At 39.3% G+C, this 144,179-nt stretch overlaps 2 protein-coding genes and 1 long non-coding RNA gene across 4 annotated transcripts; 2 read left to right on the top strand and 1 right to left on the bottom strand.

The window, feature by feature from the left end:
• The first annotated feature begins 54,221 nt into the window (after positions 1–54,221).
• Positions 54,222–69,873, top strand: LOC134539568 (cyclin-H). Of its 2 annotated transcripts, none has more exons than XM_063381721.1 (6): positions 54,222–54,743; positions 56,313–56,509; positions 60,769–60,970; positions 61,913–62,073; positions 65,309–65,426; positions 68,991–69,873. In XM_063381721.1, the coding sequence occupies exons 1-6, from the start codon at positions 54,627–54,629 to the stop codon at positions 69,024–69,026; spliced, it is 831 nt and encodes a 276-aa protein (XP_063237791.1). In that variant the 5' UTR covers positions 54,222–54,626; the 3' UTR covers positions 69,027–69,873. The 2 variants fall into 2 exon arrangements, with proteins under 2 accessions (XP_063237791.1, XP_063237790.1); XM_063381720.1 differs by having other exon boundaries at positions 54,225–54,743; positions 61,913–62,144.
• A 323-nt stretch (positions 69,874–70,196) lies between these two features.
• Positions 70,197–89,158, bottom strand: LOC134539644 (homeobox protein MSX-2-like). Its single transcript, XM_063381831.1, has 4 exons — positions 89,137–89,158; positions 79,702–79,850; positions 75,626–75,762; positions 70,197–70,446 (listed from the first exon to the last, which is right to left on the bottom strand). The coding sequence occupies exons 1-4, from the start codon at positions 89,156–89,158 to the stop codon at positions 70,197–70,199; spliced, it is 558 nt and encodes a 185-aa protein (XP_063237901.1).
• Positions 89,159–111,333: 22,175 nt separating this feature from the next.
• LOC134539347 (uncharacterized) lies at positions 111,334–117,396 on the top strand. The gene is made up of 2 exons (XR_010076294.1): positions 111,334–113,382; positions 115,624–117,396. It is a non-coding gene; the product is annotated as an uncharacterized LOC134539347 (long non-coding RNA).
• Positions 117,397–144,179: the final 26,783 nt, after the last annotated feature.

Here is a 144,179-nt window from a genome sequence, read left to right on the forward strand (position 1 = left end):
TTCCGTTATTCAAATGGGGCACCGTGTTGTTTTTATCGATTAATGGTACACTAAAAAAAGAGAGTTTTAATATGGAGGCTGCATACGAACTGTTAATCAAAACCTGTATGACACATGATTTCACACTTTCAGCACTTGTTAAGATCGACATGAACATTTGCCTCTATGTTCATGAAAACCATTAAATAAGAACTTCTTCAGTAGAAAAGAAACCTTTAGTTAACAATTAAATATTGCTGTATTGTGAATTTATTTAAAACCATGTGCAAACACACGAAATACTAGATGCAAAATAATTACTACTTCCCCTTTAAAAGCGTCATTGATATTCACTGTGCTATAGTTTAATAAGTATTAAATTAATCCATGATGCGTGCAATCACCAGAAAATTGTAGTCTTATATGCACATAAAGCATATTTAAAAATTTTCGGCACATTTAACTTTAGATGCAGAAGGCGGAAACACAAGTTTAGAGTTTACCGATGCTTGCGTTGCGTTTTTTTTTTTTTTTTGTCTTGCGTGATTTATCAAAACTGTAAAAAAACGTAAATTTTCGGACTTTTTAACGAAGAAATTACCTTAAATAAACGAAGAGTTCTTCATCATTTCAGATAAGTGAATCTACGTAAGAACTACGCCAATTTAAACTTCTCTGTTCCGTGCTTCTCTGTAACAAAATCAAACAGGCAAAGTGTAAGTGACAACAAATTTTAATTTTTTTTTTTCGATTAATTATTGTGGATACATACTCAATGCAAGTGAAAGCATTACCCGTTAATTTACTAAGATAACCGTAAATTAAATAAGATCTCTGGATATATATAATATATATTATATATGTAATATATAATATATATTATATATATGTAATATATATTATATATACCTATTATATATATATTTCTGCATAAATTTCAGGTGAATATATTTGACAGCGAACGGGTTTTGAAAACGTCGTTACTTAACCACTTTAGCGTCTTGCGTTACTTTAAGTGGTTTTTGAACACTGCCTATAAGGGTGACATTGGCAGGTGCATCAAGTGCCCACTCGCCTCTATAAGCCAGGCAGTGAGCGGGAGTGAGCAGCCTTTCCATAGAGCTGCGTGCAGATATGTGACTCGAAGCTGTGGCCCTGCAATTTGAATGCAGGACAACTCTGTAAAAATTCTGCAGTGCATATGTCTCACATGGTTACCGTATATAATCAGTTACAATGTTTTTTTAAGTCACAGGGGCGTGAGAATGCCTATATTGTTGGTCACATTTAAGGACTCGGAATTAATTATTACCGAACGCCCAATTTTATATAAATTGGCCTCCCTCGTAGTCTGGCAATAGTTTTTCTTACCATTTGATAACAGATTACGGATAACTTCTGTGATTTACGATTAGAAACTTATCTTTCAGAAACCTTACAGTGATTTTACGATTAAGAGGACGTCTCCTAAAGAGGGAGAAAGAAGAATCATTTGAATACCATCCTCAAATCTATAAGTTCTGGTGGTAGAACAATTTTTACCATGGCTTATGTTTGAATTTTTGAGATCGTTAAGGTGTAGGCAATTACATTTTTAACGTAGCGCCGGGAAAAGGCAGTTTTCCAGCTGCAACAAATATTTGACCTCGTAGCAGCATTAACATTCAATCAAGAATCTTCTTTAAAAAAAATATTGGTTACACTTATATAGTCACGCCTTTGCTATTTCAAAAAATGTATACATATTAATTTGTCTTTTCTACTTCAACGAAAGCCAATTATCAACAAAAAAAATTAAAAACATAAAATCATGATACAAATAGTGTTTAATCAAATATGTCATTTGGTTCCTATCTCTCCACCTTACTCTTTCTCTCTCTCTCTCTCTCTCTCTCTCTCCCCCAAAAAAAACTTTTTTTAAGGCTGCTGTATGGTTGCTACAAACCCTTTGTTTAAGACTCGATGTCTATATATCCAGAGCTGATACGGCAGACTTTGGCTTGAGCATCAAATGCCTCTTTGCTTCGACGCAAAATGAACATTGCTACTCAATGGGAAGTCGAAGACTACCGTACGAACGGTGAAGGAACTGATGTCACTTTTAATAACATGGTGACTGGAGTGTGAACAGGAAAAAGTTTCCATGGTGCGACATCCAGACAAAATTCTACCTAGTTTTCGATTCATGGCCTCTAGTCACCAAAACTATCGTCTTAAAATGAATATATATATATATATATATTTATTTATTTATTTATTTATGGACACGATAACTACGGTAATTTTTTCACAAATTAATTCCATAGTGAGACATGAGTTCTTTAATGGGAAAAAAACTGACAAATTGAGTAAGTCTTTCAATACTCGTAACATCAACATCGGTTACGAGCTAATTCAATTGTTCATGATCCATATACACTTATGATACGAAACTTCGAGGAAAAATTTGACGTAGAATTCTTTAAAATAGCGCCAAACGTGATAAATATACGAACATTGTGTTTTTTAACTACATTTCTTGACTCGAAGCACACGTAGTTTCAGCACCCGCTGCTAGATTAAGTTGCAAGACCAGCTACGGCGACTATATAATCATTCGATTTGGAGACAAATTTTAAACTATAGGCCTATAATGAAAACGCTACGATAAAAGCAAAAAAGACATGAAAAAATACTAAACCCCTGTTTAACTTGATTTTCGACATGGAATTTTTATTAAGATAAGTCCCATCTTGTTCAAATTCATTAAATAGTTAATACTTTAAAAAATTAATTTAGCTTTGTGAACTTTGGTGTTTACCATCTTAGGATATACCTAAGTTTAGTACAAAATTATTTGGCTAGGATAAAAATATTAAACTATCCGATATTATTAAAAACGTGGGGGAAAAGGAGGGTTGAAGGACACTGTAAATATCATAACTATTTAAGTTCACTTTCGAGGTTGCAAAGTTGATGATTGAAAAGAAAAATTAAAGTAGAAAAGCACAGATCACTTGAACAGCATACTATTTGCGTTAGTGTTTGTTTTAATATTTTTGAGAGGGATATTCCTCCACAACAATATCAAATTGAATTTAAAAAATAATAATAATGGTTCCTTCAAAACCCTTTCCATTTGGAAATAACATTCATGCAGATATTTTTTTTTTTTTGTTAATTGTCATAAACTGTGCTGGAAAAATAAAAGGGTAAATTTTTAAATAAAGGGTAGGGGAATACTTGTTCTGGTTCTTGAGATCTTCTTTCGAGCTGATTTTGCGTTGGTAACATCGACAAGCCTAGCAACTTCAGCCAACGTCGGTGAATTTTGTTGACTGTAGCTGCCGGAGAGTTCGCAGTCCTCGTTTCATGCCGCAAGTCCACAAGTCGCGGGGAGGTGTAAGCTGCCAGGGAAGATGTAAAGCCATGTAAATAAGGCGGTTATTTTCGACCGAATTCCTTCATCGGGGGCTACGGCAGGATGCGGAGGCACTTCAAAAGTCGGATAGTGCTCGAGAGTTATTGGCCATAACCAGTGATTTAAAGCTGTTCTTGTAGGCCTATAAACCGATAGGGAGGGAGTAAGAAAATAATCAACCTACCTGTACGTGAAAACTCGAGAGTTTTTCGCGGAGGTTAGAAAGAGATATAGGCATATTTTGTTTTGTGTCAGGGAGTAGCCACGTCTGCGTGATTGCATGCTTAACTGGTTGAAGTATTTTTTTTTTCCTTTCGCTAATTTTTGCGCCATATTAAGTTAGGCACCCAAAACATTGGGTGAAAGTAGACTGTGTTCATCGTCGGAGATGAGATGCTAATTCACACTTAAGCCGAGGCCACACAGAAAGCTAGGCTATGTTTGCTATGTCCGCTGCGCCAGGCGGCCGGATAGGATAGTCTAGTTCGCGATGTCGGAGAGACGCATGCCGTGGGATTCGAGTGGTGATTCCGACGATGATGATACTCTGCTGGCTCTCACAGTATGTTAACGTTAAAATAAATGGGTTCATGAAGTTGATCTAAAAGGAAATTAATTTCTAGAATTTCATTATTTGATGAAGCAGTTGCGTGAGGACGAAGCTTAATTTATAGATTATTTCAGGATAAATACAACTCGGTTTGATAGCAATCCCTTGAAATCAGAACCCAGGCATTGTCCTGCATATACTGCCTTCTATATGCTTCCATCATTTCTTCCATAAACATGGATATTTTCGTACTTCTTCAATAAAATTTTCCGTCGACATCATACTAATTTAAATCAAACACAGAAATACAGCAAAATCCCGCGCGAAAACAGGAGTTTTTGTTTATCTGCGCATGCGCGAAGTCAGCGACGTTTCATAAAAAAAAAAAGCCGAGAATCAAACACCCGGTGACGTCGCCAGCATAGCGAACACAGCTTTGTGAGGCCAGTGACACCTGAGATGCAGCTGGCTATATATTACTCGCGTAGCGAACAGCGCGAACATAACGATTATGGCGCCCTGTGTGGCCGTAGCTTTACCATCCATCATGGGACGTTATCAATCACCATCACGCAATGTTTTTGGTGGAAAAACATGGTGACGGCGAGTTAAAAAAAAAAGTGAGTCAACTACGTGACAGCATGCCAATGCCTGACAATGTATAACTAACTCCATGGTTTGAGGAGTGTTAGTAATGTTAATAATTAAAATAAAAATCATACCCACAGCTTCCCCCGTGACTCCCCTGGAAAAATAATGGAGTTTAAAGCTAATTAACCGCCCCATTTTTTTGTCATCGTGTTTGCTTAAGAACACTTCTTCACCATGGCATCTTCACAATTCTGTCCAGTGAGTTAGTTTCAAGGTGTAAAACAAATTGTTTGCTCATCGTTTATGTAGCTACACGGAAAAAGGAAATCTATGAACTTTTACAAAAAGATTCCTCTGGAAACCAGTTGCACAAAATTAGTTTGTAATGCTACAAGAAAGATACTGTGTCTTTGAACAACATATGGTTACAGTAATTATTGCATTTATGAAATACGTTTTTTTCGAGAATTCTCGCTATTTCTTGTGAAAATTGGCACGTATTTTTTTTTAAAATCAATGTTTCATTCAAGCATATATTTTTTAAACATGGAAAAGACAATCTAATATTCAATCATTTTACCCTTTTTTTTTTGTATTATGCTTACATTGGCGCAGTTAATACTGGGAAGGTATTCAGGGAACGGTTTACAAATAACTTTTAACTACCTATTGTAGGTACTGGGACAACACAAAGCATAAATGCCCGGGTAAGAATCCGAACCCAGTCTTACTGCGGACACTACTTTTTGTAGCGATACGATTGTTTTCATGTAAATATACAAATATGTTTACATGGATATTTCTGTTCCATTTGCAAAAAAAAAATTACATTGTAGGGATATCATACATCTACTGAAATGAGCGAAGCCCGATTATTTGTCAGTTTTTGCTGGGTCCTCTGTGTATCGCTTTATATGGCAACGAGCAGTTTACGCCACAACCCAGCCATGACTGCAGGTGTTTCGCCAACGTCCTATGACCTTCTGACGTAACTGTGTGACGTGAGAACCACGAACCTATTGCGCCTCGTGTAGGCGTGTCACACGTTGTACAGAGTACGGGTTGAAAGGGCAGTTATTTTGTTCCAGAGGAAATAAGAAAAACTCAACCTTCGGAAGACGCGCGATAATTTTCTTCCTCCCCCCCCCCCCCCCCTTTCCATAATCTACCGTCTCTCCGTCTCTCTCTTTCTTGTCCCGCTAGCAGACGCCAGTCGAGTGACGTCCTGAGTGGATTGGCCGGTGGTTGATGCTTGGCTGAGTGGTTGATGCTTGACGAAACGCACGACTCGGGAGATCCTCGTTGTGTCTGGCTGTCGGCAAACGAGCGTGGCATTCTCCAGGAGCTGGTATTCCCCGGACCCCCTTTCACCCCTTCATCAAAAATCTCCCTCCGCCCCTTAGGCTATAGTAACCACGCATCGGGACGCGGACGAAAGCATGAATTATTCACGGAGAGGGAAGGGAAAAATAATAATTTGATCGAATATATATATTTTTTTTAATGTTACCAGAAGGCGGACGAAGCCTGCCCCCGAACAACCACTGGTGTCCAGCAACAAAAGGGAATTTCGGAACGCACCCGTTTTGTGTGTGCGGGTCCGCTCAGAGCCTCTGCGGAGACCGCGGGAAATCTGTTTGAATTGGGATGGGAAATAACACGTTACCGCCGCAGAAAGAGAGAGAGAAGTGGCAGCGGTGCGCACGCCACATTACGCGCAGTGAAAGAAGGGGAGGGGGAATGTTTGTTTATCCGGTTGGCTGCATTGTTGCGACCCTGTCGGCGGACGACTGTGAGGAAGGGGGGGAAGTTTGGAGGTCGGCGGTGATGTAACGAATGGAAGGGGGATGATGAAGCAGTCCCTGAGGGGGTGGAATGGGGGTAGTAGTCGGAAAGGGGTGGTTTCCCCGAATCCGAATGCTACCATATACTTTGGTCTCGCCGGAGGGACACCAGCGGACGACGATGATGATAGTTAACAGCGGCCTTGCAGGGGCTGGAAAAGGGTCTAAGAATGTTGGTGGTTAGCCCCGAACGAACTGCTGGGGCGGACGATCGTAAAACCCCCTACGGCTGTGAGACTGCTGTGGTTAGCGCGGAAAAGCAAAAAAAAAAAAAATTCGCGAAAACATATTTCTTGCGGAACTGTAGGCACGGCGCGTAAAACATTCGCGGTTGTAATAACTAGGAATGGGCCAGGCAAATTCTCAAATCCTCAAACTAACATCAAATCCTAAGTATTCGAATAATTTCTAGATTCGAAGAAAAATATCAACACACAGCTGGTCAAACATATTTTCGCGAAAAATATATGGTCTCATGTAGGCCTCTATACGTTTGAAAGGGTCAATGTGATTCGGTCACTCCACAGCTAGCTAGTAGCCGGCCGGCTGACTGGTGGAACAACTTTGAACCATTCATCAATGCAATGCCAAGTGTACACTTGTACTTTTACAAGGATAGTCCTTGGAATCTGGTTGCCAACGATACACATCACTTGTAAAACTACGAGGCAGAGCTTTGTAACATTTGGAATTTTACAAGGCTCTATCTTGAATTTTTACAAATGATATCGTTGGTAAAATGAGTTCCCAGGGATTTTACTTGAGAAAGTACCAAATTTATTTTACAGTGTACAGATTTTTGCAGTTTTACTGGGGACCAAAAGGATCCGGAAAAAAAAAATTCTGGGTCTCTAGAGGTAAGTTATGTTTAGCAATATAAATTTAAACCTTTCGCATATCAAGAGCCAATGGGTTACGCGACATTCAACTGGGTACACACAGGACTGTGCAGTGTATATAGTAGGTCTATGAACATTCCAAATTTTTTCCAGCTCCTGTGTATGTCCGTGTGCTACGGTCGAAAGTTATCCGCGACTTTTTATTTATCGGAAGCTATGGTGCGGCTCAACGTTTCAGCACTCCTTTTAACAGCCAATTTCAAGGGCGACTTAGAAGTGAACTAATTTTTGTCTCAACTTGGAAGCCACGATCCGAGAAATAGGCGCGAGGGGAACGCCAAGTGAACGACATTGCATCAGACACGTTTCTTCTTCTATGGCGCTCCTCTGCAATCTAAAGAATTTTTTTGAACTTTTGCAAGGACAATCCTTTGTAAACCCTGTTGCAACGATATCACTTGTAAAATTGCAAGGCAAGACTTTGTACTTATATGCTATTTTACAAAGCTCTGCCTCGTAGTTTTACGAGTGATATCGTTGGCAAATTAGTTACCATTGATTTTCTTTGTAAAAACAAAATACAAAATATTTCTAGAGTTTAATTGCTCATTCGAACCAGTTTGAAATTTTGCAAGTATTTCTGACATCCACATGTGCTTGATGTGGGTTACCAATAGGTAGAGACATGCAAAATTCGCGGATTCATTTCGCGATAGGCTAGCATCAAAACAACTATAACTTCGTACCGCTTCTGCGATTGGCCCACATTTTATCCGGGGAACTGTGAGCCAATGGGAAACACTAAATCAAGAAAGTGCCGAATTACGGACAGCCTAGTTGAGACGTCTCACGCGTCAGTAGCCAATGAACAGGTGTCATTTCCGCGAGTATTTAAAGGACTGTGGAGTCTATCCTAGAGGTCAATGAATCCGCGAATTTTGTAGGTCTCTACCAATAGGTCATAACTAGAGGCAGAGACGCAAAACTAGGATTCGCAAAGGGCCACAGAAATTCTCAAGGAGGGGGGCGAGAATTTTGGGCGTCGATTTTAACCTACACGAGTTATGTTTGGATACCGTACACAGCTAATATTTTCCCTACATGCATGCAATAAGCAGACATTTTTAAATATGTGCCGAATGTTTTTCACAAAACCAGAGTTTTGACGTTTACGCTTACCAACCCCGTTTCACAATCACGAGTACGCATGCGTAAGAGAGGTCTCTCAGTGAGGGGCTTCTTAATTTCAGGAGAGGCATGTATTCTTTTTCGCGAATTTTTTTTTCGATATTAGCTGTGTATTAGCTGATATCATCTGTGTTCCGTGATTGCTTGACATGTTTACTGCTGTCACGCGAATCACGCAGCCATTCAGTGTGGAAGTAATTCATCCAGAATTGCGTGGCCAAATAAGGTAATGTCTTCTCTTGCGGACGAATAATTAGTGTTGCATTTGAAAATAAGTGTCTGTGAAATAATAAAAAAAAATTATACGTTCGAAAGTGGTATGTGTCATTCTGAAATACTGATTAAATTTTATTGGTTGACTTAAAAGATCTAGAAAGAGCATTTGATACTCTTCTGTATCGTCTCTTGCAGCCGAAAAATTCCGTTAACATACTTGGCTGTTTTTTCCACTACTCTCTAATAAACACTTTAATATCGGACTTTCAATGACCTGCGCATCGTCTGTGGGTTCCATCTTCGCTTGGTGGACAGGAGCGAGCTGATATCGGAACACTTCTGCACTGGAACCACACGCATTCTTTGTAACGGTAGAGCCAGTCGGGGAGAGTAGTTCGCCCGCGGCACGAACGCGCGCGAAGTAGAGTTGTGAGGATCGGTTACATCAGGTCGAGGACCCTCCTGCCGGCCGCACTTTATCTCTGCACACGCTTGTCCTATGTAACCGAGCCGTTCTTGGTTTTACTTCTTTTTTATTTCTGGCGAGTGAGAGAGGGGGGGTTCTTACTCGAGACGTCGTTCGTGTGTACAGTTGAGAGACCGGGAATTTTCGTGGAACGTTAAAACGTTAAAAATAATCGCACAATTTCTGCTCCTCGCCGCTCATTGGCCCCGCGATGTATCTGGAAGGCACCCGGGCTGGTGGGAAAATTCTTGAACCGGAGAAGTGCCGGATCACAGGATACCATTTATTTATTTATTTATTTATTATTTTTAAGTCTCCCATGTCAGCAGCGATTCGACACGTTATGTGACATTTGGCCGATTATGCAGAGGATTGTTGAGTTTTATCCTTAGTCATCAAAACGACGAAGTATTCCAAATTTAATTTATAAGTCATTTTGGTACTTTTAATAATGTTTCAGTGCCTAATTTTAAAGGAAAACGATACCCAATCACTGGTATTTGACTCAACCGTAATGCTTTTTTTTAAATATGAGGCCTTGAATGAGCATAACAGTGTGAATTTTTTTGTATGTTTTTTAACTGCTAGGTTATAATATCTCAGATTGGCTTAACAATTCCATATTATAATAATAGAATAAATTACACTTGCAATATTATAAGTAGTCACAGTAGCCTAATGAATATATTTGTTAAAAATAATTATTACGACCTATGTAGGAGTGGAGAACTGGGTTCGAAAGGGATAGCCCAATTAAGTTTTATTAGTTTTATTAAGTACTAATATTTTCATTAATAATAAATAATTGTACTTAAAATTTTCAATCAAAAACCACTGGAACTTATAAATGTTTTTCTCAAGTCACTCAATGTCTGTCCAGTTCCACAGTGCACACTCCCCACTGGAGCTAGGCTCGACAGTGGTTCGCCCCCTTACCTCGCACCTGTCCGCACACACAGTCTCGCGCCACTCAGTCGCACTCTCACGGTCCAGTCGAACTCCGCGTCGCACTCAGTGGGATGGGGGGGGGGGGGTATTTCTCTCAACGTCTTGGCCGATGTCTCCCTTCCCTTCACTCGCGGAACTCTCCGAACTCTCGGAATCGCTCGGATCTCCCGCGGAGTGGGTCGTCTTTCCAGAACCGACGAGAGCATCTGTGACGAGTCGCGTCATCCCGGGCCGACCCAACACCCGATCAGTCTGGAAGGGCGGCGTCCATTCACGCCACTCCGCGCGGCGACCCGCGGAATTCTCAAGGCCGCTCAGCGATACATAACAGCGCCGAGGAAGGACGATGCGCGGTGAGCGGAGGAGGTGAGCGGGTAGCGACGACCCTTGTAATCCCGGGCCAGGCGCGAGTGGTGGTATGCGTTACGTCAGCGGACGGCACGTGACACGGCGCGTGACGCCAGTGGTCGTGCAGGGCCGCCAGCCAGCTCCGAACCCGGCACCGCGGTCTGGTCTCTTGCGTTCCTAACAGTATAATACTTACTGTCACAAACTAGAGCCTTTCTCTGGAAAGAAAATTAAACACAACAATATTTTAAAACTATTATAGTACATAATTTTTTGTCATAATTTTGTGAAAGCTGTTAAAATTAAACTTAACAACTTGTTTTAAATATTATTATAATATATAAATTTTTGATTGTTTTGTAATAAATATTCTTATATAATTTAGAAAAGCAAAAAAAATGTACAAAAATTGTTGTGAACATTTTACATTTATGTGTTTTTCCGTATGTTCTGTTGTCAAATGTCTTGACACTGTATGTATATTTTTAATTGTATATTGGTTTTAACAGTGTCATTTTTATATAAATGTTTTGTTTTATATGTTATTGTATGTTTGATTTTTGTGTCATTCTGTTGATGGCCTTCAGATGTTGAATGGTGCACTAAACCCAATTAAACAAAAAATGAATTAATAAAGTCCCAAATTTGAAAAAAAAAAAAAAATCGAACGACTCGTGTGTTTCGACATTTGCCGGATCCGACGGGGCAGCAGAACGTATCCTCCGCTTGGTGTTAGCGGCCGGCAAACCTCGCCCAGTGCAACCGAACCCCTGGAAGTGAGAAGAAGAAGAAAATAATGTTCTTCATTTTTTTTTTTCGGATGCTGCGGTCACGTTGGTACCCGTGGCAAGGGGCCTAGCACACACGCGTGCTCACGTGTGTGTGTGTGTGTGTGCCGCGCCACCGGTATATACATCACGAAGAAGAAGGGCTGGGCCGGTTTCAGGATCAACGTATAATTACACCCGGGCGAACGAAACGAAACGAACGTTCCGGTGTAGCCCCGGGACATTCTGAGTTTTATGCGGGGGGTGGTGGGGGAGGGGAGGAGGAGGGAGGTAACCTCCTGGGGTCGTCCCGGGACTTCTCCCCCCCCCCCCCCCCCCCACACACACACACACGCGCTTTGCCCCCGGAGGAACGGAGGTTCCGTGGCTACCGCTAGCTGCCGTGTTCCGGACGGCGCGGCGCCTGGCTACCGCGGCGATATCTTCTGCCCCGCCGCCTATACAGAGTCCTGTGTTTCCGTACCATGTGCGTCTCTGCCTGAGGACGGGAGCAGATAGCAGTTCCCGAAACGTCGCTTGTTTCTGTTTTAGAAATTTGTTGTGTTTGTTTCGTCTTTTCGTTTGGTCGTGTTTTTTGTCTCGTTTCGACGGTTGTGCTGAGTTTTTTGGGTTCAATATATTTTGTGCTGTCATCATTTGTGGTTTTTTTTTTCGTTTCTCTTTTTTTTTAAACTATTGTATTTGTTTCGTCTTTTCGTTTTGCTGTGTTTTTTTGTCTCGTTTCAACTGTTGTGTTGAATTTTTTGGGTTCGAAATTTTTGTGCTGTCATCATTTGTGTTTTTTTTTTTCGTTCTGTTAGTCAATTTTTCTTTGTTTTTTCCTTGTTTGTTGACCATATTCCTGTTGTGGAATATTGTGTGGCGTTAAATCCTGACAACAGCAATTTTTGCTTAATCTGTGTTTTTTGTCATTTGTGTTTTTTTGTAGTTTTCTTCTGCAGACATACATGTGCTAAGCGATGGCGTATGTCCAAAAGCCTACATCAAGTCATGCACTCCCATTGCACAAATCTTTCAAAGATAATATACAGAGTGTTTCATTACAGTGTCTTGCAGCGCCGTCTTTGTTTCAGTCCACACTGTTGCCAGGTGCACTTCGTACAGATATAAAAGGGGGGGGGGGGGGTTGTCTGTAAAGTCTGTTCACGGACGATAATTTTTACGTGATAACGTCATAAGTAGGGACCGGAAAAATTGGCGGGTTCAATGCCCTGTAGGATGAACTCCATATTTATACGTAGAGACCCGTGAATTTCGCGGATTCATTTCGTGTTATGCTAAAATTCAAAAATTATAACTTAGTGCTGCTTCTGTCATTGGTTCTCTGTTAATCTGGAGGACTGAGGGCCAATTAGAGTCCCATCACTCATATAAATGTCGAATCACAGGCCACCCAGTCGAGACGACTCGCAAGTCAGCAGCCAATGAACAGTTGGCATTTGCCCGAGTATGCAAAGGATATTGGAGTCTATCCTGGAGGTCATTGAATCCGCGAAATTCACAGGTATCTAACGATAATTTTACGTGATAACGTCATAAGTAGGGACCGGAAAAAATTCGCGGGTTCAATGTCCTGTAGGATGAACTCCATAGTTGTACGTAAACTCGGTCAAATGTCACCCACTCATTGGCTGCTGTCTTGTGAGACGTCCCAACGTAGCAGCCTGTGATTCGATAAAGCTTTGGTTTGGTGTTCCTAATTGACCCAGAGTCATCCAGGTGATTTGCGAGCCATTAGCAGAGGCAGCACTGAGGTATAACTATTTGTATTGTAGCCTATCGCGAAATGAATTTGAGAATTTTTTCAGGTCTCTAGTCATAAGAAAACATTGATGAAAAATTGCATACTTTTTTTAATTTTCAAATAGCAGCTATTATTTACAGTTTTTGCAAATTTAATTTAAATACTTTGTTTAAATATAATCACGAACAATTAGTTACAAAGCCCGCCTTAACCTGTTTGATAATTATTATAGAAGATTTTCTCGCACGGTGGTTGGCCGGTTCTCGCACGCTCGGCTCAGGCGGAACGTGACGATTAGTCATGCTTTTTCGTGCGTGCAGCCGGTGTTCATCGATTTATAAGACGTTATCACGTCAAAAAATCTATACCTATAAGTAAATCAAAATGTAAATGTTCGTTCGTTAATGATCTTGAAATGTACGATGGTTCTTTACTTTGAAAAAAATTTTGTCACAACGTCGCATTCGAATACGCGCGTGTCTGAACGCGCTGTGCTCATAAATAACTGGTCAGAGGTCACAGGACAACCATTCGGCGGTTAACGTGGTTATTAACAACTAACACTGCCAGCAGATGTCGGATGAATGGCGAAATTATGTTGGCTGGAAATCAAGAGTAAGGTTTAAAATCGTGAACCGATTTCGCAAAAGGGTCACGTGTACAGTCGTGTGATTATCCTGCTATGCACTCACTTATGTGTTTTATATTATTATTATTATTATTATTATTATTATTATTGTGAACCCGGCGTTACAATTTGTTTCTCGTCAAAAGCTTTTTTTGACGTGACAACGTCTAATAAATCTATGAACGCCGGCTGCACGCACTAAAAAGTGTCCCGTTACGCATAATGTTCCGTTACGCTGAGTCCCGTTACGCTCATGGTACGCTTGCGCCGCATCTATCTCTCTTCCACTCGATTGGCCTATGCATCCGAGGTAATAATAGGTTATGTTAGATATTTGATTACAAGTTATTTATATGAAAACTTTTTTATATTTATATTTAAACTTAAAGTAAATGTGGATTACATTGCCTATTAAAACAACAATTTCGTCAATAAAGGTTAATTATTTTTGCATTTTAAAAATCTGATTCCTAGTATAATTTCAAGTATTTATTCTTTTATTATTAAAATAAAAAAATTTCAATTTTATTCATAAAAGTATGCAATCATTTCATCAATGTTTTGTTATGATGTTGTCACGTTAAACTATCGTCCGTAAACTGACTTTACAGACAACGTTTTTTTTGTTGTTACGCTCTGATGACAACCCCACCGGTTGTGAAGTTTTCACTTGGATAAATTAAATCGCGAGTCGTACGAAGAGAACTGGCGTGTTCTTAAAGGGTTTGGACAGTTATCAGCCCACTTCACTGTTTTTTTTTTTTTTTTTCCTGTTTTTCGCGAAGGCCGAACCACATGACGCGAGGATCCCGTCAGCCATATCTTGCGGCGTTCCCTCCGGATGCCTGGCGCTTCTGTTCCCCGAAAGACGTCTGTCCGGGCGTTTCGTGTATCATTGGCCGCGGCCCGCTTTCCGGGAAACCAAAGGGGGTGGTTTTTGGACGATGCTGCGGCGGCTGCGACACAACTTCAGAAGGGAAGCATTATTGCTAGAGCCACGGAATTTTCGCGCATTCATTTAGTCGCAAGCTAGAATGCAAACCTCCACACTGTCGCACTGTGTTCGTGATTGGACCGCAGTACTCTGGACACGCCCCTCTACGACCGTGAGCCAACGATGACCAGCTAGGAGAGAAGTAAGCGAATCAGGTAGTGCCAATTAACAAGTAAAAAACTGTTCTCGCTAAGAAATCGACCAATGGGAAAGTAAACATGGGTCGAGCACACCTACAACTTTGAATTCTATCCTGAGGCCAGAGGAATCCGCGAAATTTCCGGGACTCTAATTATTGCCATTCACTTACCCCCGATCAACCCACGAAAAAAACTGGCTGTCCAACGTACGTCTCTCGCTCGTAACAACTTCACGAACGGTATTTAAAAAAATATATAAAAAAAAGTGAGCTAGTATTTTCGTACTCGCCAGAGATGTGTAACATCTAACCTCGGCAACGAAGCAAGACGGTGAAAGGATTGATTAACGCGGCATTAAAATGAATGAACCTCAAATATTTGGACACTATAATATCAATTACAGAACTTATTTATTAATGACAAATAACATCCAGGGATGAATTCTCATCACAAACTATACGTATTAACGCAAAACGCATTCCAATGCAACACTTGTAAAATTATTGAATTTATATTATTTATTATATGTTATTGTTTCAGAAGGTATTTATAACGTACTAGAAAAGCCACGTGGCAATGTGTAGCGCTGTTCAAGACTGCTATTAGCGGAACGAACGGTAAAAAGCTGTGTATTCTCTCTCTCTCGCTCTCTCTTTTCAAACACCAAGTAAATGTCATCATGGCTTCCACAAGGGTGGGGCTGTGTGTACCCCTGGATCCAGGCCCCTGGTCCAGTCCTGTTTATTTTCAAATCTTTGACTATTACAATTTTTTTACGAACTAGAAAAAAACATATTGAATATTTTATAAATAAAGCTTAGTTCGGACTTATAAAATAGTGACCATAATTATACCCTGTATTTTCATGGTTAAATAACATTCTAAAAAGAATTTAGGTAAGAAATAGCCATGCAATTGTTAGAGACCGGAAATATTCGCGATTTCAATTACCTTTAGGATAGGCTCCACGATCCTCTATGCACTCGGGAAAATTACATCTGCTCATTGGCTAATGACTCGTGTCGCCTGTTAACTGGGACGCTAGTGATTCGGTACTTCTTTTGTTGAAAGTTTTTCACTGGCCGAGTGTCATTCAGAAAAAAAAACTGTGGCCCAATCAGTAAAAAGGAACTCTTTTTTTTGGATTCTAGACTATCACGAAATGAATCCGCGAATTTTTCAGGTCTCTATCAATTGTTAGAGTCCCGGAAATTTCGCGGATTCCTCTGGCCTCAAGATAGAATTCAAAGTTATAGGTGTGCTCGACCCATGTTTACTTTCCCATTGGTTGATTTCTTAGCGAGAACATTTTTATCCTTGACATTTGGCACTACCTGATTCGCTTACTTCTCTCCTAGCTGGACATCGTTGGCTCACGGTCCTAGAGGGGCGTGTCCAGATAACTGCGGTCCAATCATGAACACAGTGCGACAGTGTGGAGGTTTGCATTCTAGCTTGCGACTAAATGAATGCGCGAAAATTCCGTGGCTCTATCAATTGTAATGTAGCACGCGACTGTAAAATTTGTGTTGAGGGTGGTGGAGGGGGGGGGGGGGTGGCGTCTCCGATCCTGGGTCCAGGACCCGTTATCGAATGTGTGGGCCATGAATGTCAGCACTCGAAAAGCTGTAGCACAAGCGCAAACTGCAGGCCGCACCGAAGAATTATCGAGTGGCGCGCGCTTCCTCATACTTCCTGTCACACATTTCCGTCGCATTCACAAAATGTTCTCCCGCCAAATGCCGTGTACTGAACGTTAATATGTTACACATCAATAATAATACCATTTCGTGCATTTTCTAGATTTTGGAGTAATTTTTAAGTTCGCTAACCTAACCCAACCAATTTTTATTTTATTTTACGATCAACAATACGTGCGAAAAACTATACTTACCAGAAGAAATTTAGGAAAGGAATTTTTTTTTCCGTCTGGAATTACAATTAACAACGATCTTTCGTATTCTGTATGAAACTGAAATAACCGAACGTAAGTTTTCATTTTAGTTACGATTACTTACATGCAAAAAATGTTACCCTCTGGGTAAAAATTAATAAAGTACGAAATATCGCGACTATCTTAGTCATATAACGCATCTTACAGCTTAAACTATCTTTTACTTTCAAAACAGCAAAACAAAAATCGAATGGGCGTGATTTGTGGATGGTTTGTGCGCCAAACTCGGGACCTGTGAATACTAGTTTTCTCTCCATAACAGTGGAGAAAAAATAAAGATAGAGAAACTTTGTAGCCCCATGCACATCGAATCACTATCTCTTAATTTTAAACAATTTAAACTGCTCCAAATCAATGAAACCTGATCGCAAATTAAGTCAGAACTGATCCAAATATTTTATTATAATATATAAATATTTTTTTCAGTTATTTTGGCGAATCTTACAATGGAGAATACTGTTTAAAAAATTTAAAGGACACCGCCATTGCTGGTTCGATTGGTTGTCATAGAATAACCATGGGCAACGAAGACTTCTGTGTTCATCCGTGCTGTCGTCATTGTGTTGGCCCTATTATCTGTTCAGTTTCGTCGTTGGGTTCATCTGTGCTGTCGTCATTGTATTGGCCCTATTATCTGTTCGGTTTCGTAGTTGGGTTCATCTGTGCTGTCGTCATTGTATTGGCCCTATTATCTGTTCAGTTTCATCGTTCAGTTCATCTGTGCTGTCGTCATTGTGTTGGCCCTATTATCTGTTCAGTTTTGTCGTTGGGTTCATCTGTGCTGTCGTCATTGTATTGGCCCTATTATCTGTTCGGTTTCGTAGTTGGGTTCATCTGTGCTGTCGTCATTGTGTTGGCCCTATTATCTGTTCAGTTTCGTCGTTGGGTTCATCTGTGCTGTCGTCATTGGGTTGGCCCTATTATGTGTTCGGTTTCGTAGTTGGGTTCATCTGTGCTGTCGTCATTGTATTGGCCCTATTATCTGTTCGATTTCGTAGTTGGGTTCATCTGTGCTGTCGTCATTGTGTTGGCCCTATTAGGCTATCTGTTCAGTTTCGTCGTTGGGTTCATCTGTGCTGTCGTCATTGGGTTGGCCCTATTATCTGTTCAGTTTTGTCGTTGGGTTCATCTGTGCTGTCGTCATTGTATTGGCCCTATTATCTGTTCGGTTTCGTAGTTGGGTTCATCTGTGCTGTCGTCATTGTGTTGGCCCTATTATCTGTTCAGTTTCGTCGTTGGGTTCATCTGTGCTGTCGTCATTGTGTTGGCCCTATTATGTGTTCGGTTTCGTAGTTGGGTTCATCTGTGCTGTCGTCATTGTATTGGCCCTATTATCTGTTCGATTTCGTAGTTGGGTTCATCTGTGCTGTCGTCATTGTGTTGGCCCTATTAGGCTATCTGTTCAGTTTCGTCGTTGGGTTCATCTGTGCTGTCGTCATTGGGTTGGCCCTATTATCTGTTCAGTTTTGTCGTTGGGTTCATCTGTGCTGTCGTCATTGTATTGGCCCTATTATCTGTTCGGTTTCGTAGTTGGGTTCATCTGTGCTGTCGTCATTGTGTTGGCCCTATTATCTGTTCAGTTTCGTCGTTGGGTTCATCTGTGCTGTCGTCATTGTGTTGGCCCTATTATGTGTTCGGTTTCGTAGTTGGGTTCATCTGTGCTGTCGTCATTGTATTGGCCCTATTATCTGTTCGATTTCGTAGTTGGGTTCATCTGTGCTGTCGTCATTGTGTTGGCCCTATTAGGCTATCTGTTCAGTTTCGTCGTTGGGTTCATCTGTGCTGTCGTCATTGGGTTGGCCCTATTATCTGTTCAGTTTCGTCGTTGGGTTCATCTGTGCTGTTTTCATTGTGTGGGCCCTATTATCTGTTCAGTTTCGTCGTTGAGTTCATCTGTGCTGTCGTCATTGTGTTGGCCCTATTATCTGTTCAGTTTCGTAGTTGGGTTCATCTGTGCGTCGCGGTGTTTTCCAAGTTGGTTGTTGTTTTTCCGTCCTTACTGTTCTTGTTTCAACTGTCTCGCCATTGTCGCCCCACCGTGTACATCCCAGCTCAAAAATGTTCAGACTTAAATTACTTCCACGGAATTCTGTGTGCTCTATGTGCATGTGATGTATGACATTGGCTGATACCGGCTTCTTTTTCCGTGCGTGTAGGTTTTTGTCTTTGCCATCCATTCCTGAGGGGTTTTACTCTATGACGACAGTGCAAACCAGCAATGGTTTATGTCCACGAAATCAGTTTGAATATTTTTTTCAGCCACTGCCTTATGTGTACAAATTTGACACAACCTAACTAAAATATTTTGATGATTAGGAATAGAGACCGCGAAAATTTGCGAATCCATTTCATCCAAATATGTTCACCTTTATGCTGCTTCTGTGATTGGGCCACAGTTTACATGAAAGACTCTGAGACAGTGAAATACCGTCAACAAGAAAAGTATCGAATCACAAGCACTCCTATTAACAGGTGTCACGAATCAGTAGAGACCTGCAAAATTCGCGGATTAATTCGGTGATAGGCTAGGATTCAAACACATATACCTCTTAGATAATTTTGCTATTGGCTTGCTGTTCATCTGGACGAATCTCAACCAGTTACAAACCCTCAACCAAAGAAGGATCGAATCACAGACAAACAAGCTGAGACGACTTACAAGTCGGCAGCCAATGAACTTGCGTTATTTGCCCGAGTATACAGGGGTATGTGCAGTATATCCTGAAGGCCATCGAAACCGCGAATTTTGCATGTCTCTACGAATCAGTAGCCAATGGGCAGGTGTAATTTTCCCGAATACATATAGTATAATGGATTCTATCCTAGAGGCCACTCAAACCGCGAATTTTTCCTGTTCCTTGATATAAAATATTTTATAATATGAAACAAGTCACTGTTAAAATGACATCCAAATCTTATTTTGCATGTAAAAAGTAGATTTACTTCACATTATATTCAACAGTTTTCAAGTTGGAGCTTTTAAAATTACCAAGCAACTTAGTTCTTTTTTTATGTTTAATCTTTTAATGTTATATTCTTAAGTACGTACATATCCACGTTGTGTACTTTCCTGTGGTCATCTATAAAGCACACAAGCAAAAATGCTAACTCAACAAAAAAATATTACTTTTTGCTAACTTACCATAGGCTACTACAACGTACTTTTTGCTAACTTACTTCATGCTATTCACTTACTACAATGTACTTCTTGCTAACTTACTTACTACATCGTATTTATTGCTAAATTACTTCAGGCATTAGAAATTATATTTAGATTTTAAACTTAAAATGAATTCATTTTGCCTAGAACATCCGCTTTCTCAGTTTTCTTTAGCCAAATTGATCATTAAATAAAAATAATAATTTGTTGTGCCGAATTCTTGTTACACTTTTATCCTCTTCATAGGATATTTATATTACTTTCTGGCGAAGATTATGCTAAACGGTGTTATGGATGTTAATAAGGTTTGTACTATTTTAAAACATGATTTCATGAAAGGTTTTTCTTCAGACATTTTCCGTTTTGGTGCTCTCGTGTTTTCCAAGATGGCCTGCCATTAATTGTCGTAATTATGTTTTGCCTTCTCAAGAAATCGGCCAAATAAATAGCTCGTACAGCCTGTACAGATGCTTGCGTGGGAATGACAAGCGTGTGCAGAATAACTCGGTCCGACATATGCACAATATGCACAAGTGTAAAAATGTGAATATGTGTTTACTATCATCTGGTTTTGTCAATTTCACTAGTAAAACAAAAATTCTAGGTTACGTAGAATATTTAATGGGTATCCACATTTTTATATGGTTCTGGAATGAAAAGAAAAAAAAAACTTTTATACAGCACTTGTGTAATCTCATCTTCGTCGTAAAGTGTAACTTTCAAAGTAAATTTTCGTAAAAGATTTTTAAGGGCCCCTATGATTTTTTTTTTACATGTGCTATCACGAAAGATTTTCTATGCTTGGACCATGATTTCATCTTTACACACCTTGCATACGCATTCTACCGAGATATTTTTCCCTCTACAATGAAAAAAAGATTAAATTAAAAAAAAAAACCTCTCCAAATGATGACATGTATGCAAAATAATACGCAAGTTGAAGTTTTTATGGCATACAAGAAAATGTAATTTATATGGTCTTATAGCGTGTTGAGGAGCCGGTTTATCTTTTTAATGGAATCGGGAAGCTTTATGATTCCATTAGATGTAATCGGATATGTGACAGACGGTAAATGCCGAGATGTATCTGGCTGCGGTGGTAATGAAACCGGCGGTAATTGAACTTCCGTCCCCTAAATTGTTGCGCTAGTCAGTCAAGAAAGTAAACAAAGCGAGCACACGAGAATAATTAAATGCGGTCGCTTCGGTGCACTAAATAATGACTGATGCGTCTTGATTACAAGTAGGAAGGGGTTATAATTACGAAGTTAAATCGATTCATTAATACGATAACATTTTTTTTAAATATTTTTTTACATAAAATAAATTGTGAGACATATAAAGACCGTGACGGTATTCTTGGCGGCGATAGTGACTGAAGATGGAAAATTCGTTGTTACTTATTTTACTGTTGTTTCCCAATAACGGGTGGTAGTGTTGTGGGTTGTATTCACTTCGAGAACTTTGAGCTAGCGGTATTATTCTTTATTACAGCAACAAGTAAATTGTATAAAGCTGTAATTAAGGAGTTCCTGTCACTCACGAGTCTGGCGATCACGCACTTTGATTGCGACGCGACGGTTGGGGCCCCGAGAGAAAGGCTTGGAAAACCTCTGACTTTCGAACCCCCCCCCCCCCCCCTTCCTTCCCGTAAATAAAAATTCCGACTGATCACGTTTCTGCAAGCGAGATCCGATTTTGAAACTGTCAGTTATCTGTGTCGCTAGAATAATTATAGCAGAGGGAAGAAACAGTGGAAACCTGTTCGTTATACAGGCTGATTCAGAATTCAACCGACAAGTTCGGATGCCAGTTCATTACGAAAATAATAACAATAATAAGTTCGAAACAAACCGCTCACCCCCCCCCCCCCCCCCCCAATACAGAAAAGAAAATTTGTCTATACATCTACAAAAAGATTCCGTTGGAAACTAGTTAAGATATAGTTTGTAATAAATACTACAAGAACGATATTGTAACTCTGTACAAACATTGCTATGGTTATTTTCACATGTATGAAGTACGTTTTTAGAGAAATTACCAAGTATTTCTTAAGAAAATTGGCACAATTTTACAATTTAATTGATTAATTCAAGCATAAAATTTTTAAATCATGGAAAATATAATCGAATTTGCAATAGTTGTACTTAATTTATTTAACGTGCTTAATGTACACAGTTAATACTGGAAAGCTATTCAGGGAACGGTTTACAAATAATTTTGACTATTGGAGGTACTGGGACTACCACAAAGCATAATTTGCCCGGGTGAGAATCTGAACCCAGTATTAATGCGAACACTAGTAGTGATACAGTTGTTTTCACGTAAATGTACAGATTTACAAATATCTGTAATTTTACATGAATATTTCTGTTACATTTACAAAAACATTACAGTGAACTCTGGATTTTATTAAACTTTAAATATACAGCCTTTTGAGAGAACTTTAGTCCATAAGAAGCTGAACAACTCTTTTATTGTAAATAGTAAATAAAGTATTTAAAATTGAATATTTAGCGTCTGAATAATGTTTAATCGAAAATCGAACAAATGTCTACAGCCATCGGGGAAATAATATTAGTCACTGTCGCAAAAAAATGATTCAATTGAAATAATTGGCAGTGACAACACATCACAAAAAAATGTAAGGTAAATAAAGAGTTATTAACCCCAAATGAAATCATGTATCATTATTTGTTAGTAAAAATTGTTTTGCAAGTAATTCTGCCCGTTAAATGCCAATGCCACCTGTGACACCGTCATATTTCAAGTGCATAACTACTTGTTACTGTTAATTCTAAAGTACTTGATCGTTGACTAGTATTTATGCTCTGCAGGGGTTCATCAACTGTTTCTGGAACGTTAGCAGCATGATTGTAAGAGGTAAGAGGGAATTGGTGTTTACAGTCTTTACCATGAAGTACTGGAAGGTAATTGAAGTCAAAATGAGAAACCTTCCCCCACCCCCTTTTTTTTACACACTTTATTATCTAGACAGCAAAAATCAAAATTGTTTGGTTACAATAAATTTAAAAATAGTTCCCTTCAAATGTGTTAAAATGTTCGTTTAACAATGATGACTAGAGACCGGAAAAAATTTCGCGGATTCACTACGTAACATTTTAACATTGAAATAATAATTATACTTTTCTGCTGCTTGTGCTGTTGGATCACTGTAAATCTGGAGGACTGTGAGCCAGTTAAGGAGGGGAAGCCTAAGATGTACATCAAGTTCTGTCCCTGCCCGAACACGCCCGAATATTCACCTTCGGCCAACCTCGGGTTTATTTATATATTTATATTTCTCTGTTTATTTCAATGTAGCTATACTAACCTAACTAACCGTCCATAGTGTTTTAAAGTGTTTTAATGTAGCTAACCTAACCAACCACTTGTAATATTTGAATTATTTTTTCCTGCGCAAAAATAAAACAAATCCCGAGGTTGTTCGAAGGTGAATAATCTGGCGTGTTCGGGCAGGGACAGAGCTTGATGTACATCTTAGGCTTCTCTTTAGGGAGACCCTAAGTCACAAGAGTTGTCCAGTTGTGACGCCTCAACATGTCAGCAGCCAGTTAACAGGCGACGCTTGCCCATGTTATGCAGAAGATCGTGAGGTACCAGTCCCTAATGATGGCATTTTCCAAGATTCTTCCCTGGCGAGCTCCTTCCACGCTACGCGACAAACTCCTAGCACAATTTATCCTTTTATGCATCAGCCGCTGTTTGTTCATGCCATACAATCGCTAACCGGTTTGACTTTCAAACTTCGGACAAGCTCTATGGACCCGATACCTCCATGGCTACCGGCGCCATTCCCAGGAACCTACTGCGAGACCGCGTTCATGAATATGCAGGACGATGTGGTGGCTGGTGGGCGAGTGTGTTCGAGAAGTTAGTGGGGGGGACGTTTGAAAGAGGAGGGAAAAGAGACGTCAGAAGTGGGGGGGAGGGGAAGCGGCTCGCACGCCATAACCGGCCTCCAATCCACCCTCCTCCCCCCTTCCAAAGTAATCGAAAACCGACCGTTGGAAAAGTGTACTGCCCTGCCATCTGTTAGCCGTTATTGTCACCTTCTCCCTGTACCGCTGTAGGCGCACGGGAAGTCTTCTTTTCACAGACGAGAGAGCCAAACGTCCAATCGTGCATCTTCGGTTTTTTTTTTGTTCATTGTAACTCATGATAACTTATGGTCAATTAGGTTAGGTTAGCTACATTATAAATACTTTAAAACATTGTGGACGGTTGATTTGGTTAGGATAGCTACATTAAAGATACTGTGAAATCATCTAAACAGTTTCCTAGCCCTGGATAACTACATATTAAAAAGTTATATGCTAAGCGACCATAAAATGATTTTACAGTATTTTTAATGTGGCTATACTTACATAATATAACCAACCATCCAAAATGTTTTAAAGTAGACCTATTTATAATATAGCTAACCTATCCTAATCGACCGCAAAATTTAATGCCACACTGGTTTATACAATGAGATAGAACGAAAAAAAATAAGCGAGCTTGAACTTCGGGGAACTTCGGGTGTGGCTCTCTCGTCTGTGAAATGAAGGCTTCCCGTAGGCGCACAGGGAGACAAAGGGCGCGGTTACACTGCACGCCGAACTACTTCAAGCGAACAGGTAAACGTGTTTACAAACGCGAAAAGTGTACGGTTACCCGGTATAAAGTGGTATAAAGCATGTTCAATCCCAAAAATGATTGTCTACTGCCATCGAATTAATGTGTTCTGGTTTATTTTTTTTTTTGAACGAGTGCCTACCTCTGTTAGAGAATTACCCCTTCAGCACCAATTTTAAAACAATAAAATATTTACATATTGATAATTATTTTTTGTTGCAGTGAGTAAAATAATACATGAACTTGTGCCACGAACATTCTCTTATCTTGCGTTTTTCGCAAAGGATTGTTTATACTCTCAAAACTCAACAGCCAATCAGAGGCTTGTGTAGAAAACATGTCTTTCTGAACTACTTTGCCAACCTGTTTAGGTTGAATGAGAAATGGCCTCGGACGAAACATTTTCAGACTGTGTGTAACCACGCGTAGAAGTGAACTTGTCTACCTGAAGTAGTTCAGAGTCCTATGTAACAGCGCCCCTAATTTAACATTCATCCCCCCCCCCCGAGTTTTCCAAGTTATTTTATTATATTTAATACCTAAATATATTATTACGTTTAGTTTCAACTTTTAAAAACTCTTACTTTTAAATGTGAGAAACACAATTATTTATTAATTTTTATCACGTGTTACACATGTTGAATTTGACAAAACCAAGAAGCCAACATGGTGTGGTGCTAGATGTAGGGAATCTCGTTCAGTGATAGGAATTTTTGTAATTTTATCTGTGATTTATAACGAAGGGGACAGAACTTAAAAAAACACTGACATGCTTGGCACCAATCTCCCATCGTTATATGAGCCTAATAATATGTTACAAAGTTCTATGAAATAAATTTCAGGACTGCTACTCAACATAACATTTAAAAAAATTCCCCATTTTCCTCCCACATTTTTAATTCGCCCTTTTTATTTGTTACTTACTGTATTTCTACATAAGAAGGATAGCATTTGAAGAAAAACGTTATATATATGGAGAGTCGAGCCATCTTGGATTGTGATGTCACATCCGCCATTTTGTTTTCCAGAACTTTCCATCATTTTGAAATAATAGGTTCTGTCCTCCATACTGAAAATCTGTAGTTATTATCAAAATTTCGGAAAATATTTTAAAATTAAAAATTATGTAATTAAAAATTATTCTAATAAAAAATTATTAATTCATGTACATCGGAGTCCTCGGATTGAAACTCAGTGAGAGTAAATGAAAAACATACTTTGTCTATATTTAGCAGGAAACTGAACCCCACTCCTAATACCAAGGAATATACTATTTCCGCCATTAAGACGTCATGGCAGCCATCTTGGATTCACCTTTTTGGATTCGTCTGCTAGAGTGTGCTGCCATCATATTGGTATATTAATTAGCCTACCTGCTAAAGCACACTAGTCTTAAGTACAAGATTGTCAACCATCGTAACATCCACCATATTGTCGGCTATATTGGCCGCCTTATTGAAATTTCGTAACTGTCCATAAAAATTATTTTTTTAAAAAAAATCATTAAAAATTGATTCGATCGATTTCAGTTCTTGGTACGGAGTTAGCTAATTTGACTCATTAAAATTTTTATATGTGATATTAAAATAAATAAAACACAACACAAACACCAAAAAAAATATTATTCATCACTTAAATTCTAATCTAAGTACAGCATATTCACATTCAAAAAATGAATAGATGAATACATACCTCTACTTCTATGGATGGAAGAAATTATTCATTCTCAGCTTCAGTCTGTGCACCGAAGTCAAGTGACCAACCAGACACTTTTACTGTGTAGTTTTATTTGCAACAGTTATAATATGCATCCAAACAGGACAGCGAGCTACATATATCACCAAGTGCCACTCGTCACGCGTATTTTCTCGTACGTAGTCTGCCTGATTCTTTTGAAGGTTTGTAAGAAGAAGAAAAAAATAACGCTCTATGCAACATTGTCTTCCAGCCACAAAAAAAAATTCACCCGTTGCGCCGTAAGAAGCGAGCCGCGGGGTGTGGGTTGGAGACAACTGCACACAAAAGCCACGCAAAGAAACATGTGCTACACTGTTTCCTAACAAGCTCACGTTTGCGTGCGAAACGCCACCACCGCAGAAAGAACGCCTTCACAAACATATAGGTATGTACCTGGGAGGCATAAGACACTTTGTCACGTAAACTGTATTTTTCATGAGAGCAGTTGAATAGTACCTAACTTATTTACGCAACTAATTTCCACCCAAAAACATGTGAATTTTTTTTTAAAATTCCGTAGATCTTAGTGTTGTACGCCACTAGAAATAACGTCAAACGGTGGTCAAGTTTACGATTAAAAGTGCATTTTGCCCCAAAAAAAATGTACATAGTGTCTTATGCCTCCGAGGTACACAAACATATCCTAGTTCTTTTTTTGTGGTATTTTGTGGCGCACAGAGGTTGAAAGAAGACGGGTTTCTCCGAGATTATAGACTCCGAACCAAGCGACAGCCGACTCTTGGGCTCATAAATTATGAGTATGGATAGGAAAAATTCGCGGGTTCATTTCTCGACAGGCTAAAATACAAATAGTTACACCTCAGTGCTGCCTCTGCTATTGGCTCACAACTCACCTGGATGACTCTGGGCCAATTAGAAACGCCCGACCAAAACTTTATCGAATCACAGACTGCTACGTTGGGACGTCTCACAAGACGGCAGCCAATGGGTGGGTGGCATTTGACCAAGTGTAGGTAGAACTATGGAGTTCATCCTGCAGGTCATTGAACCCGCGAATTTTTCCTATCCCTAATTATGAGAAATGCCGAGGCGACAAAGGAATCGAACACAAATTCCCCTCACTATATGAGCACAACGCGTCAGCGATTATGGCAACGGTGTGAAGCCATTTATCCTAAGCAGGTGGCTTCAATACCAAAATTGGTTTGCCTTTTAACCCTTAGGTCTGTGTGGCAATAAAAAAATAAACTTTAAAGTACTTATACTTAGAGACCGGAAAAATTCGTGGATTCCTTTCGAGATAGGCTGGAATCCAAACTCGTTTAGCTTATTGCTGCGTCAGTGATTGGACCGCAATTTACCTGAAGGACTCTGAGCCAATGGCAAACACTCAACAAAAGAAGTATCGAATCATAATAATCGCAGTAAACAGGTATCCCGAGTCGGTAGCCAATGACCAGGTGATAGTTGCCCGAGTACATAGAGAATCGAGGAGTCTATCCTAGTGGTCATTGAAACCGCGAATTTTTCCAGTCCCTACTTATACTGCATGAAGTAAACCAATTTTGACTACGCTTAATACAGCTGCAATCTTTTTCATATAGGAATGTGACCGCAGCAACTTTTTTTTTAAAAGTGAAACTTCTTTGCTGAGGAGTGCTACAGTTTTCGAGCGTTACGAAGATTCCGTTCTCATGAAGATAATGGTTAGGTACGTGGTGGGGGAACCGGTAGAGGAGGAGAGTGCGTCAGCGGCGACGCCACTCCAGCGCATGCGCTAGCGGTCGAATAGGTGCGTAGCGGAGCATGCTATATGCTAGTTGTAGCGGCCAGAAGGAGAACGGCAGGGGAGAGGTAGAAATAACGCAGCAGTGATGCTACGGAAATCTCGTAACACTGCTTGTTTGCTTACTCCTCAGTTTTCATAACGGCTAACGATTGACGCTACCATTTTTTTTTAATTTATTTAAAGTATCTACAATTAATTTTTATGCGCAGAAAAGAGTTATTGATTTGTGCAATTAACTTTACAAGTATCGTTCCTTTTTATTTAATAGTTTGATTGAAAATGTAAAAAAAGACGTACAGACTTAAGAGGTTAGCTTAATAAGTGTAATTTAATTTTTGGTATGTGAACACTGTGATTTGGAATGTCAAAAAGACCAATATACTTGTGAGATAGATTTTAAAGGTGTAATTTATGTTTGATTGGAGTTTTCTTTTATTGTTCTTTCATTTTATTCAGCTGGAGAGCGTGGTATAACATCATGCCTAAAAATAAAGGCAACGTGGGAATAAACCGCCAAAAAAGGCGCCAAAAAGTGCTGGTGAATGGATGCGAGAGTAGCCCTACAGAGCGCGGGAAAAAGCATTTATTTTTTCTGTTTTAGATCATACCCGCATACTTAATCTTCTCGATTATTATCTCTTGCTTAGTAAAAAATACTAATAACTAGAGACATGCAAAATTCGCGGATTCGTTTCGCGATAGGCTAGCATCAAAACAACTATACCTTCGTACCGCTTCTGCGATTGGCCCACATTTTATCCGGGGAACTGTGAGCCAATGGGAAACACTAAACCAAGAAAGTGCCGAATTGTGGACAGCCTAGTTGAGACGTCTCACGCGTCAGTAGTCAATGAACAGGTGTCATTTCCGCGAGTATTTAAAGGACTGTGTAGTCTATCCTAGAGGTGAATGAATCCGCGAATTTTGCAGGTCTCTACTAATAACATATATCTCTCTATACCCAATAAGCAAGAAGAATAACTTCAGTCGCGCGTGGACCCCCGCATACATTTGTCAATTTTTATGCCCAATGCTTTAGTTAGGGCTAACCCTATTTCTGACACCAAACAGGTCTGAAAAATTTTAGCGCAATGAATTAACTAGAGTTTTATTTCCTAGCTAATATTTACACTATTAATTAAATTACAAAAATTTAAGTAGCTATCTACAATGTAACTACTCTCTCATTAAGTCCACAGTTTGTTTCATCTCCCCGCTGTATATCGGCTCGACAAGTGTGTCTCCCTACTGCTGGTCTCTTACACGCTGCCCCGCACACACACAGCAAAGTCCCGATGCACCAGTCTCCGCACACGAGGCCCGTCGCTCGTCGCCCGCTATCGCTTGCCAAGGGGTCATTCGCCCTCCTCACTGCACTGCCTCGGAGGCTTGCGTCGCCGTTATTACATCCCTCAACACCCTTCCGGAATGGTCTCGCAATGGTGTCGCGTCATCGGGGTCTACTTGACACCCGAAAGCTCCCAGAATAATGGCGTCCTAGTTACGCCACTTCACGCATGCGGGACTCTGGGAACGCGCCAGACTCTCCGGAGCCGCAGAGTGTTCTCCGGGTGAGAGGGTTAGGGAAGCACCGTTTCTAATAGGATTAGGCGTGTAACGGTAATGAACCGTGACCCACCCGCAGGCAAGCTAGCGGGTTGACATGCCTCATCGCCTCGCATCTACTATCTTGTAATACTTTTAATTTACTGTATTATCTGTTTAGATTTTTAAAAAGCAGAAAATATTGTTTTGTTTATATTTAACTCGTTTTGAATTTGTCTGTGTGATGTGAGTTTTATATACCCCAGATTAGTGTCATATGTATTGTACAATTTGGATCGTATGAGGGCACAGTATCAAGACAGTAGAGGAAGACGGTTGAAAACTTGGTTATGTACATAATTGAACCTTACATGTGAGATAATTTGCTTATAAAATCGTCGGTATGACAATAAAAGTATGATTGAGCATTGTTAGCACACCACACACAAAGATAATTCTGTTATAAAATCTCACTCGCTTGATTATTAGTGTGATAAGAAAAAAATAGTTTTTTTTTCTTGCAAATTCAATACGCATAGTTTTGTCATCAAGTTGTGTCGCATCAGTTTACGACAGAGTCAATACTTTTTCGCATTTTATGACCGTAATTTTTTAATAGATATTCTTATGTGTAGATTAAAGTTGTGCGCATACACATTAGTAAATGTTTTCACCTTCACCACGAAAACGCTGGTTACAAATTATCCAGGGATCTCGTAAACTTACTGTTATCTTCGTCAATTTACGGGTAGTAAGTTTTTTGACAACTTGAACCCACGAAAATGATCTTGGTATACCAACAAAACATTCAAAAACTTGTTAGGCCTCCTGCAAAAACCACTCTTTATTTCTTCTACGGGAGTGTTTACCATTAAAAAAAATGTCTAAATTTGAAATACGACTTAGTTTCTTAGTACGAAAATTCAGCTATCTGAAATTACGAATAACTCTTAGTTTATTTGAGGTGAATTCTTCGTTGAAAAGTCCGTAGTTTATTTTAATGTACAAGAGTGTAGTTACACGTTTAAGATTGTGATTGCGTCGGTTACATTGTTTACCATAATAATTATGATAATAAATACAGTCCTTTTCTTTGTATTAGTCCTTGGGACAAACAACGAGAGTAGAACGTAGGTTTCTTGTTATTTTTTCCTGTTGTCTCGCTGCCATTCTATAGGCTACTATTAATTTCTCCTCTAGACTTCTGTGTACGCCCAGCCTCCTCGTAGATTGCCCATCTATCCCACGGCCTTTCCTAATAAAACTCGCGGCGCCAAGGAGATATGGGCCGCGACGGAGCACGGTAGCCGCTGACCGCATCTCCATGGCGTCGCCTGCGGGGGCAGTTGGCGTTTTATGGCGGGCATGATTGAGGGAGGGAGCATCGGGGGGGTTAGTCGCCGCCTCCGATCGCCCGGCATAGATTGCTGCAGCCGCCGCCTTCCTTCCTCCCTTCTTCGTCGACGACCGAAGAATCTCGCGCGTCGATCCATCCCAGGTCTCAGCCCACAGGGTGGGCCAGAATTTAACCGACGGCCTCTGCAACGAGCAATCTCGATGCGTCATCACTAAGAGACCTGCAGAAATGCGCGCGTTTCGATGGCCTTCAGGATGGGACTGCAGCATAACCCCTTGTACACTCGGGCAAATTACTGCGCAAGTTCATTTGGCTGCCGACTTGTATGTGAGTCGTCTCAGCTGGTTTGTTGTCTGTGATTCGATCCTTCTTTTGGTTGAGGGTTTATTTATAACTGGTTGAGATTCGTCCAGATGAACAGTAAGCCTGTAGCAAAATTATCTAAGAGGTATGTGTGTTTGAATTCTAGCCTATATCACCGAAAGAATCCGCGAATTTTGCTGGTCTCTAGTTATCACGTTGCAAACACACCCGCAACGCGAAACTCGGAAACGAAATTCCAAACGTAGAATTCTTCAAAAAAAAATGCCGACCAAATAAGTACACGTAAATTGTGTTTTTAAAAAAAAAAAAATTCTGGACGTGAAACACACGTAGTTTCCGAGCCCGCCGCTAGAATTCGCTGCCGGAGCAGCTGCGTCGATTATCGAATCATTCGCTTTTGCAAAGCGAAAAGTTAAACTATATAACTAAACGGCTCCGATAAAAGCAAAAAAAAAAAAAAAACTTTAGAAAATACTTAACCCGGCTTTGCACCTGATTTTTGTAAAATGAATTATTTTTTTAAATACTGCTCATCTGATTAAAATCCACTAAATACTTAAGACTATAAAGCTTCCCTTTGGCTTTGTGAACTTTGGTTGGCGCCGTACGTCACAGATAGAGCACCGTGGTTACAAATTTCCGTTCCATTCACGGAAATTACTCCCACAAAATGCCGTACACAGAGAGCTGAGATGTTACACTTCAAAAACGGCTTCCACCGCGGTTACCATGCAATCATGAAGACGTGACAACCCTCTGGTCGGGCAAAAGTGGCCCTCACCCTAGCGCTTACCTAGTAGCAGCTTGCCACATTCACTTGTCTGCTGCATCTGATTCGCGTAACAATAATACAAATAGGGCAGCACGGTAGCTTGCTGTAAGTAGATATTTATCTATCGACTTTCCTCCAAAGTTTCACACAGGATTAAGATTTATGAAAATGTGCTTTGATGAGATTTCGATACATTTCTTGGGCCAACCCCCCTTTTTTTTTCATGCCCACAATCTGTTTGTTTTTCAGCTTTACTCTTTTTCAATTTTTTTCGTTTTATCAATGTCACTTTTAACAACGTTCAAACACGCACTCTGTGAATGAGCGTTTATATGTTTACGTAAGTGTATATGTACATGTTAACATAAATCTAACCTATGAATATCTATTATATGCATACCCATGCATATTTTAAAACCCTATCTATACTTTTGCATAGTCATGTATTAAATTTTAATCTGTGTTTCATTCACGGAGCGTGTGTTTAACTTCTGTAAAATTTGACGTTGGTTTTTTTTCTCAGTGTGCTTCAAGTTAATCTTACTCATCAATCCTCTATGCAGGTTTCTATAAATCAGACTTGAGATGTATTGAGAGAGAGATCCGTTTGTTCGTGAACACCTGTTACCAAATTAGGAACTTTAATATTTAAATCGGGTGGCACTCGAACAAGTAGGTATATCCCCTTTTACTCAGTCGATAACTATGATAAGTGCAGTTGAGAAACACTGTTAGTATGGAAGCAGCTAAACAAATAAACAAACTTAAAAAAAAATCTTTAAAATATAAATTCAATGTCTCTCGGACATTTTCCCATCCGTCCGTCGAGAACTAAAGCTGGAGTAACAATGATCCGTCTCATCCGTCCATCCGTCCGTAAAAACCTTACCAAGCTTGAACTTTGACGGACGGATGAAATAACCTCCAATATGTTAGCAAGTTACCTGTTGGCAACCTTTACTATCTTAAAAGTTTTTTTAAGTATGTTTATTTGTTTAGCTGCTGCTCTTAGATATTTTTTACTTGCGTTTGAACACATTTTTAAGTCTGATGTTTTGATACCAGAATTTACCGAGACATACACGTGTAAGAAATTACGTATGGTATAACCGTATAACTTAGAAAATATTAATTAATATCAGAGCGAAAAAAATCTAGTTCAATAATTTATAAGTGCTTAACTTTAATTATCGTTAACCTATGCAAGATAAATTTTCAACCCTATTTAAGCCTTCTAATCAGGTGGCGGACGTGAGGATGATTGTGAATAACTCGGTGACGGACGGACGGATGGCGGACGGATGGGTGATGGACGGACGAATGGCGGATGAATGGGTGACGGACGAACGGATGGCGGACGGATGGGTGACGGACGGACGGATGGTGGATGGATGGGTGACGGACGGATGCGTGACGGACGGATAGGTGACGGACGGATAGGTGACGGACGGATGGATGGTGGATGGATGGGTGACGGACGGATGCGTGACGGACGGATGGTGGACGGATGGATGACGGACGGATGCGTAACGGACGGATGGCGGACGGATGGGTGACGGACGGACAGATGGCGGACGGATGGGTGACTGACGGATGGCTGACGGATGGACTGACTCGACGGATCATTGTCATTGTCATTTCTCGGGGTATCTCCTATTTACCCTGAGGATTGTGCCATACCTCGAAAAACCCCACAAAGCGATTTGTGTTGAGGAAGGTAGTGAGCCTCTTTTGTGGTCGGACAATACCCCCCCTCAACGTGGGCCGAAGGGTGGCAACGCTCTGAGGCAATAACCCGGCAGGTCCTTGGCATTTCTTCCTGGACCGAGGAAGCATTACTAGCTTCGCCGCCATAAGCACCTCAGACGGCTAAGAGGGCATAGGCCGCGTGGGATACTAATCCCCCCGCCGGGAGGCGGAGGCCTATATAAATAAAGGAGATAATCGGCACGACTGAAGGGAATCAAGAAGCTAAGATGGCGATTAGTAAGGGAATGTGGTATGAGGACCTCATAGAGGCACCCACCAACCCAATCGAAGGAGACTGGAGCGAGCGACGGGCGGCGCTCGGACGTATTCTAAACGAAAGAAGTTTGGAATTGAGCAAGATGCTCTACTGGATTGACAAATTACTTGACCCCAAGACAAACTGGGGAAGCCTGCCAGCTCCCAACCTGGCAGAAAAGAGATGGATAATGGCCATTTATCCTGTGGTTTTCGGACAGGACATGGCAATAACCAAGATGGTTATAACAGATCTAATGGCTAAAAAGGAAAAAACCCAAACAGAGAAAAATGATGGCAATGATGATGTCTCGGAAATGGTAATCTTAAGCAAGGCGGAAATCCTGCTAAGGGAAATAACCACATATACCACCGAGGACATTTCCAAAGTGAATAAATCAGCGTCAAACTTCATCCTGCCGAGAATTGTACAACTGAAGGGCCTGCTTGACAGGTCCCTACTGGAGAATGCTCGTCTCAGAGGCCAACTCGAGACTAAAGAAAAGAAGACACCAGCTGTGACTCAATTGCAGCCCTCCTTTGCGGCTGTACTGAAAAAAGGAACGGATGTAACCTCACAGGAACAATGGAAAACAGTTCGGCCTCGGAAACAACTGATAATTGCGTATCCTGTGGATGAGGCGCAGAACAGTGAGGAGACGAAATCCAAGCTAATGAAAAATGTAGATCCCATCAAGGACCAACTGCACGTGAAGGGACTACGGAAAATCGCAAAAGGAGGTGCTGTAATTGAGGCGGAAGATGCTGGCTCAATTGAAAAGATAAAAAATGCAGAGAGATTGAAAGCCCTGGGTCTCAGGTTTGAAACCCCGAAGGGCAGAGGACCAAAGGTAATCATATATGATGTCCCTAGAGACCTGGACAGGGACGATCTGATTGAGTCAATACACGCGCAGAACTTTAAGAAGGCCGATATAAGTAAGGAAATGTTTATCCGTGAGTCGACCATCAGACTCAGAAAAGGGCCTAAAGATAATAAAGAAAAGGTCCACATTGTCCTAGAGGTGAACTCCAAGATAAGGAATCTACTCATGGACAAAGAAAGGATTTACATTGGATTTTCATCCTGTAGAGTGAAGGACTACATTGTGGCAACAATGTGTTTTAAATGCCAAGCATACGGCCACACAGCAGCCAAGTGCCGTGGACAATTAGTCTGCTCTGCATGTGGAAATCCTGGGCATAAATTTGCTGAGTGCAAGGAGAAGGATAAAGGAGAAAAGTGCGCTAACTGCAAAAAGGCCAAAAGGGAGCATAACCATCGTGTTGACTCATTTGACTGCCCCGAGTACCAGAAAGCCCTGTCCAGGGAACTCGACAGGACCAATTATGAGTAATGTGTGCATTTTGCTCAAAATCGGACAAATAAACCTCCAGAGGTCTGCTGTCGCCTCTACTGAACTTGTCAGGTATGCAAAAGAAAAGGAACTGGACATTGTGTTCATCCAGGAGCCTTATACGGTAAGAGGGAAAGTGCTGGAAATCCCTCAAAGGCTCTATACGGCAGGGGACTCCCCACAAGCAGCAATATGGGTAAGAAATCCAAAATTGGATATCTTACTGCTACCAAAAATAAGTAATGAACATCATATCTGCTTAAAAGTAGAAATGAAGCCATGGAATAAGATACTCGTGTCCTCGTACTTTCAGTTCTCGGACGATACGGAGATACACCTGAGGCACTGGGATAACATCCTTGAATTCGCAAGTAATGAAAGGAAAATCATAGGCGCTGATGTAAACGCAAAGTCAGAAATGTGGGGATCACATTTTAATGACAATAAAGGAGATCTTGTATCGCAATACATAACAGCCAAAGATCTCTGGACAGTTAATGTCCCAGGTACAATGGCAACATACATCTCGCCTGCATGTAATAGCGAATCATTCCTGGATGTCACAGTAACTGATCACAAAACGAGAGATTATTTTGTTCACTGGACTGTACTGGACGAAATCACGAGCGATCACAGATTAATAACATACGAGATACATGGCAGAAAAGAACCGCAAGTATTCAACATGGAAAATGTTCGTTACGGCTGCAATAGAGTCAATTGGAAGAGGTTTGATGAAGATCTATTGACTCTGCTGGATGAATACAATGTTCATAAAACAGGTAACCCTGAACAAGATTCAGTTAAATTAAGGGAACTGATAATTAAAATATGTGACAAACACATGGAGAAACTGAAAAATAAAGAAAGGGGTGGACATGGTTGGTGGAACGGAGAGCTCGAAGGTATGAGAAAAACTATTAAAGGATTAAGGAAGAAAATGAAGGCACAGAGAGATCCTGTAACAAGAATGACATACCTCCTTGAATACCGCCAAAAAAGGAAACAGTATACTAAAGCAGTTAAAAAAGCAAAACGCTGTTCATGGCAATGATTAGTCAGTGAAAAAGGGAACACTGACCCATGGGGCCTGGTGTATAAAATGTGTGCTGGTAAGATTAAAAGTCCGATTGAGCTACCAGGACTTATCATAAATGGGGTACAAACAGCCTCCATCCAAGAGAATTTGGAAATCATAGTCAATGGGCTACTACCCGATGACGACCAGTTGCAAGACACCTTTGAGCAACATAACAAAAGAAAAGAGGCAGAAGAACTACCAGACACATTAGATACACCACAATTCACAATTGAGGAACTAAAGTGGATTGCTAAACAACTAAGCCCAAAAAGTCCCCTGGCCATGATCAAATCACGACTGAGAAAATTTGGCGAGTATTTGACAGATTAAAAATAGTTCTTCTTGAACTATACAATAATGCATTGGAAAGGGGAATCTTTCCAAAAGAATGGAAAACAGGAATCTTGAAAATACTCTACAAAGGAAATGGGAAAGATCCTGGAGAATTGAGCTCTTACCGACCGCTGACCATGCTCCCGATTTTGGGCAAAATGTATGAAAAGCTACTGTACATTAGATTGAATGATTACCTGATGACCGTCCACGGTATCAGTGAACGCCAATATGGATTTAGAAAAGGAAAGAGCACGGAACTTGTAATACTGGACGTAATAAGGGAAGTCAATAGCAGTGACGCACAATATGTACTCGCAGTCACAATCGATATCGCTGGTGCATTTGACAATGCTTGGTGGCCTCAAGTCCTGTGGCGACTTAAAGAGCTTGGTTGTCCAAGAAACATCTATAAGGCTATAAAGGCATTCTTCGATGATCGTACCTGTCGATGTATCATCGGACAAAACAGCTACGAGAAGGTGTTAACAAAAGGGTGTCCCCAGGGCTCGGTTCTAGGACCGCTACTATGGAACATCCTTTTCGATGAATTACTCAATACAAAAATGCCAGAAGGATGTTATGTTTACGGGTACGCTGATGATGGACTGCTTTTAATACCAGGCAACTCAAGAAGGACTCTAGAAGAGAAGGCAGAGGAGGCATTAAGCATTGTTAGTATGTGGACAAGCAAATGTAAACTCAAAATTGCACCACATAAAATGGAGGCCATAATGTTGAAAGGCTCCCTAAGTACGGCTAGACCACCAGTCGTCAGATACCAAGGCAGACCAGTTAAAGCAGTTACGGTGCTCAAATATCTTGGTGTTCACATAGATACACGTGGACGGTATACTACGCACATAAAAAAGACAAGTGACAAGGCCATGTTGCTATTCCATAAGCTGCGTGCTGTAGCACCCGCCAATTGGGGCCTTATATTTTAAACTCTGAGAACGATCTACGCTGGAGTGTTCCTAGGAGTAGTTTGCTACGCTGCAGCTACATGGTATTATGAGGCAGAACTTGCACATAGAAGAAGGGTACTAGAGGGGGCACAGAGAGCAGCCCTACTAACTATGGCCAAGGCCTATCGTACCACTTCTACGGAAGCATTGCAAGTTGTTGCAGGAATAATACCTATAGATCTCAAGGTAAAAGAAAGAGGACAACTGGCTCTACTAGCTGCAAGAGAAGTAATAACAAAAGAAGACAAATGGATAGCTAGACAGCTAACGCTAGATGAATGGCAGCTACGATGGGATCGCTCCAGCAAAGGACGTTATACATATGTCTTCTTCCCTGATGTCAGAGAGAGATTAAAGAAGAAGTGGATATCACCCGATCATTACATGGTGCAGTTCCTCACTGGACACGGGAATTTTAAGGCAAAACTCTGGGAGAGGAATCTTGTAACAAGCAACCAGTGTGTCACATGTGAAGTGCAGGATACTGCAGCTCATATATTGTATGAGTGTAGAAAAATAGATGACATCAGGGGGAGGTACAGAAGACAGGCAGAAGAACTGTCATTAAGGCTCGAAGATATGGCGGGAATGCTGCAGTGCGAGGAAGGATATAAAGTTTGGAATAGCTACATACATGAAGTGTGCAAACGTTTAGAGTACTTTGATAAATGGTTAGATGAAGAAGGTGCTCTACAAAACCAAAATGGGTAGTAAATCAAAATGGTCATGCACATGGAGGCCTATGTGCTTTGTTCGTGAAGGCAGAGAAATTGACTCCATTGATAAAATTATACGAGATCAGACAAGAAAAGCCACGCACGATTATAACAAACAGATATCAGCTCTAAATGCGAGTGTACCACAGGAAAAAGAACTTATAACTCATCTGCAGATTCAAAAGGACATTGCTGAATACGCAAATGGAACAGTACCCTCAATACAACTTGAAGAGGAGTTACCTGCGGTGCATTCGCATGTTGGAGCTGGTCAAGACCCGTCCATGATCTACTCGAAGTTCGAGTATGACATGAGATTGGCTAGACTGGATGAACCAAAGATCCAACAGGCAGCGATAGCTGTGTTGGTGCGCAGTATGGACGGAGGGAGGATGATTAACTTTCCAAATATGGAAATCGTGGATCGGCATCTTCTCGCAAGGAATAACATCCCCTTGGATTTGGACGAGCTGAGATCCCTACTGCGCACCAACTTTGAAAGACTCGGAATTCCCATCGATTTCGAGGAAATTAAAAAGCAAGCTTCAATGACCTATGGTCGTTTCGTGTTCGACCACACGAAGCCATTTTATGAATATAAATTGGTCAAAAGACAATAAGGCATGCAGCAGACCAGCTTACCAAAAACACGAACATTGACGTGACAAGTATAACCGAGGAGAGACAAAGAAGAAGGAAAACAGAGGAGACAGAGATTTTAAGATTGGACACCATTTTAAAAGAATTTTAGATCAAAACGAAAATATTGGATGTTTTAAGCAAAGACTTGAGATATTTTTTAGGATGCTCATCAAGATCCAGAGGATTTTTATATCTCAGACCAAAATTTTTATAACGGACAAAATTTTAACTGAACTGACAAAGAAGAAGGAACAAGAACGAACAGGAAGGGAACAAGAAAGCAGGTGATGGAGTGGGCTGAAGAATCAGCAAGAAGGAGAAGAGTGGCAAAGGACAGCAGTCAAAGAAGGCAAAGACAGAAAACCCAGAAAGGTAGTGGGATCGGTGCCCTTGCATGTTCATTGCCCCGGGTACTGGCAACCGTCCCGGAGCAATGGCATACAAGAGATCCCACGCGGAATGACTGAAGAGTTTTAACATCAGCCGTCGTGTTTTAAAATCTGCATGGATGCATTTGACAAAGTATATTATAAAATTGACAAAGCTATATTCTGGCTGCAGGCACGGCGGCTCAAACAGAATGGATAAGTTGTTTCTGGTTGAGGCAAACGAATGGTGTTTAACCATTCAAATTCATGGCATATGAACATCTGAGGCCAAACATCCTGATGCCATTAAGACCAGGTGACATCAGGATGGAAAGAAGAAAAGTTAGTGCTCCTGGAATACCCTCACGGGTTCAGTCCTAGGAGGTGGAGGTGGTGAGGCTAGGCCGGGCTTCAGCCCGAAACAACTTGTCAGTCCAGCTTTACCTTAGGTACCAGCTGTAAAGAAGGCTGAAAAGCAATGCTTAAGGCCCAGTTTATAAACCTCGCAAGGCGAAAAATCTTTAGCAACCACATTTTAGAATACCGGTTTATAAAATACTCAATGCGCAATAACGCAACACAAGTGTTTATCAACTTAAAACTTTATTGCGTTTTGGCTTTCGTTTCCGACGGCCATATTGGAAAAGAAATGTTCCGGAAACTGTTAAAGACGGAGACGTTTTGTGCATAGAAGCCAACAACGCAACGTTTTCACTGACTTTCACACAGTGTAAGAAAATTAATAATTAAATCTAATTACTGACACTGTCTTTATTTTACTGATAAATATGAATTATCAAAAGAAGCCAGGCGTGAAATTTGTTTTCTACTGTTTTACAATTGTTATGTTAAGGTTTGGTAACGTCTTGAGACTAGAGTGCTTTATAAAGGACAGTGACTTTTTATCCATCGGTTGCGTGTTGCGTCAGGCCCGTTCTACAATGACACTGAAACGTAAACGTATCACGTAAGCGGAGACGGATCTCACGGAACAGTCTTTCTTCAGTAACACGCAGACGGAGACGGACCCATACGTATTAGCTCGGAAAACCTGAGCTCTTCCGTTTATGCTACTCCGTGCAACCAATAGAAGCCGAGTAGCTACTTGGCTTTGGTGGTAGCCACAAGAATATCTAGCCATTTATTTTGATAAAACAGTGGAACATCGATTATCCGTGACCCGATTAACTGGGCATTCGGTTAAACGGGTTCTCAATTTTAAAAAAAAATGGGGTTGAAAGGGGAGGGGGTACAATTTCCGCCAAGCCAAGTGTAATTCATTAGGGAAGGGACAAGAAATGAGTAAAACTAAAAACTACGTATTGAAAGTAGAAACTAACGGGTAAAGAAACGCACTAGAATTGCCCGTGTATGAATTACTTACGAAATTTTGCTGTGCTGTATAACATGAATACATCTGAATTCGATTATCTGCGAAATTTGCTTATCCGTGCTGCCCTCCTACCCCCGTCAACAATTCCCACGGTTAACCAAGGTTTACTGTATATGTTGATTTCTGGGCGTGATGTGATCTTGTAGCATAATGTTTATGTTTGTTTGATTTATTTATATTGCGTAACCTTGAAATTCAATATCATTGGTTGCCACCTGTTGACGTTTCCGCGCATTGTGGGAGCTGCAGACGCGACAGTGAAAATGTTCCGTCTCTTCGCGTGTCGTTGTAGAACGAGGCGTCGTTGTAGAAGGGAAGCCTTTTTTTTTCACAGACGAGAGAGCCAAACGTCCGATCTTGCATCTTCGGTGTCTTTTTTTTTTTTTTTTTGTTCATTGTAACTCATGATAACTAATGGTCAATCAGGTTAGGTTAGCTACATTATAAATACTTTAAAAATATTGTGGACGGTTGATTTGGTTAGGATAGCTACATTAAAGATACTGTGAAATCATGTAAACGGTTTCCTAGCCCTGGATAGCTACATATTAAAAAGTTATTTGCTAAGCAACCATAAAATGATTTTACAGTATTTTTAATGTAGCTTTACTTACCTAATATAACCAACCATCCACAATGCTTTTAAAGTATTTATAATGTAGCTAACCTATCCTAATCGACCGCAAAATTTTTAATGCCACACTGGTTTATACAATGAGATAGAACCGGTGGGGGGGGGGGGGGGGAAGCGAGCATGAACTTCGGGGAACTTCGGGTGTGGCTCTCTCGTCTGTGAAAAGAAGGCTTTCCCCTTGTAGAACCCGGGCCCTCATGGTGTGTGGATGGCGTCTGTTCACAGGTGAGTTCGCCCGGCGGGCGGCAGAGCGCAGCAGGCGAGGAGAGGTTGCAGCGCGCCATGGGCGGCGCTGTACCGCCGGCGGCCATGTTGCGGACGGTAAATCAACCCGGGGACGTTGCCTCACCCCGCCCACCATCTCCTCCCCCCCCCCCCCCCCCCCAACTATACTAACCAAGGGAGCACATGGCCCCGCGCAGACGCCGCGTCGTTGGTTTCCAGACGTCTCTCCGCGGCGCGTTCAGTCGTCCGCCGCCAGAGGCTGGCTTCTGTTCGGCGAGTGTGATCCCCCTTGTACCTAGTTGCGCTACTGGCAACAATCTGTTCTTTTTAATCTACCTACCCATTTCTTTCATTACATTAAATATGTACGTAACACTTATTATATATAGAGACCTGAAAAATTCGTGGGGTTAATTTCGTGTTACGCTAAAAATTCAAATAATTTATACCTCAGTGCTGCTTCTGTCATTGGTTCACTGTTAATCTGGAGGACTGAGGGCCAGTTAGAGACCCCTCACTCGTAGAAGTTTCGAATCACGTGCCACCCAGTCGAGACGACTCAAAAGTCAGCAGCCAATGAACTGTTGGCATTCGCCCGAGTGTGTAGAGGATATTGGAGTCTATCCTGGAGGTCATTGAACCCGCGAATTTTTCCGGTATCTACTTATATATGTACATGATGACATGGTGCAGTAAATTTAAACGTGGCGACATGGCCGAGACTTTCATAGGTTAAAGTTTTTTTTCGGTTAACCTTCAATGTCCATCAGTTGAGGTTATGTGAGACGCTGTAATCACTTTTATGACTTCCAGTTAAAACGCGTGTCACAAAAACTGACATGCACAATAATGCACCTTGCTTATAATCACACGCAGACAAGGCCGTAGCCAGGATTTTGTGAAGGAGGCGGTCCAGTAAAACCATTATATATATATATATATATATATATATATATATATATATATCCAACATTTATTCATCAGGGTTCATGGTGAGTTGCCGAGGTGTCGACCGCCATTTACAATTATAACATCATGTCCACCACCTTGGATTCTAAAACTATCCACCATTTAGAATTTTGTAGGTGGGGATTCCGTCATTTTTTTCTAGGACAATTCACTATTTTTAGTTCTGTCATATTTTTTCTATAATTATTCGCCATCTTGGATGCCAACATATTGGATTCTAAAAAGTTCCGCCATTATGAATACCGCCATCTTGTATTACGCCATTTTGTTTTCTAGAACTTTTCACCATATTGAATTCTTCAATCAGATTTCAGGGTGGGATTCTGTGGTGCCGATCACTATTTAAATTATATCAGGTCTGCCATATTTAAAATGGGTAATTATTATCCAAAAAATCGGAATAATTAAAAATTTAACTTATTAACAGTTATACTTAAGCTTGCATATTTATTTTCTACCATAATTATGCATATGCATTTCTTTAAATTGTTTAAGTATAAATTTATGCACATACATATTTACAATATAGGTATTTATATATGCCGACCACACATATATAGGCTTTATGAGTATGCATACTTATATATTATAGTATAATTTTTATTTCAATAAATAAACCACGAAACGTGTATTTTCCAACTAAATATACAGCTACCATTTTTAAACTTCTATATAAATAACCCATGTGGGGGTTAAGGTGGCGAAGCCCCCAACGAGCGAAAGCGAGTCCTACATGTAGCAGTGACTGCTTAAACAGACTGTTTGTAACATCTCCTGTCATATTCTTATATTAGATTAACTTGAGATGTTATATGTTGTAACAGTACATATGTCAAAAGATCCCACAATATCACAACGTATCCCACCATATCTGGAGAAAGAAATTTTTTGTTTGTATATAGTAGATTTTAACCCTAATGCCGTGCTGATGTGTTCTTAAAATCTTTGTTTAACATTATTGATTTCATAATAACATATTTTACTATTCTTTCCCAGCGAGTTCCATTCAATATATCAAATAAAATTCTACCGTTAGCCTTAATGATGCAGCTATTGTTTATTTTACTAACCAAATCCAAACAAATTTACTGCATAAGGAACATAATAATTCAAGGAAGCAACATGCAACGGACGCAGTATAACGTTCGTTTATAAAGCTCAGCTGTCGCAAGACGTCATCAAATTGTAAAACTGTATAAACAAATTTCTCTCTGTGTTTATCATGAGAACGTATGATATTCCCAATACTTTGATTTTAAAAGTGCTTTTGCTTTCACTGTTCGAAATTTAACAAGTATTTACTTGATGCATTTAATAAAAACAATACCGTATAGGTACATGGAGTTATCAGTCTATGAAGTGGGTGTCTCTTCTAAACTTGAAGTCATTTAGTTAGTAATTGGTTAGTAAAAAAAAGGTATCAATGTTTAGAGGCTAATACCAGTAGTTCATTAAGTATCTTCAAAGAAACTCACTTGGAAGAATCGTAAAACTATCATCATGATGTAAGTAAAGTTAAACAAAGACGTAATACACATCAGCAAGAAATTAGCATTAAACTTAATTTGTCTTATTTTGACTTAAATTATTAACATGGCAAATATTGCAAACATGAACTCTATAACTAATTATAATTATATATATCAATATGCAAAAGTCTGCGTATTTAAAAGTTTTCGAAAAATTCCACTTTATATACGGAAGGTTGAATAGCAAAGTCAAAACGTAAGAAGTTAATATCAAGTCGAAGCATGCAGTGCGTTTTCTTTTTATCATTTTTAAATAGTTTATAAGCTGGTATTGGAAAACATGGATTTAAAAATTATCAGGAGACGGTGCTGGTATACGTAGCTGGTCACTTTTATTTTACCTCGCCACCGCCATATTGTTCCGGCTTAAACATTACGTATAATGATAAGTACGAATTAGAATCTACGTCTTTAAACAAAGTCACTTTCATATTGAAAAATCATTTCAAAATGTTTATACCATGCAAACACAAAACTTCAACCATATTTAAGCCGTCAACCAATATGGTGCTTCACTGGTTACCACGTAATCATGCAGACGTGGCTAAACCCCTGATTATTTTCCATGTTAATAATAGAATTCAAGCTGAGAACAACCTCTCTGTTCCATTTATAGTTAACAAAACATTGTTGGTTTATAATAAAGTTTATATTTAATCCCTTTGCTGACATGTTCTTAAAAAAATCTCTTTAAAATTATTCGCTCCATGACGACATTTTTAAGATTCTTCCTATAGTGAGTTTCTTTCACGATATCAAACAAAGTTCTAGCATTAGCCTTTATGCAGCTATGGTTTGTTTTACTAACAATTAGCCATTAACGTACCAAAGATTCTATCCTTCATGTATACACATAACGTCTTCCTATAGTGAGTTTCTTTCACGATATCAAACAAAGTTATAGCAGTAGCCTTTATGCAGTTCTATGGTTTGTTTTACTAACAACTAAACATTAACATGCCAAAGATTCTATCTACATGTATACACATAACGTCTTAGATTTTTTTTAAGTATCCAGGAACACTTTACTTCAAATATGGAATGTAGAAACACAAGTCGAAACACAAGCGGTTGAAAGTTGGCCAAAGCTTGCTTTGATTTTTTTTTTTTCGTAGTTTAAAAACGGATGTTTGAAAACAGTCGTTGTGGAACTGTTTGGTTGTTTTTTTTTTCTTTTGCTGCGCGGTTGGTAATCCAGGCTGAGACCACCACGGGCTGGTCCGGTGGAGAAGCCTAAGATGTCCATAAAGTTCTGTCCCTGCCCGAACACGCCCGAATATTCACCTTCGGCCAACCTCTGGATTTGTTTTATTTTTGCGCAGGAAAAATGAATTCAAATACTAAAAGTGGTCGGTTAGGTTAGTTACATTAAAGCACTTTAGAACACTATGGACGGTTAGTTAGGTTAGTATAGCTACATTAAAATAAACAGATAAATATAAATATATATATAAATAAACCCGAGGTTGGCCGAAGGTGAATATTCGGGCGTGTTCGGGCAGGGGCAGAACTTGATGTACATCTTAAGACCCGTCTACAATAGCAATGTCCTAAACTGTGTCCGAAGGACACTCGTCGCTGATTGGTCCACGTGACCCTCTGACGTCATGCGTCAAGTGGGCGAAGGTCCGAACCTACCTGGTCCGAAGACATTCGTCAATTTGAACTTTTTGTCCCAACCTGTGTGCTTCGGACACAGAAAAAGAGCAGAACACTCACGATATTTGAATTTCCGGTTCCCGTTTGAAATGTGATATGAGTTCATTTTTTTTTTTTTTTAGCATTTACATTTGCCACTTTTCCTTACTGAATAAATGTATAATATCGAACTCCCACAACTTTCATAAGTTCAATCTCAAACTACAAAGCATCAAAACAATAAACAAAAACATTTGGCTTGGCACATTTACTGCGCTCTGGTGACAACTTTAGAAATCAATACATCCGGACATCGGACATCGCAATTGTGGACAGGGCAGTTTTCGGTGAGACAATGTGACGTCACTCACATTCGGATAAGGACACGGACCACGCACCAGGTTCGGACTATTGTAGACGGGCTCTTAGGCTTCCCGGTCCGTCGGGTCGCGTGCCTCTTTGGGCGGGGTGTTGCGAAGAACCGCCACGGATAGGGTGTGGCGCCACGGTCGCCACGGAACCCATCCACAAATTGAATTCCAGTAATAAATTCATCGGTACTAAAAGGCCCACCCGCGCAGCCTAGTTCGTCATGAAGCCCTCTCTCCCCCCGTATCGTGTGTTCCAAGCGTGAATAATGGCTCATCACGGAATTAGTTCTTTTTTTTTTTCGCCCCTCCCCCCCCCCCCTCCTTTTTTCATACTCTTCCGCAACGTTTTGAAACAGCATTCATATCCGCTCCAAATTTGAATACAGATTTATCTCTGGCGTAACGAAAAAATAAAGTAAGAAAAAATAATGGGTGCGTGGTCGCCGCGCGTTTGAGGTAATAGCTTCTCGGATAGGTATAGGGATGGTAAATGTGAAGGGTACACACATATTTCAAGCGCGTGTACAAGTGTGCATGTCCCAAGTACCGTATGTCCATGAAAAGAATGTCCCAGTTGTAAAATTTAATAGTATCAACTGTAAGCGGTGTAGAGTGTCGGTTGAAAATCACAATTAAAGTGCGACTCGAAACGGTATACTGCTTTGTTGTTTTCCTCGCTTGCAGCGCGAAAGAATGGGCTCTTTCCCCAATTAGCAGAGGGTGAACCTGTAAACATTATTTGGCAACAGGATGGAGCCCCCTCCCCATTGGAATCTCTTTGTATGAGAGTGGTCGGACCTCGAAGTCCCTGATCGTTGGATTGGTCGTAATAGTCATGACGACAGGACTGTTTTCCCCTGGCCTCCACGTTTACCTGACAAACCGCCATGCGAATTTTTTCTTCCTTTGGGGCATCAATAAAAATCTTGTCTACGTTCAGCCGATACCTAATGATTTGCCAGAGTTGAGAGACATAATTGAAGAGACTTTTGCTTCCATTACTCTTGACGTGTTAACCAAACCGTGGGAAGAATTGGCCTTTCGGTTGGATGTGTGCCATATAACTAAAAGTGCACATACTAAACATTTGTAAAAAATAATAATAAAATAAAAATAAAAAACCTAGGTTAGTTTACCTTTAATTAGATTTATGATTTGGTGCAAATGGTCTAAATTAAACTCTTATAATATACCATTGAAACTTGTAGGGCCTACATCCTGTGTATACGAGCATGCACTACGTTATAGTATTCGAGTGCGTAAAGAATGCATGTATGCACATGTATGCAAGTGTGCTACAACGCAAACATGCCATCAAGTGTTGCAGCTGCCGTCAGTGTTTTTGGCAAGTAATTTCATAGCTAATACATAAAACATAAATCCACTTCGAACTTATCGTTAACCTCTGAGCGTAAAAACTTTTCGTTACGCTTTGAAAAAGTCACATTACCAACTAACTGTAAAGAAGTTAAATTCCAAAAAAAAAATTATGTTAGTTTGGAACTATAAAACCTCTGTTTTGGTGTTCAATGACAAGACACTTGTATAGTCACAAAAATTTTATTTTATATTATATAGAATTACAACTGTTATCTACTTTATGATATAATCTCCATACAGATTGATGAACTTGTCATACCTTTTAAAAAGTTTCGAAATACCTCTTTCAAAACAAACCTGCCGCCTTTGTTATGAAGCTACCCTGTAACAGTATCGATAATTGTATTGTCAATGTCGAATTTCGAATTGGAACGATTCGAGTATCTGGTTCATGCGCCTGAGGGGTTGGTTGTCAGTCGGTGCCAAATCTGGACGCTACACCGTAAAAGCAAATTCTGAACTTTTTACATGGAAAATCCTTGAAAACTCAGTGGCCAACAATATCACTTGTAAAACTGCAAGGCAGTGCTTTGTAAACTCGCAGATGCCGCAGAGCTCTGCCTTGCAAATTTTACTAGTGGTCTCTTTGGCAACTGAGTTTCAAAGGATTATCCTTGTAAAAATACGATACTATTTTTTTTTTACAATGTACGTATACGAGGTTAATGCTTTATGAATGTCATCGAATGAAAATCATAAACCGTTACACCCGTACGCACAGTCATACTTTAAGGACAGGACTAATTCTAAATGGCACGGAAGCGGAGACGGATCACGTAAATAAAAATGGATCTCGCGGAACGGATCATATGCAACGACAATTCCCAGCTATTTCGTTTATGTTAGGTACTCCGACTCCGTGCAACCAATAGAAGCCGAGTATTTTGCCGTAGTTATAGCCATGTTCGGTTACGTTTTGAATAGGTTAAAATTGTTTCACGCACAAGAATATCTAGTGTTCCGTCATTACTTTGTGGTTTGTACATGTCAATCCTGACCATATTATGTTCTCTGAGCTCGAATTTTTTGTCTTCAATAAAATAAGTTTTTCGTAATCGTGAAATTCAGACCTCATTGGTGGCCATCTGGTAAGTTTCCGTGCATCATTGTGGAATTGGTGGATGGATAGTGAAGAGTAAATACCTTGCAGGTTTGCGATCCGGTTTTTTTTTTTTTTTTTTTTTTTTTTTTTTTTTTTTTTTTTTTTTTTTTTTTTTTTAAGTTTCCGCCTCATTGTGGAACGGGCCTTACTGTTAATTCTCAAATACTGAATCGTCAACTAGCCTTAACTGCTGAAGTAAAAATAATAGAACAATATTCTATTGGGTTTGTACCATAAAATTTATAATTTCTTCGAGAATGAGTAAGTAAAAAAGAAAACGTACAAATAAAAGCCTATGCATTAAGATTAATGTTTTAATTATTTCCCTAAATAAGTCCAAACAAAGGCTTAAACTATTTATTACTATTGGCCTTGGCCGATTTCTTTCCCAATAAGTTATTCCTGATTTTTGTCGCTGAGTGTTGTAAGTAACCTTCTATGACTTTGACGACGATACGTACCTACAGCCTAGCTAAATGTTATCTTTAAAAGATTTGTGCAATGGGAGTGCATGACTTGATGTAAGTTTTTGGACATACGCCATTGCTAACAACATTGCTAGCAATGGCGTATGTCCAAAAACTTACATCAAGCCTAGCTAAATGTTTTTTTTTTTTTTTTAATTAAAGGTGCTACCCCGACTGTGTGTAAATGCGATTGACTATCGCCCAACTAGAAGCAAGTAATTAATAAATAACACACATTCGATATATTCTGGGATATCTATACTTGTCCTAATATTGTTAAGAGAGGGAGTGAGTTTTTTTTTTGTAAGAAGTAAACTTGAAAACTACTAGACCATTTTCAAAATTCCTTTCACCGTTACGAAGATAGACTATTCAGTTTTTTTTCATAATAAATGACAATATTTGTAACCAAAACTGGAGAAAAACTACTAAAAACGACTATGTTGTAAATTGCAAGGTTTTACAGTGTAATAAATCTTCACGGCAACGTACACTGTGTTTCCCCATCCCTATGCGTAAAATACCGTTATTTATCAATAATAGTTAGGAAATTTTTTTAGGAGATATTTTATTTTCACAAATAAAGTACTTATTTAAATTTGTACTCAAACATGTTGTCTGAATCGCCATAACCAACATTAAAAATAGGAGGCATAACTAAGAGCTGACTTTCATTTCTTAAATACTTAAATGTCCTCTTATTTTCCCCTTTTCTAGATTTGCACCATATTTATCCTGCAATTAGAAACACTATGAGCAATAAGTTATCCACAATAAGTCTTACGATAGATTGTTAAGCAGCATATTCAGTGAATGCGGCGTTTTAAATTAATGCAGCATGCTCATAAGATTTATAATAAATTGTTTTTTTCGGAAGGCAAGTGTTACAAGTTTTATTGTGATGCTTGCTGCTTGGTTGAGGGGTGTTAAAGGTGTAATTAAATAGGTTGAGGTGTAAAATAAGTGGTATTTTATGTATTCCACTAACCCTTATGAAATGAAAGATTTTATTTTATGTGCTTTTTTACTAGTCACATATGTTCACATGCGCACACAAGTGTTTGACTTTAAGAAAGACCATGCTGAACTGAGCATGTATGCTGTTGTATACAAAAGTGTAAATAGTTTGTATGGGCGAGAGGCTATTGGCCGAGTGGTAAAACGTCATGTTATACACACGCGTAATAAACATAGTTTATGGACTTGAAGTTAAGCAGGAATAAAAATTAATATGTAGTCGCACGAAAACCTTAACATTGTGGTGAGTATCAAACGAACAAGGACCGGAATTACACTAAAAAATAGCTTGGATACAAAACACCTCAATTTGATGGGGTTGAATACATTTCAAACATTAAAACAGTACATAATATATATCCTGGAGCACCTTTCAGGCGGTAATAGACTGCGATTAGTATGCGACTGTGTGAATCGTGATTACTCATAGTTATGGGGCGAAAAAGTCCTCCGGCTGATATTACACCAAAATTGCAAACAGGCTTGATGGCATGGTAGACCATAATTATTGTTTGAGGTGACTAATCGCGATGCGTTCGGGATCTGAAATGTGTTCGTATCATTATCATATTTAATTTCTTCGTCTTATTTCTCATCATCTTCCTCTTTTCACCGCACCAGATACTCTTCTCCTAAAGTGTTTTTTGAGACCAGTATGGTGTACTGCTTTTTAATGAAGCAAAGAGTGCCGACTCCAAATTGTGTGACCATAAGTGGTAAAGAGTTTAGTGGCGGTATAAACACTCATCTCTCACTGACACAGCCAGAATTTATAGGTGAGAAGCACATACCACATTCATATACATGCGGCATCAAAAGTGCGATGGTGCCATACAAGCAGGAAAGTAGCCACGACCTCATATGAGCCCATACTCGAAAGAGCAGCGTGTTATCGCTGAACAGAAGGGGTCGGTGTAATCAACCAAAGTCCACTGACTAAATTGCATCGAATGGTGGTTTCTGTATTGGAATGCCTGTGATGTTTTCCTACAATGGGGAATAAAGCAAGTCTCGCTGTAGATGCGTGATCTGGCCCTGGTTTGTCTGAGTACACAACTGAGGTGTGTTACTGGGACAGTAATTTTCAGTGAATGGCTATGAAGAGTGGCACTCTCGACAGTTAAACAAAACTACAGCAAGATCAGAACCGCAGTTCTGATCCAAACAACAATATTCTAAACTGGTTAAATGCATTTTTGATCCCAACCTCACACTTCTTTGTGTAGAGGTGGTCCTAGATTTTGCAGGATCATAATATTTTGGAGGGGAGCCTTGCAGAAATTTCTTGGTGATGGGTTTATGGAATAGATTTAAAAAAATGGTGGGATAAATCAGGCATCCTCCCATGGAGCCTTTGAATAATTTCTAAGCTAACCTGTAACTGTTATTTCAAGTAAGGTTTTTCCTCATTTTTCTTCAGAATTTTTTATATTATTAAAATTCAAATAAATTATGTTCACATAGCACAACGAATGTGATTCTATGATAATGATGAACATTCTTCATTACAAGAGCGTCTGTAACATAAGCGCCAGCACGGGGCCATGCTAGTCGCGGGGCCCGGGGCGGTTGCCGGGTTTCGCCCGGCCTTGGAGCCGTCCCTGTCTTTGTGGTTCAATAACTACATGAAAACACGTTTTTCAAAGGTATTCTTGAGACAAAAAATAAGTTATTGTAACTGCACTAATGCCACCCAGTCACATAGGCTTTTAGCAATTAGATTTTTGAAAAGGAGCAAACATGAATTTCCTCTATTAAGGTGAATTTCACTGTAAATTTTAATTCCAACAAGGTCATAATTTGGTGAACTGACTTATATTCTAGTCAGTGGGCTATTGAAGGATCTAGGAAGTTAGCATGCTTCTGAATATAACTGCAACATGAATCCTGGAATTCGGAATTTTCGACCTTGCAATGACACTGAAAGTGAGTTACCTGAATGTAAGTGTTCAACGAAACCTGCACCATCATTTTTCCTCGATTGTCAGATGAAGACCACTTTTCGAAAAAATTGTGAAGACTCCAATTTTTCATATATGTGCAGTACTGCAGCATTCTGGCATACTCCACTGTGTAAAACTGCAGGGGTGTGTCAAATGTAAAATGTTGGCCAGAATGTTCAAAGAAATACAATGTATTCCAAAAAACTGGATAACCAGAGCTCATAATATAGTTTATGAGACTTTTGCAGCATGACAAAATGGATAAATTGATTCACTGGTATTCTTAGTGTGTATAATTACATAGTTCACTGTGACTGTAGTTCACTTAAATGTGTGGTATTCATAATGACATAGTTAATACTATGTTACATTATGTTGCAAAAACATGCTACCTGTGTTTATACAGTAGAACAAAAGCCACATCGGCGATTAATAGTTAGCACTTAAGTCTTTGGCCCTTTACTTAAAAGTTGTTTGTGCACAAGGTGAGTCGGAACTACCTCCCCTGGAACTGCCTGGTTAAACTGATCTCTGCTGGGAGTCGTTTTGCACGGGAGACATGCATCAAAAAATTATTGTAACTAGGTCACTTTTGTATAAGAGTGAGTTATTTTTACAGATGTCGGTGACTTTATTACAATAGGTTCTGGTTGATTAGTTTATTTAAATGGGAATAAAACACTACCGCGCAGGTGGTAGTCGATAGTCAATATGGCAGTAGTTCGTAGGGTTGCCAACCATCCCGTATTGTATGGGATTTTCCGTATTCTGTGACTAAAAAAAAATAATTATCCCGTACGTAGGCAGGATGGGACGTGATATTTCCCGTATCTTGTTTAAAGTTCAATTCACACACCTGCATCAAATTGAAAAAAGTATTTTCCCGCCTGCATCGCACCACCTGTTATAAATATGTATTGCAACATTGCGAGGCTCCGTTTACTCCGCAGTTCACTGGCCACCAAATAGTTCATGTTGACGCCGACAGCGCCGTCCGCGCTTAGTCTGTTATAATTATGTTGATATTGTGTTGAGTTGAAAACGGATAAAGTTATCTTTATTATCATATATTTATGTATTAAATTCATCACGCAAAAAATTATTTGGCCAATACAAGAAATTTTAATATTTCAACCGGGTGCATAATTTATTTTTAGATACAAAAACTGCTAAAATAGCACCAATTTGCATCTAGAAATTCAAATTTTTCTGGGGGAGGGCCCCCGGACTCCCCGCTCTATTAGGTGGGGTTCAGTGCCTCTTATTGTCAGGGTGAAATAGTTGGTAACCCTAGTAGTTCGGTGCACATGCTCATTGCACTTTCCTACCTTCGCCACATTTGGCGCACCGCAAAAGCCTACTCTTGCTGCACCACATGCCCATTTGAGGCAACGATGGAGCATAATGGCTTGTGTGACCAAAAGGAGCACCCACGGTTGATAAGATTCTACAAAAAAAATTTTACGACTGGTTATAAGATAGTTTAATGTTGGACGCAATGAGCCGCCAGAATTGTGCCCAGTGGAAATGGAAATTGTGTATTTTTTCATCTCAATTAATTTTTAATATCACGAAGACCATATGGGTGATTTGAGAGTAAAATTAAATAACTACAACTTTATATGTAAATAGCAAATTATATGTTCAAGACTTTTAAATATTGAAAATTCTTGACTTTAGTATGTAATGATTATAAACATTATTTAAATATTCATATAATTTACTTAAAAATTACAAAATTCACAAAAACATTAATAAAAATTTCTCATACATTGCTGTTTTTATTTTAGTTTAAAAATTATATTAAAATATTTTGTGTTATTTCAGTTCAATAATAAACTTTGATGGTGCAATGATAGTATGACATTCAAAACCAGTTTGAGGTTGTTGGTCCAATTTTATTATGAAGAAATTTGTAAACATTATAGTTTCTAATATCTATCCAAATTGTTGACAAATAAATTTGAGACAATATTTGATGTTGTGGCAGTTTCACACATGTTACAAATAGTTGCTGCTGATGTTACCACTCAGTGGTTAGTCATGTCTGCACGATTACAAGGTAAGTGCGAAGACTTTTTTTTTTAGTTCATTGTTGCACCGTATTCTTTAGATGCCTAAAACATGGGCTGAAGTGTAGTGTTGGCATTGTGTTAAAAGTTTGTAGAGACTTTTTATTGTTCATAATGACAGAGTTTCTAACTCATACTTATTAATCATCATCCAATGTTATCAAGCACCATTTCTGCAATGCTTAGGGCGGAACAACATGGAGATGGCAATAAATTGGGACCAAGTACGTCACAGCAAGCCATCTCCTGGCAATTCATTACTTCACACCACCACCGTAGATTTTCGTTGAAAACTTCTATGGAGCGCTCGTTTGAATTAGCGGCTTTTGTATTTGTATGCTCCTTGGATGTTATTGTTCAGAAGTTTCTTGTTGAATTGAGAAGTTTGTTTTGATTAACTTCTTAACGATTAATTTTTTAGGTTATGTTTTTAAGTTTTGAATTTTGTATTTACGGTTTTGTCGGATTACGGTGTTGCAATAAAATAAGTTCAGAATATTCATATGAGTTGTGAAGATGTTTCCTGCAAGTACACAAGCAAAATACTGGACATTTAGTGACGAGTCAGATTTGAATCGTTTTAGGCAAGAAACGAATAAAAGCTTCGTTTTGAAACATGGTGCCAATATGACAGTAAGTATTGAAGTTCCATCTGTCAGTAAGAATACATCTTACTGAACCCAGATAAGTGAATGGCATTATTTTTATTTTTTTTTTGTAAATACTTAATCCTTACCATAACCTTCTCGAGTTACATTAGACGATTTATAGCCTAACCTAATTCTACTGGTAATTGTGAAGTAAAACGACTATTCAAAATATTCAGGAAAAGAGTTTTTTTTAGTTGTGTTCTAAAAATATGGCTTGAATCTATTATATTGCAGTTTCTATTCCGACTTTTTTAATATTGTATATTGTATTGGGGAGGTCAGGGCCCCCACATGGCCGGTGCTACCGTTGCTATGGCAACGGGGCCCATGGGTCTAGGGGGCCTGCGAAGGGAAGAAAAAAAAACTTAAAACAAAAAAGTAGACAATTTTAAATAAATCATAGAAAACAATTAAACAGTAAGGCCTAAATTTAGTTACCGATGAAATATAACACATAAAGGAAAAAAAAAATTTTTATCTCTGTTAGAAAAAAAGGGGGGAATCATGACTTCTAGCAACGGGGCCCACAGAATGATGTGGGGGGGGGGGGGGCCTGGGGGAGGTAGTCATTAATTAGAGAAAATATAATTGGAAAAGTGCTTGGAATAATTTTGATGAAAACATGTTGCATAGTGAAGCTATTTAAGAAATTTAAAAAACGTGAGAATAAAATACACTAATTGCCAGGTTATGCTGCTGTGTGGCTGCTGCAGGTATTTGGGTGTATCTGCCAAGATTGCTGAACTCATTCTCTTTGAAGCAAAATGGTCGAGTGTTGTATGAACTTTCTCCTTTAATTTATATTTTTTTTTAATTCGAGTCTACAGATATTTTTCTGAAGGTTATTAAAATTTAAAATGTTTCCGTTAATTTAAAATTACTTTATTTTAAATTTAACCACATAGTTTTGTTTCAATTTGGAATCTTAGGTACCTAATGCTAACGAACTATTGTTCATGGAAGTGAATCGGTGATTAAGGTCTCAGTAACATCAGGGTCAGTCGAGATGATGAGTGATGTAATGAACAAGGGGCATTTTTGGTTTTGAATGAAACAGGAGTACCACAGAAAAATTGATTGGCTCACAACAACATCCTTAATGTGACCCACTTTGCAAAAAAAAACTAAGGTTCGAACCCGCCTGGGCGTCCAGCCCAGATCACATTGGTGGGAGGTGTGGTACGTGACCCCTTCAGGGGCCTAGCCAGGGGGAGGGGTGTGGTTTAGGGGTTCAAACCCCCCCTCCCCCTCCCTTAGCATCAAATCTTTAATTAATTTCTTATTCATCACTCAAATAAATTTCATATTAAAATTAATAAAAATGTTTACCATTACAATATTTAAATTTAAAAACCGAGAACTGCTAAAATAGCACTATTTTACACCTTAAAATCAAAATTTTTCCGGGGGAGGACCCCCCGCTTTAATACGGGGGGGGGGGGGGGGGGGGGGAAGCATGCTTCTTAACACCCCCATACACAAATCTTGGCTACGCCACTGGACCCCTTGACCTTTGCGACCTCGTGGCTTCGGTGCGTTGTGTGTTCGTCAGGACGAGCAGCGGGAGGCGACCTTCCTGACCGCGGCCGAGGAGCGTCTCCTCCTGCGGCAGCACGAGCTGCAGCTGCGGGACTTCTGCAAGCATTTCTCTCCCGCGATGCCGCGCGCCGTCGTCGGCACCACGTTCCACTACTTCAAGCGGTTCTACATCCACAACTCCGTCATGGACTACCACCCCAAGGAAATACTGTGAGCCGAGCTCCAACACGGTAAATATGTAGTTTAGCGGTGTTTACGAAAAATATATGTTAAAAATCCGAAAATACTTTTATTATATGCTCTTTCACTTCCTCTTTCCATTAAACCCGGCGGAGATAAGAAATTCCAAATACTTTAGGAGATATCGCCGTTCTTTTTTTGCAATACAAGACCTGTGCTATCTTTAGACCGTCACAATTTTTTTTACTTTGCCGTGTGTTCGTGAATGCCTAATTAATTAAAATGGTCTATTAGGTCAGGTCAGTTACATTATAAATACTTTCAAACTAAGCGGACATTAAAAATAATGTGAATTAATTTTAATGGTTGTTTAGTTCTAAAGTATTTATAATGTGACTTACCTGACCAAACAAACCGGGACAAAGGATGAACAGTAGGAACTCGCGTAATTTTTTTTTTTTACTTATTACATGCGCAACAATATCCAAATAACAAATAAAACATTAAAATTTGAAACGTTAAAAACTCACCTAAGTTAGAGACGGGTACAATTCCTTTGCCATTAAGTAGTAGAAAATGATGTAGTCGTTCACCTACGTTGCGAAAAAAAAAAATTCATACTCGTAAACAAGAAACAATGGTCAATGCTGCATGAATGCACAGGTATTGTGATGGAAAATAAAAAATTCTATATCTCCTAAAGCATTTGGAATTTCTTATCTCCGCCGAGTTTAATGAAAAGAGGAAGTGAAAGAGCATATAATAAAAGTATTTTCAGATTTTTAACTTTTTTTTTTTTTGCAAATACCGCCAAACTACATATTTACCCATATTTATAGCTGCGTGGCATTGCTTAAGGGGCCTGCCCAGTCAGGGGTACATCCGTGTTAGTGAGGCGTGATGATAAGCGCAACACTCAATGGTGCTTATGGAGCTTTATCGCAAGACTCCGAACTGGCGCGCAATCTTCTCGTCGTGTATAGGACAATGTGGAATGAGAGTGGTGACCGTAATATTATATGGCAGAGAAATAATGATAAAGGTGTAATGCAAGACTCTTAAGTGCTTTCAAGAATACGTACCTGTTGTGTCATGCCTAAAAATTACCTTGAAAATATGCTTTTAGCCATTTTAACTCTTTTTAAAATAAAGTTTAAAAAATTAACCCGGTACCGTAACTAAACTATTTAGGGCCCCAAGTGAATTATTTGATGCTTTTTGTAAGCAAACCTTACTCGAATATATTAAGTAGTTTTGAAATTGCGTGGTATTTCCTGAAGCTCTGCACACCGTATGTGTGATCGGGTAGGTGGGCTCTTAGGGGCCATGCCTGCCTGGGCACACATAGTGTGCAGGGCTTCAGAAGAAAGCACACAATTTAAAAACTGCTCAAGATATCTGGGTAGTGTCTGTTTACGAAAAGCATTTAAGAATGTGCTGAGGGCAGATGAGTAGTTAGTTTTCCGGGTTTCATTTTTAGAGTAATTTTAGGCACAAATCTTGTGGTAAGATTCTTTAAAGTATTAAAGTGACTTTCATTACCCCTTGCTTCATTTCTCCGCCATATAATGTTATGGTAACCACTCAAATATCATAGTTGCCCTATGCACGACGAGAAGACTGCACACTAGTTCAGAACCTTGCGCATTGATGCAATACTACTGTACTAGAAGCACCAGTAAATGTTACACTTATCATCATGCCTCACTAACACTCACCAGAGTTGATTATTTTATTTTCCTGTGATAACAATTAATGAGGGCCTATTGCTATAAATTTCACGCAAAATTTACAGAGAAGATTTTGTTTTATTTTCAGGCCATTTTCGTTTTTAAAACAGGTGATTTTGCTGTTAGTGGTTTTTAAGATTTATGAAATTTGTCTAATAAAACAAATATTACATTTAAATTTTTCATGATATTAATTTCTCCAAAACAGTTTCATTTTGACTGATCCATGATGCACTTTTACAATATCATTATTTATAATAAGCATGTCTAATTTTTTGGAGTAAATAAAATTAATCTTTATGTTTTTTTTTTGTTTGAATAACATACTAATGTCATAATGTAACAATGAGTAACTAATAAAAGTTGCAAGATTAAAAAGAAGTACAAACTTTCCAATTTTTTTTTGTATTAAAGTGGTGCAAACAGTATGCCAAATAAAATACTTTCATTGAATTAAATATTTAAAAGATTACATACATACTTGATATTTTACATTAGAGGTACATAAGTTTACATTGAAAATGCTGATTATTGTTTCATAATTTTAATTGTATTTCGGTGCTTTTTGTGTATTAACTTGAATATGTGTTATGTCATGTGGTATATTACGTACTGTTCAGTGTTATTTTGGTTTTATTGCATTTCACCATATAATCTTGTCTCTAGCGATAGCCCATTTCAAACTGTAAAAATTCCTTTGTTTATAATTATAATCATTATAATCATTTTATTAACTTTTATACGTACCACTATTGGATAATATTTAGTGAATATGTATATCTGTTTAGAAAATTTGAGACAAAACTCAAAACGTAATATAGCTTTTGCAACAAATATTTGGGATAAGGTCTGAAATAAAAATAATGATAATAAATTTAAAATGCAAAATGGAATGTCAGGTTATTGCGTGAATTCATAATTTATTAATGTTTGCTATGTTTAGTTTAGTTTATAAGCTACCTGTGATGAAATGAGCTTATCACGTAGCTGCTATTCAAAGATAACATTAGATCATTATATTGCAGGATATGTACTTATAAAATGATTTCAGGTGGTTTTGTATATTTTAACATGTGGTGATTGTGTGTTGTACTCTTCATCAAGGGGTCTCTCTAGTTGAATGGTCGAATCATTTGATTCCTGCCAAAGCAACATCGCTGGGTCAGGCTCAAATTTTTTGGCAATTGGGGAAAGTTTTGAATCCTGCTGTAAGGGGACTCTAGTTTTCTCCTATTCATCACCCCTCATCATCTCTGATGACCGCAAATTTGACGAAAGTTAAGCCCAAATTCACTCATTCACGAAATTGTTTAACCATCCCTGTAATTTTGATATTTGTGTTTTTATGTCATTCGTTCTGTGCTCGAATTACTCACAGTAAATCCCTGGTAAAAATATTTTCACGGTACATAGAAATTTACACTTAATAACTGGGAGAATTTACTAAATTGGTAAAATTGTATCTGTTTGCAGGTCCATTACTTTTTTTTTTTATGCAGGAAATTTTTTTTTTAAGAAGTTTAACTGTATAATGTTGAATATGAATGGAGTAGGTATTAAATAAAAATAGGTCATCTGCCTAAAATCTATACAGTCATCAATCTTTAATCCAGCGTTCTCTGGTTCAGAACATTCTGTAATCTGGCAGAGATCAAGCCGTTCACATTTGGAAGTGGGTTGCATATCATGTTTGCACAATGTTATCTTATAATTGTGTGCATCCATTCAGCTGTCATAGAGCAGCTTACTACAACATGTTTTGAAATCATTGTGCAGAAATATTTGATGTGTAAACATCTTGGCTTTAGAATACGGAATTTGGTAGGTGTAATTTCGAGAATGGAACGGAAATGTGCGACCACGGTACTGCCATCTGTGGCGGATGGCGGGAACTGAAATTTGTCGAGACAAAGGGAAACGTTATTGTACTAAATGTTAATAGTTCAATGAATTTTAACGAGATTAGTAGTATTTTAATTAAGTTATTTGTTGAAAATCACATCTAAAGGCAGGGTTTAGAATTTTTTGAAGTCTTTTTCACTTTCATCAGAGTCGTTTCGTTATACAGTTTAACCTTTCCCTCTGCAAATTGAATGATTTGATTGTCGACGTAGCTGCGCCAGCAGAGAATTCTAGTAGCGGGTGCGGAAAATACGTGTGTTTCGTGTCCAGAAATGTAGTTTAAAACATAATTTTCGTATATTTATCACACTGCATTATTTTTTTAGAAATCTCCATTAAATTTTATGTCTGAGTTTCATATTATAATTTTATTTACAACATGGGAACAGATGAATTTGTTCATAACCGAGGTTAGAGTTTACACATCTCTGGAGAGTACTAAAAGACTCCCTCACATTTTTTTTTAATTCCCTAATTCTATTGAGTTTTGATCATCTGACAAAATTTTTCATCCGGCACAGCTGTGGTGCCTCATGTGCCTGATAATAAGAGCTTTTACTGTACAATTTTTGTAATTTGTGCATGAGATATCATAGATGATTGTTTGCTGGTTGTGAATTCAGTCATGTTGTTATTTTCTTTGTGTATGTTCTGCAGGGTCACGTGTGCCTACTTGGCTTGCAAGGTAGAGGAATTCAATGTTTCCATAACACAGTTTGTATCCAATATAAAAGGGGACAGAGAGAAGGCGACAGATATAATTCTGAACAATGAGCTGTTGTTGATGCAGCAGTTGAATTACCACCTCACTGTTCACAACCCGTTCCGGCCGATGGAAGGACTTCTGATCGATATTAAGGTAAGCCGTACTGTTGGTGGTTGCAAATTCTGTAAAGTGAATTTTTACTGTGGTTGAAACTTCTTTCCTCAGAGAGCTACAATTTTCAAGCACGACGACAATTCCGATCGCATGAGCAGAATTGTTTGGTATGTGGAGGGGGAACCGGTAGAGCAGTAGACGGCAGGGGAGAGGTGGAAATGATGCAGCAAACTGGCACACTTGCATAATAGCATAATTTAGCTCACACATACGTGCATGTATTTTTTTTTTATCTGCGACCTCAGCCAAAGAGAATTATCTTACCTATTTCTAATTATATGGTAAGCAAGAAGTTTCACTTCTGTTGTGCGTGGACTCCACGCATACACATTTTTTTTTGTGTAGGCACACTTTGGCTAAATTGGCTGAAACACCTTTTAAATAGTGTACTAGTAAAGCTTGTGTTACTAATCTTTATATTTTTTTAGGTAGGCATGCATTTGAAAGCAAATTATTTTCGCCTTCGATCTCAGAATTTTGTTTACTTTTACTTGCATGCTACTCTGTTGATGTGGAATTTCATTTTCTTTTAAAAATGTTCTGTTTAAATATAAAATTTAAGTTATTTAACAAAATCTATTTTGTAATTGAGTGTGTGTGTGTGTGTGTGTGTGTGTGTATATATATATATATATATATATATATATATATATATATATACACATATATATACATATATGTGTTTAGTATATAAAATTTTTTTTATATATATATGGTTTAATGCATCTTTAAAACTTGCATTTATTTTTCTATGCTGGTATGTTATTTTACTCCTTACTCTTAGGATATTTACATTCAGATGGGAAGCACTCATTACAAAATCAAGTTTGATATTCTGGCTTTATGAAAACCGTTTTCCCACAGTTTAGCTAGTTCAGATGTGTGTGTGTCTGGCGGTGAGCTCTCGCGTCACGTGCCCAGACGCGGTCGGCGCTGCGCGACCCCGAGCGGCTGCGGCCGTGCGCCGAGGACCTGCTAGAGCGCTCGTTCCTCACGGACGCGTGCGTGCTGCACGCCCCCTCGCAGGTGGCCCTCGCCGCCGTGCTCCACTCGGCCAGCAAGGTGCAGGAGAACCTGGACGCGTACGTCACCGACACGCTGTTCGGCCGGCACGGCGCTGACAGGCTCGCCAGCCTCATCGAGTGCGTCAGGAGTGAGTGTGTGGAGCCCTCGTGCGAGAACAGGGCCGTGCACACGGCCTGTGCCAAACAGACCTCTCGATTGAGATCTTACTGTCGAAAGGGTTCTCCCACTTCTCTGGGAGACCAGGAAATGTCAGGAAATTTTATATGCATCAAAGTAATATCTTTGAATATATATACCGTATAGAAGTCGCTCTACGTTTTTCAGGAGCGCATGATGAGCAGCTCGGGAACTTCACCGCTGTGGGGGCGCTTGCTGTAACGCCCTGTATCGTCTTAGTTGTTATTTACACAGTAGAGCGCAGCACTGTCGCCCGCTGTCATTCCCCCACGCCCCCCCAACCATCATTCACTGCAGCTCAAGGTCGTTCAACAGGAGGGGGAAGGAGTGTTTGAAGAGTTCGACACTTGTCCGCTAGGGACCACCACAAGTCGATGCCCTAGAGACGGTGGCAATTGCGGCGGTGAATTAACCAACTACCTCAATACCGTATTAGAAATTTTAACCTGGGCTGGCGACTTCTATACAGTATATATATATTCAAAGGTAATATCAAGGATTCCTTAAATATGAGTTTTGCAACTGTTTGTTAAACATCACAAAGTGCGGTCAACTTGAAGATAATTTTTCTTACAGGTCTAACTATGCATATTAACACACATACTATGTACATGTTATAAAGCTTTTGTTACGTTATACTTGTACTGACCCTCGAACATGGCGCTTTGTGTTGACTGGAGCCCTAGTGGCATTTTCGAGGGCACTAGACACAAACCGGGTACAGTCAACTTGATGCCGATGTTTTCTTATAGTGCAACATTGAAAATTGTCAGAGAAAATTCTGTAGCTTGTCAGGAAAAACCTATAAATGTCAGGGAATTTTGAAAATTTTTAAATACTGGCAACCTTGTGTTAAATTTTTGCCAATGAAATCTCGCAAAGTATCAGACATCTGTTTGGTAGTGTTTAAAAATAACTGTATTAATTACCAAATTAGGTATTATCCTGTGACAACTGACCAGTTGTTTGTGAACTCAATTTTTCAACACAAATTAATTTACTTTAGCTAACTTTTCTAACCACAAAAAAAAATTTTAAATGTTTGTTTTTAAAGCAGTAGTTAGTTGAGCATTGTAATATCTAGACAATTTCTTTCCACAATGAGATTTATAAATATAAACCGTTCTCCCCTCCTCATATCTCATTGACTGCTGCGCCATGCTTCCGTAACAGGAATAAAATAAATTAATTTCCCTCCAATGCGCACAACCTCTGTCCCAACCATTGGCATGGCCATCCTATGCACTTCTGTGAATCATTATGTCTGAAACCATTGAGGTAGATCTTGTGCAGATGGACTACTGTTGTTTTTTTTTTTCAGTTGTGGACCTAGCCTTTATTCCCGCGACAGTTGCACGAAAGCTTGTCTTGTAGCGCAGCCAGGTGGCTCTGTGGTAATTCATTGGAACCACGTTCTGGAGGATGTGGTCAGGCCGTCCTGTTTTCGGCTTTCGGTGGTTTCACCACATCAGGGGCGCAAATCCTTGGGATCGCTGCGAGGGGGAGGGGGGAGAAGAGTTTGGTGCATGGGTTTTAACTGACCCAAGTCGTCTCTGGTGGATAAGAGTTCTTGTACGTCGTTCACTGCCCATATTCTGGCCTATATGTATGCAATAGTCAGAAAACTTAAAAATATACCTAAAATTTTCCATAAAACATTGTTTTGACGTTTACATTGATCAAACCCATTTCACAGACACAATTTTTAAAGTACAATTGGACTCCCTCTGTGAAGGGCTTCTAAAATCCAAGGCATTTAAAATCAAAAGTTAACTTGCATCACAAATACATAATCTTTTAATATAGTAAATTCATTTAATATAATTTATTTTTTGATCTCATTCATTAAGGTGGTGTTACATTTTTAAACACACAAAGTTTTTCAAACCTGCCGGGTACATTGTCTACTTTGGAACTTAACGTCTCTTATTATTTGTCACCTTCTATTCTTCCCTTATTTCTCCAGCACAGATAGTTTTGAGTGCAATGGGCACAGAGTAATAATTTTGTTCAGGTGCTGGTGAGATGCTTTTCTTTGTCCGAATATTCAGTATGTGCTTCAGGCAAGAAATCTATCCATATAGTTAAATAGTCTGCGTTTTCTTTTCCTGCTACTGCATTGCTTATTAACATCTGAGATTGTGGGTGGCCGCAGAGGTTGCCTAGCGTTGAGGTGATTGATTGCCAGTGGGTTTTTTGCAAGGTGGAAACTGGAAAACGGGCTGACATTGCAGTGTTCCAGTAGGTTTTCTCGGGGTTATTCCGTCTCTCTCCTTCCCCTCTTCCCGCTGCCCACTCACCCTACAAATGCATTCTTTTATTTCTCCATTCACATCCCTTACCTTTAATTAGTTTCTAATAGTCCCAATGTCGAAAAGATGTGAAGCCCTTATCCATTTATCTAACAATGCAGTTTGGTGCCACACACTGACACTAATAATCCAATGTTTACTGTAATATTAATTATAATAATATCTGGATCAAAAAGTTGCTATAAATAAGTGGAACTTGTTTACTATAACAATTTTAAATAAAATTATTTATTTTGGCACTTAACGTGATGATCATATGCCGATGTTTTTTTTATTATTATTATTATTTGTATTTGTAAAGTAAAATGCACTTGCGTGATAACACGTGTCCCTATGTTGCTCATGTTGTATTTCAATAGTGAAACAGTATTGTAATCCAATTTTTCTTTCAGTTCGGATCTAGTTCAAAGCATTTCTTATCTCCTAAAAAAGATTTTATGTATATATATATATATATATATATATATAATCATATAATAATCATATAATCTTTTTTTTTTAAGTGTATTTTGTCACGTGTTTATGTTTGTGTTGTCCCATTTTAGTGTTGTGTTATTATTGTGTTACGTGTATGCTATTGTTATTTTTTGTAATATTTGTTTAGTGCCCACCTGTAAAAGGCTCTGGCTGTTGGTAGGCACTCAAATAATTATAATAATAAAAAAATTAATCAATTAATAATTGTTGGACCAGTTTTCGAGAGGATTGCTTGTTAATAGCACGGGATGTAGTGAAATATGTACGACAGCATGCATTGCTGGTTGGTAGAGCTACCTAATTTTTTGGTGGGACCCGCTTCCAGAAATCAGGACCATGATGAAGAACGTGGAGATGGTGACGCCTCCTCGGGACGCGATGCGCCAGCTCGAGAAGAAGCTGGAGAAGTGCCGCAACCAGGAGAACAACCCGGCGAGCCAGGTGTAAGCAACCCTTCCCCCCGTCCCACGCTAGCCGTGGAGCCGCCGCTACACATGGCACGACTGCCGGGGGAGCTGAATTGTTGCCCCTTGGAAGGGCAGCCCTTCAGGATTTTTCTGGCAATGGTTTGTTTGTACAGCGACTGGAAGGGCAGCCCTTCCAGTATCTTAAAGTGTGTCCATCCGAGGGACAAAAATTCAGACAACCTTTCAAAAACACTACTGTCAGAAAAATCCTGATGGGCTTCCCTTCCAAGGGGCAAGTTTTCAGGATTATCTAAACACTTAAACATTTTTTCAGAAATTGGATGGGCTGCCCTTCCAGTCGCTGTACAAACAAACCATTGCCAGAAAAATCCTGAAGGGCTGCCCATCCAAGGGGCAGCATTTCAGTCGCCCCCAACTGCCCAGCGTCCGTTTCTGATTCTCACTGCATGCTGGTTGTTTTCATTTCCTCGTCTTTACCCTGGTTCACGGGCTATTCCCACAAATTTATCCGCGGTAGCCGTCTTGCGTCCGTCGTTTGGTCGCAAAATTTTTCACCAGATATTTACTAGTCCTGTGCAAATTTTCAGTTAAGTGAATCAACCCTAGCTCTTTTTAATATTAGAAGGGACTTCGCCAGGGAATTTTATATTTGTTTTATGTGAAGCTAGAGGTTTTTTTGAAGCTTTAAAACATTGGAAATCTAAGATTGGTTCTTGAATATTCTTAGTTTTTTTTTGGTTTTCCTTTTTCCTTGTGTATGTTTTGCACAAAAATAAAGTTGGTGACTAAAAAAAAAAATCAAATGTGATGTCGTATGTCCCTTTAACGTCTCACTCATGTGCGTTGATGGAAGTTAACGGGGCGCCACCATATTTTTGATGGGGATACGGACCCGGCAGGGAGACTTAACAAGGCTGTGATGTCACTTTGTGTCGCTGAGACTAGAATGCCCTACTCTTCTCCTCAAACCTCTCTGACCTGGTCCTCTTTGAGCTTCGGACACGCTGTTAAGGTGTTAACACCCTAGACTTAAGTCGGCTCTTAAGCTTCCCTGGTTCTCAGTTTAGACATACACGTGGGTGCATGCACAGAATACTCACAGGTCTGGTAGAAGTGTTTTTATTCACACCAAGTTACATTAGAAAGAAACAATTCCACAAGTCTTTGCGTATTAAGCGGTAAAAAAATGTGAATGGCAATCCAGTTGGTTAATTGCTGACCAGGACACCATGTGATCTGGCTTCTAAGCTCTCTCTTATCACTACAATTCAAATGCTCATCCTCGGTGATAGTGAGAAAAGGTTTATATTAATTACCAGTACGGATGTTGAACAATCACGTTTACCAGCGATGAAGTCCACGAGGTGTGTTGGCTGCGTTCTACACCGGTCGGCATTTGAGAGAGACTGAGATTTGGTTAGGGTGTCATATCAACGGGAAACTTTCAGATTACCGTTAGGTCATAACTCGGTATGTGAGAGAACAGTCAGACAGCTAATGTTATAGAAAGACAGGTCAACCTCTTATTATCATGCTACAAGTAATTATTATGTATTTAAACATTTATTATTCATTTAGTTATTTTTTAAGTACAAGTCGGCACCGCTTGTACAAGGGTGTGTTCGAAGGGGTTGCACATGGTGCTGCTACATCCTTGCATCTAACAAGAAACACACACACTTGGGGAGTTGCAAAAAAAAAGTGACATGACTATGACATTGAAGATCTGAATTACTTCTTAAGGGTACGTGGCACAGAGAACTATGTCTCTTGTGGTGACAGATAACACATGCACTTATGCACACACGTAAATAGAGCTGAGGAGTTAAGGGGTAAAGAGGGAAGTGGTTGCCGATTGGGTTCAAATTTGTGCAGCCCTGGACGATGTCACAGCCTTGCTGAGAACAATCAATATTCACAATTTTATTCGACTCAGAGAATATTTTAAACATTCAATTTGATATTCACTTTGCATCTAAAAGCTAGTGTTTTCACAAACTCAATATTTACTATACTTTATGTGACAGCTGTAAAATATCATGCAAAAAATTGTTATCCTGAACACTTAAAAAATATTTTTGCTGCTATTAGGTAATGCCAGTAAATATCTGGTGTCAAAATCAAATGCACAAGATAAATTTACAGGAATAGCCCTCAAATAATATTGGTGACAATAGAAATTAAATAACCAACATTGCTTGTGAAACTGAGCATTCAGATGTATCCTCATATTTTTACAGTATAATATCCAGATACACTGTTCAATTTCAACTGTGAAAGTTTGTTTGTCTGGCGTTTGAATTGATGAGTTCATTATGTTAACTTTTGAGTTTATGGGGATAACATTTAGCAAAATGGAAAAGCAAGCTTTTATGTATTTTTTACATGAAACTAGGTACTTAACAGCCAGTAAGGTAAGTCACAACGATTTGTCAGAGTATAGCAAAGAGTACAAAGAGCAGGAGTGGATATTAAGCACTTCAACCCTTAATTGTAGGAAAGCATTATCAAAGAGATGCTTAAGCGCTGCATTTTTTTTATTGTTTTGGAAATAATATTAAGAGTTTTTTCTTCAAAAACTCAATTAAGTTTAACTAAAATAGTTAAAATTTGTGTGGACATATCCAATAGTGTTAGTGTTTTTTTTAGTGTATTATTATTGTGTACTTTATTGTTTAGTTTAATAGTTGAAGTAAAATATTGAATATTTAGTTTTACTTTAATTTGGATTATTGAAGTTTGTAGTTTCACAGCTAATGTGCTTGGTGGCCAGGACATCATACATTTATCCATAATAATAAAAGAGATTAGGGTCTGTAGTTCGTGTAGTGCGGAAAGTGTGAGGTGTAGAGCCGAGAAAATAGCACTTGGATTCTCCCAGAGAGTTATTTATTTACTACAGCCACATTATCCTAATAATCTCCATGGCAATGACTGTTGCGCTGTTGAAGCCTCATTCATTTTTTTTTTTTTGGATTGTAATCCAGTCTTTCTGTGCCATCTTTGTCGTTTTACTGACGCGGTATTGGTTAAATAAATGTAAATTGAATGGCCCTTGAGAACTTTTGAATCCAACGGGACATCAGTGGTTTGAATTTCTTTCCGGTTATGTTTGTTAACAACGTTTTTTTTTTACTTGAGCAGATTTTCAAAATTCTATTTTTATTTCATTCAAGGCAGGGGCGCATCAACTAAATTTCCAAAGGGGGGGCAATATACCTTTTTATGAAGAATCATTGATCCCCACCTATTGAAGCAGCGGGGGGGGTCCGGAGGTCCTCCCCCGGGGGAAAAAAAATGGTGCTGTTTAAGCAGTTTTTATCGTCTAAAAATTGATTACACTGCACTTTCTTTGCCCCCGTTTGCCCCCCACTCCAAGGGTTTCAGAGGGGGGAGGGGGGGCAAAACACCCTTGCGGGTCCCCCTTCCTCGCCATGTTGTTGCGCCCCTGATTCGAGGTGCGGCTGTAAGCGTACCCTGGAGGAGGGGCACGTGTGATGGAAACGGACTGCCGTAGCGAAGCGGGTCAGCTAGTGTTTGTGTTAGCTTGTGACGGGGCGCCGGTCGTGGTGTGTGCAGCTACAAGCAGCGCATGCAGGAGATGCTGGACGATGAGGACGAGCCAGACAGCATGAACTACGCCCAGCTGCTCCGCGAGCAAGAGGCGACGGAGGCCAAAGTGACGGGGGTCACCCGCGTGCTGTCCCCGTCGGCCCTCTAGCCTCTGCGTGCCGTGGTCGCGTCAAGTTGCGATCGCGTGACCATCCCCCGCCGCTTCGGAAACAATTTATTTGCTCTGCATGTTCTGCTTGTGTGGAGTATGGGAAGCTCCATCCAGCAAGGGAGTCGTGAACTTTTGTTGTCGTAACATCTTGAATACTTTAAATATTATATTTGGTCGGCATGTTCTGCTTGTGTGGAGTATAGGAAGCTCCATCCAGCAAGGCGGTCGTGACTTCTGTTGTCATGTAACATCTTGAAAACTTTAAATATTTATTTGCTCTGCATGTTCTGCTTGTGTGGAGTATGGGAAGCTCCATCCAGCAAGGGAGTCGTGACTTCCGTTGTCGTAACATCTGTCGTCGGGCTTTTTCAGGGAGTCCACGTTCTGGAAAGTCGAGGAAAATCGGAGAAGAAATTCTGCAAGTCCCATTAACATACTTTTTTTTTTTATTGCGTTTAAACATAATACTAGAAATTTTTTTCCACGATTCACAGAAGTCCAAGAAAAATTTGCATGTTAAAGTAAAATTCATAAGAGAGGAATATACATAGAACCGTAATATAGTTGTGTAAAATGCAAGGAAAAAAAAAACTGACAGTGAATTTTCTTAAATGTTTCAAAGCGATTTTGTTGATTCATATATTTATCATAATACACCAGAATATTTGTTACATATAAAAAAGGATGTGTTTGCTGTGTTTAAGAAAATAAATCCAAGTTACTTAATCTTCTAAGCTACATACATGTTACTTTTCTTTTTTTCATTTAAATAAATAGTTATTTAATGAGTCCCGTCTTCCCCTTTTGTTGTCTATTCTAAAACTTCCACAAAGCAAGACTAAAATTGTAAATGTATGTACTACTTCGCTAAAGATGCCGCGCAGATATCACAAATATAATAAAGGAAAACAAATGGGAACTTGTTTAAAAGATGTTTTTATGTATACTGGTACACTTCTAAATGCAAGCATGTTATTATGTTATTACACGTATAGAGTTAGTTTGTGTTTGGGATGCTTCGCCATCAAAGAGAACGTGACCTGGCGAGAGCCCGGGCGTCGTCACGTCTGCGCGTCGGGCGAGTGTACCCGCAGTGGCGCGTACTCCTCGCCGGGGTGCTGCGGGGGTTGGTAGCAGTGCGGCAGCACGTTGCTGGGGAGCGGCTGGCCGGCCTGCAGGAAGTGCGGCGGCGGCGGCGGGGGCCCCAGCAGGGGGGACAGCACCGGGGGCTGGTGGGGCTGCAGGTAGCCGGCGGGCAGAAGGGCCGGGGCGTTGAGTCCTGGCTGGCCGTGGTGCGGGTAGTTGAAGAACCTGCGCACCGTCCACACGGCCAGGCTTGCATCTTGTCCGTTTACCAGCAAATAGATACATAAATCCTGTCTTCCGACTTTATGGCTCATTGAAAGTGCTGCGTCGATAATGGCTGGCCACTTAAACACCAAAATAAGTTTGTTTATCATTCATTAACTTTAAGTTTTAAGGGCTCCGCCTACCCGGGCACACAGACGGTGCGCAGAGCTTCAGGAAAATCAACGCGATTTCAAAACTACTCAATATATCCTAGTGGGGTCTGCTTACGAAAAGCATTTAAGAGTTCGCTGAGGGCCCAAAAGTACTTTTGATTTCGGATTAAGTTTTTAAACTGTATTTTTAGAAGAGTTAAAATGGCTAAAACGTGTGTTTTCAGAGTAATTGATGTAAAACAACCGGTACAGATTCTTGAAAGCACTTAAGGGACTTGCATTACACATTTATCTTCATTTCCCTGCTATATAATGTCACGGTCACCGCTCAAATTTCACAGTTATCCTGTGACGACGAGAAGACTGCGCGCCAGTTCAGAGCCTTGCGCTTAGAGGCTATACCGCTCTAGAAATACCAGTGAGCGTCACGCTTATCATCCCGCCTCACTAACACACATACACCTCTGACGAGGCGGGCCCCTTAACATAATATCTTGGACATACACCATCGCTGGTTTACGTGGCTGTCATGATGAAAAAAAACCTCAGGAATTGACAACTTAAATACAGCAAAACCCCTTATTTGCACTTTTCATGGGGACAAAGTAAAAAAGTGTAAAAAGCGGGAAAGTGTAAATAAAGGGAAAAGTATAAAAAGGAGTACAGTTTACCTTATTTAGAATTTTTTTCCTTTTGTTTAATAGCACATACTACAATGCAGGTACAAACACACTAACAACAAATTTTACTTTAGTATTTAATCCATTATTAATTTACCACATTTGACAAAAATAAAAAAAAAGAATGAAAGCCAAAATGTTTTTCTGATTACTTCCTAAAAATAAATTTGAAATTTTCTTCTGCTTGCTTTTTTGGCTGTTCAAGATTATTTGCCTCTCCAAATTATAAATACAGTTGCAACCGGCAGGGTTTATAACAAATACGGGCTACATACACATTGCTCACAGTAAAAATTTTTTTAAGAAAAGGCCGCAAATTGTTGAATATTTACCGTCAATAGCGCGCCAAACGCGGAGAAAGGTCATTGTACTCGGTCAGCTGCTGTAACGACGCGGCGGCGCATGCGCACTCTATGCTCCGCCCAGACTCATGACGCCATCAGCCGCCAACCAATAGATGCGAGCCTAGCGGAAAAAAATATAAGCTCCACCTCCCGTGTACCAATTTTATCCAGTTCTAATACCAGTTTATTGGTATACGCACCAGTTTTCTCGCTGCCGTGACATGTTCAAGTTTACGTTTATCATGATGTCTTGATACCAATAATTAATTATTTACGATCCCCAGATATAAATGGTTAGTTTAAAAAATATGGCGTCAACTGTACAACACTTCCCAAATTATAAAAGACGTATAAAACAGTTACCAAGACACCGCTCATTTTATCTCGTGAAGTTTATGTCTCGTACCAGTATTTCGGCTAAGTTGTGACATAAATACAGTATCAGAACTTACAAGCAGCCATGTTTGTACATTCATGAGTTTACGTTTTTCCCTCGTGCATTTTAGATTGTCTCCTGCTATAATTACTCGTACTTTTACACGCCTAGGCTTAAATTATTACATGTTTAGAAATAAAAGCAACTTTTCATGTTATAAAATATGTATATTTTGCTATTTAAAATGTTCATTGCCTACTAGCTCCACGGTATTTTCTGGTTGTTTATGGTTGTTACGTGACGTAAATAGCGGGATTGATTCGATTTTTGAGACGTAATTCGCGGGAAAGTATTGTATTGGACTATATGGGAACCAAACGGGACCTGAAGAATATAGTGCAAATAACGGGAAAACGTAAATAACGGTAACGTAAATAAGGGGTTTCGCTGTATACATAAACACACTGAGAAATAGCTGTTATCTTTTGTTTTAAAATGCAGAGAGAAAGTTGCAGCTGTGTTTTTACTACGACAACCACCAGTAACCAGCAACGACATAATGTCCAAGATGTTATGTTTAATCAATCTTTCCTTTTGCGATAATCATTCAAAGGACCTATGATAGATAGCCTTTCCCGAGATGTCGTCTTGGCTTTTCAAATTTCTGCTCTGTCTACTTGAGGTGATCTGTTTATGTGTGAATTGGGCATTACTCATGTGGAGTTGTAAGTAAACATATTTGCAATGAAATTGTAATGGTGTGCATGGCTGTTACACCTGTTTCCGGTACGTTTTGCGCTGAAACCTGATTGTGGCTCAGTGAGCGATTCCTGTATGACACAGTTAAACCCAAGCCCTTGGTCTGTGAGTGTGTTTGGCACCTGGTCGGTGGTTGAATATTCTCTAAGATTGAAGCACATATGCCCGTGCTCAGGGTATATGTATAGAGCCCGAAGCACAGTTTTTTAAACTCTCCGCGCCTCTCGGGTCGTGCGCTCTAAGCGACCAGTCACAGTGACTGAGAGGATATGTCAACTATTGAAAGACCCAGGCGGCTAGACTTGAAGGTGGTTACAACTGCTTGCTAACTAGTCCAGCTGGCCGCCAATGATGCAGTTTGTGTGATTCTGGCTGCCACGACTTGGTCGCCTTGTGTGCAGGAGCTGTCAGACTCTGAGTGGCACCGGGTCATCATCAATTGTGAACTAGGCGTCGGGAACAAAAGCTACGAGTCGCCTGCTGAAGTGGGGATCCACGAGGGAGTATGCTCGGCGTGACGGCAAGGGTTAAATGTCAGAGTTGGGTCGCTGGTTGGAATCCCGCACCAGCGAGTATGTACTGAGCGAGCGGTCTAAAGGATGTGGTTGGAGAACCAGACACTTGTGGAAGCACATCCTTGCAGACACCCCACGGAAGACCCAGCAAGTGACATAACAACTGCAGGGAGTTGGACTTTCCCCGTGGTGTACTCGGTACCACCTGTGGACTGGCTCGCTGAGTCAGTTCCTGGAGCCTAGCGAGTTGGCATCAGCAAGGAGACGGCGCTGCGAGGATCAGATGCACCCGGAGGTTCCAATACAGGGGCTGCCAACCTTAAGGTGTCAACAACGGAGGAGTCAGGAGAAATATAAGCTCCGGAGTCGACGCCGCTGGAGCAACCAGCAAGGCCCGGCGGCAGGGTCTTTTAAGGCGAGTGACAAAGCTATTTTATGTGCCGTACCACTCGGCGGCAAGATTCATCGAAGAGTCAATGTTCCATGACAACGGGAACGAAAACTTTCAACAAAATTATTCGATAAAATTGAAGCAGCGCCTAGCACAGACATGTGCTTAGGCGGCCATCTTGAGTAGACTGTCTTTTGTTTTCTTCAGTGTCTGGAGCACAGCTTGCTATGAGAAATTCTTCCGCAACGCAGCACACACAAGCAAGAAAAATAGCCCAAATATACTTAGATATGTCCAAGCTCAAACAACAACAAATGTCAAGATATACACAATATAAAGTTACCGAACAGTCAAGTTCACAATAAAGTAGCCGACACTTCATAGTGTTTAGCATGAACTCAGTAAAAGCCTTTCAACAAGTAATTTTCTTGGTCACCCTAGCAGAAGTAACATTACTTTATGATACAACTGTTTGGTTAGCACGTACAGTCCTGCGGTTTTAAGTAACCAATCTATCCATCGAGTCATTCGTTGGTGGATGCTATACTCACAGGGCAAATAATAATTTATTAATTGGTTCACTCGCCAAGCAAGTTTCAGAATTGTAGTTCCGTCTTATGAATTTGAAACGAAACGTAAACTCATAACTTAGCTAGTGCCTCTATTATAGTGTTTGGTAACTATGTATTTGTTATTAATTGTTGTCTATTATTTGTTTTCTGGCTGTGTCAAAGGTAAACACAGCTGGTTTTGAACATGCTTTAGGATGATGTGATGAATTATTTTCAAGTTCTGGTTTGAATTATATATTGTCTTAGTAATAATCTTGGAAACCGATACTTGTGTTAGCTACGGTGTATCTACCCATGTGTCCTGGAAGTGTTATGACATCCTGATTAGAGTTACCAGTTACCTATATTGTATTCTTTGATGACCTGATTAGGAATTGGGTAGGGGTTAGAGCCTTATTAATATTAAAAAGATATACAAGCTTTATTTTAGTATTATTCAGTTCTGTATATTCTGTAATCTTTCACCAATCAATCTACTTACATTCAAAATTGTTTTGATTGATTTGGATATTTGTTGACCTTGACTGTGCTGCTCATGTTTTTATCTTGCTCAGTATTTACAGTGACTGTCAGTCTTCAATACAGTAGAGTATTTCACGTTTTATATTTATGTATCACATATCCACATGTGTATTAATTCTTGTCATAGAGCAGGTAATTAAACCAATTACATTTTATTTTAAGTTTAAAAATAATTATTTTGTTATCCAACTAGTTGTATATATCAAAGTAGAGAGGTTTTTTTTTTGTGTACTTTTAAATCCTAATGATAGATTGCTTGTTACAAATACGTGCTTTGTTGCAGAAAACAAATCAGAACCTCTGATAAGTGGTGGCTTGAGTTGCGGACATCAGAGACAGCTAGTAGATCAAAACTTTTATTGGCTATTATAAGATTATAAGATTGATTATAATAAGATTGATTGATAATGAATTGTTTAATAAATATTTTATTCAAAAAACTGGTTGAGTACCTATTGAATTATTCAAATTCAACATTTTTGAATACTTTCAAACCTTTATTTCACCTCGCCAGTTTTTTACACACAGTGCAGTATGTTTTACGTTCGTGTTGATCAGGGGCGCAACAACTAAACTTCCAGGGGGGGGGGGGGGGGTTAATATGTCTTTTTATAAAGAATCATCGATTCCCCCCCCCCTACTGAATCCGTGTGGTCCGGGGGACCTCCCCCGGGAAAATTTGTATTTCAAGGTGGAAAATGGTGTTATTTAAGCAGTTTTATCATCTAAAAATTGATAACACAGCACTTTCTTCGCCCCGGTTTGCCCCCACTTCAAGGTTTCAGAGAGGGGGCAAAATACCCTTGCCCCCTCCCCCTGTTGTTGCGCCCCTGGTGTTGATAGTCGACCACAAGCGGGTTACACCCACCATAACCTGTCGCCAACGAAAATGGGTCGAGGCGCCATCACGCCCATGGAACTGTAGTACTGCTGCGCCAGAACCTCGAGGTCATTGGTGTACTTCCTTTTCCACTTGGTGCGTCGGTTCTGGAACCAGATCTTGATCTGCAGACAACGAAAACGCTTTTAGTTTGTTGGTTACGTGATACAGCTTCATGGTAGGGAAATGAATGTAATTTTGCACTCTTGTAAAGAACCCATGAGAAATATGAACTGGCCCCCTGATTTACAAACAGGCATTACCCAGAGTGCCAGTTATGAGCGTAAAAAAAAAATTGAGGGACTGGAAAAAAAAAAGTTTTTTAATGTTTGGTAATGATTTTTGATTTTCAAAAATACATGTCAAACCCTACAACTTAGAGCACAACAGAAGGATATAAAGAAGAAGAAAAGATAAAAAGCCTATGTCTATGAAAAACTATAGTATTTAATTACATAATGTGTTGTTTTTAAACTGATGATAAATAAGCTTGAATTTGTAAAATAGTCTTTTGTTCCCCCCCCCCCCCCTTTTTCACCCTCTTTTTTTTATTTTTTCCAATAAAAAAAAGGGGGGGGGGGGAAGCTAAAGGTTACCTGCCCAGAGAGCTAGCTACATGAAATTAGGGCCTGAAAGTGAAGGTTGTGAAACGGTCAAATTCTGGAAAGTCAGGGAATTTTGAATTGGTCAGGAAAAGCCATGTAAATTCACCAGCGATTAGTAAATTGAGGAGGAAATGTCATGCTCCAGTCTGTCATCACCCAGACTATGAAACCATTTTTTTGTTTAGAGCGTATGCAAGTTTCTGTTTGAATTTTCAGTTCGGTTTTATAACTCTAGGCGAGATATGTTAATGGTGTAAGCTGGATCCTCCTCAATTATTGACTCTTTGTGGTGTATGTTTTATTGTAAATGTAAATTCTACCCGTGCTGTGGTTTTGAAGCATAATATATACTTTTTGACGTGACGTCTAATAAATCCATGAACGCCGGCTGCACGCACGAAAAAGGATTACTCGTTGTCCCGTTACGCTCATTGTACGCTTGCGCCGCATCTATCTCTCATCCACTCGATTGGAACAACCATCGATTTGACTTTTTCGAGGCACATTAAACTTGAAACACTCCCATTCGTTTCCTACTTTTCCTATCATCGTCCTATCCTTAACAGAATAACACAGATTGGAAGAAGTTAAATAGCAAACATGTATAAAAGTTATAGTTAAAATAATCTGTTCGTCAAAGTAATAAACATATTTGAATTAATGAGAGCAAATAAAAGTAAATTTATCAATTAAATTGTAGATTTAATTTCACTCCTTTGTATCCATACAAAATAGTGATAATTCAATAAAAATGATTCAATTTTATTCATAAAAGTATGCAATCATTTCATCAATGTTTTGTTATGACGTCACGTTAAACTATCGTCCGTAAACCGACTTTACAGACAACCAATTTTTTTTTAAATTAATATTTCGTAACCTTGAAATGCAATCTCTTTGGTTGTCATTTTTACGTTTCCGTGCATTATGAGAAGCAGTAGAGACAGTGAAATATTTCGGGAGATTCGTGGCCCGTTTCAGAGCCATCGTGGTAACGGGCCTTGTCTCGGCAGTGCTCAGCTCTTCCGTCTACGTCGCTCCGTGCAACCAACGGAAGCCAAGTAATTTTTGCTGCGGTCGTAGCTATGTTCGCTTATACTCTCTGTCGTTTCAAGTTTTAAGAATGTCGAAGTGTTCTGTTGTAAGTTTGCCGTTTATATATGTAATATGTGCACCTTGAATTCTGCCCGTGCTGTGATACCGAAGCATAATATACTTTATAAATAAATTAACGTTTATAGTAACCTTGATGTAGCTACAATCTCATTGGTTGCCGTGTGTTACGTGTCCGTGCTTTGTGGAAGCAGCAGACGCGACGATGGAATGTTCTGGGGTGTCATTGTGGAAACTGGTTTAAGGGCCCCGCCTACCTGGGCACACATACGGTGTGCAGAGCTTCAGGAAAAACCACGCGATTTCAAAACTACTCAAGATATCCGAGTGGGGCCTATTTACGAATAGCATTTAAGAGTTCGCTGAGGGCCGAAAAGTACTTTTAATTTCGGATTAAGTTTTTAAACTGTATTTTTAGATGCGTTAAAATGCCTAAAACGCGTGTTTTCAGAGTAATTTTTAGGCATAAAACAATCAGTACAGATTCTTGAAAGCACTTAAGGGGCTTGCATAGCACCTTTATCTTCATTTCTCCGCCATATAATGTTACGGTCACCGCTCAAATTTCACAGTTATCCTGTGACGACGAGACGAATGCGCGCCAGTTCAGACACTTGCGCTTAGAGGCTATACCGCGCTGGAAGCACCAGCGAGCGTCGCGCTTATCATCCCGCCTCACTAACACACATACACCCCTGACGAAGCGGGCCCCTTAAAGCGAGGAGGGGTTGCTTACCCTGTATAGAGCACCCTTGCAGCTAATTAGCCGCAAACGCCCTTCTCACCATCTCTGCGAGGGGTGGTGGTGGTGGTGTTAGCGCTGGCGCCAGCCAGTCCGGAAGTTGCAGGTCGCGTGGCGGGCCTTTCGTCTCTTTTTAATTGGCTGGGAGGGATAAACGGTTCCAGTTCCATCCGCTTGGAGCGCTGCTGGAACCCGACACCGCGCGGATGGCGCCTATCCGGCCGATAAATTTTTGCCGAGTGACAGCTCATCTGCCACCCCGACCGCAGCGAACGTAAACGGAAGAAAGCAACGTTTTCTCCTTCCCCACCCCCTACCGTCTTTCCCCCCCCCCCCCCCCCCTCTCTCTCCCCCGTCACCTAAATTAACTTTAAACCCTTAGCACATCTCCTTAATAGCCCCAGGCATGGAGAAACCTCTCAAAACAACAGCATCCGAAAATTTGAACCGATCGTTTTGATTTTTAACAGTTGCGAAGCCAAGCGTCTCGATCACCTTACGCGACTGCTTGAATAAACAACTGTATACATAGTTATAAAAAAGTGTGTTTGAGGCAAAAAAAAATTGTTTGTGCATGGCAAAACAAATATTTACTTGATGTAAAAAAAATCCTTGGCTCGCTATATTCAAATTTCATGTGTAACAAAATTTATTGCCGAGTTGACAAACATGTCGGGTCAACCAAATGTTTCCTGCGGCAGAATATTTGTTTGTTTACGGCCAAATGTATACATATTTGTTTGAATCAACCATATGTATAATTGGCCGTACACAAACAAATATTTTTTTCGCGGCAAATGAACATTACTCTCAAAGTATCACACGATGGAAGTTTCCTTGGAAGGTCTTCTATGGCAGCAGATATGGGTGGTTCGGTGGAAGAATCAGCAGAGCGCTGGTCGTTTTCATGGAAATTTTTGTAATAAGCCGTGTTCGAATTTCTGTGGAAGGTTTAGGTTGAAGTTTTATTCAATCAAAATGAAGTGTTAGTGTGCCCCTAGTGTAGCTATATCCATTAGACGCCTGCAAGCTTACGACAATAGTTCACGGTGAAACAAGGCTTGAATCAAGCTTTATTTGAAGCTTGTGTGTTCGCTTGATTCAAGGTAACATTTACACATGAAAAGCTTGCAGCAATATCGCCACGGCAAAGCCTGCAAGCTTGCGCGGCAATGGTTCGTGGTTGAAATAAGTGTCGAGTCGAGCTTGCACGGGAAGTCTACATGCTGGGTTGGGGGATGGGAGGAGTGTGTCTGTGTCTCCCGGGGGCTGCACCTGGGCAGGGGCCTAGCCCGGCGGGCGGGGGGGGGGAGGTAGGGGTTCAAACACCCCCCCCCCCCCCTTAGCTCCAAATCTTTAATTAATTTCTTATTCATCACTCAAACAACTTTCATATTAAAATTGGTAAAAATTTTACCATTACAATATTTAAATTTAAGTACCGAAAACTGCTAAAATAGCACTATTTTACACCTTAAAATCCAAATTTTCCCGGGGGAGGACCCCCCGAACCCCCCGCTTTGATACGGGGAGGGGGTGGTCGGCATGCTTCTTAACACCCCCCCCCCCCCCCCATTACACAAATCCTGGCTACGCCACTGCACCTGGGTCTCCGTGAGCTTGAGGCTCCTGGAGAGCTGCAGCCGCTTGGCCACGGACAGGTACTTGTTGCGCTCGAACTCCGCCTCCAGCGACTTGATCTGCGCCGCGGTGAAGGCGGTGCGGGGCCGCTTCCTGCGCTCGTCGGCGTCCGCTGCAACACGCATTCCGCCGTCAAGACGCGAGGGCCATTTTGTTGATTTGCCCACACCAACATGGCGGACTTTTGTTTACAATTGCATCAGCTGTCCCAGCCTGCTTTTTTTACTGACGACTGTAGCCAAGCTGTTCGGAAGAAAGTCAGATCAAAATATTTCTGATTTAACATGTTTATAGGGCTTACGTATTAAAAGTCCAAAACGAATCTTCTTGGTTGACATTTTTCTCAAACTTAACCTCAAAAACAGGCACACCGACACATTTGTAAACAAACTGCCGCCATATTGGTACGTGTAGTAGGCCTACACTGGAATCCCCAGCCCCTTTTGGGTTCACCTCCCCCTCGGCAAGAATCGCACCTTAATACTCAATCTGTATATTTTCCTAATCTCTGGAGAAGATAAGGCCCCAAGGGCGCCGTCAGGTATTACAGTATTGGTGGATCATATCCTATGTATAGTTACTCGCTCCTCACTGACTCTGTAACGCCAAAGAGATATGTGTACCTTGGAGTCAAGTATATCATGAAGCAAAAATATTAGCCTACTCCATATATCTGTGTATAAATTAGGAAATTAAAGTGTAACAATAGAGTAACATTTGTAATACAGCTACATAAGCGAAACATGCCTTAATTATTAAATTAAAGTGCTGGTTATATACATAATTTTGCAATGGGTGCCTTAGTTACCTTATGAATTATGAATAATTATGACTATAATTACTAAAAAGGCTTATATTTCAGAAAATTAAGCTCTAAACAAAAAATGGTGAAACTTTTGACATTTTATTGGAAAACTAAATTTGCGTCACTGGGGATATTTTGATGATATTTTGAATTTTGTACTTATACCCTTTCGAAAAACTTTGTTTTTACTTTTTAAATATACTTAAATCTTTGAAGTTTATTATTTTATTTAAAAAAAAAGTGGTGTTTTTGTTTTTTTATGTGTAATATATGCTTGTCTGCCCGGTATATTTTGGCAGATTTATTTTTTTGTAGTTATGCCCTTTTTAATTTTTATATTATATTCTTATTATGTGGTCACTTAATTTCTTGCTGCTAAAAGTATCTATTAATAGCATAGATTAAAGTTTTGGGTTATGTTAATCATTTTTCAACGGCGCCTTTAGGCGCCTTACATTCTCCCAGTTTAAAATATACATACATGTAACAATTATTTTCAAATAAATGATAAAAAAAATAGGGTTTCCAGAAGTAACTTAAGGAATCGCAATGTAACACTGTAAATAATTAACTAAATGTAAAAACGAATGGTTTAAAGCAGATTTCAGGTTTTCAAAGCCATTGTAAAATAAACAATATTGGCTCTGGTGGTAAACCTGCGTTGGAGTGGTATAGTATAGGTATTAATGTTTCGCACTGAACTGAAACAAGCATCATCAGTTGCAAGGGCGTAGCCATGGTCAGACTTTATATAAAATGTATGCACTGAGGTTAAAGGTCAAGGCCTAAGTTCAAATGTTAAGGTCATCCAAGATGGCCGCCGTGACGTCATCGGTGATGTAGGTTCCGAGGCAGAAGCCGCCATCACACACCACGCACAGGCACCATAGCGCGCCTCGGAGCCCCATTCAAGTACTGCTTGTGACTTGTGTTGTCCCTTAGTGGGAGCGTGCAGCGCCTACCTGTATGCAGTGCTTACGCAATTACCGCATCATTAGAGACCTGCAAAATTCGCGGATTCATTCGGTGATAGGCTAGAATTCAAACACATATAACGCTTAGATGATTTTGCGATTGGCTTACTGTTCATCTGGACGAATCTCAACCAGTTAGAAACCCTCAACCAAAGAAGGATCGAATCACAGACATACCAGCTGAGACGACTTACAAGTCGGCAGCCAACGAACTTGCGTTATTTGCCCGAGTGTACAGGGGTATGTGCAGTCTATCCTGAAGGCCATCGAAACCGCGAATTTTGCGGGTCTCTACGCATCATGTATGTTTTCCTTGTTATATTCCCACCTGTGCTGTGCCTATCCTAAAATTTATTATACTGTTGGTAGGCATGTAAAAAACTAATAAGTAATATCGAGATTTCTAAAAAAAAAAAAAAAAAAACTGGCAATACCATCGACAAAACTTAAGTTTCAGGATGGCTTGAAACTTAATTTTTCAGACCTTCCGGGGTAGGTCTCCAAACTCCCATTTTCATTGGGAGCGATCCCAGTGAATATATATGTATGTATGTATGTATGTATGTATGTATGTGTGTGTATGTATATATATATATATATACATACATATATATATATATATATATATATATATATATATATATATATATATATAAAGGATCCGCAAAGTTTGTCAGATAAACGGCGGGCGCCGTCTGTAATGATCTCATTCACGACAAAAACGTAAAGTCCCGTAAAAGAAAAACACATTTGTCAAGAATACGCGTAAATTCAATTTTAGTTTTGGCAGTAACACAAACGAATAGCATCTATCTCTGGAAAATGAAAAAATAATAATAATTTTAACACGGTGAATGTGTAGCATATCTCGTGGTATTTTGAACTTTATTTTGTCCAGTTAAACCTCGCGCTGAGAACATCTGGACATGTTCGTCCTTATTGACCCGAACAGCGCTCGAGAATTTATTTCGGCGTCGCGGTCCCAGCCAGATACCTACATCTTCCGCCCGGCGCTTCGTATACAGCGTGTGCCATAACTAGAGACCTGTAAAATTCGCGGATTCATTTCGCGATAGGATAGAGTCCAAATACTTTTGACATTATTTTGCTTCAGTGATTGGGCCACAGTTCATCTGAAGGACTCTGGGCCAATGGAAAATATTTAACAGAACAATTAGCGAATCACGATCATTCCAGTCAACAGGTGTTACGAGTCGGTAACCAATCAGCAGATGTAATTTGCACGAGTGCATAGAGGATCATGGAGTCTTATCCTTTAGGGATTTGAAATCGCGAATTTTGCAGGTCTCTAGCCATAACTCAACGTCAACCCGAGAACAGTTAATGTGGTAAATTATGGCTCTGAACTAAAAAAAAAATAATAATTAATATAGTGTTTTCGTTTTCTACTATTGATAACATTTTAAAATAAAATCAAACATGCTGTACTTTCGGCGGGAAAATATATTTTTTTTACCCGACTTATGCGTTAACGATTTTTTAATCGTGTAGCTTTAACTAATCACACAGCCCAAAAAAATTGTTAAAGTTGTACTTTAATTAGCCATATTTTCAAATAACTTGCTAACTTATCAAATTATTTTTTGTTTCAGTATGACTAGTCAAATACGCCCGATTAGAATGTTGCATAGATAATCCAAATAAATATTTTTTTCTATAAGTATACGAAATTTAATGTTTTCTATAGTACGGTTATTTAATATTGCGTAGGAAAAAAATTAGTCACGGTAAATAATAATTTGGCACAGGAAGGTGATTTGAAAACTTTTCACAAAATTGCGTATAACTATTAGTTTTTTGGAATCAGCACTGTAACTTACTCGCCTTTCAACTATTCTCGGCTTGACGTTGAATTATGGGGACACGCCGTATACGTCGCGCTTCGTTATTGTCGCGTTTAGATTTAATGGCTAACTGCTCGCGACGTAGTTGCTTTCTGGCTTAGCGCCTCTTCTAAACCACCATCACCCCCTTTCCCACCAGTTTTTATTATCTCCTGAATCTTCTCGTGGGCGGATATTCAGAAATACCGCAGAACTAATTCTCCCTGTCCCCTTAAATACACGGAGAGGGGTAGAGTGAGAAGGGGGGAGGTAAAAAAGTGGCTATGATACTCAGTTAGCTCGCCGCGTTTGATTCAATTCGGAGATAATTGGCCGTTCGTCATTTTTTTTTTTTTCAAGGAAGAAGAAGGAGAGAAAAAAAATACAAGTCGGGCCTGCGAGCTAGGACCAGCTATTTATAACACAAAACTGTCCCGAGGCGCGTGAATTAAGACACGCGGCGGAGTCGCGCTACCAAAGATAATAAATTTCCCCACTCCCGCCTCGGTGATTTTTCAGCAGAGGGTGGGATCGCGGGTTGTAAAAATGACGTTAAGCCGTTTGGGAGCGCGGCATTTTGGCAGCCTTATGTCTCGAGGGTACAATCTCGAGGGGGCTAGTATTTCAAACTGTTTCACTGTTAGTATTTCGTGAATTGTACACATGATTTTAAATCAATCATATATAATATAAGCATATTTCATTGTATATAAAAGGTAGTTTTTTGCTTAAAAAAACCTTATTGTAAATGTTTTTAGGAACTAAAAGGAAAACTTCTATGTCAATCCTAGAACTTGTCGAAAAATTTGCCATGCTTTATTACGTCATTTCTTCGTGGCGTTACTTCGGTTCGAAGAGCTGCTATTATAGATTCATCAAAATATTTTTTTGCATTTGTTGTTCTATCGCTAATTTTGTCACCAAATGTTCACCAAACAATAGAGCTGTATAATTGTTGCGTAAGCGATCACAATACTGTGGACAATTGCGATCCTTTTTAACGATATTTGATGGTGAAATTTGTAATGGAACATCAAATGCAAAAATGCAATCGTGGTAAATTTTGAGGTGAATGATAAAAAAAACTATAAAATATTTAAAGTAAAAAAAAAACTTACTATTAAACACTAGGTCAATATTTGAATGCCATCACCACATGACACATAAAAAAACTATTCCAAGTATGATTGATACATCATTCATAAGTGTACAACATAATTAAATTAATTAACATGAAATATAAGTGATTATATAAGATCCTTACGTTTGTGGTTGGTATTCTGATAAAAAAAAACATCATTCATTAAAATTCAGGTCAGATTTTATTTGCTTTATAAGGAAATCTAGTATTTCCTTTGGAAAATTATACGTATTAACACAAGATGGTTGATAGGTGTAAGTACATGACAAAGGAATAGGGATGCGGGTTTTTTTAAAGCTGTATTTTAATGAACGATGAAAGCTTGAGGTGTCCTAAACGGCGTGGTTGCGTGTCTCTCAATGGCGATTTGTCCAAGCGAAAGTTGTGTCTCACGAAGTTGTGATTCCTCTTGATTACCCATGACTAGAGTCCCGGAAATTTCGCGGATTCCTCTGGCCTCAGGATAGAATTCAAAGTTATCGGTGTGCTCGACCCATGTTTACTTTCCCATTGGTCGATTTCTTAGCGAGAACAGTTTTATACTTGTTAATTGGCACTACCTGATTCGCTTACTTCTCTCCTAGCTGGTCATCGTTGGCTCACGGTCGTAGAGGGGCGTGTCCAGATAACTGCGGTCCAATCACGAACACAGTGCGACACAGTGTGGAGGTTTGCATTCTAGCTTGCGACTAAATGAATGCGCGAAAATTCCGTGGCTCTACCGTTGACGCCTAAGGAATACGTTGTTTTGCGACGGCGAAGCGAGATCTTCGACCGAGCGGAAAGCAACAAGAGGGTGCATGCGAAAGGGGGTTGTGGGGGAGGGGGGGGGGGGGGGGGCGGGGGGAGAGTGTAAAAGCAAGGCGATGTTTCAGCGGAAGGATTTAACGGCGTCGCTCCCACTTATGCGGTGCTTTAAAAATAAAGTCCGCCGGCCCGAACGACGCGAGGGTAAAATGGGGTTAGCGCGCGTTCGGGGACAGTTCACGAGCCCTATTTCGGTAACTCCTCTCCTTCCTTCTTCCCTTCCCCCCCCCCCCCCCCATCTTCCTTTTTTCCCAACCCCTTCCCCGTCATCTTCCAGCACCGCGAGACTCATATATTACTAACAAAATACTCCCGGCGACATCGCACTCATTAAAAATGTTTATAAATATTTACAGTGGTGCGTGACGTGAGGGAAAAAAAAGGAGGGGGTGGGGGGCGTTCACACCGATTCGCGCCGCTGCATGGGAAGCCTTGCGATTCACACACCCCCGGTCAGTCCCTCCCCGAACGTAATTCACACACCCCCGATCAGCCCCTCGTACGTTTCGCCGCTCGGTCGTGCATCTTTAGCGGTCTGAATTATTTAAATAAAAAAGAAACTAAATTAAGTTTTTTTTATATATTATATCACGTCTAACTTGTAGAAAAGTGCACTCACGCCTCGGCTGCAAAATGCTGCGGTTACAGTGAATGCGTGTTCCGACGTAAAGAGGTTTGCAACGAGTTCGTCTGGACAATCAGACAATGCGAATGAAATGAGAGTGTTTATACTGCCTGCAACCGCCTCTGCAGAGACTACGAGAACGAACACGTCAGAACTAGTTGGTCGTTCGAACCAGTTTGATTTTTTTTTTTTTTTTCGCATTTCGTTGTGACGTCCACGTGCGTGTTGTAGGTTAACCAATCGGTAGGGGCATGCAGATTTCGCGAAAAGATTCCGAGACTAGCTAAAAGTTAAAACACTGTAGCATTGTCGGTGTTTCGTGATTGGGTGAGTTTATTTCGCATGCATGTCGATTGTTACAACACCAATGATAGTAATTCAGTGCGGAATCAAACGCGTCCTGAGTGGCTCCGTCAAATAAGGCAACGACTTCTCTCGCACACAGCTTCCAGTCACAAGGAATAAACCGCTGGTGCTGGTATACCGTGTAGCAAACTAATAGGCGTTCAGATTTATTCGCGAAAAATGCCTGTCCCTACCAATAGGTCACAACAATGGATGTGGAAAAATTAATTAGTCTTGTATTTGAAAACAAGTGTTTGTGTAAGAAAAACATACCAAAACAGAGCCCTTTCTCAGCGGAAGTAGGATATAATTGCTGGAGAAATGGGCACAAGTAGTAAGTATCATTTTTATTATATTTTGTGTTGTTCTAATAGGTTCAAGTTTATCTTTTTTTTTACCGTGAAACTTTAATTTAAGCTTTACGATTTTTTTTTACTTCTGTATTTCTTAGAATATACTGCACTGAACCATATTAAAAGTTTTCAATACTTATTAATAATATAAATATCTACTTTAATTTTGGACTTTCAAGGGGAAAAAAACGCATCGCCTATGGGTTAAAACGTTGCGTGCACTGAAACCACTATGTTCTGACGAACAAATCTGAGCTTAATTCTGACGAATTCAATTTCGTCAGACCACATATCCACTGTATCATGATCAAGTGTCTAGTATTTGAGTTTTCCTACTTTTCTTTCTTCTCTAGTTGTAGGTGCTGACTGGCAGCGGAGTGAGTGGCCAGTTTAGCCACTCAAGACCCAGGGTGCGAGCGCCCCTGGTCATAAATCCAACAATGGATACGAAATACGAAAGCGGACCACGCGTCCAAGTTCCCAACTCCGCGCGTGGTAGACTCTCTCGGGTCGTTACCACAACGACGAAATACCACAACGCCGAACGTACAATAACGCCGAATACCATAACGCCGAATGCCAAATTGACCGCAACGCCGACAGCTAGAAAACTGCTGTGTATTACAACGCCGAAATACAGTAACGCCGAAAAATGTTGCTGCGGGAAGGGGGGGCCACAGGAGCAAAATGAAAAACAACTGAATGAATTTGTATGTGTTTCTTAAATGTATCTTAACACCAAAATACCACAACCTAGCCTAACCTAGCCTAACCTAACCTAACCTTTGTGGCAGTCCTGCAATGACATTTTTCGGCGTTAATGTATTTCGGCGTTGTGGTAATTCGGCGTTGTGGCGCACAGCAGTTTTCTAGCTCTCGGCGGTGTAGGCAATTTGGCATTCGGCGTTATGGTTTTCGGCGTTATGGTTTTCGGCGTTATTGTACGTTCGGCGTTGTGGTGCGTCCCCGACTCTCTCTCTTCTGCTCTGGCCGACTCTTAATCCAGACCATCCTCTGTCGCCTGTATCTTCATACACTTTGTGCGTGCAAACTTACACCCCGCGTGAATGAGCCCAGGGTTTTCCCTGTGCCTATGCAGGTTTTACCTGGGCCCAACCTAGCATAGTTTTAAGGTAGGGCTTCAATCATGGCACCAATTGCCAAAGCACACAATAAATGCGACCCTCTCCCATCATGTCGAAAGTTGTAGAGAATATTTTTAGGTTTTGCAATAAAAAAAGGAATGGATTTAATAGTGATTTTATGAATAATTTTTAATTTCTACCTCCTTTTTTCTTTTTTTCAACCCTTTGCAGTAATGGTTCGGCTTATCAAAAATTGTTTCATACAAATACAAACGATTTGAACGAATTTTATGGTGTGTTTTTCCACCCCTTGCAGTTATGGTTGGTCGTATCAAAACGGTTTTTAGACCAAAGTTTTTTGGCATTTTAATAAAACTCCTTGTCGAAAATCGGGTCCAAAGCAGGGGTTTAATTAATTTTTTTAAATACTTTTTTCGCTTTTATCGGAGCCCTTTCATTATATAGTTTAAAACATCGTTCTGCGAATCTCATGATTTGATAGTCGATGTAGCTGCTCCGGCAGCGAATTCTAGTGGCGGGTCCGGAAAATTCATGTGATTCGCGTCCAGGAATGTAGTTAAAACCACTGTTTGCGTATATTTATTAAGTTTAGCTTTTTAAAAATAATTCTACGTTAAATTTCGTGCTCATAATTTCGTATTTTAAGTGTATTTGCAACATGAGAACACATGAATTTGCTCGTTACTGAGGTTAGAAGTGTAACATCTGGAATACTCGCTCACATTTTTGACGTGATAACGTCTTATAAATCTATGAACGCCGGCTGCACGCACGAAAAAGCATGACTCATTGTCACGTTCCGCCTGAGCCGAGCGTGAAGAACCGGCCAACCACCGTGCGAGAAAATCTTCTGTAATATCAATCAGGTTAAGGCGGGCTTTTTAACTAATTGTTCCTTTTTTTATATGTAAACAATTTATTTAAATTAAATTTGCAAAAACTGTAAATAATGTTTGAAAATTAAAAAGTATGCAATTTGTCATCAATGTTTTCTTATGACGTTATCACGTAAAATTTATCGTCCGTAAACCGACTTTATAGACAACCCCCCCTTTTTTTTTTGTTGTTTTTGTTTTATGTTCGTACCGCCAGGAAAACGGTTCTCGTACACAACACCTACACGGTAGTAATTCTAGTGCACGTACCGATGCCTGGTACGTTTGGCAACACCGCTGCGATCGCGGCGCAGGTATTTATACATCGCGCTCTTCCGCCCAATTAGCGGTGAACGCGAGTATGTTTTGGTAAGAGAGCAAAGGATGGTGAGGGGGGGGGGGGGATATGCGCGATGAGCCAGCTCTTAGGAACGACCGGCGAGTCGTGAAAATTATCGCCGGACGTAAATCAACACGCGCCCCGACGACGTTCGGACGCCGAAAAGGTATACGATTCACTTACCCCCGTGTTCGGTCCCGAACATGTCCGGAGTTCGCCGTTCGCTCGTGCATCTTCGCGGTCAGAATAAGAAGAAAAAAAATTGGTTGTCTATAAAGTCGGTTTACGGACGATAGTTTAACGTGAAAACGTCATAACAAAACATTGATGAAATGATTGCATACTTTTATGAATAAAATTGAATCATTTTTTATTGAATTATCACTATTTTGTATGGATACAAAGAAGGAGTGAAATTAAATCTACAATTTAATTGATACATTTACTTTTATTTGCACTCATTAATTAAAATATGTTTATTACTTTAAATAACAGATTATGTTAACTATAACTTTTATACATGTTTGCTATTTAACTTCTTCCAATCTGTGTTATTCTGTTAAGGATAGGACGATGATGGGAAAAGTAGGAAACGAATGGGAGTGTTTCAAGTTTAATGTGCCTCGAAAAAGTCAAATCGATGGTTGTTACAATCGAGTGGAAGAGAGATATATGCGGCGCAAGCGTACAATGAGCGTAACGGGACACAGCGTAACGGGACAATGTGCGTTACAGGACACTTTTTCGTACGTGTAGCCGGCGTTCATCGATTTATTAGACGTTGTCACGTCAAAATGCAACGCAAGCTTTGGCCAATTTTCAACCGCTTGTGTTTCGACTTGTGTTTCTACATTCCATATTTTAAGTAAAGATAGATGCGGCGCAAGCGTACAATGAGCGTAACGGGACAATGTGCGTAACGGGACACTTTAGTGCGTGCAGCCGGCGTTCATCGATTTATTAGACTTTGTCACGTCAAAAACTTGTGAGGGAGTCTTTCAGTACTCGCCAGGGATGTGTGACATCTAACCTCTTGGTAACGTGTTCTTGCGTTGCAAATACACTTATAATACGAAACTCGGACACGAAATTTAACGAAGAGCTCGCAAGAATTAAATATAAAAACCCGATTCACTTAAAAATCACATGTTACAACACTAAGTAAGTATGTTTGTATATTTGTTTTTGCTTCGGCAGAAATCAGTCTGTAATAATTTCCTACAAATAAACCTTAATCTTATCGAGCTGATTCAACATGTAAGAAATAACAGTAAAATGTTCCGTCACGAAATTCTTTTCATTTTAATACCTATATGCAGGCTAACAATTATTTGTGTGTCTACGGATTGACGAACGCTGTGCTATCTCTACATTTCAAAGTTAACTAATGGTTGTAATGCCAGGATTCTAACATTCTAACTTTTTTGACGTGATAACGTCTTATAAATCGATGAATGCCGGCTGCACGCACGAAAAAGCATGACTCATTGTCACGTTCCGCCTGATCCGAGCGTTCAAAAACCGGCCAACCACCGTGCGAGAAAATCCTTTTAAAAGCAGCAATTTAAATTTTTTTATTTATTTGTCTAATTTCGTCATTTCAAATTAACAATTTATTGACGTTGATTTGATTTCAGTTTATTTCTATAGCTAATTGTTCGTGATTATATTTAAACAAATTATTTAAATTATATTTGCAAAAAAAACTGTAAATAATATTTGAAAATTAAAAAAGTATGCAATTTTTCATCAATGTTTTCTTATGACGTTTATCACGTAAAATTATCGTCCGTAAACCGACTTTACAGACAACCCCCTTTTTTAAGTTGTCATTTTTTATAAATTATTACAAATTACTAAAGGATAGTTGAACTACTATAAAGTTATATTATTTAATACCTATGCGCGGGGTAATTTCTGCGGTGTTCGCGAAAGCAGTATATACATATCTATGAATTACGCGGGTCCGTCATCTTTTCGAGATTTCCGAGTCTTCCACAGATGGCAGCACTGTGGTTACACACGTTTGTTCCATTCACGAAATAACTGAGAGCTAAGATGTTACACATAAAAATCACAATCGTGCGAGGTGTTATACACTTCCACGATTAAAGAGTATTTCTGTATGTCGCTGTACCTATCCCAATCAACCTTTCAGATTAGGTATACTAGACAATCACCTGTACGAGCGAAAAACCTCATTGAGGGAAAGAATGAAGTTTTACGAGACAACGTGAAAATGTAACATCAAAATGTTGAGTTCAAAAGATGCACGAAAGCCGGTTGATTCAGGCGTTTGACCAGGGGTATGTGAATGATGTGTTTTTCCTTCGGGCTCCGAGCAGAGACTCCTACATGTGTCTGCCGCGGCTGGCAGCGACAACGTGTCTCTCCTGAGTTACGACTGGGGCGCTGTTGCCATGTTGTGCTGCGCCGACGGTCTCGCGTGAGATGGCGTAGCCTACCCCAGTCGGGCACTCGTTTGTGTGAGGGGGGGCAGTGGCGTAGCCAGGATTCGTGTATGGGGGGTGTTAAGAAGCATGCCCCCCCCCCCCGTATTTAAGCGGGGGGTCCGGGGGTCCTCCCCTGGGAAAATTTGGATTTTAAGGTGTAAAATAGTGCTATTTGAGCAGTTTTCGGTACTTAAATTTAAATATTGTAATGGTAAAAATTTTATTAATTTTAATATGAAATTTGTTTGAGTGATGAATAAGAAATTAATTAAAGATTTGGTGCTAAGGGGGAGGGGGGGTTTGAACCCCTAACCCCCCCCCCTGGCTACGCCCCTGGAGAGGGGAATAATTACTGAGAAAGAGAGAGGGTGAAAAATATCTGTACAATTTACAAGACACCGGTTGCCGAGGTTTTTATAAGGTTAAAACTATGTAGTTCTAATTTTCTCGAATCAGAATCTCGCGATTCGAATCACAAATATTATTTCGAATACACGCACCTTGCCCAGATTGCCGCGAGCTTATATTCTATGTGGGAGGGGATGGTCACAACGTGTAGTGTATTGTATGTATGTTCCGTCAGACTGCATACCACGATCAATGACTTCATGTAACTCGATCACTCTTAGTTGCGTTTTCAATTCCTTGCACAAACTTTTCAATCCATAGTAAATAACCAAAACTGCATAAAACTTCGGGGGAAAAAACGTATATTTTGGACAACCATGATATCATTATCACAAATTAGATAGTGTGTGATCAGGCGCTGCCGCTAGAATGCGCTGCATAACGTGTCTCCTGTCATTCCATGGCCAATGATCTCTGAAAGTTGCAGACTTTGCCGCTAGATGGCAAGTAATGTTAAATACTATCCAAACAATTGTATTGTAATTTGGTTTGCTTGTAGCCGGCCAAACGCAGCGTGATCTGAATGTTCGCTTTTTCAACTTAGTAATTGCAATTACCAAGTGAAGTATAATTCCCTGGATCCTGTTGTCACAATATTCCTAATATGTTTGCACAGAATAAATGTTATATTATATGGCATATATATTCTAAAGGCAATTTAAGAGTTGAACAAGTACATCGGTTACGATTAGGCTCTTTTTTTGATCTGTGGTTGCACAGCCACAGAGCAGTTTTCAGATATTCTCGTCAACAGACAAAATTGTCTATGCTTTTGCCAATAACGCTCGTTAGGCAATGGCACGAGGCCTTCGCCAGTACAGCAACCGCTGTGCTCATGGGGGGCAGGGATGTTAGACGTACCAACTTGTTGGTACACATACCATTTTTCAGGGACTTGTACCATGTACCAAGTAGAAATTGTGCTGGTATGCAGAAATACCAACTTTGAACATCGACCAAGCCCATGCGCGATGCGCCATGAATTAACAATTAACATTAGGCATGGACGAATAATTCAAATAGTTGCGTTTTAATAATTCCATCTGTATACTATTAATAAAACGGCATTTTAAGAGAAATTTTTAAGTGATAATTTAATTGAAAGTATTCATACAAGGCATACGCGTGCGCAGGACTTTAGTATTGGTGGTGCCAGATTACTAGAGATTCATTTCATGATAGGCTGAAATTCAAAAATGTGTACAATTCTGCTGTTTTCTGATATTGGCTCGCAGTTTAACTGGAGCTCTCTGGGCCAATGAGAGAGACTATCGACCAAAGAAGCGTCGAATCACAAGCTACCCAGTGGAGACGACTCACAATTTAGTACCCAATGAACACGCGTGTTTACTTGAGAAATGAAAAGGATAATGGAGGCTATCCTAGAGGTCATTGAATCCACGAATTTTTCCGGTCCCTACAGATTACACAACAGCCCTGTCATTCACGGACCCCGAGCCTAAAGCGGGGGGTCCGGGGGTCCTCCCCCGGGAAAATTTGGATTTGAAAGCGCAAAATGGTGCTATTTAAGGTGTTTCCGAACAAAAACATTAAATACACAGATGTAAAAATTTTAACATTTTTTATGACAAATTATGGCTTTGAACATTATAATCACCAGAAAAACTACTAAACTATTTACAGTTTTAAGCTTTCTTGAGCCATAAAGTAAATTGCACAAATTGTTTGCACGGAATTCATGCTGGTGGCTTTGAAAAACCGTACTTATATGTTTTCTGAAGACGCCAAATAAATGCTAGAAAAAAATTCTCAAATGTTAAGTTTTAAAATCAACAAATGAAGAGAGTTTTTGTAACATACCTAAAATATGTAAATTATTAAAATAATAAAAATACACAAATAAGAGTGGGCAAAAGTTTTAACTTTTGTAATACAACAAAAATGTTTTGTCGGCGACTGCATATAAGTTATCGAGTAAGCCTATCCTTTTAACTAACTAAACTCTCTCTCTTTTTTTAAATAAACCCTGGCTGACGGTGGCTATTATTATGTGCGCCTGCCGAGTGGAGTGAACAGTGGACACCGAGTGCGCATTCTATGTAATACGAGGAGAACTATGAGAAGTATTTACATTTCAAAAGTTATGTAGCCGCGGCCCGCGTGTACAACACAAGTAATTGCACCTGGCTTGTTTCCGTGTGTATAGTTGGTTTGATTGATAATTGATATACTGATAGTGTTATGAGCACGTATCTGTAACTCGACACGATTGGAAAACATATTTTTTTTTTTTTGGAAATTATACGGTTTTTTGTAAGTATGTATTATTTCTACTTGTAAATAACAAAATAACGTTAACCCTAATGGTGGTGCCAAGGCACCTGTGGCACCTACCGTGCGCACGCCTATGAACAAGGTGCTAACGTTTTTATGGCCACCTTATAATTTCAGAAGCTAGTTCTCTATAAATTGATCACAGCGCCATGCCGCCATGCCGTATTGCCGTCATGGCGTCATCAAGTGTGTAACCTTTTATGTTTCCATAGATTATATCGTTTAAAGTAGTTTATATAAATATAATTATATATATAATCTATGAAACAAAATCTACAGGATCGTTGTCAGTGTAAGATCTTGGAGTGTACCAGTTTTTTTTTCCAGATACCAGCTTTTAGTGGCATCTGTACCAGGTCCGTTGAGCCACTGTCTAACATCCCTGATGGGGGGATAAAGATAAACTGTAATTGCCGAGACTGAGACCTAGTTGTTTAAATTAGTTATGGGCCCGTCCGCTAGATAGTAGCTTTCATAATATATTGCTGACATAACTACATTAATTTATTAGAAGTAATGTATAAGCTATTATCAGGCTAACAAACCAGTTAAAATTCACTCTTAGGTAGCCACTAATTTTGTGGTTTGTAAATATAATGAGTTTTTGCACTTCCTACTCTATTTATGACATGACGGTTTATTACAAAACAGCATGAAGTATTTTCGCATCGATTAAATTAGTCTTGCGCCGCCAAGGAGATAACTTAATATAACCAAAAAAAACGTATTAACTTTTGTATGAGAACCTCTATTCCGATTTTTTATTTGCTGGCAGTTGTGGGCCAGCCCAACAGATAGCGACACATGTCGCGTGAAACATGGTTTCGGTTTCCACTGTAATGGCCCGTCTACAATAGCAATGTCCTAAACTGTGTCCGAAGGACACTCGTCGCCGATTGGTCCACATGACCCTCTGACGTCATGCGTCAAGTGGGCGAAGGTCCGAACCTACCTGGTCCGAAGACATTCGTCAATTTGAACTTTTTGTCCCAACCTGTGTACTTCGGACACAGAAAAAGAACAGAACACACGATATTTGAATTTCCGGTTCCCGTTTGAAAACGTGGTGTTTTTTTTTTTTTTTAATGAAGGAAATGGAAGGTGTTGTAAGTCACTTATAACTTACATAACTTACATGAGTTCAATCTCAAACTACAAAGCATAAAAACAATTAAAAAAAACAATTAAAAAAACATTTGGCTTGGCACATTTACTGCGCTCTGGTGACAACTTTAGAAATCAATACATCCGGACATCGGACATCGCATTTGTGGACAGGGCAGTTTTCGGTGAGACAATGTGACGTCACTCACATTCGGATAAGGACACGGACCACGCACCGGTTCGGACTATTGTAGACGGGCTCTAAGGGCCGGTTGCACCAATAACTGTTCGGAATCCGAGATCATAAGATCTTAGTTTGAGTGTGATCTCAAGTCGAATCTGAGATCCAGTGTATATGTGTTGCACCAAAGTGAACTTACGAGTTCTGGCATTCGATCTCACGATCTAGGTTTAGGTTGGTAAAGATCGATTGTAAAATGAAAGCAAATTTTCTATTGGCTTCTGAATTCCGTCTAGTCACAGAGAATATTCTTTAGCATGTTTGAAGTTCTTGCTGTAAATGTTGGCATCGTGATATTTACATACAACATACAAGCCTATTTGTTCATTGATTACAAACATGTGGTCGGTTGTGAGTTGACTGGGGTACACATGACGATGGAAAAGAAAATTTCAGTACCTAAAACAAGTTTTTTCTCTGAAAAAGAAAAAATCATCCTTGTCGATTTGGTATAAGAAAGAATGGATATTTTAGAGTATAAGATAACTGGTGGCATGTTTTGTAAGCAGAAGGAAGAAGCTTGGCAAGAATTGGCATCATATTTTAAGAACATTATGATGATAATTAACATACTTCGGGCATACTTAAAAATATATCGGCCTCAATTTCCTGTAAACTATTGTAGCCCATTAAAATATCAATTGTAAACAAAGCAGTATCTATGCGAACACGACTACAAAACACAACAAACTAACGAAAAATACACAAGATCTCGGATCCAACTGCTCTGAACCATCAATTTCGGTGGTTCAAACAGTGGTTCACCTCAATCCTCTGTCAGAAGGTGAACTCGAATGGTGCAATCCGTTTGTGTGACAATCCTGGTTCATTACCTCGTTTGATCTCGGATCGACCAGCGATCTTCAATGGTGCAACCGGCCCTAAGAGTCGCACTTCTTTATTTCTCTCCTTGTTCTGTGGCTGTGCTGCACCGCGGTCACACGACACCACACGGAGCTATTCTCACCCGAGTGGCGCGCGCCGCGCGGTCAAGTGCCATATACCTCGTTTAGAGTAAAATTTCAATCCGGATTGAACCTGGAGTGGAGTGAACTCGGAGTGAATGTGTAACGAACATGGGCTGACGAAATGCGTTTATGGTAAATATCACAATCCAGATTGAAATGTAAACAAGATCGAAGTTGGAGTCAACATGGACTGAAAATGTTGTGGTGCGATGTTTTTCAATCATTTCGTCCAACAATCAACTCTACTTCCACACATTCCTCTGCTCTTTTTTTGCCATTTTCACAAATTATGCCTGAAATGCAACGAGACCAATAACAAACAATGCAATATGACGGCGGCTTGCTCGTGCGTGTTTTCTTTTCACTCCAGTCCGTGTTTAAAGTAAAATCTCAATCCGGATTCTTCAGTCCAGTCCACCTCCAAAAGTGGAGTGGATTATCTCACTTCACTCCAACTTCAGTCCACAACAAAGTGTTTTAAGTAAAATTTCAATCTAGATACCTAAATCCACTCCAAGTTGAATCCGGAATGAAATTTTAGTATAAACGCGGTAATAGATAAAGGTCAGTGCATTGTTATACTTTAAACAACAGGCGGAGAAACTCCAATTGCCGAGACAGGCCTAGTTTTTTCAAGTAGTTTCGAGCCCACTCGCTAGATAGTAGCTTTCATAATGTATTGCTAAAACAGCTACAGTGATTGTGAGAAGTAATGCATAAGCTATTATGATCAAAACAAACCAGTAAACAATCATTCACTCTATTTTGGAGCCACATATTACGTGGTGTGGCATAACAGAAATCTTTGCATCTCCTAATTATTCATATATTACATGATTTTTTTTATTACAAAACCAGATTAAGTGTTTTTCTTTTACGGGTTTATCCAACACATAGTCACATGTCGCGCGAAACGTGGTTTCAGTTTCCACCTTGGTGCATCATGGTCTGATGAGTGCGAACTGGCGATTTTTGTTCGAGCCACTTCATGCCATGTAGCTGCTTCTCCAAGTGATGGCGGGGTCAAGTTTCCACACCGAGTGGTTTATTTTAGAAGTGCAGGACAGAATATAAATCTGGGACGTAACTGTATAAGCATATTCTGACCGAGTTAAAAAAAAAAATTGTAACTTCGGTATCGAGCAAATTCATGCGTTCTCATGTCGCAATTAGACTTATAATGCGAAACTCGGGAATTAAATTTAACGTATAAATTCTTTTAAAAATGTTAAGTATCATAAATATACGGAAAGTATTCAGTTTAGGAGAAAACAGTAAAAATATTATCCCGTTTTAAAAACTAAGTACAATTTTGTATAACATTATGACTTAAGTATATGTACTATGTATATTTGTGTTTTCTCAAACAACGTAAATCATTCTGTAATTAATTTCTACAAACAAACATTAACCTTATTCAGTTGATTCAACATTTGAGATTTTCCGGTACAAATTTCATCATGGAATTATTTAAATTTTCTTAGTGTCGAATATATGTAGACTAACATCTTGTGTATCTACAGTATGATGAACGCTGTGCTAACTATGCAATTGAATATTAACTACGTAAGTGTAATGCCAGAATTGTAACGTATTTCTTAATTTGTAAAAATTTTAATGACAATAAAATATAACATAAAATATTTAAGAATAGTTGTGCTGTTATATAGTTCTATTTCCTAATATCTATGTGCTGTGTGTATTCTGCGATCTTTGAAAGCAATATATATGGAAGAATTACGCATGTCCGCCATATTTTCGAGATTTATGAGACTTCCAAATATGGTAGCACCTTGTCTACCCGTTTCCGTTCCAATCGAATTCCGCTCTTTCATAAATTTTAACAAGATGGGCATTATTTTTTATAACATTCGTTGTCAAAAAAGTTTGTAACCGGGATATTAGTATATATATATATATATTCGATTCTTTATCGCTTGTATCGGGTCTGTTTCATAATAATTTTAAAATTTATTTCTGCTAATAGAATGGTTCGGCAGTCGACGTAGCGATCGTGCTGCTCTCTGACCACTTTTATTATTCCGGCAGCGAATTCTACCGGCGGGTGCGGAAACTACGTGCGATTCGCGTCCCGAATTGTACTTGAAAACACATTTTGCGTATGATTATCATGCTCAGCAGGGCCTCAACTAGAGTCTCTGGCACCCGGGGCATGAATGGATTCATGCGCCCCCCCCCCCCTCTTTTTTGCACATACCACACCAATAAAGCGGGGGTTCGGGGGCCCTCCCACGGAAAAATGGTGCTATGTTGAGACGTTATATTGTAAATCAGATTAGACATTCCTGGCATGCAAGTTAAAAAACTTTTTACCAGTTACCAGTTGTAGTAGGAAGGAATTACAATGCAAGCTATTTCGGCGCCCCCACAGTTCTGCGCCCGGGGCGTATGCCCCGCTTGCTCCCCCCTAGTTGCGGCCCTGATGCTCAGCATTATTTTAAAAAATAAAGTCGTTAAATTTCGTGTCCAAGGCTCGAGTGTATTTGCGACATGAAAACACGCGGATTTGCTCGTTACCAAGGTTAGATGTTACACTTCTGTGACAAGTACCGAAAGACTCGCTCACTTTTTTTTTTTTTACTAAAAGATGGCGCAACGAGCGCTTTAAAGGCCAATAGGACGCAAGGAAGGATGCATGTGACTCGTCCTTTTACGAAAAGCTACATCGGCGATTCTGTAAAGATTCTGCAACTATTCAGAAGATCAACCAAAAATAATAAAATGTTTACGTCCTTTAAGGTGCACTTTCTTAATGATCTTTTAAGCTGAAGATTCTTTTAAGGAGGTGCTCGGAAGCAGCCACTGACGATTTTTTCCCTTCTGCTAGCACTTGATTCCTCCTCCTCCCCCCCCCCCCTCCTAATTAATGCTTAGAGCGTCTCTCAAATTCCTGTTACATTACCCGTGTGCACGTGTTTCGGGTTTCTGGAGAGCGGTAGGCGACTCCACCAGACCGGCCAATGGTCCGTGGACTGCTGTTGGTTTATTCGCAGTCACTCCAGCGAGGTCGTTGAACTCGAGCTGGGATCCTGTGTCCGCTACCCACGGGACGCGGCGGGTAGCTGATGGCACTGCCAAGTCGCCCCCAGGTGGCCCACAGCCCGAGAGAGAGAGAGAGAGAGAGAGAGAGAGAGAGAGAGAGAGAGAGAGAGAGAGAGAGAGAGACGTTCGCCCCGAGACACTACAGCAGACTCGGCCGAATTTTTCCTAACCTAACTAAAACTAAGTGTGTTTGGGAGGGATCTAGGTAGGGAAGACTCTAGACTCTAAGTGCGTCTCAGGCTGAAGCCTATACGCTCTAATCATGCAGGGTTTAAGCCATGCGGGAGAGGGAGCATGCATCATGTGCTAGGAGGGAATTGGCCAGCCATGGCAGCGTTTTAGCCATAACCAACGTAAGTTGGTTCCAGGTAAAACCTGCATAGACACATGGGAAACCCTGGGCACTGACATGCGGGATGCAAAAATTGCATGCATTAATAACAAGCAGGTTGGTTACAGGAAACAGAAGGATGGTTCCGGAAGAAGAGTTGGACAGAGTAGAAAATGTCTACTAAGCAAGGGCGGGCACTTGGACATTTTTGTCCGCATTGGGGGTTTTGGGCATAACTGGTTGTTAGGGGTTCGGCCATATTTTAATGCGAAAAGGACGAAGAAAAGGTTGCGGACGGTGCAGAGAACTGGTCGGGCCGCGGGCTCCACGTGGCGGCGTGCGGCTCAGGTTGAACCCCGCCATGCTGCAGGGATAGGCGGGTCGAGGCGGTAGGAACCCGCCTGCGCCTGACACTTGACTTGCTGGCATCTAGTAAGGGAGTATTTGGGCAGGGAGCAACTCAAAACGGGGTTTGAGCTTATTTTGAAGTGTAAAATATATATATATACCTACTGGTTTTTTTTTTATTTTTTTTTTTTTAGAAAATTGTCTTATTTATCTCTGTGTCACTGCCGTTTTACCCATTACGATATACTTACAGTACAAGCCGAGGCTTGCATTCTTGCATTGTCAAAGAAGTCTCACTTATATCACGTGTACTGGATTTTTTTTTTTTACCGTGCATGATGTCCGCGGACGCAAGGCGACACGGAAATAGAGCGACGTTTTTACTGGCCCGTAAATGATGGCATCTTTCCCCTCTCTCCCCCCTTCGCACGCACTCAGACTGACGAACGAGCTCTAAAAGTCAGCGCCCGAGCTGTAAAAACAACACGTGCTCTTTGTCTCGTGGAAATGTTGTGAGATCTGCGGTGGCTCGCGGGCGTCGGTGAACGCCCCCCTGGGAAGCGACGGGGCCCTCGAGTCGCGACATTGACTCTTATGTCTCTCTGTTAGGTGCCGCGAGCTCAGAGCTTGTCTTCGTTCGCCGCCAGGGGCGCCGTTTGAAACCCGGAGTGGCGATTGACTTTCCGAGCTCCACATTGTCGGAGCGGAAACTGTTGCCGGGAATTGTTCAGTTTCTATCGAGTTATATAATTCATATTTTCAAAATCAAATATATTTCGGTCTCTCTTTGCATCACAAACACTGTCAACTACTTACTTGCTCCCGAGTACAGTGTTGCTCAGTTTTATACATACTTTAAAAATCAAATTTATTTTGGTAATTCTGCAGCTTTGAATAACAATTGCAAACAATTCATTTCTTTATTTTAATAGGCTTATATAACTGGATACGCAGTAAGGGACAATTACCCTGCTGCCTTCTGCGAGTCATTCAACACACTTTGTGAGTCACAGTTGAGTCAAGATTTTGTTTTTCTGATTTGAATTTCCCATACTAAATAATAATTTGGACGTTTTGGAGATGAAACAAGTAGCTTACTCAAAGCTGCAAATAAAAAAATTACTACCACCACTATGTCCACTTTAAATGTGTATAGCACAGCTACACTAGCGCCTTCCAGCGGCAGAACCTGCAACTATCAGTGAAGCGATTCTTCATGGTTGATGCCTCCAGTCAGCACTGTAATCAAAATGGCGGTCATTACGTCTTACAACATGGCCGTCCACAGTGGGGTGATGGGAGGGGTCCGATGTGCTATAAAAAATAGACAAATTTACATAACATTATAATTGTATTACCAAACGTTCAGAAGGGTCTTACTTATTTTTTTACATAATCGCCAAAACGATCGAGGCATTTGTCATGTCGTAACACCAGATTCTCTATGCCTTCTTCGAAGAAGTTAGCCGCCAGTGAATAGAGATACAGGGCCAGCGCCTGTAACTACCTCTCTTTCTTGACGCCGCTGTGAGGCGGGTGGACTAATTGCGCAGCGCACTGGAGTATGTTCTTGTCTGCACTATTACTTTAGAGTGACATCACCCTGTCTGTCCGAACCGAAAGTGAAGTGTGCATGTATGCAAAAGTTGACTTATCTCTGTACCACATGCGTACTTTCGGGAAAAGAAAATTTTACAGAACATTAAAGTAACTTAAAAACTCGTAAAATATTTTTTTTTAAATAATTCATTGGGATAAACCAAAAACTTACCTATATAAATTTTTTTAAACTAAATTTTCAGCAAAGAAAGGCGTATTATACAGGCCTTCAACGATCGTAACTTATGAAACAAAAGTAAAATCTGCAAGTAGTTTGCTGTGAATTCGCTTGTCAGTAATAAATGGAACAAAATTACTAATTTCCCCAAATATTTTTTTGGAGTTTAATTTTTTAGCGAAAGAACGAATTTTAATTTCAACAATCTGTTCGGCTGGATGTTTCCGTTTTTAGAAGCCCAAAATTGTACAGGTCCGAACTGCGCAAATACATGACTGTACTTGAATCAGACACGACCTTAATCATGCGACAAGCAACCTTAGCTTTGAATTGAAAATTGCAGAACTATATGATTAATAGGTCAATGTATTATGATAGGAAATTCAACAAACATTAAAATATGTTGGCATGAATTTACTGGACAGTTGCTACAAGTATGTATCGGTAAATATAACCAGTTGTATGAGGGCTACACTACCAAGGTTGTAAATCACAATTATCACGTTTTAATTTACGTCTGAATTTTCGCGTTAAATTTTTTATTACATGTTTCTTGCAAAATATGAGCAATGGAAATGCCCCGTGCGCAAATAAACTTGCACCCCCTGGTGGGGGTTATAATGCAGTAACAGCTGCTCATTTGAAACGTCACACCCTACTTGAAGTAATAGGGTACGTTGTAATGTTAACAAAGCTATGGAAAGGAGGGATTTAAGCTATGAGACTAGCGTAGATGGCGAAACAGTTGGCACCGACTTGCTCGAAGACTTACGGAGGAACGCACTGCAGTGATACTATCAAATGGCGCTCTCTGTCTTAAAAATAACTCTGATGACGCACTTGAAAAGCGCTATGACGCATGCAGCCATAAAAAAACAATTAGGCGCATAAATCTTCCCAAGGAATAAAAAAAAATGAAATCATAGTCATATTTATTCTGCGAAAATAAAAAAAAATTTAAAAAACGGAGCTGCATAAACCACACTTCGCACACACTGGTGCGACGTAAGTTGTGTCGCATTTCTTTGTTTTTTTTTTTCAGGCGTGGCCACGCTGAATTACTACAGGGATAATGTGCGAAGTTGTTTTATTTTTTACAGCTCTTCACCTACGCCATGTTTGCGGGACACTCAGGAACATTTAAGGAAGTTCAGTGTTTGCATGTGGAAACAGTTTTATAGGATTTTCACCTTACGCGATGGACTGTGCTTAGTGACAAAAAAAATTCTATTAATTCGTACTTGTTTAACTCTCGCTGTAATGTTTTGTAGATGGAACAGAAATATTCATTTAAAATTACAGATGTTAATACATTTGTACATTTACACGAAAACAACTGTGTCACTACAAAATATTGCTCGCAGAAATACTTGGTTCGGATTCTTGCCCGGGCATTTATGCTTTGTGTTGTCCCAGTACTTCCAGTAGTTAAAGTTATTTGTAGACAGTTCTCTGAATTACTTTTCGGTATTACCCGCGCACATTAATAGACATGATAGAACAAAATAAGGTGAAATTATTGAATATTCAATTATCTTTTCCATGGGTGAACAAAAATTTCTTGAATGATACGTCAGTTAAAATACAAAATTATGCACCAATTTTCGTAAAATAAAACTCTGCAATATCTCTATAAAAAAACGTATTTCATACATGCGAAAATATCCATAGCAATGTTTGTACAGAGATCAAAATATCTTTCTTGTAGTATTACAAACTATTTCTTAACAACTGGTTTCCTAAGGAATATTTTGTAAAAGTACAGAAGATTGTTTTCTGTGCGTCTCCAGACGTGGTCCAGTAGTATTTCTGCAAAATGTGTTTGGGTGTTGCGTTTCGGTGATTATGAGGTGAAAAAAGACTTTAACTACGTCACAGCTTGCTATCTCTTGTCAATTTCTAACTTATATATAGGTATATATTATGTGGTGGTCTAACATTGTATCGAACAGCAAGAAAGAATGGTTGTTTTCAAAGAATTAGCTTTCTCTGGCGCGATTTGTATGCTAGAGCGGTGACTCAGCCGTCATCTCTGCTGCACAGAGCAGCGTGTTTTCGCCTGCATTTGAGAGTTAATTAATCATCAAAGCAAATGGGTTTGTGGGTTGTGTTCACCGAAACTGTTTTTTATACTTTCTTTTAAGGTTTGGTCTCACACGCCATGTTTATTTTTTTATTGTTATTTTTATTTAAGGTCTGTTTATAGAATTGAACTCGATGCCTACCCTTGCATTTGCGATGAAAGTATCAATCTTGGCTGGGTAATTTAACTAATGATGACATTTCTCTAATTTTTGATTAGGATTTTCTTTTCTTGTGGAACCGTGTTTACATATATTTTTATTTTAATAATGATTTGAAATTTCATGAACTATTCATTCAATGAAATTCATTTTCCTACCTAAACATTATTTGCAAGGATATTTTTTGTTTTCTTTAGTTTCTTTGTATGTTTATATGTTTTTGTAATATATGCAATATTTATTTTTCTTTTACATTATTTTTACTTTTTATGGACAGTACAGTTAAAAAAACTGCACTTAGCATAAAGAGACTAGTATCGCTCAAGCATAAGCTTGATTTTGTGAGTTTTAAATTTCCTGAGAAACTTTGTGTGTTTGTGCAAAGTAGGGTACGTAAAAAAATGAAATAATTAATAAACATGATACCTCGGCAAACATTAATGAGCATAATATTTCGAACTAAAGTCCAATTGTTTAAAATTCAATTATCTTTTCTACAAGTTTTAAAAAAGTATGCTTGCATAAATCTTCAATCAAAATTTAATATTTCGAACTAATTTTCGTACTTAAGCACAATAAATATTCATTATTGTTTCCAAAACGTATCTTATAAATGCACAAATAACCATAGCATTGTGTTTTAAAATTTTACAATATACATATTTGCTGTAGTAGTATTACTATTACGTGGTAACTGGTTTCCAAAGAAATCCTCTGTAAAAGTAAAAAATTAAATTATATGTATTTAACTTTTATTTAAACATTGTTTATTTATATATGATTAAACATTAAAGGATTATGATAAGAAATTTAACAAATATTAAAATATATTGTCGAAAGGGATTTTTTTTTTGCTGCTGTAAAAGCAAAAGTTTTGTTATGTTAGGTATGTTACGTAATTAGTAAGAGATTTAAAATTGATTGTAAAGTATTTCAACTCTTGCGATAATTCGTCTTCATTTTTATCACCCTGGAGGTTAGGTTTCTGTACGTATGGTGTTCACAACTAAAGGAAACGTTGGTAAAATTATATCAGTTATAAAAACATTTTTTTTGTCCGACATTCAGCTGATTCAATCTTGTTTTCTGTGAATCTTCAATCTTAATTTTTTTTTTTCTGAATTTCTCCATGACAAACAGCGCAAAACTGAAATGGCGTATGTAAAAAAAACTGCATTAAATCAAAATTCCCCGATGTGTAGGCCTAAATCATTTAAAGATCGTACATACATATTAAAAAAAAAACTTTAAAATCTTTAACAAATGTATGGATTCTCGCAAAATTGTTTGAATATTTTTTTGTTGTTATTATTATTCTGACCGCGAAGTTGCACGAGCGAGGCGAAACTTCGGGAATGTTCGGGGAACCGATCGATTTGTCGGAGGATCGTAGACTTTTCCGCCCTGGCTTTTTGGCTACGCGCCGCAAGGGATGTGTATATGCTCGTCCGCAGGCCCTGCCGGATTTAGACACACGCGCGGGAGAGATAAATTCATTAGCTAACCCTCCCCCCCCCCCCCCCACACGGCCAGCCCCACGCTGTTCATCCATTCCTTTTCTTCTTCTCCTCCTCCGTCTTAATTGGGCCTCCTCGCGAGCAGGTGAAGACAAACTGCGGCCTAAATGCCGCCTAATTACGCCGGCCGGCGGTACATCATCGCCAACCAGAGCGACTGTCTTGCGCACATCCGCCGAAAGAAAACAGGTCTCGGCGTGGCTGCCAACCACGAGTGTGTGTGTGTTGCTTTGACTGAGTCTCTCTCTTTCCAGTCTCTAGACCGGTATTCATAGGTAGAGCCACGGAAATTTCGCGGATTCATTAAGTCGCAAGCTAGAATGCAAACCTTCACACTCTCGCACTGTGTTCATGATTGGCACGCAGTTGTTTGGACACGCCCGTCTACGACCGTGAGCCAATGATGCCCAGCTAGGAGAGAAGTAAGCGAATCAGGTAGTGCCAAATAACATGGATAAAAATGTTCTCGCTAAGAAATCAACCAATGGGAAAGTTCACATGGGTCGAGCACACCTATAACTTTGAATTCTATCCTGAGGCCAGATGAATCCGCGAAATTTCCGGGACTCTATTCATAGGGACCGGAAAAATTCACGGGTTCAATGACCTCTAGGATGAACTCCATAGTTCTACGTACAAACGGTTCTACGGTCAAATGCCACCCACTCATTGGCTGCTGTCTTGTGAGACGTTCCAGCGTAGCAGCCAGTGATTCGATAAAGCTTTGGTTGGGTGTTTCTCATTGGCCCAGAGTCATCCAGGTGAGTTGTGAACCAATAGCAGAGGCAGCACTGAGGTATAACGATTTGTATTTTAGCCTATCGCGACATGAATTCACGAATTTTTCCAGTCTCTAGGTATTCGTCAAGACACGAGAAATAAGGATATTGGTAGGGGCAGGCAATTTTCGCGAAAAAAAAAAAACCGAACGTCTATTAGACTGCAACAAGGTATACCCGCACCAGCGGTTTCTTCCTTGTGATTGGCGGCCGTCTTGCGAGAGAGGTCGTCGCCTTGTTTTACCGAGCCACTCAAGACGCGTTTGATTCCGCACTGACTTCGTGTGATTGGTGTTGTCACAATCGACATGTACCTGGTGAAAGAAACTCACCCAGTCACGAAACACATACGATGATAGGTACAATGTTTTAACTTTCAGCTGGTCTGGGAATCTTTTCGCGAAATATGCATGGCCCTAGAAATTGGTTGTTAAATATGCTACACCTGTTCCTTGACTGTATTCCTAGTGCAAGATAGAACACGGCCAGTCTCTTGTTTTTAGGGCACGGATTTCTTTGTCATATCATCTGTTACCCTAATTCCACGCATGCGCAAAGCTCACTTTTTTAGCTGATTTCGTCCAGATGGCGGATCCGCGTCTGGCGCCGTCAACTCGTACATATTCACTTTCGTGAATGTCGGCGGACGCACCAAGCGTGCTGGGGTGCCAAATGAAACTTTATGGTAATTAATTTTAACGATGTTAAATAAGCCAACGGCTCCTCACGCACATGCTTGCAACTGTAGAGTAAGATTGATGAATGAGTGAAAGCCAATATTTGGCTGTTAAAAGAAGTTATAAAATTTTACTGTAAAGCATTGCCAATTTCTTTTCTTTCACAAATTTTTTTTTTTCATATATTATATATGTTGTGACATATGTTAATCGCACACAAGTTTTGCAAATTTTATTGTTTAGGTAGCCTACATTGTAAAATGGTCCAAGTTGATAAAATGCTGATTCTAGCACTTTTTATATTGGTAGGTAACTAATAAAAATACGGTAAAGATGATACTGAGCAGCATGACCAGATTATAATCTTTCACGTAGCCCTTATCTGCAAAATCCTTTGGGCACATGTGGGGTGAGTGGCTAGTTCTCACATCTAGCACGTCTTGCACATATAGATGGGCACATTTTGCATATTGAAAACGACCACTTGCATGGACAAATTGTATCATTTTCTGAACACAGGACAAATGGCCATTCGAATCACCATGGTGCTCGGAATTTTGAACTTCTTCATCAATGAAACCATGTTAAAATACTGTACCCATAAATCAGGTCCGTTCTCTTTAACACGATCAAGCTCATTCTAGAATTTATATTTAAAATTGATGCCAATAAATCATTCACCTCAACCTGTTGTACAGTAAGGTCGTCCATATTGCTCAAAATTATTATAGTATCGTCCTTTTCTTCTTCCAAAATGATCCGAGATAAAAAAAAAAAGTTTGAATTAATAAATGTCCTGGAATGGCCCTGCTGTAAACATACCCAGTTAAAATCTTGTCAACTGAATTTGCACCATAAACTAGGTATATCACTTATTTTAGTCCATACCCTGCCATTGTGTGACCAATGCACCCCATGAAGGACATGGTTGTATGAAATCCTCCTAATCTCACGGAAACTATCCCGGACTGGATTTCTCGTGCATGTATGTACAATGGTTGGTCGAAAGTAACAAAACAAACATTGGCACCTTGCTGCTGGCTATCATTAGAAGCATATTGTAAAACGCTGTACACCGTGTTATAGTCACTTGGCGGTGTATTAATGAATGGTAGGAAAGTTACTGCACTTCTTTCATCATTAGTTGTGTTACTGACAAACTGCATAAATCCATTCAATTCAGGAATTGTGGGTAATCCTGGAGGAGTAGGCTGTTTTGAATGGAGCCACTTAGAACATATATATAGTATATTGTGCAAAGTGTGTTAGTATGTCGGCTGGAATAGGATTGAGAATGTTCAAGTTATGAACAGTAATCTGCAGTAATGCATTAATTACCCGATGTTCAAAAGTCTGAAGTTCCAGAACACCTAGGTGGCCTAATTATGCGGCAGAGGGGGCCAATTTAAGCCACTGGACCTCTTCATATTATGGGAGAGATGAGGCAGGGGTGATGCATTTTATTCCTATCATGCTGTGAAAAGTATTCCAACCATCGAGAGTGGAGACATTGAAAATCGGCATTGTCGAAGACATATTGACGGAACGCTACACTTGGGACAGGCTTTTCGATGTTGTAGACAGCTGTTGAACTTCATGATATGTCCCACTGAATCCCAAACCAGCGAGTGAATTGACCAAGTTTTTTGGATCCAAACTTTCTGTGAATGAACAGAGCAACATCATACAGGATAGGAGCATATGAAAGATCGAGGGCAAATAGTAGCAATAAGGGCGTGGAATATATATGTCAGCCTCTTTTCAATTTTCTGCTCTCTCTCTCTTTAGCTGAAATGCAGTCCATGAAGAGAGAGCGTGTGCAAGGTACAATTTCTTCAAGTTACATGGTCGAAAAACAGAATATTGTAATATGCCATTGACTCAATATCTTTCAAGATTATTGTAGCAGCTGCTTTTACGGTTCTCTCCCATTCTGCTTGCTCATATTGGCACCTCGAAGAATACCACATATCATTAAAAAAACATTTCACCTGCTCTACAAAAGCACGAAACTGTTTTTATTGTGTGAATTTTGTAGATAACAATGCGGTCCCCATATTTTTCTCTCATTCTTTCCTTGATGGTCTTTATATGATGTGTATTTCCCGGAACTTGCTCCAACAACTCTTCCAAGAAGAATTGGCAGTCGGAATTCCATTCTATGTAATTAAAGATATCCTCCATTGATGCAGAAATACCTTCTTCTTCAATGTGTCCTCTTTTTCTCGAAGTAGGTGCAAAGGCTATAAAGAACTTTTAATAGCAATACTCGTGATAAATTGCAATTGCAGCATGTAGATCCCCAACTGAGCAGATACATCTTAGGATGGTGTCTCCCCATTCATCCTTCCTCTCCTAAGCATTGTGTCCAAGTGCAGATTGAATCCTTGTAGCCAAATGCAGACGAAAGAATTATAGCCAAATGCAGATGGAGGTAATGCAGTTAAATTCACATAGGCTACAGGCATCGTAGTTAAAGCAGATGGAGGCACTGTAATCAAATACAGAGGAAAGCATTGTATAGCAAAATGCAGATGGAAGCATAATAAAAACATGACCACTATAGTAAAATTTAGATGGAGGCATTGTTGACAAATGCAGATAGTAATTGTGGCAAAAAGAAGATGAAGTCATTGTCGCTAAATGCAGTTGGTATCGTTGCAGGAAAACGCAGATGTAGGAATTGTAGCCCAATACAAATGGAGGCAATGCAGTGAAATTCTAATGCGGGTGGAGGCATTGTAGCTAAAGGCAATTGTAGTCATTTCCACCCAATGCAATTGGAGTCATTGTGGCCTATTGAAGATGTAGGCATTATAGCCCAATGCAATGTAGTTAAATACTGATGGAGAAATGGTAGCGAAATGTAGTTGGAGGCATTAACACCAATTACATATGTAGGAAATATAGCTAAATATAAATGCAGATTGAGGCATTTGGGCTATATGCATAGAGAGTCTTTGTCTCCAAATGCAATTGGAGCTCTGTAGCCAAATTCAGATACAGGTATTGTAGCCAAATCCAGATGGAGGCATTGTGGCCAAAGGTATAGCTGAGACATTGTTGCCAAATGCAAATGGAGTCATTGTAGCCAAATGCAGATGGATGAATTGGGATCAAAAGCATATGGAGTCATTGTCGCCAAATGCAATTGGATTCATTGTAACAAAATACAGATTAGGCATTGTAACCAAATGCAGATAGAATTCTTTGTAGCCAGGTGGTGTCTAATGCAGATGGTGTTATTATAGTCATGTGAGCCAAAACGCATTTTCAGGTTTACTTGTTCCTATAGTACGCATATAACATGATCAGTTATTTGGTCTATTTTCTTGTAATAATCTTTATCTGGCATTTCGGAGGTTTTTGTCTTTCTCCTTGAAAGAGGGCATAATTGTTTAAAAGATACAAGATACGGAAATTGTACATTTATTGTTTATAAGGTATAACAATTATCGAAAAATAAGTCCTCTGGGTTCGGATACACTTGGCCTATACGCATGACATTGTACATGACTTGGTTAAAATGGCATACCAAGTATCAAAAAAGAAGGCCTCTTGGTTAGAAGATTCGTGGCCTATATACTTGTAGTTGGCGCTTTAGTATTATTATCTATTACTAGCTGCAATACCCGGCGTTGCCCGGGCTGAACACAGGGTGTAGTTATTAATTGTCTTCTTAATTTGAATGTCAAGTGTGAAAATTAATTTATATCACTTTCAGATCCTGACAGACGTTCTGCCAGTTTATAGTTATTTACCTGGTCTGTATGTAATTTAGACTTTATAAAGCAATATAGAAAAAAGCTGAAAGATAAGAGATTACTAATATTGAAAAGATTCCATTATCTAGCTAATGCTCGGCCTGCATTGCAATGCCTCATTCAGTTTTGTTTTGTAATTTGTTTAAAGTAGTTCCACATATACAAATCATCTATCCATCTCTCTATATATAATTATCTCTATCTACATCAATATGCATCCATGTATCTCTCTATCTCTATTTATCTCTTTATATCTACATATATACTTCCCACTATCTCTATATCTTCTATATATGTCTCTATATAGCTCTATACATCTATTGGTATATCTCTTTATCTAACCCATTTCATTCTCTATACCTCGCTCTATCTCAACTTATCTCTCCGTCTCTATCTCACTTTATATTGTCGCGGGTTGAAATTTTGCAGGGTTGTTGAAATCAAATTTAGGGACTTTACTGACGGGACTCTGGGCTGGCTGCTCTGTTCACTCGTCAGCGCAAGTGGCGTGACCATGTAATTGGGGCACGGGGTAGGCGCGGCGCGCTGCGGGCTTGCAGAATTTTGTTTGTTTGTTTGGCCGCGCGCTGGCGCAGCCACGGGCCGCAGTTACTGGGGCGCGCTGTCGTAACAAGCCGCGCGGTGTGGCCTGCACATTGGGGTAGAGGGGGGGTAGTCTTCCCAGATGTTCTAGTTAGTTGTTTAGTAAATTTGACTTCAATAACGAGCTTTTGTTATGGTAGGCGCGGCAGGGCGCGCGAATTTAAGCGCAAGTGAGTGGTGACTCGGGGCTCACTCAGGCGGAGGCTATGCGTCTCACCTGTGGTCACGAGTTGTTAGTTCGTTCGTGATGTAGGAATTCAGGCTCACTCAGGCGGAGGCTATGCGTCTCACCTGTGGTCACGAGTTGTTAGTTCGTTCGTGATTTAGGAATTCAAGCTTTCGGGCGGAAGCTATGGTCGACGCCAGAGGCCACGAGTCGTTTAATTTAAGTTAGGTCATAATGTAGTCGTCAAGCTTTCGGGCGGAGGCTATGGCCCTCGTCAGGGGTCACGCGTCATAGTTTTTAAAATGTAATGTTCGTTCGGGATTTCAAGGGCAGGAGAGGCCCCTACGTTATTTTTTTAAAGTAATCGATCAAGAAAGGCTTTTCGGAAAATGTGAGTATGGACTTATCTTTGTTTTAATTTTAAGTATTAATTATGATTTGAGGTATTCGGAAGGACTAGGGAAGTGTTTAGTGAAGTTCTCTCATTCTCTCTCTTGTAAGGTCGTTCAATCGTTAAGGAAGTAAAGAGATTATTGTTTTAAATTGTAATCCCGCTATTTAAATGTTCTTTAAAATGATGTTGAGTATTTGACTTTAAGAATAAAATAATTTTAATTAAGTATTATGTTATTTTGCAAAATCTCCTTAGTTCAGCTCTCACCAGACATCCTGTACGGGATGACGAACCTATGATCCTAGGTACAGTAAAGTATTTTATGAAGTTAAGACTAGTTGATGCCAAGCGAGTTGTTTCTATGTAAAGAGCTACGATTCTCTCCCCCCTCTGAAGGTGGATCGTGACAGAAATGGCGGTGGCACCGGCTAGGTGCACGTGAAAGAAATGGTAGAGTTCGCCGGATAGGTTCTATTTCTGGAGAGAGAGAGAGGTAGATTTTTATGTTTATTATTAAGTTAGTTTCAGCTTCTGATAGCAGGTTACTAAGAGTTTACTTGAGGAGAGGATTACGGAATTTTAGTCTATAGTGGAGGAAGTCTTTGAGATTTTTTTTTTGACGTAACAGATGTTTATTTGAGGATACTTGTAAGGATAAAGTTTATAGTGATAAGTTGTTTTAAGTCGTTGAATTTATTGTAGATTTATATCGGGGATTATTACGTGAGGAGAATACGTTATAAGTTAAATGCTTATTAGAGATAATGCAAGTGGTTTAATTTAATTGAAGTTCATTTTAAGATTGTAGGTTAAGAGAATTATAATTTAAAATAAAGTTTTTTGTCGTAAATAGGAATTATTTTCAAGAGAAGTTTGTTTTGTTTTCGTGCGCGTAGGAGACGAGACGTACGAATTAAATCAGTCGAGGGAAGGATAAACGTTAGAAAGGAATTAAAGAGAAAACGAGAGTTTATGTAAAAGAGAGTTATAGAATTTATAGTGATGTTTTGTTTTAATTAGAAAAATGTTGAGAGTTGTTTCAGAACGACACGTCAGTGGACGTGGCAGAATGAACACGAGACGGGGAGGTGCTGAGACCTAGCGGAGAACGGAGGAACCGCAAGCGAGGGTTGGCGCACCTGATGGAATTCGGTGACGTCACGGGCTCATAAGGAGACGTGGACAGGCCGTGACCTTGTTTTGATCAGCTGTACGGTAACTTAGCGATAAGAAAATAGACTATTGGTTAAATAAATTTAAATTTAAGTGTGTTTTAGAAGAAGAGGAACTTTCAGTATGTAAGTAATTTATTTTAAGAAGTGTATGATGTATAGGCTAGAAGTGTTTCGTTGTAAGTTGTTTATGTTTTTGTTAGTTAAATTCTACCTCGGTTTTAAAAATATTTTTTTGGGATTTGTAAACATTATTAAGGAGGTACACTATAAAATCGATAAGCATTGAGAAAAGTGGGAAGGATAGTTTTTGTGTATAGAGGGAATTTACTCCAAAAGAACAGAGAGACAAAATTAATGTTTTCATTAGGGCGAGGGACCCTAAGGTGAGGCGTTGTGTCCCTGGGAAGAAAGGGAATTGTAGCGCAGACCATAGGAGATGGGCTGACTACGGAATTAAGGGTCAGGAGAATCCTGAGAGTTGTGAGTAATTGGGGCAGGAGTTCCCCATGGTAGTACCGAAGTGGCTATCCTGTATGGGATAGGGTACCATTTCAATGAAGTTTGTTGGTGGGGTTAGAGCCCCCTGTGTAGTGGGCCTATAGCAGATAGGCACTACAGTGAAATTTTTGGTTATTTTGTGAGGTAAATTCCCTGGAGGTTAAGTAAGATTGGATTCAGTTAGGAAGGAGGGAAATGAGAAACATTGCTGTAGAGAGTTAGTGTACTTGCCTAATGTGAAATTGAATTTTACTAAATTAATTTATAAGAAAGTTTTGTTCGGTAAATAAATAATAATGGAAGATAGCTAGATAATTAATTAATTTTTTTGAGTAAGGTGTTTTAAGTAATGAAATAAAATAAGGTGAAGTAATTTGAATAATTGGGGAGGAGTTTCTTTAAGAGTTTAGATAATTGTTTTTGAATTTATTGAGATATTCAGCCAGTGAAGTTTGAGTGTGAGAGATACAGTGAGATTTTAAGGAAATCGGTTGTTTATTAATTAGGACAAATGAGATTTTTTGATTAAGAGTCAGTAAGCATAGTTAAAATTTACGACATGATATTTGTTGACAGTTTACAGTTATTAAGGAGAAAACAGAGTAATCTATTTATTTTTATTTTAAGGGTTTGAAGATAAGATTATGAATTTTTTTTTTTGAAAGTTTCTTGGGCATGTTTGAATAATTTTTATTTGGATTTTAAGAAATTACAGAGAAAATTTAATTGATTTACATTAGTTTGGAAGTATGGAGGTTTAGTGTTCGATTAGCCCTAACTTGATGGTCGGATCCCAAAAGAATGCCGTAAAACCGATAGCCAATTGAGAGGAATGCGGTAGGCGCTTGTGTAGAGAGGGGTTGTGGGAAAACTCCTTGGGACTGATGGCAGATCAGGGGCCCTAAATAGTGTGTGATGCTGTAAAACCAGTGCAGAGAAAGCCTGGTATGCTTAAATTTTTGGGCACAGGTTATGTAAACCTGGGGTTCCATGGGATTTAGTCATGTTAGCTGCTGTGAGACATTAAGATTTCCAGGCTCCATAGTAAATTCAATGTAAATTTTTGTTTTCTTAAAATAATAAATTTGTTTTTAATTTTTTTGAGATATTTGATTTGTAACAGTGAATACAGACCCCGAGGAATAAGAGTCATGCTGTGAGAGGAGAAGGTGGTAGGCCTAAAAGGGTACAGGCACCACAGAGGTTATGTGCATTGCATAATTTAAATATAAGGAAACTTGAGAATTTGAAATTTTGTTGTTGGGTTGTACACCCATAAGAAGAGTATAGGCAGAATTTTTATTGTTATGAGATGTCTAATTTAATTGAAAAGAAGAAAGTTTAAAGATGCAAGGTAACATTATTATTGTAATAATTGAAAGAGATTAAGAGGTAGAGAGAAATAGGCAGTTTTTGTTTGTAAGTACTAAAGTTTACAAATAGAAATTTAGTAACTAAGAATGAATAATAAGTTAAGTCTAGTGTAAAAGTTTTTTTTAAGTTTGTTAAGTTAAGAGTCACAAGTAAATTTTTTTTTTAGAGAGAATGTCTTTGATAGGAAGTATTAGAAACTTATGGGAAGTTTAGGGTAACATAAATAATGTAGGTAATGAATAATAAATAGATGGTAGGTCTTAAGTTAGGATTAACATTTGAAGCAGAATTTAATTAAGAAGAAGGAAAATAAATAGGCCTAATGAAAAGAACAAAAAAGGATTTTATGGTAAAGCATTTTTTTTAAGTAATAAACAATGAATAATAATGTTGTTTCAGGGTAATGTGTACTAATAATACAATTTTTTTTTTAGGACCAAAGAACAGGAATTATGTAATTTAAATTAACATGTATTTTTGAAACTGTTACAGATTCCTTAAGATGAGCTGAGCAGCAGTCCAGTTTACAAGATGACAAGAGTTCGAGAGACAAGATACAAGATCACTGAAACAAGAGCCAAGACTGAAGATTCAAGAGAAGAGAAAGCTGGCAGCCATGGACTTACAAGTGGAGATTAATAAGGTCATGTAAAGTTTTATTTTTTTTTATGGAAGACAGTAACTGGAGTTTTTTTTTGTTATAAACATTATTTACAGAACTTTTTAGGTTATAGTAATGTAATGGAACTAGTGAGTTGTGGTAGCTGTCAAAAAGAACTAATACCTTAAGTTTAATTTTTAAAGTTAATTTTCTTAATTTACAGAGGGATTAGTAGTTTTTTTTTTAAAACCTTATTTAGGTTGGAATTTAAATACAATAGCTTATTATAAATGTGTACGAACAGTTCAAGTTCACAGTACTGATAGGTAGGTCAGATGATCTTATTGATTTTGATGATTTGTTGTTTTGAGTTGATTTTTAAGTGTTGTGAATTAGACAATGAAATAGTTCTGAAAACTTAAATTATTTCAAGCTAAGAAATAGTAAAGTTAATTGTAACTCAAAGGACACCAGAATTTAATTTTTTTTTGAATTAGTAATGTTTGAAAATTTTATACTTTACAAGAAAGGTTATAAACAAACAGATCGGATGGAACAAGGATGCAGTAAATCACAATTTCATTTAGAATTATTGATTAGCTTTTGAGGTTATGAAGTAAAAGTAATTATAGTTTAAAAGTTTGAATAAAAAAAAATGTTTTTTTTTTATTTGTTTCAAATAGAAAGTTTAAAAGTTAATTAGTCATGATCTAGGTGGGTGATGGGGTGGGAATTGGCCACTCTTTTTCCCTATAACCTCCCTAACATGGCCTTCTATTACAACTAACAGAAATAAAGAAGAAGAAAAATGAAGAATTATTAGTTAGAATGTTTCTTTCATGAAGATACCTGATGAACTTTTACTGTTTGGAAGAATAGAAGCAAGGTTAGTCAGATATTTTTACTCAGAAGAAGAAGAAGATAAAGCAGTTTTATGACTCGACAAGCCAGAGATTGGTGTTTCCCCTCTGCGCTTCTATTGACTACGTTGTTTACTCTCATGGGATAGCTGGTTCGGCACCATGGAGAGAGATTGGTGGGCATTGTGGTTGCCCCCAGAAGAAAAGAAGAGTAGAAGAGGTTATGGGTGGGCCATGTGAACTGACCTTCAACCCAGTTACTTCGTGGGGACTATTTGCTGTATAGAGAAGATCAAGACTCAAGAGTTAGGGAAAATCATTGGAGGTCATGTTTCCCTTCCTTAAGTTTTTCCTATCAAATTATTTGCCTGATTAGATTATGCTAAGGGTGGGATACTTTATGTTAGCAGTTGAATTAATTAATTTTATTTTTTTGTGTGTTTGCATCCTTGCCCATCGATTGCAGTTTAGTAGTTAGTTTTGTATTTGTCAGGCGTGATGGTAATGCCTGTTGATGATGTTTCAGAATTGTAATCTGTTCGTGATGAGGATGGCACAACTCCGAAGCAGATGTGGGGAGAAGTTGTGAGCTGCCCTGGAAGCCAGTCCAGTAGCTGTTGGAGTTGAGTGGTGTTTGCTGATGGCCAGCCCAGGGAGCTACTCTTCTCGACAACACTGACTTCGAGGAGTTGCACCAACCTTCACGAGATAAGAGTTTAATTAATTGAAACACTGTAAGGACACTTAATTTTTTTTGAAGAACGAAAGAAGTATGGTAATAAACGGAAACCGAAAAAAAAAAAATAATAATAATTATCAAGAATTTGCACATTGTTTAACGAATACTGAGAAACTAAGAACAGTAATTTAATTTGTAAAGAGAGCTTCACTAACAGAACAATTTTTTTAGAATTGAGAACTCGAGCCTCTGAAGGTTCCTGTGAGAACAAACCAGATAAAAGTTTTACATTTAATTTTATGAATACTTGTTGTTTTAAAATAAATCTTATGCAGAATCTAGATGTATGTTCAGACAGCAAGGAACTAAGAAAATTATTATTTTTGTGAAATGAGGAATTTATAGTTATGGTTTAATGGAAAAAGACAATTTGTAATTTTGAGGTAGCTCGATGGGGCTCGAGCTCTGTGAGGGGAGGGTTATGTCGCGGGTTGAAATTTTGCAGGGTTGTTGAAATCAAATTTAGGGACTTTACTGACGGGACTCTGGGCTGGCTGCTCTGTTCACTCGTCAGCGCAAGTGGCGTGACCATGTAATTGGGGCACGGGGTAGGCGCGGCGCGCTGCGGGCTTGCAGAATTTTGTTTGTTTGTTTGGCCGCGCGCTGGCGCAGCCACGGGCCGCAGTTACTGGGGCGCGCTGTCGTAACAAGCCGCGCGGTGTGGCCTGCACATTGGGGTAGAGGGGGGGTAGTCTTCCCAGATGTTCTAGTTAGTTGTTTAGTAAATTTGACTTCAATAACGAGCTTTTGTTATGGTAGGCGCGGCAGGGCGCGCGAATTTAAGCGCAAGTGAGTGGTGACTCGGGGCTCACTCAGGCGGAGGCTATGCGTCTCACCTGTGGTCACGAGTTGTTAGTTCGTTCGTGATGTAGGAATTCAGGCTCACTCAGGCGGAGGCTATGCGTCTCACCTGTGGTCACGAGTTGTTAGTTCGTTCGTGATGTAGGAATTCAGGCTCACTCAGGCGGAGGCTATGCGTCTCACCTGTGGTCACGAGTTGTTAGTTCGTTCGTGATTTAGGAATTCAAGCTTTCGGGCGGAAGCTATGGTCGACGCCAGAGGCCACGAGTCGTTTAATTTAAGTTAGGTCATAATGTAGTCGTCAAGCTTTCGGGCGGAGGCTATGGCCCTCGTCAGGGGTCACGCGTCATAGTTTTTAAAATGTAATGTTCGTTCGGGATTTCAAGGGCAGGAGAGGCCCCTACGTTATTTTTTTAAAGTAATCGATCAAGAAAGGCTTTTCGGAAAATGTGAGTATGGACTTATCTTTGTTTTAATTTTAAGTATTAATTATGATTTGAGGTATTCGGAAGGACTAGGGAAGTGTTTAGTGAAGTTCTCTCATTCTCTCTCTTGTAAGGTCGTTCAATCGTTAAGGAAGTAAAGAGATTATTGTTTTAAATTGTAATCCCGCTATTTAAATGTTCTTTAAAATGATGTTGAGTATTTGACTTTAAGAATAAAATAATTTTAATTAAGTATTATGTTATTTTGCAAAATCTCCTTAGTTCAGCTCTCACCAGACATCCTGTACGGGATGACGAACCTATGATCCTAGGTACAGTAAAGTATTTTATGAAGTTAAGACTAGTTGATGCCAAGCGAGTTGTTTCTATGTAAAGAGCTACGATTCTCTCCCCCCTCTGAAGGTGGATCGTGACAGAAATGGCGGTGGCACCGGCTAGGTGCACGTGAAAATATATATAAGTATATCACTCTATCTCTGTCTCTCTTTTATATTTAAATTAATCGTGTCATGCGTGCGCACTTATACAACAAAAACAGACGAAGTGCCGCTATAGAAAATGAAATAAACACATTTTTTGACACGATTCGTGCTCCAACTATTGAAAAATAGTTATACCGTCTCAGTAACCTTCATGGGCATGCGCATAATAAATCACCAAAATTTCATCGCAATCGGATGAATGGTATAGGAACGCATACGGCACAAACAAACGAAAATGAAAGACATGACAAACGCATCAAACGATGGTGCGTTTAAAATTCAAGGCAACTCTATCTATTGGCGAAGTTAAGAACAAAACTGTTATTAGTGCCTTTATTTTGCTAGCCGCTGCGAGCTCCACTAAGCGGACTGGTCTCACCAAGGAGAAAAATATTAATTTGCCAGACCTTACTATGTGTATGATCGTGTGTCAGACATAGAGAAATGACACTCACTATTTGTATGTCTATGACCTATGATTTGTTCTGTTATAAAATGAAATTATCACTTTTTCACTCCCTTAGGGATGGAAATTCATATAAATATGGGGTCTATGTGTTAATCCAAGTTATAAGCTAGCTGTAGGCCAAATTTCATTCAAATCCATTCAGTAGTTTTTACGTGAAAGAGTAACAAACATCCATCCATCCATACTTACAAACTTTCGCGTTTATAATATTACCTAGTAGGATTATAGAGGTGCACAGAATACGATAATAATAATTTATGCAAAAACTCTTAGTTTTTTTTTCTTCAGAAAATGAGTAATATGCACGAAAGAAAAACAATAAATATATCTAAAAAATATTATTGTGTAAAACATAACTATAACCGCATAATTAAATGGTCTTGCAAACACATGGCACAGTCATGGCATCCCTGCTGTACAGAGAATTTATTGTAACTTCTCTACTCTATTTCGCCGACTGCTCTCTGCTTGCAATATATTTACATGGTAGAAATGAGATTCCACATTTTTGTTAGGATATGAATTAAATAAAACACAAATTAAAAAAAAGTAAATATTATAATATGTATACAGATTTTAAATAAGTACATTCATATATTTTTTTTTTCAAAAACGATTCCATTTTCAATCATTAAAATTAATTTTGCAGCAAAATACGCTGACGGTGTTTGTAAAATGAGTTATATAAATGCAATGTAGGTCGATCGACGTTATAGGTTTCAGATAATAAAATTGAAAAATAAAAGTATTCTTTTTGGGTAGTTCCCATATAATATTTACTTATAAATACAAATTAACTTGCAGGTCTCGAATTTACAAGGTATCAATGTTTTAATTTCGGTTAGTCAGATGAGACACTGCAGGAGAAACATTGAGGCATTGTTAGAAAACAAATAGGTGCTTTTGCCCATGAGTGTCTGTCGAAGTCTTGAATCGTCAGTCTAGAATTTTTTTTTTCCAGTATTTATGGGTGATGTAAGATAAATTGTTTTTTTTACTAGTGAAGAACAGAACTATTCAATTGACAAAATCGTTTTATTTGAATTATTTCTATGTAATGGTACGTTCAAAATTTTCGTTCATTTCTGATCACCGACAAACGGAATCTGGCGACAAAATCGACCCTTCGTTCACAACAATTAGCTGAACTATATCCATATCAACATCAGAATCATCAGAGAACATATCCGCGTCCATTACCAAACAATTTTCTGCATTCCCCGTCGCTTCTCGCGAGGCAGACGGCTGAGGCTCGCTCGAGTGCAAATTCCGTGGCTCCTTCGAGGGCTCGCTTTGCCCCACTGGCTCATTTCTCTCGGCTACTTTCTCCCTCATTCGACACCTACGACACTCCTCTGCATTTATAATTGCTTCTACTCAGGCGATTTTTCTTGTTTTCTTTAGTTTTCTCCGACACTAGCTGCAGTACCCAGCGTTGCCCGGGCTGAACACAGGGTGAAGGGGAACTGTTTAGAGATCAGATGTAGTTAGTAATTGTCTTCTTAATTTGAATGTCAAGTGTGCAAAATAATTTATATCACTTTCAGATCCCGACAGACGTTGTTCTGCCAGTGTATAGTTATTTACCTGGTCTGTATGTAATCTAGACTCTATAAAGCAATATAGAAAAAAAACTGAAAAATAAGGGATTACTAATATTGAAAAGATTCCATTATTTAGCTAATGCTCGGCATGCATTGCAATGCCTCATTCAGTTTTGTTTTGTAATATGTTTGAAGTAGTTACACATATACAAATCATACATCCATCTCTCTAAATATATATTTACCTCTATCTACATCTTTATATATCTATGTATCTCTCTATCTGTATTTATCTCTTTATATCTACATATATACCTCACACTATTTCTATGTATTCTATATAAGGGTACTGATTGCTTCGTTGTTAATATCACACGGGTGTTTTTTACTTGTATGGGAAAATTAAGAATGATAAGGCATCTAGTGCGTGGCAACTTCTAGCGCCTGCGGCATCGTCAACACACACTTCGTACGTGTACTGCATGTTGTATCTAACCCCCTCCAACGCATTTGATTCTAAATTGGACTTTTAGTAAGGATCCCTAATGTTATTGATAATATAATATAGCCTATAGCCTTCCTCGATAAATGTACTATCCAACACTGAAATAATTTTTTCAAATCGGACCAGTGGTTCCTGAAATTAGCGCGTTCAAACAAACAAACTCTTCAGCTTTATAATATTAGTATAGATTACTCGTTTCCGCTTACGCATTTTGCGATTAATGTCTCCAAAACAAAAGTTAGTAACTGTATAGTTATTTCACTCAACCAGCACCACTGAGTACTCACTCAGGAGAAACTTGAAGTTTAGATCACGCCAATCGTTCAGTTACAGTTACAGCTCTCACTGACTTCAATCCGACGCTCCCCGCCAACGCTCATTACGTCATCGGTGCAAATGTCGTATAGGTGAGTCATTCGTAGCGACCGCGAGAACAGTCGGCTCTACTCAGATATATTCACTTCAACTGTGTAGCTTTCTTAGTTTACTAGTTTTAAGCGGTGTCGAATCCTCAGCCGATGTGACACCCGACCCGAGATGAAAGACATTCATATTCCTGTCGGAAATTCTTGTCAGAACATTTTCTTGACAAACAAAAAAAAGCAGATAATAAAATACCAGATTTTTGAATCGACTGATTCAAAATATTAAAAAAAAATCCCTTTCCGCACAGCCTACAGGCTTAGGTAGATTTCAAAGTACCTATTTCTTCTGGAGATATTTTAGAAATTTCTATAAACCTCTGGAAAATTTTAAGAACTTAATGTTACATAATATCTTTATGTTCTCCAACATTACAAAATGATCGGTTCTACATTTGTTCGTTTTCCATTCAGAGAAAATATTATGAATGTTTTCAACTTAGTGCATCCAACATTGAATAGCTTAGAAAAAATTACATATTACCTATGCTATTTTTTTCACCTTCAAACACTATTTTTCATATCTGGCACTAATAACGTGGTCGTATAAAAATCCAAGGTTTAAGATAATATTAAGATGGTTTGAAATAAATTTGAACGAATTTGATACTAAGGAAGTTTGGAATTTTTTTTTAATTTCAACCTTTTTTTAGGGTAATAATTCGTTTAAAAATTTTTTTAATAAAGTTTAGGTTTTATACAATACATTATAACGGATTTGATAGTACCTATATCTATTAAAAAAATATTATTTTTTAAATTTAAAATCTTGTAAATTCCACGCCCCGTAGTAATGGTTGGTTAGATAAAATGTATTTTAGCAAAATCATTTTGACAATATTTAGAAAGTTAAACGAAAAGAAGAATGAATGGATTCGATAGTGTGCATGGCAGGGAAGTTTTATTAATTTTCTTATTCAAACCCCAGGTTTTTTCAATCCCTTGCAATAATGTTGTGTACTATTAAAAATAGTTTCAAGAAACGTTATACATAGTAAATATTATAAGATTGGCTAACAATTTGAAAGGATTTGATAGTGTACCTACTAATTTCTTTACTGAATTTTAAACCCTCTCTATCCACCGTTTTTAGTGGTTGGTTGTATCAGAAATTGTTTCAGACAAAGGTTTTTATGATAGGTATTTGTAGGGTTTACAAACAATTTGAACTGATTTGAATGTAGGTATGCCTACTAACGGAGTTATGATTTTTTTTTTCATTCAATCTCTGTTGATTTCACCCCTTGCAGTACCTAATGGTTGGTCGTATAGAAATTTATTTCAGACGAAGGATGTAGATAATAATTTATAGTTTTATACAAAAAAAATAGAACGGATTTAATAGTGTACATAGAACAGAAATTATTATTATTTTTTTTTTTTTTTAACTCTACCCGATTGTTTTTCAACCCCTTGCAGCAATGGTTAGTCTTTTCTAAAATTGTTTCAGACAAAAGTTTTGGATAATAATAGTAAAATATACAAACATTTTGAACGTATTCTATGGTATGCCTACGTAGGGAGTTAAAAAAAATTTTGTCATTCAATCTCTGTTTATTCCGCCCCTTGCAGTAATGATAGGTCGTACAAAAAAATATTTCAGATCAACCGCATGCCACCCGTTGTAAAATCAAGGGGAAGTAATACCAAGTATTGATCAATACTTTTTTGTTGTAGTTTTGCTTGAACGTTTTGTTGAAATTTAATTTTAAATATCCCCAATTGATTTTTTTCATAGCCCTGCATTTTGCTTGCGTTTTTATTCAAAATTCATTATAAATAAAAATAAGTACTGAAGAAATATTCGTGATGATGATGTCATTGTAAAGTAAAAATATTAGGCTTTCTAAAAAAATTTTAAATTAGTTAAGCCATTAAAAAAAAAAAAAAAAAAACCTTTTTGTGCGCACTAGAAAGGTGAGTTGATTTAGTTGCACGCGAGTGTGTGTCTCCTCCACTATATGGAAGAGGTTGGAATTAAGAAAAATATTCCCCCTTTTCAGGTTTCAGCCTAACTTGAAACGAGATCATTATTTTTAAGGTCACTACTATTTTACACCCGAAGCCTTCAGACATGAAATTCAAGATGGTCGCAAGGTGAGAAGCCAGCACGCGGCAAGGGTGTGGTAGGACACGTGATACGGTAGTTTCTCTTGTCCCAAAGTAGGAAAGCGCATAGCGAATATTTCATTGCACGGAAGAAGTTGAGTCTCGAGGCCAATGAATATAATTCGAGTTATGTAAAGAGCATTAGTTGTTACTGGAGATATTATAAATCATTACAAGAATCTGGTCAGCCAAATTTCGCCTATTGGTGTAGCTTTATAAAATATTCCTCTGGAAACCAGTTGCCAAGAAATAGTAGCTATGTAATACTACAAGAAAGATATTGTAGCTTGTAGAACACATGGCTATGGTTTCTTGCATATACGAAATAATATTGAATATATTTCGTACGACAATTGGCGCATCTAGGTAATTTTATATTACCTACCTAATCTAATTGATGTTTCATTCATGCATATTTTCTTTCTAAACCATGGAAAATTTTTGACTTTATTATTTTTTTTTTTTGTATCGTTCATACTATGTGTGCAGTTAATCCTGGAAATCTATCCAGGGATCGGTTTAGGTAGCTAAATATAATCGCAGGTATTGGGGAAAAAAAAGCATAAATGCCCGGTTAAGAATCCAAACCCAGTATTACTGTTAACACAGTTGTTTCCATGTATGTATTTGTAAAATTTTAATACCTTATAAATTTTACTTGAATATTCCTGAGCCAATAAAAAAAAATATATACGGGATAGTTTCCTTGCAGACCCGAGAGAATTACGGCAAGAAGTAGATAAATGTTGGTCGCAACCAGGGGGGCAGCCAGGGGGGGGGGGGTGTTTAGGGGTTCCAACCCCCCCCCCCCCCCCTTTAGCACCAAATCTTTAGACTAATTAATTTCTTATTCATCACTCAAAAAAAAATTTCATATTAAAATTAATAAAATTTTTTTACCATTACAATATTTAAATTTAAGAACCTAAAACTGTTAAAATAGCACTATTTTATACCTTAAAATCCAAATTGTTTTTCCCGGGGGAGGACCACCCGGACCCCCCCGCTTTAATACGGAGGGGGGGGGGGCATGCTTCTTAACACCCCCCAATACACAAATCCTGGCCACGCCACTGGACTCGCAAACAGTCGCGGCAGACGGGCGCCGTCGCCTCACCTGCCTGGGTCGCGGGTTCGACGACCGGCGAGGAGGCGGACCCGGGTAGCGCCGTCGTCGTCGCTTCGGCCGAGGTCGGCGTGGAGGGGTCGGCGACGGCCAGCAGCCGCTCGATGGAGAAGTCTCCCGGCGCTGCCCTCCTGACGGGCAGCGGCGTCGGCGTCTCCGGGTCAGACGTCTTCATCGCCCCGGAGTCACGTCGAGACCTGCCGAACAGCACGCCTGCAAGTCTGGCTGACGGGGAGAGCTCTTCCGCGACTTCCAACTAAGTACACGCGCGTGTCTGGAATCTCCGGCGGGCCTGCCGACGACAGCTCGTCCCGGCGCGGGGGGTGTGTTTTCCCCCGTCGTGCTTCCCCTGGAACGGGGGTCTCTGGCAGTGTCACACAAGACTTCTCCCGCGACCTACCTCCTCCGTCATCGCCGGTGGCTCGCTCGCAGCGCCCATGCGGCGGGCTGTTTTAAAAAGAGTCCCGTCCGCGAGTGGTTACTGATCGACGAAACACGTTGGAGTGACAATCGAACGATTATAAATCTCTCTCCCTCGTTGACTCGAACGAAACGACGACGATCAGGAAACTCAGTTGAAATCGCACCGTGTCAACCCTTGCGAGACGCTCCCGTTCGGGAATGTCTCCTCCTTCCTCCTTCCGCGCAGCCGGCAATTGTTTTTGTCTACTTCTTTTTCTTCTTATTCTTCTTCTCGCGGCAGACGGTGTCTGGGAGGGGAAGGAATAGGGCGTGCCTGTTTCCTCTCCGCTATGAAGCCATCCTCTAACCCCCCTCCCTCCTTCCCCAGCCCACAAGAACTACGGAAATAAATTTAAATGCGCGCCGGCCAATGCGAAGGAGCGGTGGGCGTGGCTTGCCGCCGGAGCGTTTCAGTCGACGCGCGCGCGCGTTGCCGCGTGGGCATGCGTGCCCACGATTGGTTGAAGGAAGCTCAATCTCTCTCTCTCCCCCTCCCCCTCTTTTTAACGGCTTCCCCTTTCAAACGTTTCCTTCGCGTTCATTGCGCGCATGCGCCGTCTTGATGAGTTGTGAGCCGGGTATCAATAGGATGGGAAGTGTAGAAGAGGTAATAGACCCGCGTCCGCAGATAATCTCCGTAGAACCACCAGCCACCAACCACGTTGTTCCGCGGGAATCTGTTCGCTCCATCCAAAGGCCGGGCTTACGAGCTACGCAAGGGACGCAACTACGCAAGACGATCACGGGTCGTTTATAAGTCCCTTTACACAATAGCTAGGGACCGGAAAAATTCGCGGGTTCAATGACCTGCAGGATGAACTCCGTAGTTCTACGTACTCTCGGTCAAATGCCACCCACTCATTGGCTGCTGTCTTGTGAGACGTCCCAACGTAGCAGCCTGAGATTCGATAAAGCTTTGGTTGGGTGTTTCTCATTGGCCCAGAGTCATCCAGGTGAGTTGTGAACCAATAGCAGAGGCAGCACTGAGGTATAACTATTTGCAATTTAGCCTATCGCGAAATGAATTCGCGAATTTTTCCGGTCTCTAACAATAGCACGTAAGCGGGAACAGATCTCCCGGGATATTTCACTATCACGTCTGCAGCTTTCGCAATGCAAGTAAACGTTACAAATGGCAACCAGTGAGATAGCATTTCAAGGTTACAAAATAGTAATTTAAATTTTAAAAAATATATATGCTTCAAGATTATAGCACGAGCAGAATTTACATACATAATAAAAATAAACCTCTAATAATAGAACACCAGATATTCTTGTAACTTGAAACGATTTTTAATGTTTTTTACAGAAGAAACTAACATGGCTACCACCGTAGCCAAGTACTCAGCTTCTATTGGTCCCACGGAGCGACGTAAACGTAAACGTACGAGCTCAGCTGATTCGTACGTGCCATTGTAGAAACTCTGTTCCGTGATATCCTTATCCGTTTACGTGAACCGTATCCGCTTCCATGTCATTGTAGAATGGGCCTATGCATGGAAGTCGCACGACGTAACAAGCACTACAAATCGAAATTGTAAAACATTGGAAAACAAATTTATCTCCCTGGACTTCTTTAGATAATTCATGTTTTATCCTGAATACCTTCTAAATCTTCAATAATTATATTTAAAAGTGTTATTTATTTCACTGCGCGAAGGTATATCAAGTGAAGGCGTGATATAGGCCTATACAATAAAAAAAAAAACATCATCATTGCCTTCTATGCACAAAACGTCTGCATCTTTAAAATTTTTCGGAGCACTCAACTTCAAATACGGAAGGCGGAAACGCAAGTCGAAAGGCAAAAAACTGATAATTGGCCGATGCTTGTGTTGCATACCTAACTTATAAACGGGTGGACTACTTGAAAAAACTTGCTCGGTCATTGTTTAACGTTTTGCGTCTTACGTTTCGTGAGTTCCTGCGCAGCTTATAAACTTGGCCTAAAACTCAACTTTTCTTTATGTAGGCCTACCTCCTAATAAATAGCGACGTCCAAAATTCGCGTTATTTTCTGTTGCCAGGCCAGACTGCACATTCTCCTATATAGGTCCTAATTAAGTGGACCTTTTTTATTCCACTTTGTTTGGCTGGTGTTACATTTTACCGTATTTCCAGAATGCAAATGATTTTGTTATTGGCTTATAAGCCTTCGGGATGCGTCAAATTACTCGCTCATACACTGAAAATGGGACAGCAATATTAATGCAAAATTATAGACGATTGTACGTTTACATGAAAACGACTGTATCACTACAAAATAGTGTTCGCAGTAATACTGGGTACGGATACTTACCCGGGCATATATGCTTTGTGTTGTCCCAGTACCTCCAATTTTTAAAAGTTATTTGTAAACCGTTCACTGAATAGCTTTCCAGAATTAACTGCGAACATTATTAAGTATAATAAAAGAAAATAAAGCACAATCGTTGAACATTCAATTATCTTTACCACGGTTAAAAAAAATACATGCTTGAATTAAACATCAATTAAAATATAAAATTATGCAGCAATTTTCGTGAAAAATACTTAGTATTATCTGGAAAAATGTATTTAAAAAATAACAATAGTCATGTGTTGCACAAAGTTACAATATCTTTCTTGTAGTGTTACAAAGTATTTCCTGGCAACTGGTTTCCAAAGGAATCTTTTGTAAAAGTTTAGAATTTTTTTTTCTCTGTAGCTGCAATATCATTCGAGTTTATAATGATGTGCATTCTAATCTGATGAACAACAGCGCGAATTTGGCAGTTCCTTTGCAGTCACGCTTTACTGGGTTCAATGGCCGATTCTGAGGTAAGATGATATGAAAAGTGTTGCAATCGAAGTTGGTTCATCTCTTAGTTCTCCTTGTCTCTCGGTCATTCCAGGGCGTGTGAACAGAACTGCAGTTGTACCAGTAAATTATATGCATACGTCCTTCAAGTCTATTTTCTTACCAAATGGATTTACAAAATACTCAGCTCAACTGGTCCGCATTCTCTCTCTCTCTCAGTCATAGTTCATTAGGCTTGTTAAGTAGAGAATCTATAGCTGAAAAAAATTATAATTACTGAAGCATATGTTAAATTCGCGATAGCGCGTAAAGCGCATGTCAGTAGCGCATTTGCACACTCGCAGCACAAATGTCGAAGCTACCTACATTCTCAAACAAGACAGCGGTTGGAAAATTTCCAAAAAAAAATTCTCATTTACTTCTGTCAAATTTTCAGTTTAAAACGTGTGAACTTTGTCAGATATTGTACGAAACAGTTTTCTAACTAATTATGTACATAAATTTAATTTTCCAAGGTTTTTTTTTAACGATTAGGAATGATAAACTATGAAGAATTTAATACAATTATTTACACACACGCCATTAATTTTTCCACTGTTTGACATTCTTGAAGCAGCCATGTAATACTATAAACAAGTTCTAGTTATTACAATACAACTCCCACTGCATTCCGCGAAGGTATACATACTCACTTTCGAAAACACGAAAACATTGAAAAAATAATTGTTGGGCGTTACTGTGCCTGGTATGGTCTGTGTATTGTAGCTTGTATTATAAGTAGCAGGGCCGTAGCCAGGATTTGTGAGGAGGGGAGTTCAACATTATACATATATATATATACATATATATACATATATATACATATATATACATATATATATAATGTTTTATGAGTAAGTTTTCGAATTTTTTTTAAAAAAAATTGACTGGCACACTAAAAAAAAAACCAGGGAACAGTAAACTTTAAGAACTCCTGTTACATACCTACAGGAACACGTGTGCAAACCGACATTAAAATAAATATTACTTGAAAAAAAAAACAATTCCTGCCGTTTCTGTGTATGAGGCATGACGGGCTATATAATGGTGAGGAAAAACATCATTGTAACTCACTAAGGATTAAAATATATCTCTCTAAACTTTTATAGTTAAGTTGCTGTAATTTTATTATTCAATATTCGCTTCGGTTTTTTTTAAAATCCTGATAGAGAGGGATCCGCCCCTGTCTACGTCCCGGTAAGTAGAACTAATGGTCTACGTAACTTTCTGCCACTGCGGTACTGTTCAACAGTGCTTATCAACAACTTCATGTGGTTGTCGGTGTTCGTAAACAAACAACGTGCGTGTTGCTTGGCGAGTGAAATTTGGGAAATTAGTATCACTGGTAGCTTACTACTTTCAAGAACTATCAAATTTCAGACAAGTTAGCAATTACACGTACCTACTGTAGGCCTACACATTCAGTTTGACTTTTGCTGTGATCTGTCACTATCAAACCAGTAAGGTTTGTTTTTATTTCCACTGACTTTTTTTTAGAAAATTATAAAAAAATAATTGCCGTAGATAAATGAATATACAAATAAATAATACAGTCGTAACAGTTTTTTTCTTCATAGTAATACAGAATTCCCCTCAAAAATTTTACGAATAGTTTTAAAAATAAAAACAATTAGCTAGAGCCTGTATAAGTTTTGCAGTTTGGAAAACTAAATTGACTCACTGTTTGCAAAGTCTTACCTAAAAACTCTATTTATCACTACTGGGACCTATAAAAAAACTTTTAATCACAACCTTAAAGGAAACCGTAACACACAAAGTACGGTACAAGTAACTGTAGCTAATTATGTAATTATATATTAACTATTATGTGAGTTTTAAATTGGTTTGTTTGAGTAAAATTAGTTTGTCTTCGATTTCAGAATCTTTATTTTATATTGTCTAAAACATTATTACAGCCATAGGCCTACTAGGTATTGATACCATTTATTCATTCATATTTCAGTGCTGTAGGCATATAGATTTTTAATAAAAAAGTTAATGAAAAACATTTGCAAAGCAATAAATGGTAAAAACTTAAAGTGTGTTGGTATACTGTACTTTTTGCCAAGTTTTACTTTTAAAAAAAATGTGATAAACAAAAATTAAAAAAAATTAAACTTGCCTACTATTTTTTTAGGTGATAAAAATTATAATTTCTAAGTAGTCTCTACAAACTTGTGATTGTTTGAAAATATAAGCCAGAGAACAATTTATTGAATCGAGTCCTTATCAGTCTGCCAACTGAGTTTTCGCAGTGCAGTTGCAATTTTTAATAGTGTAAAGGTAAATAAAAATATGCTATTTCTACGTAAATAATTTTTATTCTGATAGCCTATACGTAGAGACCGGGAAAATTCTCGGATTCATTCGGCGAATTGCGTTAAAATTCAATTACTTATCCACCTTTAAGCTGCTCTCGCTATTGACTCACTGTTCATCCGGACGACTCTGAGCCAATGAGAAACCCTCGTCCAATGAAGTATCGGATCACAGGAAACCAGATCAAACGACTCACGAGTCAGTAGCCAATGAACTGGCGCTATTTTCCCGAGTGTACAGAGGACTGCGTATAGTCTATCCTGACGGCCATCGAAATCACGTATTTTTCCGGTCCCTACCTATACATGATAAGCTGATTTTTTTTTTAACCTTATAACCACATGAATTTGGTTTTAGTGGAGGAAGAAAGGTTACTTAAAATGCATGTAACTATAAGATAGGCTCGTGTAAAGCAGTGCAAGATGATAAGAACATTTTATCGAGCCAGATACAGAAATTAAACATAAACTTAATTATATTTGGTAGATTACTGTTCAAATTGCTCAAATGTGTGGCACCTGGGACACAAAATAAACAATTTTAGTATTTATTATTTTATGCGTGTGTCTACATCCAACATGCCAGTATCTTACATCTACTGGGTGGATGCCACAGGCAAGAATAATAATATATATATATGCCTAATATTAATTAAGTAGCGCAATTCCTCCCAAAATGATTCCAACAAATTTTTATAATGAGAGTTGCAGTATGTTTCTGGCAGTGAGTTGCTACGAAGAAAATATTCCTAACGGGTAGGTACCAGTTAAGTTACCTTGGTTAAGTGTTTTAATTACAATTCTCAAATTATTATTTAGTAAAAATATATGTATGTAGGCTACATTTTAAAATGGTACGATTTTTCTTCGCTTACGCTAGATCTGATAAACGTTAACGGAGTAAAACCATATCAGTTAGACCTACCCATTGAAAAAGAAAAAAAAATACTACTATTTATTTTCTCATGTAGACCTACACACTTTTTATATTACAAATGTAGTATTGAAAGTTACAGCGATTAAATTGGTTAAGGTTTTGGGATAACCTAATATGCTACCTTAAAAATCAGTTTTATTTTTTAAAAATACCATAAATCTCTTTTATTGTAAATTGCCTAGCTGTTTTTTTATTGATGTTAAAAATTGTATCGTAATCTGTTGCTTCCTAAAGCATTAACAATGCTGTATTTAAATCTTGATGCAGACTAAAATATTTACAGATTATTATAGGATAGTAGTCTGTTATTTTTTTCCTTAAACGTTTAATGACAATGGTAATGTGGGCAACTACCATATAACATTGAAATATGCTGTCTACATTGCCTAACACGAGTTATTAAAAATAACGAATGACAGGATAACACTACAAGTGAATGAACAACCACAGGGCAAAATAATAACTCAAGACCTAGTAACTAACAAAGACCCTAGCAGTCAACAACCATCGTTAAAATGAGCACACAAAAAAATCAGGTACAAACACCAACAAATATGTAAATATGATAGATTATTCCCTTTAAAAAAAAACTGTAATTTTACACATAATGTGTGTGACAGTTGAGTCTCCACTGACCTACAACGTTTGTTCTTTTTAGACTGTTTTTAACTAAAAGTTCTATAAAAGTTTGAAGGATAATTTATCAGATTTGGTGGATTTGCCATTAATGTTCGTGCATACTTACTCCGTAGCATGAAAATTTACTTATTTTTAAATGCATGTATTATTTTTCTACTAATAACAGTATATTGTACATAAATTTTTTTTGGTAAATTTAAACAAACTATGAATGTGTAATTTGAAATAACACAGTGTTTAAAAAAATAAACTGTAGTGATAAAAAATTGTGACATTGATTTAAATACATTGTAGGCAAGAGTGCACATCTGTAGGATTAGCAGAAGAGAAAAAAAAGGGGGGGGGGACTAGAGATTATCGCGTGGGTTTGAACCGTCACAAGTCATCTCTGGAAAGGGTGTTTGTATAGTTGTATGTTCTATAGCTAGGGCCATGAAAATTTCGCGAAAAGATCCCGAGAGAAGCTGGAAGTTAAAACACTGTAGCATCGTCTGTGTTTCGTGATTGGGTGAGTTACTTTGAGGTGCATGTCGATTGTTACAACAACCAATCACACTAATTCAGTGTGGAAGCAAACTCGTCCTTAGTGGCTCGTGCAAACAAGGCAACGACTTCTCTCGCAGACGGCCGCCAATCACAAGGAAGAAACCGCTGGTGTGGGTATACCTTGTTGCAGTCTAGTAGGCGTTCAGATTTTTTCGAGAAAATTTCCTGCCCCTATCTATAGGTAGAGACCGGAAAAATTCGCGATTTCAATGACCTGTAGGATAGATTCCATGATCGTCTATGCATGCGGGAAAATGACATCTGCTCATTGGCTACTGACTCGTGATACCTGTTAACTGGGACGCTAGTGATTTGATACTTCTTTTGTTAAAGGTTTTTCATTGGCCGAGTGTCATTCAGATAAACTGTTGCCCAATCACTGATGCGGTAAAACGGCAAACGTTTTTGGATCTAGCCTATCGCGAAAGGAATCCGCGAATTTTTCCGGTCTCTATATAGGTATAGGCTATGCATGTAACAAGCAAAAATCTTTAAAATATATTGAAAGTTTTGACGTTTACGTTTATCAACACCGTCTCACAGTCACGATTTTGGAAGCGCAAGTCCCGGAGAGGGGTTTCATAATCCAGGGGGAATCCGGGCCCCTTTCTCCCCCCCCCCCCCCCCCCCCCCCCGAGGGATCTACGCCCATAATTGTAGGTGTATGTATTTTCAAATACACATCACAACTTGAAATTTAACACGTTAGTTATTGAACAGTGTGTCCATAAAAAAGAACATTCCAATTTCCGTGCTAAATTATAAAACTTTAATTTTGACGTCTTTTCCAAAAAAACATACATCAATTTGAAGGTAAACTAACCTAGTTTTTTTTCTTACAAATGTTCAATAAGTGCACATTTAGTTATACGGCACACATCCGAACTAAAGTTTTAATTCTTCTCACACTTTGGTTAACAAGTCCGGAGCAATGGAAGCAAAAGCCTCTTCAATTCAGTGTCTCAACGTAGAAACGATATTTTGTGAAGTCCCAAAAGGAAAAAAAATCGCATGGCGTTATGTCAGGTGAACGTTGAGGCCAGCAAAAAAGAGCTCTGTCGTCTCGACCATTACGATATCCAACGGTCAGGTACTTCCACGTCGTACAAAGAAATTCCATTGGGGAGAAGCTCCATCCTGTTGCCAAATAAAGTTTACAATTTCACCAACTACTAATTGGGTAAATCACGTTCAAGAGTCGCCATTTTGCGTAGGTGGCGCTGCAAGCGATAAAACAACAAATTAGTATTCGCGCATGCGCTTATTTAAAACTTTATGGGTTAACCTTTAAATTGTGACCTTGAACCAACACACTACAACGCTTACAGTTGATACTATTAAAATTTATAACTGGGACATTCTTTTATGGACATACTGTATTTTAAAATATATATTATTCGTCTAAAGTAACTGAGGCCTCTGTTGCTTTTCAACTGCCACGTTGTAAATTAATAGGCTACCATCTGTTCTACTTTAGAGAACTGTTGGAAGAAAATAAAACTGTGCACAACTTGATTACGTGCTCTTAGTTCAATACTATGGTTGAAATTAGCGATAATTTCTTAGGATTGTTTTGCAACTCAATGTGAAAAAAAAAACACAAAATCATAGCCGCAAAATAATTTAGTGGATGTCATTTAAATCATTATTTTGGACATATATACGCCATTGCTAGTTTGGATTGTGTGTATGTGTATTCCGCCTTTCTTTGTCCGTTCTTAGAGTTTTCTCTATGACAATGGTGTGTGTCATGTCCAAAATAGTTATTTAAATCAATCTGTCCCATTGTAAGAATCATTCAAAGAACGTGTAAGGATGTGTGTGAAGGAAGCTGGGTGTTTTCAGAGGTGGTCTGAAGACGGTGGTAAGGGCGCTAAAAGTCACCAGGGTAAATCCCCAAAGGTCGTCATAAAGACACGTGTCACGAACTGCTCCAGACTACAGTTATTAAAATGTGGGAAGTCTTTAACGAAATGCAGAAAGTGGGGAGTGTGTGGAGGTTCGTGTGTCAAGGTCAAACGACCTTCCTTCATCCCTTCTCCTGCTGGCTCCGGCGCGGCGCTTCTCTGCGAAGGTCGAAGGTCGAAGGTCGGAGGTCTAATGGGTGAGCAGGGATGGGGGGTGTATATGTCTGGTCCCCACGTTGTTAGTAGCGCCAGAGCCGTCGCGAAAATTCGCTGCTCCCACCCCCCATAAGCGACGCGACGTCATTTCCGGCATTCCAGATTGTCTGACGTCTGACTGTCCGACAGTGCAGCGGCGCGTCAACCAATGAGAACCGCCGGCCATATTTGAGACACCAGCACTAGCGGGAAATCACTGCCTATAGTCTGTGCCATTTAACTTTAAATTTCAACAGTTCCCAGAAGCTGCAATAAATTTCCCAACTGTCAATTTTAAATTGACACATGAGGGATTTTTTTTGAACCGACTCTGACGAACACACGAGGTTGTTTGCAAGCAAAAGCTTTTCAAAAAAAAACACTGGTGGAAGGATACGTAGGCCATTCATTGGTAATCCTTTTGAGAACCGTCAAATTTGAGATAAGTTAGATGACAGGTTGTAATTGACTGCCAAACAAAGTGAAATGAAACAATATAGCATATTTTTTGCGAAATTTCAAATTTTTTGTTTATGTTTTTCATTTACTATAAATGAGAGCTGTTTTTTTTGCTGATATTCTGTTCTGCTCAGTCACTTCAGCTTTTTTATATTTATTTACTCATTTTAATTTTACATGTGGTGAAGTCAAACCGCTGACCACCTTGTCTTACATTTAAGCCCATAAATATTGGCCTATACCATTAAATAATTTTATTAATAAAAAATCAACATCAAATTTAAACTTAAGTAGTTTTTGATTCGTAGTAATAAAAATACAAGTGTATCGATGTATGCCCATTTACATCCGGTCTTAATTCGTACTGAAAACACTGAATACTTATATAAAAATAAAACAAGAAAACTGCATAAGAACAAAAATTATGACTTACTAAATAAAAATTATGTAAACTTGAGTGCTTTACGTTAAAGGCTAAACTATTCATCACTAAACTGTAAGTTTTAAAGATTTAACCTAGGCCTATCTCAAAACAATGTAAATAATCATCTCCATACATAAACTTGCCCATTTTTGCTTGCTATATCTTTATTATTCCAATATTAAAAAAAATACTTTCTAAAAGGTGGGTGTGAGATTTTTTTTTTCCTTTGAGAAATGACCTATCACTAACTAAAATAACTTTAACGCTGATAAAACGGAAAAAGCTGGACAATATAGTTGAATTTTAGAAAAATAGCAAGATACTATTTCCCCACTGGATTTTCACAATTGTTGTAGGCCTAATTGGCCCTCCCTATTTAAAGATTTTTCACCTATGTTTTAGTGAACACAAATGATGTAGGCATGAACAAAACTTCGTCAAAGATTGACAGAAGAAGACTGTTGCCACCACCTGGTTTGCGACATATTTTCCATCGAAGCTCGTCACAAGGAGTAGTTTTCGCTACAGTTTTGCTATTGAAGCTCGTCGCAAGTAGTAGTTTCCGCGAAAAGTTTTGTCATCGAAGCTCGTCGTAAGCAGTAGGTTTCGCAACGTATTTGCCATCGAAGCTCGACGTGGGGAGTAGGTTTCACGACATATTTGCCATCCAAGCTCGTCGTAAGGAGTAGTTTTCGCTACAGTTTTGCTATCGAAGTTTGTCTCAAATAGTAGTTTCCGCGAAAAGTTTTGTCATCGAAGCTCGTCGTAAGCAGTAGGTTTGGCAACGTATTTGCCATCGAAGCTCGTCGCAAGGAGTACTTTCGTGACATATTTGCCATCGAAGCTTGTCGCATATAGTAGTTTCCGCGAAATGTTTTGTCATCGAAGCTCGACGTAGGGAGTAGGTTTCACGACATATTTGCCATCGAAGCTCGTCGTAAGGAGTAGTCTTCGCTACATATTTGCCATCAAAGCTTGTCTGAAGAAGTAGCGTCGCGTTGACGTGCCGAGCAGAGGGGTGAGTGATTGTCTCCGAGGGTGTTGTCTGTCTGTGAGAGGGAAAAAAACTACTGAGTTGGGGAGGGAGAGGGGGGTGGCTAGAGGTGAAATCCTCGCCTTGGGGATAACGACACGGGCAGATCTGTCTCACCCGCTAATGAGCCACGGTGCATGTGTTCCCCCTTCCCCTCTCTTCGTCCTTCTCTCAACCAGACGCCATGCTGGAGCGCGTTTAATAGTCGCTACGCTCTCATAAATATCCCCCTCTCCCTCCGTCTTCCCCTTTTGCAGTTCTTGATTATTATGCTTCCGAACTGCCGACATCCTTCAGCCTACAGTCTCGCCCGCCGAGTTGGCTATTTCATTTTCTTTTCATTGCTATCAATTAAAGGAATAAGAACATTTATAACTAGGGACCGGAAAAATTCGCGGATTCGCTGATAACTAGGATAGCCTCCGTTATCCTCTGCACTTCTCAAGTAAACACGCGTGTGCATTGGTTACTAAATTGTGAGTCGTCTCCACTGGGTAGCTTGTGATTCGACGCTTCTTTGGTCGATAGTCTCTCATTGGCCCAGAGAGCTCCAGTTAAACCGCGAGCCAATAGCAGAACCAGCAGAATTATACACATGTTTGAATTTCAGCCTATCACGAAATGAATACGCGAATTTTTCCTGTCTCTATGTATAAGTAAGGTACATATTTAAATCCATGCTGTATATTTCTTGTAATTGTTAGAAACGCAAAAATTGATAACAGGCGTGTTCATACGCAGAATGTCCATGTAAGGTATTTGTTAATCTTATAAACTAAATGTAAAAAAAAAATTCTGAAAAATTGTTATTTTTCTGTACATATATTTTTTTGTAAATTTATATTTCAGTGTATCAAATTGTCATTTAGGATTGTAGGATGTTCTTGATATGCAAAATGTAACTATGTAAATGACTTGTTCCATAGCCTTGCGGTATCAACCAAAAAACAAGGGTCAGCGGAATGTAACTTAAATAAAACAAAAAAATTGATTCTTCTATAATTTTTATTCCGATAGCTCTTTTTTACATGTTGTAAGCAGTCGTAATATTTTCTTACCAGATGTTTACTAGTTATTTTCGAGCTTTTAAAGGTCGAGCAAGTATCGTGATTATAAACACCTGCCGGATCCAACCACTATGCATAATTAATATTTAATAAGTATCTGTTGAGAAATTTGTGAGACTAAACACAAAATACAAGATAGCTTTCGTGACACGTTCACAGTAAAAGCCCCCTCAAAGAACAGCAATGACAAGAAAATCAAACAACCAACACGGCGAATGAGAGCGAGCCTTAAGGGGTTTGGGGGGGGGGGGGGGCAGGCCCCGCCATCTTGGATTTTTCCATCTTTTTGATTATAATTTATTTTAAACTGTTTTCCCCAATTTTTTCGGCATGTCATGGCATAAAAAATACTTATCTCCGAGACCCTTTAGTACTGATTGCGACCACATATTCACAACAGGCTATAGTCTGTAAGCACCGCGAGGGAATAACTTAGTATTTCACGCGAGCGATGACCTGAGATGACGAGTCCTAATCTCCCTCAAGTACCGTCCCAAGATTTTTTCAGTAATTTTGTGTTTTTTCTCACGAATTTGAATAATTGTATTATATAGCCACAGTTAATTCTTTCTTATAAACGGTTTAATCAATAGGTTTTAGTAACGGGTAGAGACCCGGAAAATTCGCTGGTTCAATGACCTCCAGGATAGACTCCAATATCCTCTACAGACTCGGGCAAATGCCAACTGTTCATTGGCTGCTGACTTGTGAGTCGTCTCGACTGGGTGGCCTGTGATTCGACACTTCTATGAGCGTGGGTCTCTAATTGGCCCTCATTACTCCAGATTAACAGTGAACCAATGACAGAAGCAGCACTAAGGTATAATTATTTGAATTTTAGTATAACACGAAATGATCTCGCTAATTTTCCGGGTCTCGAGTAACGGGTGATGCATAGGTACCGAAAGACGCCTAATTGGTTTCAAAAGTTTTTAGGCCAGAACTATTTTCTATAGTTTGATATACAAAATTAGGTTTTGTTAAAACATAGTAGGTATATAGTGTAATGGCATGCCTGATGTTTATAACGACGTTCAGAATCTAACAAAATTTTCAGAATGACTGCAACTATAAAAATACTCCTGATGGAAACTATTTCATGTCCTATATAGGTACAATCTCTTTATGTGTGATATCTCCTCTAGCGAAAACAAATTTTCAATATTAAACATTACGAATTTGTCATTAAATAAAAAATTTACTAATATTGCGTATTTTGTTTCCTATCTTCTCCTCTTTAAGGTTTCCGGAAACACAGAGGCCAATTTATATTTCAACCCTAGCATTAACTTGCAGGCAATTTAATTTTTCGATCCAAACATGAATTGAGTGCACGAAATCATGTGGTATGCAGTTTTAAATTAACAGTTCGTAAGTAGCCTTTGTCTCAAAAATTACATATCATTAAAAAAATTAATAAAAACTTGGTTTTCCCAAATTCCGAAAAAGTCATGTTGCTAATTGGGGAAACCAATTATTTTTGACGTGACGTCTAATAAATCGATGAACGCCGGCTGCACGCACGAAAAAGTGTCCCGTTACGCACATTGTCCCGTTTCGCTGTGTCCCGTTACGCTCATTTTATAGTGCTCTTTGCTAACCTGAACCTCCTAGCATTGCGACCGAGTCCGTGGCGTAATTCTGTTATCATGCATTTCAATGTAACATTTTCATTGCTCTTTGCTAACGCGTTCCTCCGCAAATATATTATTTTTGACTGCATCTTGGTGTTGGATAAGCCATTTTCCTTCACATCATCCTTGAAACACTCCCATTCGTTTCCTACTTTTCCTATCATCGTCCTATCCTTAACAGAATAACACAAATTGGAAGAAGTTAAATAGCAAACATGTATAAAAGTTATAGTTAAAATAATCTCTTCGTTAAAGTAATAAACATATTTGATATGAGTGCAAATAAAAGTAAATTTATCAATTAAATTGTAGATTTCATTCCACTCCTTCTTTGTAGCCATACAATATAGTGACAATTTACTAAAAATGATTCAATTTTATTCATAAAAGTATACAATCATTTCATCAATGTTTTGTTATGACGTTGTTACGTTAAACTATCGTCCGTAAACCGACTTTACAGACAACCAATTTTTTTTAAATTTACGAATGGTATACTAAGACTGAAAAGTTTTAAGACAACTGCTACTTATAAACGGCTAATCCAAAACTGCATACCTAACATGATTTCATGCGTTAAGTTTATCAGCATAATTAAATATAAAACCTTATTTATTTGATAAAACAATTTTTCAAAACCCACATACTTTAATTGTATTATTTATTCTATTTAAATCACTGGCAAAAGTAAAATTATAAAAAACCAAAATAATTTTGGAAACCACCCCATGAATATTTCATCTGGCATTTTGGCGGCCGTGATTTTAGCGTTTAATGAGTGGTTTTGGTTCCTCGCCGTGTTGGGATATCGAGTTTTTTTTTTTTTTTTTTTTTTTTTTGCTTCAAAGCAAGCAACACGTGGAATGAGTGTTAGCCGACTTTCGCAGAGCAGTCAGATGCACGCCGGTTGGCACTTAGAGGGATTCCGGATTCGAGTCCCGGGTAAGGCATGGCTCTAGAATTAAAAATGTATAAATATGATTACATATTTGAAAAAAAAAACGTGTATGGGGGCTTTCATTGGTCGCCAGTCACGTTGCAAATGCGCTTTATAATACGAAGCTCGACGCGAAATTTTAAGGTAAAAATAACGTGATAAATACTTATAGGAAAATTGGGGTTTTAACAACACTTCTGGACGCGAATCACTCGTAGTTTCCACGCCCGCCGCTAGAATTCGCTGCCGGAGCAGCTACGTCGACTATCGAATCATTCCATTTGCTGACCGAAATTTTAAACTACTTTTATAATGAAAATGTTCCGATAAAATCGAGAGAAAAAAAAACTTGAAAAGAAAAATAACGAAACTCCTACTATGGGCCTGATTTCCAAAAATTAATTTTATTAGAATGCTGTCCGACTTGTTAAAATTTCATTCAATATTTAAAACTAAAGTTTCCCTTTGGCTTTGTGAACTTTGGTTTCGCACCATCCGCCACAGATGGCAGCACCGTGGTTACACATTTCCGTTCCATTCACGAAATCACTCGTACCACGTGAACAAACCTCGTGTGATGCCTTGCAAGTGACAGTTGGGAAAGGTTTGAGACAATTTAACGTGATACGGACTGATGTGAGACTGTTTTTGGAATGGGGAGGGAGAGAGAGAGAGAGAGAGCGGTGTAACATGAGCGGTAGAATACGCATCTATCTTGTCTGCAGACGAGGGCGCCTTTAAATTTATAGCCGAGGCGACACCGGAGAAAACGTAGGCAACCCCCTCCCTGTTCCAGTGCGTCTTGTGACAAGGGCATCGAATGTGACACCCCTTACGTCTTCACACCTCCCGTCGTGCGTGCGAGAGGGGTTTTTTTTCACAGTGAGCTGGCGACAGGCACCAATCAACGAAAGTCAGGATCGCTTGGAAAACGAGCGCCGGGGAATTGTTTCGGATACCTACCTACTTCTGCTTCGCTGCAGGGCGGGCGAATGGTTGGGGCAAAAGTGAAACCAAAATCCCTGGCGTCCGGTTGAGTTTTGGCATTGTTAGTATAATTCATAGGTAACCTCAGGCCCGTTCTACAATGACGCGAAAGCGGCAGGGGCGTAGCCAAGGGGGGAGGGGGGGGTTGAACCCCCCCCCTAGCACCAAATCTTTAATTAAATTTCTTATTCATCAGTCAAATAAATTTCATATTAAAAATTGATAAAATTTTTACCATTGCAATATTTAAATTTAAGTACCGAAAACTGCTAAAATAGCACTATTTTACACCTTAAAATACAAATTTTCCCGGCCCCCGCTTTAATACGGGGGGGGGGGGGGGGAGGCAATGCTTCTTAACAGCCCCCATACACAATCCTGGCTACGCCACTGGGAAGCGGAGACGGAATACGTAAACGGAGTCGGTTTCTACAATAGTACGCAGACAGAGGAAGATCCGTGCGTACTGGCTCGGCGGGAACCACACATAACTTAGAAACACGCAACTTAGAACAGACATAAGTTAGAAACCTCGAAAAAAAAAAAATCCACGTAACTTAGAACTGTCATAAGTTAGAGCTGGCTTAAGGGTCTTGTGCCCCACGGGTTACCCGTCAACCTCGTGGGATGAAGAGCGGACCAATGAAGTGTCGGAGTTGTAGTCGGCTCTAGTATCTGAGTGAGGCTCTCTGCAAGACCCAAAAAGGGCGTGTGATGCGATTATATAGCCTCTCCCGCTTACGGCAACCCATAGCCTTCTCGTGGCGCCAGTGTTTAAACAAATATGGGCAATGCCGGGGGTGCCCACTCCTCAGACTTCCTCGGTATGTCGGAACGGGAATTCTGGTGGATTAGTAAGATGGGGGTAGGTGACTACGACTTGCCTCTGCAGAAGGTCCACTGGGGGGTTTTGGACCCCCAAACCCTAGGTGGTGTCTCAAAGCATCGGATTCAATGTGAAGAACCCAGGATGCATATGGAATAGCGAAGGGTGGCAGCGTGGCCGGGTTTCGCTCCCTGTCCGGGCACCCGGGCCCTGGCAAGGCTGTAACCTTCGGGCGGTGGATAGCCCAAGGGTCGGCAATTAAGGCAATCCTTGGTTTTGTGTTACCATACCTACCCGGGCTCTGGAAAAGCTGTAACCTTCGGGCGGGGGATATGCTGATATTGAAGTACCCAAGGACATCCAAGTCCGGATTAGGGGGTGCTCTCCCGCCATGAGGCTGCCTGGGAAAGCACTATACCTGAAGATGAAGGGTGCCATGGGACTGATCCTTTACTGTGATAGTTCCCTGCTGAGATTTCCTCAAATGGCTCAGGATCAGGATTGGAGTAGGAAACGTGGTGGTAGTGGTCCTCCTATGCTTGGAGAACACTCCGAAGGGTCCCCGCCCTGTTGACGAGTGGAAGTGTTGAGCTACTTAAGCTCGGGTACTAGCCTGCTGAGCTAGTAGGGGTTGGATAGGCCTCAGCTGGATCACGAGTAACTGGGTGACCGAGGGGTCCCAGGGATGTGAGAGGTATGGTTCCGTGTCGTTGCTACTCAGATCCCTCAGAGGGGGCTGGCTCTGTTGGAGGTCAGGGGGTGGACGGCGGAGCTGGGGGTGTCTCGGTGGGGCCGAAGTTGGGATGGGTCTCCTCAACCTCTCGACCTAGCTGGGCACTCCCCAGTAACATGCCGCGATCGGAAATGGCGTATCTATTTCTCGGTTCTAGGAACCCATGTCAGACTCTGGAAACAGTGTCTGGCATGTAAAAGATCAATCTTTCTCCTAACCGGGATCAAGCCCTAACGGGATTATCTGCCTGGGGGAGTTATGATGCAATTTTGAGATGTGAATCTTTGAATCTGTCATAAGTTAGAACGATAATAACTTAGAAACACACAACTTTAAAGTCATAACTTAGAACTATCGCAATTTGGAAGATTCTATCGTGTGTATTTCTAAGTTGTGTGTTTCTAAGTTGTTACAGCACCCCTGGCTCGGCAAAGCTGAGCTCTTCCGTTTACGTTACTCCGTGCGACCAATAGAAGCCGAGTGACATGGCTGCGGGGGTGGTAGCCATGTTTGTTTATGTTCTAATTACGTTAAAGATTGTTTTAAGTAAAATAATATTTATTTTCATTATATAAGTCATGTTAACGGTTCTCGAAGCATGAAATAATTTTTAACTAATTTTTTTTATTTCGTAACATTGAAATGCAGTCTCACTGACTGTCACTTGTAGAGTTTCCGTGCATTGCGGAAGCAGCAGATGAGATAGCGAAATGTTCCGGAAGATACGGCTCCATTTGCGTGCAAGTTACATGATATGTGTAGGCTAGACCACAGTAACATTTACAAGTTGTAGGTTTTTTTTTAATTATGTATTTTTTTTTAAGTTTTACATTAAATAATATGGAGGAGGCCGGACAAAATTATTTTTCCCCGGGCTCTTAGTTTCTCTGTACTACCCTGCTTCTCTGGTATGTGGAGCTGTAATCATAATAGCTCGTTCGGCATGATGCGACAGCAAATAGTGTTGTTGTGAATCTGTGTCTACACACAATGCAAACAAAAATAAACTATTATGTATACAT

The sequence above is a fragment of the Bacillus rossius genome, chromosome 15 (genome assembly GCF_032445375.1).
Source record: "Bacillus rossius redtenbacheri isolate Brsri chromosome 15, Brsri_v3, whole genome shotgun sequence".
NCBI lineage: Eukaryota > Metazoa > Arthropoda > Insecta > Phasmatodea > Bacillidae > Bacillus > Bacillus rossius.

What these genes read in the sequence shown, in the direction of transcription:
- LOC134539568 (XM_063381720.1), top strand. Translation starts at nt 54,627, where the DNA reads ATGTTTCCTGCAAGTACACAAGCAAAATACTGGACATTTAGTGACGAG. An exon ending in TACCACCCCAAGGAAATACT is followed by an intron (nt 56,510 to 60,768) that starts GTGAGCCGAGCT and finishes TATGTTCTGCAG; the next exon opens with GGTCACGTGTGCCTACTTGG. An exon ending in AACAACCCGGCGAGCCAGGT is followed by an intron (nt 65,427 to 68,990) that starts GTAAGCAACCCT and finishes TGGTGTGTGCAG; the next exon opens with CTACAAGCAGCGCATGCAGG.
- LOC134539644 (XM_063381831.1), bottom strand. Translation starts at nt 89,158, where the DNA reads ATGTTCGGGACCGAACACGGGG. An exon ending in TCAAGCTCACGGAGACCCAG is followed by an intron (nt 75,763 to 79,701) that starts GTGCAGTGGCGT and finishes CGTTGTCTGCAG; the next exon opens with ATCAAGATCTGGTTCCAGAA. An exon ending in TTCGTTGGCGACAGGTTATG is followed by an intron (nt 70,447 to 75,625) that starts GTGGGTGTAACC and finishes GACGGTGCGCAG; the next exon opens with GTTCTTCAACTACCCGCACC.